This window comes from Pogona vitticeps, chromosome 6 (genome assembly GCF_051106095.1).
Source record: "Pogona vitticeps strain Pit_001003342236 chromosome 6, PviZW2.1, whole genome shotgun sequence".
In the NCBI taxonomy this organism is placed as follows: domain Eukaryota; kingdom Metazoa; phylum Chordata; class Lepidosauria; order Squamata; family Agamidae; genus Pogona; species Pogona vitticeps.
The window spans coordinates 97,987,305-98,131,483 of NC_135788.1; the positions used below are offsets into that span (position 1 = coordinate 97,987,305).

General features: G+C 41.8%; 2 long non-coding RNA genes across 6 annotated transcripts; one reads left to right on the top strand and one right to left on the bottom strand.

Annotated features, from left to right (window-relative positions):
* Window positions 1-23,037: 23,037 nt before the first annotated feature.
* LOC140708077 (uncharacterized) lies at window positions 23,038-73,392 on the bottom strand. Its single transcript, XR_013537579.1, has 4 exons — window positions 45,032-73,392; window positions 43,312-43,360; window positions 33,189-33,258; window positions 23,038-29,787 (listed from the first exon to the last, which is right to left on the bottom strand). It is a non-coding gene; the product is annotated as an uncharacterized LOC140708077 (long non-coding RNA).
* Window positions 73,392-121,316, top strand: LOC140708451 (uncharacterized). 5 transcript variants are annotated; one of them, XR_013537576.1, is made up of 7 exons: window positions 73,392-73,474; window positions 92,668-93,041; window positions 95,995-96,059; window positions 104,443-104,548; window positions 106,122-108,223; window positions 108,556-108,722; window positions 114,271-121,316. It is a non-coding gene; the product is annotated as an uncharacterized LOC140708451 (long non-coding RNA). The 5 variants fall into 5 exon arrangements; XR_013537578.1 differs by having other exon boundaries at window positions 73,400-73,474; window positions 104,443-108,223; window positions 114,271-114,383; window positions 115,462-121,316; XR_013537577.1 differs by having other exon boundaries at window positions 73,400-73,474; window positions 104,443-105,128.
* The last annotated feature ends 22,863 nt before the right edge of the window (window positions 121,317-144,179 follow it).

The following is a 144,179-nucleotide window of genomic DNA, read 5'->3' on the forward strand; positions in this document are numbered from 1 at the left end:
GCACCTGGAGGAAGTGAGGCAGGGAAGCTGGAGTGCTGCCTCTGAGTGGGCGCTTGCCAGGAGAGCCTGGCCTGGGAAGCACTAAGTGCCTGTTTGGGCAATAAACGAACCGGCACAAACCACTGAACCAGCGGTTGGTGCCCATCTGTAATCATTGCCTTAAGTGGATGATAGCCAGACATCCTATAAGTTTAGATAAAGTGCCTTTTGTGACAAAAACTTCAGTTAGACCAAGGAAATTAAAGTAGATTTTTTTCTAATTATCTATCTATCTATCTATCTATCTATCTATCTATCTATCTATCTATCTATCTATCTATCTATCTATCTATCTATCTATCTATCTATCTATCTATGTTATTATATATTATTAATATATTATTAATATAATATAATATAATATAATATAATATAATATAATATAATATAATATAATATAATATATTATTAGAAAATATTCTACTTTAATTTCCTTGGTCTAATTGCAGTTGTTGTCACAAAAAATATATATAAGGAACAAAAGTGATTCAAAGAGAATACAGTAGGATCCCCTATCTGTGGGATTGGTATTCATGATTCAATGTATTCGCAAAGGCTTTCACGGCCGGGATCTAATGGTTGTTGTGGGTTTTTCAGGCTCTTTGGCTGTGTTCTGAAGGTTGTTCCTAACGTTTCGCCAGTCCCTGTGGCCAGCATCTTCAGAGGACAGCTTCTGAGGACAGCACAGAGTGTTGTCCTCTGAAGATGCCGGCCACAGAGACTGGTGAAACGTTAAGAAGAACAACCTTCAGAACATGGCCAAAGAGCCTGAAAAACTCAGAACAACCATTCATGATTCACTTATCCACTGCCTGAAAATATTTTCTTTTTTTAAAAAAAGTGTGTTAATCAGAATTGGACACTAGAGGGAACCATATATCAACAACCTCCGATATGCAGATAATACCACACTGATGGCAGAAAGTGAGGAGGAATTAAAGAACCTTGTAATGAGGGTGAAAAAGGAGAGTGCAAAAAACAGCCTGAAACTCAACATCAAAAAAACCTAAGATCATGGCCACTGGTCCCATCACCTCCTGGGAAATTGAAGGGGAAGATATGGAGGCAGTGACCGATTTTACTTTCTTGGGCTCCATGACCACTGCAGATGGAGACAGCAGCCACGAAATTAAAAGACGCCTGCTTCTTGGGAGGAAAGCGATGACAAACCTCGACAGCATCTTAAAAAGCAGAGACATCACCTTGCCAACAAAAGTCCAAATAGTCAAAGCTATGGTTTTTCCTGTCGTGATGTATGGAAGTGAGAGCTGGACCATAAAGAAAGCAGACCGCCAAAGAATTGATGCCTTTGAATTGTGGTGCTGGAGGAGGCTCTTGAGAGTCCCCTGGACTGCAAGGAGAACTAACCTATCAATTCTAAAGGAAATCAACCCTGAGTGCTCACTGGAAGGACAGATCCTGAAGGTGAGGCTCCAGTACTTTGGCCATCTCATGAGAAGAGAAGACTCCTTGGAAAAGACCTTGATGTTGGGAAAGTGTGAAGGCAAGAGGAGAAGGGGACGACAGAGGATGAGATGGCTGGACAGTGTCTGCGAAGCAACGAAAATGAATTTGACACAACTACGGGAAGCAGTGGAAGATAGGAGGGCCTGGCGTGCTCTGGTCCATGGGGTCACGAAGAGTCGGACACAACTAAACAACGACGACGTATAGCATTTGCTATTTCTGCAGGGTTTTTTACATCTGGGTGGGCGGTTGGAACTGATCCTCCTCCGCAGATACTGTGGTTCTCCTGTATTATCAAAAAACCTCCATACTCAACAAAACATCTATATTTATGGAACGGTTGGATAGCTCAGTGGTTTATGTATCCAGCTGCAGAGGCTGAGAGTTTGATTCTCCACTGTGCCTCCTTGACAGGTGCTCCCTATTCAAAATCAGCACTCTAATTTGCACAAATCCTGGCTCGCTGCAGCAGTTTTATTTCTTATTCCTTCCATAACTATTCTTAAGGCCAAAATCCTGAAATGTAATGTAATGTTGTAAACAAAGAACCCCTGCTCTGATTCTTGAAGTTTTGTGCACCCTCATCAAATCAGTTGACATAAACGTCCCTGGAAATTGTGTGTGTGTGTGTGGGCACTTTGTATGCTGGCCAAGAAGGGACTTAAGGACTTAAGAAGGACTTAGACTTACAACTTTGTTTATGTAATGCAACAGGATTGTATCCTGTGATTTTTATTTTGATTGCTTATTACTTATGTTTTTCTATTTTTAAAAAAATTGAACTGGGTATGTGATAGCCCTTTAAATAAACAGATGTAAAAGTACATCTACAACTAACCAAAATTTATAATGACATATCAAACACTCTTGAGCCCCTTCCACCACCACCTGGAAAACATTGATTTGAAATGTACTGACTCTCTTTGCCATTCATCCAATTTACATAGATCTTTTCATTGCTCCCTGTCGTCTCCTTGCTGTTCCATCATCTTGAAATTCCAAGTGCTGTAACAGACCTTGAAGAAAGGTTGCTACATGGGCAGTCTCCCATGTAGGTTTTAAGTCTGCAAACACAGTCATTAAGTTGAAGCAGGATGCACTTTTTTGTAAAAAACCCAAACCCATATACCCTCCATTTTCTTCATCATTGATCCAATTGATCCAAGACACGTGAGGAGGCCTAGAAGGCAGCCCATCTAAGAGAAGGAAAACTCTGATTTCAAACCCCCACTGAGGCACCACCATCGTCCTTCATGCCGTGAGGGAGCAGGCCGGGTAAGTGGGACTCGTTCAGCCCTGGAAGACAGCCCATCTAAGAACAGGAAAATTCTGATTTCAAACTTCCACTGCCTTGTGGCTATATCCACTGATGAAAAAGGCTTTGGGAGTTAACCTTGAGGCAAAATACGGAGTCGGAGTCCTGGAGGTAGTTCATGTCATTCTGTCAACTCCTGCGACGTTGCTGAAAACAGTTGTATTGGCTCTTGCCGTTCCATTGGACTATTTCAGTGACGTGGAGAGGGGGGATTTGCTTGTTCGGTAACAGCCTATCCTCCATATTATTTTACCCAGCTTTGTGCCCTGGAGAGGACACTAAAACTTCACGTAGAGCGTCAAAACACTAGACACTGTTCCAAGTCCTCCATACAGAGCACGCTACCATAGTCTCTCGAGACTGAAGGATGCCTATCATCCAACTTACTAGTATTTCTGGCCTTCCTCACCTCTGAAAGTGTCTCTCAACCACAGTGCAGAAATGTTAGGCTTTTGGAGTACAACATTTCTGACATTGCTAAGCCTGCGGTCAATGATCACCAACAGAGAGAGGGTGTGTGTGGGTGGCAACTATATTTCCTGTACTTGGCAGTAGCCAAGTATTATCTTCACCCCAGAGCTTGGAAAATTACTTTTAAAAAGTACAGTAATTACTTTCTGATACTTATTATAGTGTTTGTTGTCATTATTCATTGAAGTCTGACCCCAATTCATGCCCATGCTGGATCTTTTTAATAAGCTTAAAACTGGAGAGCTGGAAGAGACTCTATGGATCACCAAATCCAGCCCCAGTCAAGGAAACACTCTCTGGGAATCATGCTCCCAATTTCTGGCACTTTAGCCAGATGCCTAAACCACTGAGCTATCCAGAAATAGAGCTACTACTTTTGGGGACCGCGGTGAAATAATTCTCTGATGGCTAGAAAGGTTGCTTTAAGGGAAATTGCTCCTGGCAGACCAGTCCTTTCTGATGCGATTTATCACACACCTTTCGTGCTGTTTGATCACACCCGAAATCTTCCCTCGTGAACGGTCCAAAGGCAAGGGTAAGTGATAGAGAATTTAAAATGTAATGTTAATGTTCCAACAATAGGTGGTGGTGTATTCTGACTAAGTACAATTTGTATACGTTTTCTTGGTCTAAGCTTGGCAATGAAACAATGTTCAGGATTCATCTATTCTTGCTATTCCCTTCCAAGCAAATCTTAATAACCAATACTTTATTTTAAAAGTATTATGACACCTTTCCATGATATTTGCAAGGTGGTTTACAACAAACTGGGAAAAGAATTACATAATGAAGAACTACACTAGTAAAAAGATCCCTTTAAATCGAAGCTCCACAAGGTCAAGAGATGAGGAGGGTGACAGTAATGTTGCAAGTGACAAAGACTTTTGTTAGGTCAAAACCAAGTCTCTTTTTTAACCAAAAGGGATTAGGAATATTATTATTTGTGAACATTTGAAATTGTAAATTATAAATCATAATTAATATTGTTTCTTACTCTTTCTTGCAGATCAAGATGCATTGACCAGAATCTAACTGAATATTTACATCTTAGTAGGAACAATGTAATTTGGGGTTGTGAGCAGCCACTAATTAATAGGTCCCCAACTGAATTCCCAGTATTATGCCAGTTCCGTGACTTGGCACACAACTAGGAATTCAATTGAGGATTCATAAATTAGAAGCTATTTGCCACTTTGAGTTATGCCAGTGCACTTACATAGGCATAAATATTCTGTTGGATTCTGTCCAAAGTTTTAAACATTAGAACAGACATAAAGATATCTTACTGTTAATATATGAACTTTGAGTACCTCAGCCACTTATGCTGTGTTGGAAGTATTCGTTAAATTTTCAGATAAGTTTAAACCAACTTCTTCACCTTCTTATTCCTATCCTGCTGAAGGTGATACATTATAATGGCTTTCTCAGCTTTGAGTGCACCAGCTGTTAACAGATTTTTGTTGCAGCCACATCAGTCTCTAAAGTTTTTCAACCAATAAGTTCTCATTTCTGCAATTCTTTTCCAATTTATGAATGATCAGCTTTAACAATATGGACTTTTTGTTTCTCAGTCATGACAAAAGAGAAACGTTCTGCATTTTTATGAATTTTTGGTCTTTAGTCATTCCCATTAGTACTTCTTTGATGGTCACCCTCTCAGTCCAATAATTTCTTAGCATCCTGTGATAAAGCGATCTTTGAAATGCTTCTTTTTAAATATATAAATAGGCTGTGCTGAAGTTCATGATTCCACACCATACAGCAGAACTGAGAATACATAGCACCATATAATACACATTCTTAAAGTTTTTGTTGCATATTATATTCATTAAGAAAACTGCCCCTCTGTTATGACTCTTATATGGGTATGATTCCCCTGTTCATTCAACCAGATTCCAAGATATATGTAATTTCAACATTCCAGACTTTTGCAAAGGACAAAGTTTTATATCAGTGAGGTTATATTTGAGTGGAATAAAGAGACTATTCTATACACATTAATCAGTACAAAAGTGTTTCTAGCCCAATATCTAAAGTCTCTATTTAAAAATTACCTTTGATTTAGCAAAAATTGTTGTTCAAAGCATGCTCGACAATACAACATCTTTTAATAAGAAAACTGGCCACTTCTGCTAAATTTGGGTATAATGTGAAAATAACACTTTCTTGTGGCATATGATGTAGATGTTTGCAGTGGTGGCTTCTTTGTGACTGCATCTAATACTGCATATTAATTTTAGAAAGATATTTACTATTGATAGACATATACTTTTGAAGGTATATTCCTTTGACTGGAATCAGTGTCCGATTGCACAAGGGATTGTGCTATTTGGCAAAGTGTCTGTTGCATGATTGGTTGCACAAATGGTTGTGCAAGCAATTGTGCTATGAGTTGCACAGCACACCCCTGGCCATATAGCACAACTGCTTGTATCATGTTAGTGGCATGTCTGAAAATCCAGAACATTATATTGGCCTTAGAATTTAATGGTCAATATGGCTGGTTCCTACATATTTCCATTGTAGCTAAATGACTCATATCCCACGGCTGGAAAGACAACTGTTCACCATTTATAATCCAGTGATTAAAGGATCTTAATGAATGTGTATTCTACAGACTCCTGCTCCAAACAGTTTTTTGCAGAGATCTATGGACCTAGTCCAATTCTTAGCTCCAGCTGGTGTAGATCTATTGAATCAAACTCTGAATTGTGTAAATCTTATTGCTTCCAGTACATGAAGAGCCTTGTGATGCAGTGGTTAAACAGCTGTACTACAGCCAAAACTGTGCTCACGACCCGGGGTTCAATCCCAGGTAGCGGCTCGAGGTTGACTTAGCCTTCTATCCTTCCGAGGTCAGTAAAATGAGTACCCACCTTGCTGGGGGGGCAATGTGTAGCCTGCATAATTAACTTGTAAACCGCCCAGAGAGTGCTTGAAGCACTATGGGGCGGTATATAAGCAGCACGTTTTGCTTTGCTTTACTTTACTGTGTGGTCAGCTTATATTGATGGTGATGACCGTATCCTCTTTCTTTCTTTCTTTCTTTCTTTCTTTCTTTCTTTCTTTCTTTCTTTCTTTCTTTCTTTCTTTCTTTCTTTCTTTCTTTCTTTCTTTCTTTCTTTCTTTCTTTTATATTTTAAATGACTTTTTTTTAAAAATAGGCTTCTCTCTCATGATTCAAGAGGTAGTGTTTCAAGACATTAGAAGTTCCAAAAAGGAAAAAGAAAAAAGGCAGAGTGTCACAGGCCTATTCTCTGTCCCAGATCCAGCCGCATGTGTGACAAAGCCCTATGAAACAAGGTACCGAGCCTTGAACCACATTTCTCTACCCTTTTTGTTCACCTTGGCTTCATTCCATTTTGGCTCTTTGCCCAGGCGATGGTGGCATCATTCCCCATTAAGCACTAACTAAGCAGTATCAGTCATTACTATTTTATATATCTTCCATTAAAATGGTAAAGAAAAGGCACAAAATTGCCTTTCTTTCTTCCAGGATGCTGCTGAGCAAGCAACATTTCTAGGAATCGAGGTATATCGACCAGAGACAGATAGAGCAAGGAATCTGCTGAGAAGGCAGTTCTGGAAGGCATAATACACTCACCTGTCTAGCCATTGAATAAGGGTGATTGATTCAGGGGCAAAATCTACAGTGATAGATTTTTTTTCATTGCAAGGCTTGGTTTCTAAGGTGCCAGGGCTCCACTTTGCTTTAAGTGGTGAACAAAAGAAGATAAGGACAGCCATGCTTGAGCAAACCTCTCCGGTCCAGCATCCCATTCCAACAGGTGCCAGCTCACAAGCAAGATAGCTCCCTTCCCTGCAACTAGAATAAAGGTTTTTTTCCCCTCCCTCAATATTCTTCTGATATCCTGAAAAAAGTACTGAGGGTGTGATCACACAGGCATATAGCTCACAGTCTGGGCTGCTTGTGGTGCAGTCTGGTGCAAGGTGTTTCTGGGCAGTCACATCACATATGGGGAATAGTACTCCAATCCATGTCCACGCTGGTACTTTTTGGTCCACTAGTACACGATTATATTTGGGGGCTGGGCTGAAGTGATTCCTTTAAGGGGAAATGGATCCCAGTAAAGTGACCCTTTCTGGTGCGATGAATCACACACCTGTGCTGACTGGGAGCCACATTGCTTGTTTAGACATTGGAGCTAAGATATAGCCATCCTGCCCAGAAGTCATTGACAGACTTATCCTCACTTGGCTGCTTTCTCCATAAATCAGTGGTGGAAGATGTGTTGTCCTCCAGATGTTGGTTGGCTGCAGCTCCCATGAGCTATAACCACCATAGCCAATGGTGACGGAGTCCCAGCAGAAATATTTGGAGGGTCTGACATTACCTGTTACTGCTCGAAATCTTGGATTATTGACACTTTGAAGGTAGGAAGATTAGTATACCATTTCCGATCACTGCTCCATTTCCAATTAGGATGATGCACTCTTATTGGCAACTGTCAAAAAAGCAGCAGTACTAGGGGAGGAGGCATAATACTCTACCAGCCCTCAACTAAGTTGACTCTGGGTTCCATTAGTAAAATGTACGGCTCAACTATAATGGCATAAGAAATAGAGAAAATATAGAACGCAGACATTTCCCTGAACAGTGGGAAGTTATTTTTGTTTATTACGCCACTTTATCTCTTTGTCCCTTTCTTAATAAGACACAGATACCGAGGTGTGGATAAAGTACAAAGTCATGTAAATGTGTTTTGTTAAATAATATTTAAGAGATTTTTGAGGCTACCTCTCTTCCTCCTTGCATTCCCTTCTATGAGAGTCGGGCTGTCATCGTGGCCATTGACTTCAGGCACAGTTGCTCTAAAGCAATGATGTGATCTTGTGCCCCAACGAGTCTGCAAGGTTTTTCAGCCAATAAATCTGCCTCCGTCCTGCATTTCTTTTTCCATTTATTTGCAGAGGCTCCATGTAAGCAATGTGGATATTCAAGGCAACCCTAATTGCTTGCCGTACTACTTCTAGAGGAGCCCTCAGTGAAAAACAGGGCGCTGTTGTCATGACCCCAAGAAGGAGATGTTCGCCCTCCATCCTGTCCTGGCGCTACTTCATAATGACCACTAGGCGACGCCATTGCCTTCTGCTGTCTCTGGTGATGAAAGCTAATCAAGGTTGCCTCAGATTTGAGGCAAACCTTGGCTTTTCGCCTCAAGATTGTGTCCAGGAAAGAAGGACAGATACATCTAGCCAGCTTAGTGCATATCAACTAACCCTTAGCTAAGCTACTTCCACACTCCACTTCCTTTTCAGCCAAGTCTTTTCTCTGGCACCTCCTTTTACTTCTCTTTTCTTGCTCTTGCCTGCAGCGTAATACCCCGGAGCATGGGGTCTTCATTAAGACACAAGAGTTGGTGATGTGGGAGAAGGCAGCTTGGCTCTTGACATCCATCACACATCAGATAAACATAAAAGGAACAGAGGGAGGAGGGGAGGGTCAGAGAGAATCAGGCGCTAATGGAGGGCTCTCCTCGCTCAATGGCGCAGGGCTGATTTATGTGCTTCTAAATAAATCATTTTTATTGCCATCTCTTTGTCTTGCTATCTTGCATTTAACCCGAAACATCAGTCAACAACTGTGGAGGGTCTCTGGCTGCGTCAAGCACCCAAGGTCGTGTCCCTCCAGCGCAAGCTATTGTTAAAATGAATTCAAATCTCTCATATGAGCCTTCTTGATTCACACAGATAGGGATTCATAACAGCAAAAATGATTTCAGCAACCATAGGTAATCTCCTTCAAAGGGCAACCAGGATCAGCTTGGGAGAGACAGCACTTCAGTGGTGTAGTGGTAAGTTTTGAAGTCCAAGTGCACTTCATGACAATCCCCACAGACAATGCAAAAATGCAGGCAGCTGTGGCCATCCTATTCAAGAAACCCCAGTTCCAGCCAATTGCTTTCCCAGGAACAGATCTTTTGTAAAGCTAATAGGTCTGAAATGCCCGCACAAGACCTAGCCATCTTAAAACAGGTTGTGACAACAGGAATAACTCTAGAAAATATTACTGTTACTAGAAAGATGCTCAGGGTACTGACCATATCATTAGACAGTGAGGCAGCTGCCTCTGGCAGCATATTTTGAGTATTGTACAACTGTGAAAAAAGACGGATTTTGTTAACTTTTTAATTTAACTGCAGGTTTATTAACAGATATGAAGAGAAGATTGTTCGATGTCTGCCTTACCACCTGGATTTTGTACCTTACATGCTAAAATGAGGTAGCACTCGGAAATGAGGGGAGTGCCATTTGTGGCTCTACTCCAGGCAACGAAACAACTCTGCCCTGCACAGCTCCTGTTAGAATTGTAGGTAACCTGAGAGAGAACAGGGAAGCCTGTGGTGACTGGCAGATGAAGCAATTGATATTTTCAGATTCATTTTTCAGTCGTATGAACTTTGGCTCTACCATTGACTTATGATCAATGACCATTCCAGAAGATTCAAGGGCCTTCGACTTTGGAGATGGAAGCTGAGAGCATCCTCTGAGGATACAGAGTAGGTTGGTGGCCTTGTGATGAAGTGCCTACTGTACTTGGAAAATGGGCTCCTCACAAATAATGGACTACTTGTGAATAAGACTCTCCTGGTGGGTAGGAATTCTTCTTCAGTGCCTGCAGGGACACGTAGCTCAGCCTTGCAAATGGCTCCAGAAGCTAAGATTTAAAAAGCACAATCTTGTCAAAGCTGGCCCAATATATTTGCTGCAGCCAAAGAACAAGATGGCAGCTCTACTAATTTTGCATCCAAAAACTGAGCAGGATGGCAAGTGGATCTTTCTTCAGCACCGTTGGTGGGTCATCCTCCTCGACCACCCTGCTAGAAGTCTCAGAGCAGGCAAAACAGCACACACAGCCCTTTCTTCCAACACATTGTTGTCATTTCCTAGCATCTCCAGACAACTGCCTAGCTCTGCCTAATATGTCAGGGCTGGCCAAAGCTGCTAGAGTAATATTTGTCCATGAGCTGTAGATTCTGCTAAGATTCTTCCTGGCTATCTGCCTCTTGGCTCTCTCTTGGGTTTGACATGGGAGGTACCCTCTAGCTCTTCTTCTGGATTTGTCCTTACTTCCTTACCTATTCCCTGTTCTTAGTTGTAGACCCTTGGGCTTTCCTGACCTTGCTACCAGAGCTGATCCAGTCTAGAACCAGGGGATAGGCTACTCGTGTGGAGCCTAGAGCATCTATTTTTTAAAAATATATATATATCAGAAACCTCCAGTTGAACGATTTGGTCAGTTGTAATCCAGACAATATCTTTCTCTAATTCTTCATCCCCATATTTTAATGCAAATTAGTATCTTTTTTCTGCAGAAAACCTTTACCTCAGAAACAAGTGTGGCATTCATTGGTATGTTATAGGTTGTGAATATATACATAGATAGACTGATGCCAAACCTGGCCAATCTGAGGCACAAAATCTGATCAACATCTCTCTGTCAGTAAGATTACAATAAATCTCTGTTACAGTATCTGTAACATTTCTGTTACAGTAAGATTACAATAAATTTAATAGCACTTTCCTGCCTTTTCCGGGTGTCATTGAGAGTTGCATCTTGGGAGGGGCCAATATACAGAAAAACTAATCCCTTCTGTTGTTTTGCTCCTGGATGCCCTGCCCTAGAGCTGTTTTGATTATCAGCTCAGATTGTGGATCCATGTTTAATCATCATCATCGTGTGTTGGCAAGATAGTTCTGAGGTATGGTGACCATTTTCAGGTTTTTCTTTTGGAACAACCTATAGATTCTTATGATCCACACAGTCAAAGACTTTTCTGCAGTCTATACAGAGAGACTGATCTTCTGAAATTCTTTGATGTGCTCCAGTAGCCAGCAGATATTTGCAATATGATCTTGAGTGCCTCTTCCTTTGAGGAACCCAGTTCGAACATCAGACATTTCTTGCCTCTTATAAAGTAAAAACCTTTGTTTGCAACACCTAGAGCATCGCTTTGCTTGCATGGGAAATTAAACCAATGGTCCTATAGTTACTGTACTCCTTGACATCTCCTTTCTTGGAGATTGGAATGTATATTGAACATGGCCAGTCTGTGAGATATTGTTTTGTTTTCCATATCTGTTGACATATTCTTTTTAGGATTTTGACATATTCCATCTCTGTGGTTCGAAATAGTTCTATCATCATCATATCTACCCTTGGTGATTTATTTATTTCCAGTGCTTTCTCAGCAGCTTTCAGAGCAGTTTCTCCAGTACCTGACTGAGTGCTTTCTGACCTGGGAGTCTCATCTTCCATCACTATATCTTGTTTCATTTTGGATTGTTTTCATGGTAAGGAAAGTTCAACAGGAATTTATTATTGCCACCTTCTGTGCAGTACTAACAAAAGTTAGCTTGAGTGTCACCACTGTTATTTCTTCTGCAAGTTTTACCTTCATCTATCACAGCTGCCCAGTTGTTGTTGTTGTTTAGTCATGCCTGACTCTTCGTGACCCCATGGACCAGAGCATGCCAGGCTCTCCTGTCTTCCACTGCCTCCCGGAGTTGGGTCAAATTCATGTTGGTTGCTTCGGAGTTGGGTCAAATTCATGTTGGTTGCTTCGATGACACTGTCCAAACATTTCATCCTCTGTCGCCCCCGTCTCCTCTTGCCTTCACACTTAGTAGCTGCCTTGAAAAGAGTGGATGCATCTTAGCTGATGTCTCAGCTGTGACCATTTCACTTTGGATGACCTTGCTAGGAGTCCAGGCTCATAATAAAACCTCCTTATGACATTGCTGTTCTCTTCCTTGACCATGTTACGATGTGCATCCAGGAAGAGGACTTAAAGAGTAGACCCACTGAACTCACTGTTACAAGTTAGTCATAACAAGCTTAAATCTCAGGGATTTCAATCCTCTAAGTATGCAGCCCAAGCCCTTTTTTTTAACCTACTGTACTTTGTGGGTAGTACATGTTGTCCTCAGTGGTGATTAGTTGCTTCTGAATAAGGACATTTTGGAGGCAACTGCCCACAGATGGACAGAAGTTAGCTTGTCTTTTCCTGTTATTCTCTTAGCAGGCCAAGATGTTTTTATTTAAGCAGACTTTTGGCAACTGATTGGCTACTGAAGATAGAGTTTGTTACCCTTTAGGTACCGTACTTCTCTTTGTGGTATGTTTTTAAATTGTGTTTTTAAGTTTATCATTTGACTCTCTTTCTCAATCTTGTTTTGTTTTTTAGTTGCGTTCTTTTATTTAATAGCACACACTTGAATCCAGTTGTTAGTCCCAGTGAATCAATAGGAACTTGGTAAATAAATACTTAGGCAAGTTCCATTGGATCTATGGACTAGCTATTGGATTTAGGCCATAGTGATCTGTATTTGAATCTCATTTTGGGGAGAAAGCCAGGCTCTAAAGTAGGGGTTGGGTGATCTTAAGTGATCCAGAGGCCACACCTAAACATTTCTGCATCTTGGAAGGCTCTCCTGTCCTCCTACCATTTCCCCTCCCCACACACAATTTATCTAGCTCAAAAAGCTATCTTGCACGCACACACACAGAGGTTTTTTTAACCCCCCCCCTTTTTTTGAGGAATGCTGTCCCCTCAGAAGATGGCAAAATGGCCTCATCGCCCTCCCAAGGGGCCTTTTTGAGCCAACATGTTTTATAGCATGTATGGGGGTGCTGAGGGCTGTAGTTTGTCCCCTGGAAGCCAGCTGGCCTGGGGGCAGGCTGTTGCTTGCATAATTATGTTGTTAACCACCCAGAAAATGCTCTAGCACTATAAAAGTGGTATATAAGTGGAAACACCAGCAACAATAACAACAACTTGCTGGTGCACCAGAGTTTACTTTACCAGACACTGCCTAATCTGTTCTCTCTCGAAGGAGGAGAATAAACTACAGCATGCTTGTTTGTTCCTTCATATTGTTTGGGATACGGACCTCAAGGGATGCCCAGCTGAACATTTGTGGGTGTTTTTTTTCCCAAACTACAATTCTTAGAATTCCCTAGTCAGCACGGCCAGTTGTAGTTGCTCCTCGCCTGTGCCAAAAAAGTAAAAAGTAATGCTGTTGTTGCTGAATAAGAGACAGCAGAAGTAGAAGGACAAATGGTAAGCTTTGAGAGGGGCGGGGGCATAAAAAGCTGTGATGAGTAACTGTGCAAAGCAATTAATCCTAAAAGGGAAAGGTGGCTGTCCATTGAGGTAACACCCCACCTCCAACCTGTGATCCTCCTTGTGCATAATTTTTGCTGCTGCTCATGAACCCATATGCATATCTGTTCTTGCACATGGCAGGTTCGAGGGAGAGTTTGCTTAATTAACTTTTGTGTTCTGGGTTACATGACACAAAAACTGAAAACAAAGAAGGTGAGATGAGCAGGCTGCAGACTTGGAAGAGAATCCACCGAGAAGCTGCTATAAACACGGTGAGTCATCTTTTCACATGACTACTTGGGCTGGTCCTGTTCAGTCTCCAATGCCTAGATAAAAATGAATTTGAGCTCTAATAATTAGTCATGCATATAACTAGCATGGCATTTCACCAGAAAATGAAGGGAAGACAACACCACACTCTCTATGTATGTCCATTTGTTTTCCCAACTTTCCCAACTTTTCCCAGTGTCTGTGGTAGGTGCAAATTACTTAACAAAACAAAGACTTCATTGGCATCAGGGCTGAGCTTTTTTCAGTGGTATGGGTCAGCCCTGGAGATATGAAATATTAAGGTGGACCTAAGGCATTTTGCAGCCTATCTTTTCCTGTGCTTTTAACAATGAGTGACAACGTTCAGAAAGCACCCTATATGTAGTCAGGGAAATGGTCCTTCTCACCCTGTATGATTCTGACCAGCAGTGATAGTTCTCCAGAGTTGGACTGGGAGAGGAACCTGCCATCTTCTGATTGCAGAATAGGTGCTCTTCCATGGAGCTATGTCTCTCTCCTGTTGAAAATTATCTCATAATTTTACTCAAGTAAATTTTACTTTACTTGAGTTAAGGATTCAGTTTTAGGGGTTGCAAAGTCTGCAACATCCCAGTATCTGACATTTCAGGGCCAAACCCTGAGACCATGGAATGGATCCTTGTGATGTCCAGAGGCAGAGCAGGCAAAGGTTGGGATGGTAGTGAGCACAACATAAATGCAGACATATTTTTTATGCTGAACCTTCCTGCGAGTTAGGAATAGGTGGCTTTAAAGTCACCTTGTCCATAAAAGTTAAATGTTCTTCTCCTCCAGCATTGGTCACTCTCAAAATTATGCAGCTAATGCAAAAATGAGTGGAAAGGTCTGCACTTTCCTTGGGCCAGAACATCACAGAGCCAATGTAGTTGGCTGCAGCGGTTGGCGTCATTCCTTCTAGGGCTTGCATCCCACAAACTAAAAGATTTTCCAGACTTTACAGTGATTCTTGGACTTCTGGAAAGATCACTGCCAGCTCACAGGTGGGTGAGGTCTAGGCTCTTGTGCCATTCCTGCCAGTGTTTGTGCACTAAGAGTTTGTGCTGTTTCTCAATTCCGTGCCTTGCTCCAGCATGACACAATGGACCAAATGCATGTACCCACTGGCATTCTCCCCTCTTCTGAGCTTTTAGTGCCTCAACATTTTCCGACAAACACAAGACACGGACAAACAGTTCAATACCTAACCAATGAACCCTGTTTGAAGATGGAAGGTTCAAAGCCATCCGACCCACAAAATGCAGCCTATCTCCTCCTCTCACATTGGCCAGCATAAGGTTTGTCCCCCTGCCTAGAGACCCGAGGAAGCACAGCATTTACCCAAGACTTCAGCTGGCACACAGAGATTTAGTGCAGTCCTAAAATAGTCATGCCTCGAACAAGGATTAGAGCATAATGTAGCCCACTTCAGCAAACTGGCCTTGTCCTGTCGTTAGGCACAGTGAAGCAGCTCTCAGGTGAGGCAGCTCTCAGACAGCTGGGGATAAGAGTAGTAGCATCCTAACTGTTCATCTGAATCTCTGGCTGTTCTGCTTTGTCTGAGAACAGGGTTCTGTACGCCACCCAATGACTGAAATCCAGCACTAATTCGCAACTACAGTAGGCCCATTGAATCAATGGAAATTATAAAGGAATTGACTTACCAAATGCTTACTGATGCAATGGGTCTATTCTAGTTGTGACCAATTACTAAATTGTGCCCTCCTAGCATGCTTTCTCCTCTCTGATGGAGGGCTTTATCTCATTCAGATGCTGACATATGATTCCAATGTCAGTGTATCTGAATTTGCATGGATTAAGAAGCTGGCTGGATAGTTTAGTAAATTAGCTGCAAACACAGAGGTCAGGAATTCGATTCACAGTTGTGCCTCTCAGAAGAAGAGCCAACCTGTGCTACTCTGGGAAAGTGACACAATCCCAGAGTGCCATCAGAAGAAGGTAACGGTGAGATACTACAGAGTAATTGATACCTAGGAAACCCTGGCAAGGATTATCATAAGTTGGAATCAACTTGATAGAACATAGTGAAATTAATTATAGACTGGAAAATTCATACTCCCAGTTCTTTGCCTTACACAACAAATTATCTTGGACCAGCCCTGCCATCTGCAAACCTTGTAAGACTCAGTATGTCATATAAGCTATTCTCTCTCTCTAAAGTTCTAGGGAAGTGTTTGATGGAAAGAAGCAAGCAGCTGCTGTTATTTACAAACAGCCAGAAAGACTATGGGTGGGCTTCAAAAAGCAGCTGGAAAAGCCAAGCATGTCTTTGACCAGCAGCTTATCCAGAGAAACCAAACCGAGATGTAGAGGATTTAGAACCATTGGGGTTCTTTGTCCCTCGAAGATTCAAAAAATGACCTTGTTCCACTCTGCATGAAACTCCCTGAGCACTGAGGACAGGTTCATGGCTGATCTTACTTCTGGCTAGAGTTGTGTTCCTGTGTTGTGAAAAGAAATAAATATTAAAATGCATACAGACCCACGTCTCTCCTTGTGCTGGAGACCAGCTGCATGGAACAGATGTGTGGTAGCATGGTTGGAAAAAGTTTGTGTTTCTGGCAAATCTTTTTTCCCTGTATGCACAAAAGATCTTTTATGTCTTGACAGCTCTGGGAAGCAGAAACTTAAGAGGGAAAAGGAAGAAGGGGGGAAGGTGTTTACAGGTGTGTGGGATTGTTGTAGTGTCTTGTCTCCTGGGAGGGAGGAAGGGAAGGAGACCTTGACGTCATGAACAGAGGTTCTGCAACAGTTTCTAATAATCCATTCACCGGAAGAAGGGGGGAAGCAATGAAGGAAGAGATCTGAGAATCCTCAAGGGGACCAGCCTGGAGTGAAAGAAAGGGAGAGAAAGCAGGGATGTCTGAGCGTATCTGTATAAAAGAGAAACTACAAACCACAGGAGGCTGTTGATTGGATTGTTCTGGCAGTGGAGATTGTAACGGACTAGCCCTCGGGGATGAGCTCCTGGCTGTGAAAACCATGTGGAATTGGGGTCATCTGAATAAATGACACATGGGAGACAAAAGATAAGTCTGGAAATAAGGGATGGTGGTTGGTAGTTGCAAACATCCCAAGAGTCCTGAGCACATGATCAGATGCCAGCCCTAGCCCCATCAGGGTTAATACAGAATCATTTTGATGAGAGAGAAACCTTGGCACCCAAAATGACACTGCCAAGATCATCTCTTATTATTGTATATTTTTGGATGTTACACTGCTGTTTTTTAAAATTCCCTTTGGATCTCTCATTCAAAGAGAGTCTCTCTCTCTCTCTCTCTCTCTCTCTCTCTCTCACACACACACACACACACACACACACACACACACACACACACACACAGAGAGAGAGAGAGAGAGAGAGAGAGAGTAAATGAAGACCTGCTCTAATCTCTCTCTCCAGATTTCGGAGCTTTCAGAGTAGGGCCCTTCACATGCATTGTGTTTGTATCCTCTGGGCTGCCTTTGCCATAGGCTGCTTTCATGGCTAGAAAGAAAGACAGTGAGCAAATAGACAGCAGACATGGCCACTTCCCAGAGTTACTCCTGCTTCTCTTTACTTTCTCTGTCTTAACTTACTCCTTTGGTGCAAGAGATTGGGTAAGGAAACCAGCAGCAACCACCAGGAGGGAGAGCAGTATGGCAAGGGGATCATAGACATGAGTCTGCTGTGAGGCAGTGGTCCTCAGTTAGGGCCCAACTAGGCTAACACTTGATGCCAGGAGCAATCCTTGTTCCTGATGTTCACTGACCCAAGTGGTTCTCTCACTCTGTCACATCTTATGTGCCTCCACTTGCCCTGTCAAAGAACTGGAGTCCCTCTGTGATAGAAACAAAAAGGCCTGGTTCTTCAGAGAAGGATATGTATATTTAACAGGCATTCTGTTATGGATTTCCTTTTTTCACACACACTATTATATTTATCATTTATGGTGATTTGGTGGGTAGTGTCAACTGGGGGTTAGGAGAGATAGTGAGCATCCCAAGTTACTTCAAACATCAAAAATGAATAATTATCAATGGCAGGTGAGACACATGCCAGAGGCGACGGGGACTGGGTGATAATAAATTCTTTGTAATCATTATGAAAATCCTGTGTCTTCCCTTGATTCTGTCTGTATTCCCTCAGTGGGGCCTGTATTACTGGTTGAAAACCATCAGCCTATACCACATGTTGTTGCTGTGTGACTTAGTTGATATAGGAACAAACATAACAGACATAATTAGCATCCGTCTGTTAGCCTGGTCAGACCAAAAGAGACAGGGGAGTATGCCAGCAGTGAAAAAGGAAGTAGGTGTTTTGAAACAAAAAACAAATGGATGAGGCTCAAAGTCATGCTGCTTCTCAGCCAGCTTGTTAAGAGCCCATCAGGCTGCTGACATCTTCAGGCCAATTCCTTGACTGAAATTCCCTTCTGCACACTGATTCTTTGGCTGTGGTGGGAATCATCATGTGCTCTCCCAGTCATTGACCATTCACCATCTGGTGACACATTTTACAGAGCGAGACGGTTATGATTTCAGGGCTGGCTGGAGAAAGAGGTCTGAGGAACCAAAAAATGGCTCCATTGTCTAAGGAATATCTCAAGGGTGAGTTCAGCCAAGACTGACGCCTGGCTGACACATTTTCCCCTTCTTCATCTCCAAGATTGTGAGGCCTGGACATTGTATGTTTCTGTGTCAAACTGGGGACCATGCATATCTCCCATGAGATAAACACATTGTTAGAAATTAGGTAGCATAGAGGACACTGTTAGAGGCAGAATGGTTCAGCTGAATCCTGGGTCAGCATTTCCTTCGTTCTTTTGAGTAACAGTGCCATATGCCCATGAACAATCCAAGAAATGTTGAATGTCTGAGGGAGAAAATCTTTTCTTCTTCTCTCTTTGAGGGACAACTTCTGGGAGTTGATCTCTCCAGGGAAATGAATCTTAATATTGCTGTTGTATTCACTTAAGTGTTAGCAAAATCACTGCTCTCTTTTTTTTTAGCCTTAAGGAAGGTGTGTGAAGGCCATGCACATTGTTTTCAAGGAGAAGCATGATCTCAAAATTCTACAGGAAGTGTGATTCTCTTTAAAAACATTTCTGTATGCGTTGCTTACATTAAAAATGGAATTTCTCACAAGTACTGCTGAATTTTCTGCTGTAGCAGCAAAATCCCATTTTTTGTGACTTATAAACATCATGTTTTTAAGTAGAATCCCACTTCTTGGAGAATTCTGGATGCATACAGTATGTATTCCTCCTTACACCGTAGCTGCCTCACTCTGCCTAATGACAGACCTGGTCTTAATTCCCATGGACCACTAGTTTGTACCAGAGTGCAATTAGTGGAATTCAGGGTTCTAGTAAAAAACACAAGATTGTAAGAGCCTGAAGTCAACCTGTTTGCCTTCTGCTTTATATAGTGTCTTTGGTTGTGCGAAAACCTGCTAAACAAGTAGAAGTGTATCCCCTGACCTCATCTCTGTCTGAATGCTTTTGTTATCTTAGTTCCATGTGGGCTGTCGTTAATAAGAACAACAATAAGAATCACAGTCAGGTTAGATCATGATACAGTATTTTGTTTTATCCCAATCAAAGTGGCATAGCCAAGCACCTTATTTTGGCATAAGAAGCAGAAAATCTAGAAAGCTTCCCTTCACATCCCTGGCAGTAAAATAAAAATACAAGATGATACAAATGACAAGAAATTAAGGAATCATTCTCTATCTTCTCTTGACTCCTCAAATCTGCTGCCTGGGCAAGCTGTCTCATTTTGCCTTAAAAAAGGGACAGTCCACCCCACATCACATTTGAGCAGAGTTATCACAGTTGCTTTTTGGACTACATCTCCCAGAATCCCCATTTAGCCATGCTGGTGGGATGCTTTTGGGAGCTGCCATCCAAAAATACAACTTTTCTAAACTCTGCTTGTGAAATGCACAGTAGTGTTGATGTCCTTGTGAACCTACTTTTTAAAAAATAGTAACATACCATTGAATGTTGGACCTTCTTAGAGCACAAGGAAGAGACCCGACCGAGAGGACAGCTCCCCCCTTCCCTGCTTTTAATGATCTTCTGTGGGCTAGGCAAGTGGCAGTGCTGATGACAGCTCTAATTTACAGTATTTCCCAGCCTGCCTCCCCATTCTCCAGGGGACCATGCAAGCCACTTGGATCTGGGCTGAGAGTCTCAGTTACAGACAGCCCTACCCCTGGTGAGCTCAAATCTGCTCTAGCTAAGCGGCTTGATGTTAGGAATGAGCAGATTCCCTGAGGCAATTGCTAATTAGCTGCTCTTGAACAATTGATGAGCTGTTAATTGCTGCTCATCTCAGGGAGAAATCTGGAGGTTTATTGCAAGGCTTTCTGTAAAGACCCAGCAAGTGTGCCATGCCTCCAGTGAACATCAGGCTTCCAGTCACTGCAGGACACCTGCATCCTCTGCATGCAAACTTCAGCTTTCCCAACAACTTTTGAAGAAAGGAGGTGCACTGGAACCAGGGCTTGCAGGGTTGAAGCACTACTACACTAAAGCAAGTTGCAACTAGAGTAGATCCATTTGAATCAATGGAACGTATGGAGGGGTTGATTCACCTGATTCCCACTGATACAGTGGGCTTACTCTAGTGCAACATACTAAAGTTAAACAATAGGATTTCAGCTAGATAGATTTCCCATCTCTAATAAGAACCACTCTTTCCAATTTGATGCATACGAATATACCATGTTAATTAATGTGAAGGCTTTCATGGCCGGGATCTAATGGTTGTTGTGGGGTTTTTGGGCTCTTTGGCCATGTTATGAAGGTTGTTCTTCCTAGCGTTTCGCCAGTCTCTGTGGCCGGCATCTTCAGAGGACAGCTTCAGAGGAGAGCATAGAGAATGTCATGACCCAGGCTCCATGTTGATTAAATCTAAAAAATCAATGCCTTCAGGAATAAACACATTACCCACAAGCAAAATGCGGAACCTGTTTCATGGTAATGACAGCTGGTCCAAGCACTGAAGAAAATGCTCTCTGGGTCTCCCAGACATAGGAGGGCAGTAGGACTGTGTGGCAGGAACATTAATGGCTTGGAAGCTACCAGGTTAAATTCCCCACCTCCGTAGGACTGGCTATCACACTGTGAAACAGAGATTATTGTTTCAGACAACTGATGCTGGACAATATGGTGGGTGTAGCAGCTCCCTCTCAGCCTAACCATAAACCTCCAAGCTAAACAAGGTTTAGTAGAGTATGTTATTCCATAATCATTGTCAAAGTAAAATTAATGTCCACTTTGATTGATTTCTATTGGTGCGGATCTTGCCCTTTCCTTCATACCAGAGCACTTGACAGAAAGTCCACAAAGGTGGCTTTCCAGACCCATCTGTCCAGGCCAGAACTGGTATCACAGTTGGGAACCTGAGAGCATGAGATCTGGCAGCTGCCTAAGGGTGATAGACATGGATGTTGACCCTAATGGTAGTCATATAGACTATGAGATTTAAGCTACATGTTATTGAGCCTCTAAAGCCTCTCTCTATTCACTGTTGTCTTGTTCTAAATGCCCCCCCGGCAGGTCCCTGACCCAGATATCAGTTACATATTTGCAGTGATGCTGTGATCAATAAGCAGTTCCCTTCACTTCAGGGAAGCGCCCTGCAAAGGTTTTGAACTACAGCCCTCACAATCGTTTACTGTTGGCCATGTTAGCTAGGGTTTTGGAGAAATGAGAATAAAAACATCTGGAGGCAATGGTGGCTGTGTGGTCAGGTCAGAGGGTGGGTCTGTGACATTTTCAATTGAGGTGCCCCCTGGCCTGGTTCACAAGCTCACCACATCTGGAGAGCCAAAGATTCACCAGCTCTGTTGTACATATGTAAGAACAGAGGTACAGGCAGCAAAATATACCTCAGTTGTCCTGTCAGAGTTCGTGTTTTGACACCTATGATGCATCTTTAGGAGGCCACCACTGTATTGCATGATGTGGGTGATAAGTGGGTTTATCTTAAATTTCATCTTACATCTATTTGAATGTCTAGCAACCAATGTTCTTTAGATTAAGGAAAGGGGAAAGGCTACTGCGGATACGTAAGGAAAGATTTGAAATGATGGTAGGCAAACAAATGATAGGCATTTGTGAGATGAGTGAAAACGAGCACAGTTAGTATTATCCATGCAAATTAGCACTCTTTGGGTGGGATATTTCTGCCACAGGAGCCAGCTGGAGGTTGCACCCTAGCATTTCATTTGCTTGTCAGTTCCACTGCTGTGTGAGGTTCAAAAGGCTCGACAGCCTTTGAGGAGGCTTTGTCCTTAGTACGACCTTGTGTGGCAAGGTTTTACTTTACAAAGGGCAAAACGCTGAGGCTAAATAGAGGCTGCACAGTTAGATCTTAGGCTGACCTCGATGTGAGCCCAGGCTTTGTGGCTGCAAATTTCACAATGCCTTCCAGAAATGCCAATTTTTTTGTACTGAGTTGTTCTGTAAAGTGCCATTCTAGGCAGCCTAGGAAACAAAGCAATTGGACCTGTGCTGACTTAGGACTTCAGAAGGCAGTGATGGCGCTGACTCAGGACAAAGGGAACTCACTCACTATCAGCTTCTACAGATGCACACACTTGACCAAAGCAGCCTCCGAGGCTGAATTGGCTGCTTCCTGCTCCATGCCGATTGTCACTGGGAGCTTTGATTCTGTTTAATGAGGCTGAAGGACTGCTTAGGAAGGGCTCTCAATGAATTCACGTCAACTGGATTTCATTTTCAAACCAAAGCTGATGGAAACGGTTGCTTATTCAGCAGAGTTTGCCCTCCCCAAAACATCATTTTTGCAACCAAGCATCAAATGGATAGCATTTTTCTTACTAAAATTTGCTTTGCGTGGCAGAGATAATCAGCTCCACAACCCTTCCCCCTTTCCTAAAACAGTCTTAAATGGATGCAGAAGGGGTAGGCTGTTACTTGACGGAATGCATGAAGAAAGCAGCTGGACAGGGCCTAAGTATGTGAATGGATGGCAGGAAATGGTCCTGTTTAAAATAAAATAGGATTATCTGGAGCAGTGGCTATTATCAATGGTGCAGTGGTGAATTTGGAAGTACAGACTCTCATTATGGCAATTACCATAGTCCCCCCCTCCCCCATACTGAGAGTCCAAACATGCAGGCAGCTAGATAGGTCTTTATCAACAAATGAGAAACAGATCCTTTTTCAAAGTTAGTACTTCTTAGTTGCCCATCCTAAACCAACACATTCTGTTCTAGCTACTGGATGGAATCCTCTTGTCAGGGCTGCATGGCCATAAATGATGATGATGTCATCAGCTGTGGACATTAATTTTTAACTTAGTTTTCTACCTGTCCTTTCCCAGTTCTGTGTCTCCCTGGGGTTCTCTTTTAACATAGGGAAGCCTTGAGGCAATTCAGGACAGGAGAGAGGACATTTTAAATTAATGTCTGCGGCTAATATCATCAGCCTTTATAACTGTGGAGTTGTCCATGAAAATTTCAGCTAATGTATGGATTGCAGCTAAGCTTAGATGGAAGAGGGAGGCTTGGGAACGGGGTGGTGGATGATGTCTTAGTCCCTTTTACTCAAAAGGTACTACAGCTTGGCTCCCATGAGCCCTCGCTCCGTTAGACCACCGGCTATCGAATTGTATCAGATGAAACCATTTATTAATGGACTGGTCATCCATGTAGGTACAACATATTCTTCCTACCCCCTAGATAACTGCCCAGGTCTACGAGAGTCCCTTGAGCACACATTATTTTACTGCTATCATTTGTGGTGGGGGCAGGGCAGGCAAGATAAGGCAATAAAAGAGAGACTCCCTTGCTGAGTAATTATTTTTGGAAGGCAGTGGCAGTCATGGAAGGTGGACTTCACTGAAGTCCTTCTAACTCACACCCACCCCACATTTGTGCAATTGCCCTCTCTAGACCTGTGTATTGTGAAAATAATAGCAGGCAACGTCTCTTTTGGTGAAGCTGTTGAATGCGTAAGAGTAAAACAATACTTACAGCTGTTTAAGGCCCAAACTAAATGTATCATGCCAAAGGACACTAATGTGGGCCTTCCTGATCCACTTTTGTGAGTCACTATTAGACTGGGAGCAAAGAAGTGCATGTTCTGTTCTCCACAGAGCTGTTGTTTTCAGGTCAGAGTGAGGAGCTGAACCATGTATGTCTCCTTGAGTTCACTGGAGGAATGATAAGATACAGTACTACAGTGGGGTCTCTACTTAAGAACGTCTCTACTTAAGAACAATCCAACTTAAGAACAGCTCCATTTGCTAAATTTTGCTTCTACTTGAGAACAGAAATCCAAGATAAGAACAGGAAAAAAAAACCTTTCCTGCTCTTTTTTTAACCTTAGGTCATCTTAGGTTAAAAAAAATCTCCCCCTAGTGGTAGAGTACGTATTAACCAGCTTTGCATTAGTTCCTATGGGAACTAATGCTTCAATGTACGAACGCACCTCTACATAACAAAAAAACAGCCAGAACGGATTAATTGGTTTTCAGTCCATTCCTATGGGAAATCTTGCTTCAACTTAAGAACGTTTCAACTTAAGAATACCATTCCAAAACGGATTAAGTTCTTAAGTAGAGGTTCCACTGTATTGCGATTAATGAAGCTACTCTGAGAAAGACAGGCCATAGGAAGCTGTGAATTTGAATAAATGAATGGGAAGGGAATGCTTAATCCATCCTTCTTCCATCATCGTCCCCTCTTCTTCATCAAAATTCGTTCCTTCAGATAGTATTTATTTATTTATTTATTTATTTATTTATTTATTTATTTATTTATTTATTTATTTATTTATTTATTTAATTTATACCCCGCCTATCTGGTCTACTCGACCACTGTAGGCGGCTTCCAGTATAGGATAAAACAATAAAACACAAGAACATTACATAATCATTTGATACAGTTACAATAAAATAGAGTGAGAATAAAATAAGAAGGAATAGAAAAGAAATCAGGTATTGACTGGAGGGAAGGCCTGGATGTAAATAGTAGGTCTTATTTAGGTACCAAGATATAAAGGAAGCATACAGCTGGTTGCATATAACATCCGTTTTGAACCGTGATTGGTGGTAGGGATATGACTATATGCTTCATAAGCAGCACGTGAAACGTAGAGAGAAGCAAGGGTAGCAAAAGAATCAGGACCAGAGACAGAGGCATTCCAACCCAATTAGCAAGGAAAATACTGCAAGATGGAAAACCAGGATGGAGAAATTAAAGTACCCTATGCAAGAAGGTAAACAAAAATCAGTTAGCATTATTGATCCATTAGGAACAAACAAACACAAACAATGTATGTACTGTAAAGTAACTGTGATATAACGACTTTATGTGGACCAGCTAAAGCTTGCAAATGTTACAATTTGCATTTCAAATGAAAAAGATAAGATTCGTTTGAATTGTGGGGTTGGAGAAGAGTATAATAAATACCACGGGCCACCAGAAAAAAACAATGAAGTGTTTTTAAACATTACATTAAATCAAGCCTGCATTTGCTCTAGATCACAACACTGAGGCTGTTGTACTTTTGGGTATATTGGGAGAAGAGAAGATTAGCTGGAAGAGACAACAATGCTGTGGAAGTTGAAGGCAGCAGGAAAAGAAGAAGACCAAATATGACATGGATTGACTCATTAAAGCAAGCCACAATCTTTAGTTGATAAAAGTTAAGCAGGGCTGTTAATAAAAGGCCATTCTGGAGCTCACAAATTCATAGGAGTGCCATGCAACCTGATGGCATCTAACAACAACTAAGGTTACCTGAGAGGCAGTGTTGGGCTGTGGATAGAGTATTAGACTAGGATTCAGGTTCAAATGTGCCTTTGGCCTCGAAAAGTCATCGGGGAATGATAATGATAACCCACTCCATGAACACCTCACATACCTTGAAAAATGTACTAGTCACCATAAGTCAGAAGCGACATGATGTCACATCAGAAAAGCTTCCTTGCTGCTTTGTGACATTTTAGTTGACTCAAGGTAACTAAAGTGGCTACTTTATTAGTAGTATCTAAGCCATTCCATTATGTGTTTTAATATTATTTTATTAAGAATTACTTTTAGTTATCAAGCATTTTTGTAGAAGGCACGGAGAAGAGAGAACATGACACTGGAACGAATAAACGAATATGCAGTGACCGTTACGGACAACGTTGTTGCCTTCTCATTATTGATGGCAGGCGTTGGTTTTTTTAAAAAATAACCCCCCAAAAAATCAACAAATAGCTTTGTTATTTGTCGCTTCATGGGGGCAACTTTGTGCTTCGTGAGTCGTCAAATTTTGACGACTCACGCGGGACTCGCCAAAATGGTGAGTCATCCCCATCTTTAGTTACGTGCTGTCAAGTTGGAACCGACTTATTAAAAGAGCTTTTAATAAAAGAGCTTATCTTAAAAGAGCTTTTAATGTAAGTGAGGCCATGGTCACTCTAGGGAAATATTCCTCAGTTTTAATGATACTTTCCATACCTTTGTACTGAATCGTGGTCACGTGGTATATATACATGGATGAACATCCCAATGTGTTTTAATGTTATTGATTCATTTTCTCCTACTTGAGTCATTATGGCTAGCTACATTGTGGTACCAATTTATTTTCTCTCTTGTTTTCTTGGGTATTGCAGCCCCTTACTTTAATTTAAAAAAAACGTTTATCGATATTTGAGGTAGGGGTTCCTATTCAGTAACATTTCTTGTTGACCCAGCACCTTTGGAAGAACTTTATTGCACTCAGTGGACCCAGCACCCTCATGCAGGGCTGTGTCGTTTGCCAGACAGTAGGTGGAGTGATGGAACACCTACCAATCTACTGGCATACCTGGCTGTTGACATCCGTTTGCCTACATATCAACATACTGGCCACATTTTTTTTAAATTATAGCATAGGAGCTGCACAGCAGTAATTGTGGCCACCTTCCCCAGTGACGGCTTTGGAAAAGAATTGATAGGGTCATGTTATACCACTCAGGAATATATCAAAACACTATTGGAACAAAATAACACAAGTTTTCAGTGAGAGGTAAATAAACTGCAGTTATGTCACTGGCTGGGTAATAGATTTGATAACAGCCATGCGTCATGTAACTGGGAATTTCTACAATGATCTAACAGGGGTATAACTAGGAAATATTTGCCTTGTGTGATTACACCCTGATAAATTTAAGGAGTAGTTTTACCATTTGCATTCCTCCCCTGAGTTTCCATGGCCAAGTGGGAGTTTGAGCTCTGGTTTACAGAATCCACCCTTTCACTCCATCTATTACATTATACTGAGTATTCCAAGGTCTAAAGTCAGGGTCCCTAATTATTAGGGCCTAAATTAAAACAAAAACTCCCATAAAAACTGGATTTATTTTAGTCAGTTCAATTTCCCTGTGTTTTAGGATATTTTTAATTGAACAGGGAGCTGCTTAAAATGTATATAGCTTGAGCCTCAGTATATTTTAATCTATCCTGGTAGCACTCTATATTTCCCTGCATTGCCCAAAATGGTGCCACCTGTGCCATTGCCATTCTCTTTGCCCCTCCTTAAACTTTTATCATCCTGGCTCCTAAGGCCACAATATCAGGCTTTTTAGGAATGCAAAAGGATAAATCTATTTGCCCTGCCCCAACTGGGCTTACAATGGAATTTCCAACAGATGACGACTTGCAGAAACAAAGATAACGTTTGAATTCGGACTCTGTTTGGGAATTTGGTATATTTTAGAAGATCCATTCCAGGATGGGGGAAGAGCCTCCACCAGGCAAAGCCATGGCCTCTGAGCCAAGAAGCGTTCCATTGTATTTCTCTGCTGGGAGTCTAGGGCAGCTCAGACGTCTTGTTCTGAGTGGAGCAAGCAGGCCAAGGCTAACAAGAGAGACCCTTCTTCCTCAACCCTTTCGAGTCCATTGCCCAAAGACAATGGCATCCAAAGTCTACCCCAGGGAAAATTTATGGCATGAAATTTGCAAACTCTGGAGAATTTGAAGTGCTTGTCACTGAATGACCTCAGAGATCTTGTCAGCTATAAAGACAGCCATTGATTATCTCCTCCTATCCTGCTAAGTGAATCTTTCCAGTCACTGTAAGCTTCATGCTTAGTTTGGCTGGGTGGGACGGAGGCAGCTTGATGATGAAAATGTTTCAAAACAGCCATAATTTTTATTTTTCATAAGGAGAGCAGTCAGATCTCTAAAGGAGCATTGAGTTGGACCCCTTGATACCAACTGACAATGAGGACGTCCTCAAATAACAGGGTGAAGAACACTGACTCAAGATTGGAAGGCATTACATATTACATGGCAGGATGCTGAAACATTCAAATAAGATTGAATGAACTGGAGAATCCTTGCTACTCGATATGCGACATAACATGGAAGTGGATCATCATCATCATACTTTTAAGACCATGCTAAGAGTCACAGGTGCCTATGTGAGAAAGATGCTTTACTTTGCCCCTTCATTTTGGTAATGGAGAGATAAAAGTGACTATACTAAAGTGAAGAGCAATTAGAGTAAGCCCATTTGAACAAATATAACTTATGGAGGAGCTGGTTCACCAAATCCCCATTGATTAATGAGTTTACTCAAGTGCAATTTACAGTACTACACAACTGAATTTTGTCCATTACATTATTCATTACTCCAGAGAACAGCTAGCAATATCATTTATAACTAATTACTTCTAATCTCTGTAGTAGATATAACCACTATCATATCTTCCATCAGGGCATACATTTGTGCAGCAGGGCAATTGCAGCTTGGTGAGATAAATGGACAGTTTGCTGTGAGAGAGATGACAGAGAAATGTTTGTGTAGCTGGACCTTTGTTTCCCCAACACATGCCTATAAGCCTCGTTTCAAGAGGTGTGGACTGGCTACTTCCATTGTGAATCCCAATTCACCCATTGCAAGACTCCAGTTAATGCGGCTGATGATAAGATGTACTCCTTACTGTACCTAAAAGTTCATCTGTAGGGCAGAATGAAATTCTGGATAAGAAAAGGAAGGCCAACACAAGTGGGTGATGTTAAGGACCTTCAGGCCTCTCAGGAGAACAGCAGAAATGAAAGAATATTTTGGCAGATGAATAAGACATGGCTTGAAGAATATATGGATGAAACCAAAATATAGCAAAGTGTGGCTCATTCTCAGGGCGAGACCAAGGCATTTTGTTGTATGAGTCAAAAGAAGAGTGTCTCCTCCCTTCCCGTAAATTCAGGTACATAAACTAATCAGATTGAAAGTTGGATTTTGCTTTGGTGATAGAACAGTGTATTCTAGCATTTGAGTGCCACAGATTGAGTAGGCTCAGTGGACCTCGCATGGCACACACACAGCTCTGCCCTCTTTCTTTAACACCACATCCAGCATGGTCACCTGATCCATTTGTCTCATTCTGCCTAATGGGAAGGCCAGCTCTGCAATATCTAAAGATTATTTTCTTTATCAAAAGTTCTATTATTTTCTAGACTTAAGGCATAATCAAGGCTGATCATGTTTCCCCAGGACTTTACAGTGCACACACATGCTTTCCAACCTTATCATTTTGGTGACCAACTTTGAAGTGTACACACCTTTATCATATGAAATATTTTGCTTCTGCAACTAGTATCCATCTTTACATGAGCAGAAAAGGAACCACAGATGTATTCTTCTCACTGTGTAAGATATTTGTTTTGAGTACTTTCAACAAGAAAAGAGAGTTAGTATGACCCTACTGCAAATTAAGCAAAACTGAGCAGGTAAGTCTTTAGCATAAATAAAGCAAATTGAGCAAAATGAGGATGGCTGTTGCTTTATTACACGGTCTTTTGAAGACTAGATATATCAGTTTTTCTTTAAAAAAACAATACTCAGTTTTGTGATTACTTTGTGCATGCTTTACTTCTCGTAGAGAAGGAACATCAGTTTGTTTGTTTTTGTTGTTGTTGTTGTTGTTTTGCAGAGATAGTCTACAGAGATTCTGGCAAGAGGAAAAGCACTCCTGGTATACTCTTGCACCTTCACTCTTGGCTGAAGGTAAACAATCTCGCAGAGCTTGACAATTGCTTGTTGTCTTGTAAAGCTAAGATAGCTTAAATAAATGAGAATGAAGAATTTAGTGATTATCGTTTAGCTCCCTACTCTAAATACAAGTATATATAATCAAAACAAAACCTGTTAGAATATTTCAAGTTTTTGGTAATGCTACCAACCCTGATGTAGCTAAGGTCCATTATTCTGCTCAATTATAGGACCGGCCCTGCTTGAGATGCATGTTTCATGTCACTGATAGGCTACGTCTGCATGGAAGACAATGCAGGGCTTGAAGTACTGTTTTCTTCTCAGCCAATATAGCTGTTCTGATGTTCCCAGGAGGAGGAGATCCCTGGTGACGCACTGAGGAGCTAAACCCTTCCCAAGTGCAAACAGAGAGAGCATTCACCCTTAGCCTCCTCCACCCCCACCTCTCTCCATTCTCAAGAGTGGCTTCAGCAGTCGGCAGCATCTTTTGTTCAGCATCAGTTAAAAATAGCTTCCTGGCAGTGGTGGTGTGTGGGGTTTGAATCATTCCTATTCATGAGGCCTGCTGCGATTCAAACTGTCACTTGCAATGCAATTACATGACACTGTTAATTTAAGAATGCAAGCAGCATAGCAGGAAAGCTGATAGTAGTCATGGTGAGAGACAGCTAGGCACAACAGAACAACAGTTAGCATCTGTCCTGATGCTGGTGTTGGTGGGTTTTTGTTTTGTTTTGTAATGATGGTTGGAACTTATCCTGAGCCATGAGGGATAGGGGTGGAGGTGCTATCAAGGCTGGAAATCCAGATGGTGTAGGCCACTAACCATTACTTGTGATCTACCAAGCTAAATGCATGCTTTGAATATTACTGAGTGCTTGACAGCAGTGCTTGGGAATATCACGTTTTTTGGGTGACAACTCCCAAAAGGCTGAGGATTTTGAGCATTGTGGTCTGCTTGATTGTAGTTTTGTGAAATAATGATCAGGGATTAAAACAACTAGAAGAATAAACAATTATTACTATTTTTCTAGTTGATCAAGCTACTGATGGAGAATCTGGCAGTGGCCTGAGCAGGAGGTGAGGAGGTCACAAGAGTTGTATTATATATCCTTTAAAGAACCCAGATTAGCATTTGGACTTCTCTTCCTGATCACTCCATGACCTAAGTTAGGTTGAGTGAAGATATGTTCATTCCTCACGTTCACAATCTCAGTGACTATTGAGAACACCACTGCAAACACATGTCTTCATTGACAGTCACTTATTGAAGTACAGTGGTGTCTCGCTTAGCGAGCGCACCGTATAACGACGAATCCGTATAGCGATCCCCTTTTTCGGGATCGCTATACGGAGCACCCAATCGCCGCACCTTGCATTGCGACGATTGGGGAGTCCGGCCGTCATTTTGGAGCCGCGTTCGGCGGCTCCAAAATGGGCGCCGGATGACCCGAAATGGCCCCGTGCTGTGTTTTCGCGCCCTCGGCAAGCGAGGGGAGGGCGCGAAAACGCAGCGCGGGGCCATTTCGGGTCCGTTTTGAAGCCGCAAAACAGCTGTTTTGCTGCTTCAAAACGGCCGCGGGCAACCCGAAATGGCCCCGTGCTGCGTTTTCGCGCCCTCCCCTCGCTTGCCAAGGGCGCGAAAACGCCGCGCGGGGCCATTTCGGGTTGCCCGCGGCCGTTTTGAAGCCTGTTTTGCGGCTTCAAAACGACCCGAAATGGCCCCGCGCGGCGTTTTCGCGCCCTCGGCAAGCGAGGGGAGGGCGCGAAAATGGCTGCCCGGGGCCAGGAAACATCTCTAAGTGGGAAGTTTAGGGCCGATTTGGAACGCATTAAATGAAGTTTAATGCGTTCCAATGGCTTTTTACTTCCCGCTTAGCGAAGATTTCATATAGCGAAGGTTAATCCGGAACGGATTAACCTCGCTATATGGGGCACCACTGTATCTTGGGACAGAGAGCAGCCTTTTCTAGCTTAAGAAAAGTGAAAGGTCCAGGATTGTCCTGGCCTTTGAGGAGGTGACACAACCTCCGCCGATCCCCTTCATGTAGAAGTGGGCAACCGATAGGCCACAGGCCATATGTAGCCCTCCCATGGACTCTTCTGCAACCACCAGCTCCCTTCCACATTTTAAAATGGTCATTTTTGAACAAAATTGTTGTGTTCAGAAAATCTTCTTGTGTCTTCTAGGGAATGTGGGGGAAAACTGCTGCCTTGTTTTGAGGTCCCTTGCTGCCTGGTATACACTCAAAAGATTTTTTAAGTGTTTAAAGAATGCAAAGGGTCATTTCATTCCCATATGTTTTCAGTTTAACTCATCTGTCAGTTAACTGGAACCCACTTTAACAATGTTTACAATTCATAATTATTGCAGTGATTTCTTTTTAATGCAAATTCGCTTCTTTGGCCACATCTCTCTTCCTTTTAACTCTTCTTTCAGAGATAGTTCAGGCTTGATTAGATCTAGGACTCACTTGTTCATCTTTCTGGAGGTCCAGGGTGTCCGCAAAGCTTTCCTCCAGCACCACATTCCAAACAAATCAGTTGTTTCCTGTCAGCTTTCTTGTGTAGTTCTTCAGTAATCAGGATTTTTTTCTTAATGTTAAACTGCAATTATGCTTTGGCACTTCATTCACATTTACTAAAAGTCATTTCAAGTCATTGCTGCTTTCTGCCCGTAAGATGGTGTTACCTGTATATCTTAATTTATTGATTAGTAATGAGTAATTCCTAAGTCCTGCTACTATGGTGAAGCTCCATTTTACAACTTCAGTAACACACTGTGCATATTAGAAAAGTACCGATGCTATTGGTCTGATAGAGATAATTTTTCTCTCTCCCTCTGCAGAGCAGAAATGCATTTAGAGCTGCAGTTCTAAAGAGTAAACCCCATTGCTCACTATGGAATTAACTCCAGAGTAAAGGCGACTAAGATCACACCATGAATATCCATCCTAACATACACTGAAATGATTGCCTCTAAGGCATAAGTGAGACAGTCTTTGGCACTCCACATGGTTTAGACTTCGATTCCCTAGCACAGCCAGTGGACTCCCACAAGAAATTGTGGGAGCCAAAAGATAAAACATTTGGAAGGCCACTGTTTCCCCACCCATGATTTGATCAAAGCTCTTTACTAATGATCCTGGGGAGTTGTAATTCTAAAAAGTAATTGCTCCAGGTTCTTATTAAGCCATTTATGAAGCCCTTCTCTTTCTGTCTGTAGTAATATCTGAAACACATCCACTGGGAATTTGAGAAGCAGCCTATTCCCAGGCTCTGGACTTTGTGTGTTTTTTGCCAAGGCTTGGGCCCATCTAGCCCCTTCCCTGATGGTCTTGTGCCAGGAGGCAAAGCCATTTTTATTTAAACAGGTTTTGGGGGCCATATGTGGGCAAGTGAGAGGTTAGCCATTTATTCTGTGAGTTGTTTTTCCCCCAAAATTTTTTTTTGAAATTATGTTTAACCTACCTATTTAAATGTTGATTTCCAGAGGGGTAGCCATGCTAGTCTATTACAGCAAAACGAAAGAAGCAGCATTCTGTAGAAACATGAAGGCTAACATTTTTAATATGGCATACGCTTTTGTGGACGATAGTCTAGTTCAACAGATACATTTTCACAGCTGTTTTGTGTCTTACTGTTACCATGCCATTTGATGGAAAGGTAGGAGAAAGAAGCCTACAAATGTGTGTGTATGTGTGTGTACAGATACAAGCACACATACACACACATACATATAATCCAAACTTCCAGTTTTAATCAGAAAGCTCAGAACAGGATTAAATCTGCAGAATTCATCTGGACATTCATTTTTCATACGATCTGCTATTCGTAATTGCAGAAGGAGGCAATGCAATCCATTTTGGATTCTGTCATTGGTCCCTTATTGCTCCTGTTTAGTGTTCCACTTCTGCAAGATTTATATCACCCCCACTTCTTTTAAAAGCAGACAGGGGGTAGCGACAAGTGACAGGGACAACAATTTATGTATGAACTATATAAATTACATGGCTGTTCTTACTCTCCCTGTTGTAGTTAAGGGAGAACACAGAGGGAAATGTTCTGCTGAGGCATTGTCTGCCTGAATGCCATGTGACAAGACCCTTCTTGCTCTGGCACTTGAATGAGGTGATGAGACAGAGAATAAAGAAACAAATCAAACATAGAACAGACACTTTCCTTTTCTTTGATGTAGGGCCTACTTCACACTAGCTGTTAAACACTAACACACTTCTTCATAAGATTGCTAGCATTCCTGGTCAACAGTTAAAAGTTGCAGTTCACCTGGTGGAAGATTCTTTTTCTTAACCATGTTTTCCAAGTTGAACCTCTGAAATTAGAAATAAGCACTGCCAAGTTTCACGGTACTTACTCCCATATAGCTATGCATTGAAATACAGACATGTCTGCAAACTTAATTGTGAAAGTAAATCGTTTGGTTCCTTTTTTTGTTTAGATGTCCATTTTGAATGACTCCATTTTAAGGTAGCTTTTTTTAACCAGAATGTTTGTTCCATTTAGTATAAATAACAGAAAAGCAGATTTTATGTGTATCTCTAGGCATACGATGGTACAGCATAAATAGACAATACACAGGTTTGGCCATGGACTCTGAGGAATGGCTGTGGTAATTGTCTTGGGATAAGAAAAATGCATGCTGAAATTTTCATTCTTGTTGATTTAGGATGTCTTGAGACGACAAGACATTTCAGAAGGAATTTTCAGGTTCTACAAGATCCTTTGGATCCAACATGAGAAAAAGAAGAATGAAATATTGTTACTTAGCAACCTGTAACTAGAGTAGGCCCAATGAATCAATGGAACCTACAGAAGACTCACCCAATCCCCATGGATTCAATCTAGTTGCAACTTAATTTGCTAAGCAACAGGATTTCAGCCATTGTGTGCTTTTTCGTTAGAGGTTGCAGCAATTTGGCAAAATGTCTCTGTTTAAAACACAGACATTTTGCAAAGGTAAAATGAGCTTGCAAACATAAAACATGCACACAAGAACACAGAGCAAGCATAGTATGACTGTTTGATCAATCAACCCATTTGATGCTTCAAATTATTAATAATCCATGCAACCAGGCAGCAGCTGTTGTAATATTGCACAATTTACACAGAAATTATTCTTGCAAATATGAAAACTCTAGTCCAACAGAATGACCAACAGAAATTATCTCACCCTTTAATAGAAGAGGAGAGAAATGCAGTTTCTCAATTTCATACGTGAGAACAAGAGAAGCGAAAACTTACTTCCCTAGGGCTGTTCTATTGTGTTTCTACATTTTAAAATTTACCACTTCCTACTGTTTATTTGACCTGCCTCTCTTTGAGCTCTTACTTACCTTAATTGCTTGTGTATACTGTAAATAAAATAAAATAAAAAAAGAGGATGCACCCGGAATGTTATGCTAGTTTGAAGTCATATATTGTCCACTGAACTATAAACTCTGAAATGACTGAGGTCTTCCTCTTTTTCTTTTTTTAAAAGACTTTTTCAGTCCTCTCTCTATATATCCCTTGTGCAATGAGAGATTTTTTTTTTGGCAGAGAAGACCAGCAATCACAACATTCATTGTCTGCTCAGCTCTCTTTTCATTCAGTAATCAAAAAACGGATAAATATTAATGGAAAGTACTTATAACTCTTTTAAACAAAGCAATCCAGGCTCAAAAATATGGGTGAAGACCCATGGCGCTTTTGTACACAGAGCAAATAATACTTTTTTTTCTTCAGCTCAGGCAGTAAAATATCGTGATTCCACCCTCTCAACCTAGTACTGTTTCATAGCGACATGTTGAAGCTAAGCTATATTACCTTCTTTCCCTTTTTGCTTACCCAGCTCATCTGTAGACCTTCTTTTGAGATATAATTCTCCATAAGCAGCACAGAATTTAGGCAGGGCTTCTTGTAACAAAATTCCAGAACAAATACTGTATACTGTATCATATTTTATTGCAGAAAACCTGGGTCTCATGCTGTGTCCTGTTCAATTCTTGGTTGTTTCACTTAAAGACTAGGAACGTGTCTCAGTTTAGCAGACTGTATTTCTTGCCCATTTTGCTCCAATTAGCTTGTTGTAACGTGGACATACACAATAGATCCACTCTGGCCATGTTCCATGTGCCAGTCTTCCATGAATTCCAAATAGGGTAGCCACATGTTCTCTTTTGGGGACAGCAGTCCTCCATCTAAAGGGCAGCCAGGAGATTATCCTATTTTTAGGGTGTACTCCATTTGGAAAGCTATTGAGTCCAAGTCTTATTTAAGGAAAAAGGACAAAAAAGAAGGATGCTAAAATTGTCCATTTACTGTGAGGTCCTGAACAGCAGACTCGACAGCCATGTAGGTCACTTGGTTGCTAATTTCCCCATTCTAATGTGATGCATTATAATTCTGTTTACCTTATAAAAAGCATTTCTAACTTCGAGTCAGTACATATAAATTAGCATATACAATTCTATGCAAATCAACATCGCCTTCTATCCTCTGTTTCAGAATGTATCCTTAAGTGGCTGCTTGAACTCCCATTAACACTCTTCTTTTACAGAGACATCCAACATGCCTTGTGATCCCCAGGTAGCTTCTGAGGGAGGGAGGGAGGGAGGGAGGGAGGCCTAAGCCATGTGGTGGAAAACAAGACAATGCAAAGAAGGGCCTCCACATCTGGATAATGTCCTGCTTTCCTCTCTCCTTTCTTTTAATGCCACTTCCAGATCCCTATCGTCATTTAACAAAGTTGCCTCCTCCACAGACCTGGCCTGCGGTCTAAATTTTGCTGTGTTCAAGCCCGGTTCTGCTCTGAGGAAGCCCATAATGGCCGGTAATTGCTTGCCGACAATAGTACGGAGGCCAAAAATTGGAAAGCCAAATTGCAGGTGTCTGCCCTCCTCGTCACATCACACCCTCTTTAGGCTCCCTCCACCCACCCACACTCTTCTCCATTTCAGGGTTCTCCCACTCCATTATCTCCTCTCTCCATTCAGCTGCTAATCGCTCTCCCATTCAAAGAGCTGTTTCTCATTTAGGAGCAATTATTGTGTGCATCTGAGCCCCTATTATAGCTCTCCCTGGGCCTTGGTGAACCGAACTGGGAATGGCGCATTGCTGCACAGGCTTCTTGGACAGAGCCCTGTTTGTGCACTTGATAAAAAGACTGAACACAGTGGAAGGTTTGAGGAATTATTTCCTAATACATTTTTTAAAAAATGTCGATCAGAATTATCAGGAGCTCCACTCAGCTGCCTTATTGACAAACCTGTCTTTGTCAGCTGCAAGGCAACAACAGGTATGCATGATTTTGCTGAAGCAATGGATAGGAAGTGCTGGTGGATCATCTAGATCCATGGTTGTCAGGTCAGCAATGTTGCATTATTTGAGATATCAGGGCCAAAGCTTGCATTGCCTGGGAACTTTGGGTGAGCCCCTTGTGATGCTCTAGGAGGAGAATGATTGCAAAATGGTGCATGTTTACTGCAGAGAGACAATGCAGAGATTCAGCGATGAATCTGAAGCCAAGGGTGAATTCCAACAGCAGCTGGGCAATATGCAAGGTCATGAAAAAGTCAAGGGTGCTTTTAAACAATTCCAAATTGTTTGTATTGAGGGCATGTGAATTGGCCACATCCTATTCCTTGAGTTTTTCTTGTCCAAAGCCTGAGACCTATGGAATGGGACACCAAACCTGAGTCTCAGCGTAAAAGTCAAGGACCTGGCAATTCTAGTTTAGTTCAGGCTCATGAACAAAGCAAAATGCAGCTTCAATACTTGGCAAAGTTTCTTTATACAACAGTTCCTAGAATTCCCCCAATCATGATGTATTGTCCTTCCATTATCTGGGGCCATGTTACCTTGGGGTTTTGGGGAATTGTAGGGGGGGGGGAGGAAATGGCTCTTTCAAATTCTAGTATGGCATCTCCAACAGGCTACTGTGGGGAGTCCTACTACTGGTAGACAAATGAAGGGCCTGAATGTCCAGTCAAAGACTCAATATGAGAAGCAAGGTCAGAAGACAGAATACTAGAGGACTGGTCCAGATAATCAGAGAATTAAAACTACAGGACTGAGAATGGATACATGTACAGTTTGTGCCTAAAACAGAAGGGTTTCAAACCTGAACCTTTAGAGCTCCACCCTGAACAAAACTGAAGGATATCTGTATCACATGGGGAACTGTCTAGTTATGAGGAGTTTGTTGTTAATTAATGTCATGGGACGTGGTGGCTCTGCGGGTTAAACCGCAGAAGCCTCTGTGCTGCAAGGTCAGAAGACCAGCAGTCATAAGATCAAATCCACGCAACTGAGTGAGCTCCTGTCACTTGTCCAAGCTCCTGCCAACCTAGCCGTTCGAAAGCATGTAAAAATGCAAGTAGATAATTAGGGACCACCACAGTGGGAAGGTCTAGACACGCTGGCCACGTGACCACAGAAACTGTCTACGGACAAACACTGGCTCTATGGCTTGGAGATGAGGATGAGCACCGCACCCTCGAGTCGGACACCAATGGACTAAATGTTAATGTACCTTTACTAATGGGGAATCCTTATCTGGTGGCTAACCGAGCCTGCATGGTTAGAAGCTTTTGCTTCCTAACAGTCAGCGGCTCAGCTTTTCCACAGACTTAGAGAGAGATAACCCAGGTGATGGGTTGAATGATATCTCCTTCAAGAACACAGGATACCTCAAATCTGCCCCATGCCCCTTTAACATGGGGAGCTCTTTGGGAAGCTTTTGGGCACTTCTGAAAAAGTTCCTTCAACAAGGCATGACACCAAGTCCTGAAGCAAGAGAACAGGTGTCAAATATTGCAATTCCTTCCTCCACTTCAGAGAAACTAAGAAGCCAGACATTCTGCTGCTTAAAGTGAAGCCTAGATGCAGTGTTGCTGACTCCCACATTCAAAGAAGTGCTTGAAAAACAAAAAACAAAAACCTCCTTGTTTTGTCCTGAATTTTTGAGGGGGGGCTATGACTGGCCCTGAAAACCAAACCAAACCAAAACATAGCTGTTTTATTATGTCTACTGTATCTGCTACATTGTAGCTGTGTCAGAGATCAACTGCAAACCTGTGAAGGATCTGTGCATTACAAAAGTTTCTGAAAAAGATGAAAGGGTTAAAGAGGACATTGCCAAAGTTAACAAATTTTCAAAAACACAATATTCTGACACATGAATTTGCCTAGGTTGGGTACATGGTAGTTCCCATATGCAGCATTAATTTTGCAAGAGGTAAAATGCAGAATTTAAAATCAGAGCAGTGCGGAAAGAAAGGAGATTAAGTCTATATTTTAATAAGACATAAGACATAAGAAATGTATTTGTCATTGCACTCACAAGTGGGTGCAACGAAATGAGGTGCTCTTCCCCAAGGTAAAACTGGACAACACCACTACAAAAAAAGTTACAATATACACAACACTCACCATACAAATATAGATACCCCGTTTCTCCCAGCAATTAAAATTCCACCAAAAACTTATGACCCCGCATTTAAACTCAATACTGCACTTGGGTAAAAGCTGTTCTTGAATCTGATATTTTAATATCAGAACATATCCATAAAGCAGCATCAAGGGTCTGGCAGGAATTTCAGTAGTAGCAGTTTCAATGACAACCAGGTCGTCGTGGTGGACTTGAAAACTCACGAATGTTACTATGACTGCTGTCTTGGAATTCCTGCTCAATAGAAATAACTTATACTGGAAGAGAGTGTTAAAAAGTAATTTATGAAGTTGCTCCCTTTCCACTTAATTTATAAAGGCTTATTTTTTTTTAAATTCTGAGAACTAGGAAACTGGGAAATTTCTTACATGGCACGTGTGTCTGAAAAGCTCAAAAGGATTTTTGGTAAACACACATACCCGTGCACTTCAAACTCACAAACACACACACTAAGGCAGGGACCCATCCACCCAAAAGACAGGACACCAAAACACAAGAGGAGCAATGTAGTATATATGGGGTCCAATGCAAAGAGGAGTGTTCAGAGCTCTACATTGGAGAAACCAAATAGCCACTGAACAGGAGAATGGCCCAGCACAGGAGGAGCAATGGTTCAAGACTAGAGATGAGGATGGTTCATGGTCCATCAAAATTCACGAACCACAAATTTCATCCCCATTAACCATCACTATAGCCTTCCTTAATTAAATCCAGGCTGCCCTTTGCAAAGATGGTGGCTGCAGTTTCCCTGCCCTCAAAGAAAAAGCAGCGGCCATGTTTGCAAAGAGCAGCCATGGCAGGCCATGGTAGCAGAGTAGCAATGGATGGCGGCAGCAGTGGGTGGCGATGGATGGCTGCATTGTTAGGTGGTGGCAGATCACAGCATTGGCTAAGGTAAGGAGGGGAAGGGGACAAATTGTGGGGATGGGTGGCTGTTGGGCTGCCGGGCTGCCTATGGGCCCACTTATCAGCTTATTAGTGGGCCCATGGGCAGAGTAGGAAGGCCATAGGCAGAGAGGGAAGGCTAGCTTTCCCTCTCTTCATATGGAGTACTAATAAAAATGGACAAATATTCATCCCTTTGTATTCATCAGGGCCTCTAGAACTGATAAATACAAAAGGATAAATGTTTAACAAATCAGCGAGTTTTAACAAATATCATGGTTTGTTTGTTAATTTTTCTCCATGTCTACTCAGGACCACAATCAGCAGTATTCCTTCATATGAAGGACAAAGAACACTCATTTGATGACCAAAATGTACTCATTTTGGACCCAGAAGATAGGGAGGCCATATATGTGCATATAGAAAATCCCTCACTCAACAGGGGTGGAGGCCTTAGATACAATCTGTCTCCTATTTATCATGCTGCCCTTTCATCCATCCAGAGAAAGATCAGGACCACACACATCAGAAAGACCACTGTTAACAACTGTTAAGTACAATGGGTGGAGAAGGACTGCAGAGGTGGGATTTTCTCTCAACCTTCCCCCCCCCCCCCCCCGTCCTTTGTCCATCTAAGGAGCCTATTCAGACCAGGGGGAGGTGAAACTAATGAGGAGGATATATCAGGGGTCTCCTACCAACTTTCCTCATACCAAAGAAGCTACCTGGATGAGTAGCGAAATATTTCAACCCAATAAAAAAGAAATCCAGTTGCCATGACTCAGCTTCCAGATAACCTCACCTGGATGACTGAGAATCTAGGAAATTACTTTTTGTATAAAAAATATGAAAGGTTGAAGTGACTAAGGGAAAGGTCACATTATTGGAAACGTTAGACGTGTGTTTGCATATTGGCTGTTGTTGTGAGGGAACCGCTACATGAGACATAAAGAACTGAGATCCTAATTGTTCAGAAGTTAAGAGAATCATGGAGTGGGGGATAATAGCAAAGGGAAATTCTGTAAAGGAATTAACCTTTTCCCCCACTATCATTTCCCTGATATAAATTATTCCGTCAGCTACTAGATATGCATATGGTGCTAAGAGCTTGGAAAAAATTATTTTTTTAGATTACAGGTCCCAGGATCCCCAGCTGAAAGTAACTTTTTTGAGCTCAAATGGTGTCTAAGACTAATCACAGCTTTGCAAGGCTTAGACAGAAGAGTATCTGCAAAAGAAAGGGAGGGGTTTTAAAAACTTTTTTAAAAACAGATTTTCACAGGTTTGCTTCACAGATTTGTAGGTTTTAAAAACTGAGAGGGGTTTTAAAAACTCTCAATATTCCACCCACAAACTGATGGAGCAGGAATGCCTTCAACTTAAACAAACAAACAAACAAACAAACAAAAACAGTATGGGATTTTTATCATGGACCTCCTGCTTCTCATTTAATTTGAGTGTGCATAGCAGAGACAAGATTTGAAACCACAAGAAAACAGACAGTAATTGAAACAGAATATGAGACTGAAATGAATGAGGAAAAGAAAATACATGTTTGATTTTAATTTTCTTTTCCAGCAAGAAACAATGACCCACTGCAAAAACAATCTGTTTCTTTCTTTGGAACATATGTTTTAAAGGAAACTGGTTATCACATTGAGACCTTTTCTGAGATCTATTACAGTATTGTTAACATCACAATTGCCTGGAGGCAAGCAACACAGCCAGCCTTTCGTCATTACCCAGATAGGCAGTTTTAAGCGCACGCGCGCGCACACACACACACACACACACACACACAGAAACTGTTGCTAGATGCAGGTGTGACCCATACTCAAAGATCTTGTAGGAGGCATCCCTATTTTCTCTCCAGGAAACAAAAGGCAACTAACAAAGGTAAAGGAGGTACTTAGCAATGAGCTATAACTTAACCTTGGATAATTCACCATTTTGAAAGGTATTTGGTCAGTATTGGGGTGATCAGAGGAATATGTAGCACATTACTTGTTTCGCTTTTGGTGCAGTTTGGTTCACCTGATTTTCTGTGACTACACATGTGTTGAGTAAGAGCAAACCATCCTGCCATTTTTGTGAGCTCTTTGTCTTCCTTCTAGCGCAGTGCTAGGGCTGCAGTTTATTTCATGTGATTGGGAGTACTCCTGGTTATCCTATTCTGCAGTCTATGTGGTTGCTTAATGCACTCCCAGAAAGAATTGTAGGCAGCATTCTCTTCAATGACAACCCTGTGACATATGCAGTGGGTTGTAACAATGACAGAAAATGCTCTCCTTAATTGAAAGTTATAACTACAGCATTAAATCAAAACTATATAAAAACTTTTACATAAACTCTTTTGGGGAATTTATGGTAGCTTTTTGCTGAACTTAATACACTTGTTGAGCATCAGATTATTAGTTGCTGATCTAATGCAGAAAAGAAAGCAAACAACGCCAGAGTATGTTGTGATGGCCACAGTGTAAGGATTTTTTTTTTTAGGGGAAAATTAAGAATCAAAGTATTTGATTTATCCAGGATTACTTGGTGAAAAGGAACGGAGCACACAAGGAATAAATACAGTGGTAGCTCGACTTACGAACGTCCCGATTTACGACCATTTTGAGTTACAACCATTTTACGGAACGGATTAAGTTCGTAAGTCAAGGCACCAATGTACCTCTGATTGCCAATTTATGGGTACAAAAATTAAGAGAGTTTGTCTTCTTCGTTCTTCACAGAACCATTGAGTATATGACCCCACTCAAATTCCTGAATATGTCAACATCTTACTATAACCAGAGTGATTGTATACAGCTGCCACTGTGCACAGGATTAACTTCTATGTAAAACTTGTTTGAGCATTTGTTGACACATGAAAGAACCTTGATTTTGCACAGAGCTGCAGCTGTGCACAATTAGCTGGCTATGGGCAAGGAGCCATCATGTGCAAGAATTATAATTGGTTCTTTCCCAGTCACCTAGTGACTGTATGAACGTGTTTTGCTGCATGGGCACTGGTGACTTTTCAAGGGAAGAGAATATATTGCTGTGTTAGAAAATAATCTAAGCATGAACAAATTACTTTTCCAGAGATTGCAATTCTTGAACTTCCCTAGACAGTGTAGCCATGAGGATGCTACACCAAAGACTAAGCAATCTCTAAAACAGGGTGAGCAAATTCCTGAAGTGGCACATTGCCTTCCCTCCCAAACAAACTGGGACACACAACTTACCACTGCTAATGGTAAACCTCCTGCTTACCTTGCCATATATGGAAATCCTTTGTGCAGGGCATCCTTCTGCATTTTATCTGCATATTCAAAAGGACATAAAAGTAAAATATATTTTATCCATCAGCTCCATATTGGATTTTATATCTCCAGCAGATTCAGGCAGTTTGCAGATATGAACAGACCTTTATTAGAGATCAAAAACTGATGACAAAATTTTATCTTTGCTTCACCTCTCATAAGTAGTGCCTTTCATTAGAGTCAGTTCACGCATTAAGATTTGTTCCATGGAGGAGAACTCTTGAGACCTAGCAATGCTCATCAGGGATGGGATATTTTGATTTCTTGGACTACAAATTCGATACCCTGTTTCCCCAAGAATAACACCAGGTCTTATATTAATTTTTGCTCCAAAAATTCATTGGGGTTTATTTTCAGGGGATGTTTCATTTTTTTTAATGTACAACAATCTACAGTTATTGAAATACAGTCATGTCATCTTCTGAAACATCGTCATAATTCTCCAAACCCTGAATTCCAGCATGAATTTCTTGTGACTCCTTTCAGAGAGGGGAAAGTGTTGGTGGCGGCGGTGATGTTGGTGTTAAGGGCCCCAATATGAACTGGCCTCAAACCCCTTCCGCCACAGGACCAAATGGTTTCTGTCTCGTTCTGGGAACACATTTGCTTGTTGAGGTGATGGGTGGAGAATGAAGTATGGATTCCACTGGCCCACATGGACGAGACAGAGCCAATTCCAGTTTGCTGCACAATGAGCCCCTGGTGGAGGGCACGGTTTCACTTAACTGGGGCTTATTTTGGGGGTAAGGTTTATATTACGAGCATCTTGAAAAATCATACTAGGGCTTATTTTCAGGTTAGGTCTTATTTTTGGGGAAACAGGGTAATTCTCCATTCCAGGAGTTGTACCTTAGAGACAGACACCTAATTTTGGCTCACTGGAGAAAGACCTCTGCTGGAAGGTTTTGAGGCTGAGTTTCCTATTCGGAAAGAAAGCTGCCAGCTAGCACTGGGACAGGAACAGGAAGCTAGGCTGAGCTAGGCCTAGCTCAGCCTCAAGGCCTTTTCTCTCAGGTGAGCCACATTTAGGTGCCTGTAAATTAGAAGGAACTGCCAGAGTGGAGATTTATGGGGTTGATAGTGATGTTAATCACCATTGCATACTCATTGTTTTCAACTTTAAATATTGTCTTTGACTGTTGTAAGCTGCTCTGAGTCCTTTTCAATGAGAAAGGAAGGGCAAAAATATTTTAAATAAATAAATTTTGTTCAAGAAATCCAAAAATCCCATCCCTAATGCTCTGGCTCTGTCAGAGGTGATAGGTCTTTCAATATTGCCACTGAACATGAGAGGGAGGCTACCAGTTGCACTCATGTCCTGCCTGTGGCCTTTTCAGTGGCTATTACTAGACTAGATAGGCCTGTGGTCTCATTCAGCACAGCTTTACATACAATCTCAATGTGCTTTCTAAAAACCCCAACATAGGAAAAGGGGGTGATATAATTTTATTTTTGGCAAGGAAAGGCTTTTTGCTTCCTGTCTCCAAATGAGAGGTACAGTTATCGGCCAACTCTTAACTTACTGTAATGCTCGTGGCACAAATGGAATTGCCATTAGATAAGAGCTGCTCCCCAAGCAGAGGGCCAGCCAGCGGACTGAGTGAAGTAAGTAATAAATATAACATGAACAGCAGCGCAAACGCCATTGATCTGAAATCCTCCTTGCTCACCAAGTTCATTTGTGCTTTTTAATGGACCGCCTTTTCTTCTGCAGCTGTCTGAGGGCTTCGAAAGGAGGGGGCGCTTTTAATAATTAGTTTTCAGAGCACTGCTGCCATTTGAGGGGAATTGCAGGTGGAACAAACACAAGCTATTGTTTACTTGGCAAATGAAGGAGATAGCCAAATAGCTTCTTACTCTAGACTGTCACCTGGGATTGAAAGAGAGAGAGAGAGAGAGAGAGAGACCAAATAGGACTAGGAAGTATGATGTCAAGGGACGATGCGGAGTGGCATTTAGACTCCCAGAGAGTGGCTTTTGAAAGAGTGTATGCCAGGAAAAGCCTTTCAAAGAACCACTAACTCCAGGTCTGTATGACAGTCATCTCTGGGCCCACTGATAGAAGACCCGTGCTGAGACTTTTCAGTTGCTAAGAATCCCCTTGGAGGCTTTGTTTATTTAATACTGCTCAGTCCTGGAACTCTGTCATAGTTCAGCACTGAGGTTTGTGAAATTGCAGTCTCAGGTAACCCTCTAAAATACAGACACTATTCAACCTTCTAGTTCATTTGCTGAGTTAACAGTTCTGTCATTTCAATGCGAGATACAAATGCATGCAGAGCACTTTCCCCTCATGAGTTAATATAAGAGTGGACCATGGCTCCTAGACAGACTTGTACCCTGACATATCATCACTCATCTTGGAAATTACACTCCATTTGCAGCTTGTTAAGCTCCCTGACCACAGACCTCCTTAAGTTTATTACTAGGCCTCATCCCATAAATGTAACAAATGCTTGATCTATAGAGCAGACCAAGGATTGGAAAATCCGATAGTTTCATTTTTCTCTCAGATAGATTTTAAATAATAACACACTCAAGTTCTTTCCATCCTAAATATGTCAATTTTTGTAATTTGTTCAAATATAAGCTTAGGTTCTCCCTCATACACCTCAAATACATTAGGTATAGCTATTCCCAGCAAGTACGGGATCATGTTACATCTGCTTGCTATATGTGTGTTAAATATAAGGAGCCTCTAAAAAAGTGAAAATAAAATAAAAATGAAAAGAGGTGGCAACCCTAATGCAGCACTGATATTGCTGAAATCACAGGACTGAAAGTCAGCTAAGGACTCAAAGGCTTCCGGTTGGTTGGATGAACTTCTCAGATGTGGTTTGTCTCACATCAATATTTTTTTCTTCCCAAATCTCAGTGTCTTTGCATTGTGAATGAAAATAAAACTGTGAATTTTAATTTTTTAAAATGCAAAAAGGATTGAAACAAATTTCTTAATTTAGGTTAATTTTTTCATGGCATGAAGACAAATTTATCAGAACCGCACCTATTTTAGGCTGTTGTTAAAGGACAAAAAGGGGCATGTCTTTTTTTATTGCTTTTTGTTGGCATGCAAAAATATGTATTAAAATAAACAGGTTCGCTGTGGAGCAGCACTGAGAGGCTGGGTGGTATCTATGATCTGTAGCAAATTACTGGCATCTCACATAGCCTTTACTGTCTTCACACTTATTTTTAGCATTCATTTTTTATATTTTCATCCTTCAGCAGTTAGAATAGTAAAGAAAATTCTCTGACATCACAGCACTGAAACCAATGGGTAGGAGCTCTTGCAGATGGAGAAAATAACAAATTTTAAGATACAAGTGTCTGTGTCAAGCCTGTGTCAATTTCAAAATCAGAATGGAGCACAAACATTTCAAATTATTATTAAATGATGAGATGAATAATTATTTCTTGAGATTATACTACTATTTACTGTTATATCAGCCACCCAATGAATATCAAGTATTACAAGTCTGGTCCTCACAGACCCACATTACTGGATTTAAATGGAAATCTATCAAAACAAAGAAAAGGATATAAGCTAATAATAATAGTATACCTCCACCCATTACAGTGATAGGAGAGGGATAAAGAAATTATTTATACAGCACTATAAATATTCATGGCTCTTTAGTGGGAAAAGTAAGCCCTATTCTACCCTCAGGAGAGGTACTTGCCCCTGAGAGCTTACCATTCACATTACGATGTACTTTTATTATTATTACCATGATGATTAACATTTTTATCCCAACTGTATGAGTTGCAGAGTCTCCTCTTTTGTGTTCACAATGCTTCTGTGAAGTAGATTAGGGTTGAGTGTGTGTGACTGGCCTAAGACACATCAACAAAATCATCCAGTGAGCTTCAGGCTGAGAAGGAATCGGGCCCATTTCTCTCTGGCCTAATATTCCACTTCTGCACTGTATTGGTTCCCTTCAGAATATTTTGTTCCTCTTTCCAAATGGGACATAGAAATTATTTATCTTTGAAAATTATACAGCTTCCTCTATAGAAATGTGAGGTTTATTCTCCAGAGTCCTTCTCTGTTCAAAGTGAAGCTGACAGATTCCCTTCTCTCAATAAATCAGAAACTCTTCTTCATATTTATTGCTTGATTGGCAGGACTGAAGATATCCGGGATGGGTAGCCAGTTGCCATGGAAATAAGCAAAGAGGGTCAGAGAGAGGTCTGGGATGCTTCAGTCTTCCTGTAATATCCTTAATTGCTCATTTATTTAGTGCAATTAGTCCCAGGTGCTTGTTCTCAAGCGGATGACCCCAGGCAAAGCACCATTTGCAACCTTGCTGCAGCTATTCCAAGATGTTCCATTGATTTTCCTCTCCCACCTTAAGATGCCTGCTGAGTGAGTGGTAATATAGGCATCAAATTGTATAGCAGTGTGTGTGTTCTGCTAAGTATAGAATTCTGCCTGTTGAGTCTATTACAAACCATCAGATGCAATGTTAATGATTTCTTTTTAAAAAATCTGATAGCATGGGAAAGTTACTTTTTAAGACCACATGTCTCATAATCCCCCAGTCAGCATGGCCAGTGGTTCAGAGTACACTGTTCTTTCTGAACTTAGCTGCAATCTTCGGAGTAGTGGGAGAGAAACAGATATTATTTCTATTACAGTATGTCTTCTTGTTATGTGCTGTCAAGTCAAAAATAAGGCTTTTAAGGTAAGTGAGATATTTAAGGAGTGATTTTACCAGTTCCACTCCTCCAGTGAGCTTCCATGGCTAAGCAGGGATTCAAACCTAGGCCTCCTGAGTCCTAGTCCATCACTCTATCAATTGCACAACACTGGGTGTCCTATTATATCTAGTGACAGCATATTTTTGTGAACCAACCCTGTTATTGTTGTTATATGCTGTCAGGCTGCTTCCAGCTTATGGCAACCCTAACAGGGGTTTTGAAACATCTGAGCTTTTCAATAAGTAGTTTACTATTGCCACAACATCACACCCAAGTAAGTTTCTGTGGATTTGAACTTAGTTCTCTTGAATCTTATCTAACACTCTATTTGCCTTTAACACACTGACTGCCATATTGCCCCTAATATTCTTTGTATTAGGACCTACAGTGCCTAACCTGTAAATAAACAGTTTTGTAACGGCTCCAGAAATCTCCATCACTCTGTTGTCCAAAGGAAACCATTCCTCCTAAATTCTGTTCTGTTCATACAAGCTGGAGAAGAATGTAGCATTTGTTATGATTTGTTGTTCTCTGGGGGCCAACAGGCAGACAGGCCACGAAAAAGATCAGTGAATACTTTTTGTGGGAGGAGAGAACACAAAGGTAAACAAAAAAAGCTGCTTTCACTTGAGTAGTATTATAACTACCATAATCTGGGTCATTTCTTTCATGTTCCTATTTTACATCGAGGGCATAGAGGAATCCATGTTTCTCCCTTCCCACATTGGCTCATTTTGGCAGAAGTCTCTTCCCACCCACGCAGTGGCCTTCAGTGAAAGAATGGAGAAAAAAGGACTCAAAGATTAGACCCCATTTTGACCTTTCCTCCCCTAATGATTCAAGAAGCCACAAGATAAAGGGCAAAAGGCACTGACATGGAGAATGCAGAGTGACTCACACATTCTCACCCCAACAAGGTGGTTGCCTTAGAATGGTCTTGGGCAGTCCTTGGAAAGAAGCCCAAAGGAGGCACAATCTCAGAAGTGGTTCATGAGTACTCAGAAGTGGGGTTGACCTTTCAGACTTCTCCCTTGACTATGGTAATAGTGACCATACGTAAATACCAGCTACTGTACTGGGAACAGCAACCAGAATGGACTGTTGCTGCCATTTCTTATTTGTGGCCTTCTCAAAGGTATCTGATTGGCCATTGTGTAAAGCAGGAAGCTGGGATACAATGGCCTCTGGTCAGTTGTTTTGTTCTCTAAAACAGGGGTCCCCAACCTTTTTCACCCATGATGTGGGCATGATGGTTTGGATAGCATAAATACCCACCCACCCCGAACTTTATCTTTTATCACAGCATCAAAATATGCTTGATTACTTCTACACAGACAAAAAAAGCTCCAAAAATCTACAGCAGATTACTGTGTTTTGCTGGTACGTGTGTATGTTGTTGTCCATTATGAAGAACTTTGGAAAATTGTCCCTTTCCCCCAATGAAATGCAACACTTTAAACAGCCCATATGAGACATAAAAGGAGAGCTGAGGATTAGTAGAGGGCTAGATCAAAGGAAGGGATGCTGTGTCCTGTGGCGTGGATCGACCAAATTGGACTGAGGGGCCGGTGTGGACACTGATCCCCATGTGATCACCTCATCTGAATAGAAATGTAAAATAAGCTGCAAATCAAGCCATAGCAAAACTGAATGGCTCCAATTCAGCTTGCTAGTGTAGTTACAGCTTAAAATAACCAACAGTTTGATACCTTTCATAACATCCCAAACCGGATATGGGAGGCAGCCACTTTCTCTGCATAATGGTAGTAATGTGCAAGTAATGTGTTTGTGTGTTGCAGAAAATGATGCTTGTTACATAAACTTCAGTTCTCAAATGTTATTGGACTTTCCACCTAACTCTCTTGTTTCTGGTATCTCTGGTACCTTTTATTTCCAAACTACGTCTACCATAGCTCCTTGAGCAATGATTCCAGAGGTTGTCAAGTGTGTGGCAGGGGTTCCGAAATGCGTGTTTGTCTAACTTTATACTAGCATTCCAAGTGCAGCCTGGAATAGTAAAATATCCAGAGGTAAAATATCCAAGGCTGTCCAATCCAAGGTGGTGTGTGAAATAAATATTTGTGTAGATTCTTCAATAAAAAGCCATCCAGGCATGAGGCAGAGTAAAGTAATCAGTTGATGTAACATTGGGATTTCAGTACTGCCTGCTGCTGAAGCCTAGCTTTGCCTCCATACTGCAATAGCTCCAAGAGAAAGACAAAGAGGTGAATTCTATATCAAATCAAGTCTTAACTCTCTCTAGTAGCAAAAATCACCACACTGAGGCAGCTGTGTTTTGGCTATATCATGGGAAGACAATCCTTACTGAAAAAAGACAGTAATGCTGGGAAAAGTGAATTCAGCAGGAAAAGAGGAAGACTAAATGTGAGATGTATCGACTCAAAAAGGGAAGCCTCAATGTTCCTTTATTGAGTTAATAGCAGGACATTTGGGAGGCCGGTACTTCATAGGCTTGTTATAAGGTCGGACACAACTTGATGACTCATAACTACAACAACAGTAACAATCGGCTCCAATGGATCAAGGCATTTTGTAAGTGTGTGGTGGGGAATAATTTTTTTGGTGTCTTATCCTATACAAGTGGTGCCTCGCATTACAACGTTAATTCATTCCAGCAAAATTGCTGTGGAACGAAAACGTCGTAAAGCTAAATTAAAAAGCCCATAGAAACGCATTAAAACCCATTTAATGCATTCCGATGGGCTGGAAACTCACCATCCAGTGAAGATCCTCCATAGGACGGCCATTTTCGCTGCCTGTGCAACGAGGAATCCGTCCCAGAAAACAGCGGGGGGCCATTTTGTTTACCCGGCACCATTTTGAAACTGCCGATCAACTGTCCGAAAATAATCGTTTTGCGAAGAATCGGTTCCCAAAGCAGGGAACCGATCATCGCAAAGCGAAATTCCCCCATAGGAAACGTCATAAAGCGATTGCAAAAGCGATTGCAAAAAGTTTGTCGTAATGTGGTTTCGTCGTTAAATGGAGCGATTGTAAAGCGAGGCACCACTGTAATGTCTTGGCCCCAAGGACTTCCATGGAGCAAACATTATCCAGATATCCAACTGAGAAGGGGCTGTGCCATGGAAGCAAAGCAGCAAAGGTGCCATATGCTTCCCCACCCACCCCCTTTCTGTGCAAAGTTTGACCAGTTGGGTCAGAGATGGCAGAAAATTACAAAAGAGATCAGAGGCCATGATTGCCTATAATAGTAATGAACCATTTTGACTTTGTCCCTTATCTGTATCCCACCTGGTCATGAGGCCATGTATAAATATTATACTGTAGTCATGTAGTTTCACTCTCATGTCTGAGGAAATGGACTTGATCTGTGGTAGGTCATATTAAAATATAGAAGCTAGTGTTTAAGATGCCATAAAGTTTTTGTCTTTTGGTTTTGTTTGTTTGTTTTTTGTTTTGTTTTGTTTTGGTCAAAGACCATGGAGTTACTCATCTACAATGAGCCCATGTACAGTACAACAAATTTAGCAAGCTCGTAAGTCACATGGTCACTGTGTTCTTTCCTCAAGTGAGATGCACTGTAATTTTATTTAAAATATAAGAATCACTTCTAATTTCACTTCTATGCACTTAGATATTACATTTTATGCAAGTTTAGTGTCTCCTTTTGTTCTCCTTTTTGATAAAGGGCAGCTTCCTTTTTGATGTTTAAGTGTCCAGCCTAAATGTGGATGAAACATCCTACTCATCCTATTGGCATTTGAAATACTTTCCCTAGGATTCCACATGTGCCTGCTCTTGGCTCTTGCCCTCTTTCACTCTGGTTTGGCAAGATAAAAGGTGCTTTTTAGGGCATGTAGTCTGTTACCTTTCTCAGAAATGATGCATCCTCCAGGGGCTGTTATGATCTAAAAAGAGGCTAGGGACACCTGGCATTGATCAACCAAGCCCAGAGGCTATACATTGGATTAAGCCTTCCTTTTTTTAAGCTGCTAAAACGATCCCAGACCTTTTGTTTTCGGTAACTGGAGAGATTCTCTTAGCAGCTCCTTCACAGGTCTCTAAGGCCTACTTTGGGCCATACTAACAGCTTGTGTGTTGTTTGCTCTAAGTAAGATGGTGCAAATCTAATGTTAGACAAATATATACTGGGGCTCCTGATTCCATCCCTCCAGTCCAACCCGCCCTGCTATATACTTCAGACTCTTGGAAGGGGGAAAAATCATTTTAAAAAATCCAAAACATTCCAGGTAGGAAGAAACCAGAAAGATGGATGGATAGTATGCCAGAAAGTTATGTAAATAAATGGAAGTAAGTTTCTGAAAAGATCGCATGACAAGTTGAGTGCTGAGAATTTTGCAAGATGAAGGATGGAGGCCTTTAAGCATCTCATTTTAGGACCAAGAAGTTTCAAATGCTCGTCGTCGTTTAGTCGTTTAGTCGTGTCCGACTCTTCGTGACCCCATGGACCAGAGCACGCCAGGCCCTCCTATCTTCCACTGCCTCCCGGAGTTGTGTCAAATTCATGTTGGTTGCTTCGCAGACACTGTCCAGCCATCTCATCCTCGGTCATCCCCTTCTCCTCTTGCCGTCACACTTTCCTAACATCAAGGTTTTTTCCAAGGAGTCTTCTCTTCTCATGAGATGACCAAAATATTGGAGCCTCAGCTTCAGGATCTGTCCTTCCAGTGAGCACTCAGGCTTGATTTCCTTTAGAATTGATAGGTTTGTTCTCCTTGCCGTCCAGGGTATTCTCAAGAGCCTCCTCCAGGCATCAATTCTTCGACGGTCTGCTTTCTTTATGGTCCAGCTCTCACTTCCATACATCACGACAGGAAAAACCATAGCTTTGACTATTCAGACTTTTGTTGGTAAGGTGATGTCTCTGCTTTTTAAGATGCTGTCAAGATTTGTCATTGCTTTCCTCCCAAGAAGCAGGCATCTTTTAATTTCGGGGCTGCTGTCCCCATCTGCAGAGATCTTGGAGCCCAGGAAAATAAAATCTGTCACTGCCTCCATATCTTCCCCTTCTGTTTCCCAGGAGGTGAAGGGACCAGTGGCCATGATCTTAGTTTTTTTGATGTTGAGTTTCAGACCATTTTTTTCACTCTCCTCTTTCACTCTCATTACAAGGTTCTTTAATTCCTCCTCACTTTCTGCCATCAAAGTGGTATCATCTGCATATCGGAGGTTGTTGATATTTCTTCCAGCAATCTTAATTCCGGCTTGGGATTCCTCCAGTCCAGCCTTCCGCATGATGTATTCTGCATATAGGTTAAATAAACTGGGGGACAATATACAGCCTTGTCGTACTCCTTTCCCAATTTTGAACCAGTCCATATCCAGTTCTAACTGTTGCTTCCTGTCTCACTATCAATATGAAGAGACAGTTTTCACAGGGCTAGTGCAAAGCAATTCTTACGATCTATGCTTACAGGTTTCTTGACTGTGCAGTGCATGGCCTTAGTGCATCTTATTGCCTTATTATAAAATGTACTATTTAGTAAAATGCAAATGGCATATATACAATTATTTTTAATATAGCAAATTGAAATTTTGAACAGGGAAATTGTTCTCTTTACTCCTTATAAAGGTGGATTCAGTTAGTGAGTGACTGCCAGCAGGACTGGAGCTAGAAATGGGCCATAGGGAAACAAAAAAGGAAGGGTCAACATGGTTAAGATTTTTGTAGCAGTACAAAAGGTCTTTAAAAGAAAAAAAAAACCACTGGAGGTAACTGGAAGTTAAGTCATGGCAACTGAACTTCTTTCTTGTTAGATTGAAACTAGAGATGGGGGTATTCATATTTGTATATGAATATCCCCCCACAAGTGCAGATAATGAGGATCTAGCCCCCTGGGGCCAGATGGACCACTCACGATTCCGCTGCTACCACCACCTCCACAGAGCCTTCCTACCTCTCCATGGCTTGCGCTAGATTAGCCACTTCTGGCAGAAGATGGGATGACGAGCCTCTCTTCCAGGTTGCAGAGTGGCTAATCCATCATGAGCAACGGAGAGATAGGAAAGCACTGTGGAGCTCGCAGCAGTGGTGGAATCTGGAGTGGACGGATGACTGAAAATCTTAACAAATAACAGGAGGTACCTCTTCCTCCAAAACAATCCAATAAAGACTGAGGATGCTTAGTGCCATTGCATGTTGACGAAGGGTAAAACAAATACAGTATTCACAATGTTTCTCATTCTCTGAGACACTGGGAAACTGCATCTAAAAATTGTCACCATGATGAATTATTTCACTCCTGCATAAGAGGGGGTAAAATAAGGCTGTTTTGGTCAACAGCAAGATTAGAGTATAAAAAACCTTGTATTTCATATAAAATACAAGGATATATTTTGGCACAGAATACAATGATTTTCATCAAATGAAAATTTGGCACACACAGACATACAACATTCCGTTGTTGTTGTTGTTTGCAAAAGAGTCCCAAAATGTTTTTTAAAAGTCTAATCTCAGTTAGCAGGGTGAAAAGTCATATATATTTTTGTTTTGACCTGCGAGAATGAAATAAGCAAAGATTTAAATCTCTAATGCTGACTTTTAGCTGGAAAAGAGAAATTTGAAACAGATCACATGATTTACCATGAAAGTCTTTCAAAGACTTCCTACTTCCCCAGGTGCTGTTTAATCATTCAGTAAGTTCGGTAACTGACTGTAGTTCCAGACTTTGGGAGTTTGATTTCTCACTCCACCTCTGAGGAGAAGAGCCAGTCTGTGTAGCCTTGGGCAAACTGCAGAAACCCAGAGCACCCACCCCCAAAAGAAGGAGATGGTCAACCTCTTTCGAGTATTGTGTATCTTAAAAGCACTGAAAGAGTTGCCATAAATTGGAATTGACTTGACAGCAAGTGATTATTAATAAACTGACATACTGGAGGAGGCAGTGGTTGCTTGGTGAGACTCTGAAGAAGACCACTTATGTGAGGAAATAAGATACACTACCATTGTGCATTGTGTGGTAGGTTGCACTTCTTTTCCCTAATGTTTTAAAAACCCATTCAGCACAGGCATGGTGATTGACAACAACCACAATCCTTTGAAAATATTGGATTGAATTTAAATCCAATGAAACATGAATGAAAACGGTGTTCTTCCTTGCACATTAAACTTGGACAGGGGTTCCTTCTTGCAGCACAACTTTAAGTAGGTTCTTTAGCACTTTTAATGTTTCATCTATAAGAGTTTGTACAAGTGGAAGGATATCTTTGGATTTAGCTTTCACTTTTCTTGTGCAGTGTTCTAGTGCAGAGATGGGAAATATCTAGGTTTTCAGAGGTTGTTTGATTACATCTTTGGATAAACTGCAGTACTGCAATCAAGCTTCTGCTCATGACCTGAGTTTAATCCTAATGGGTTCGGGAAATTGGCTCAAGACAGACTCAGCACTCCAGCCTTCTGAGGTTGGTACACTGAGTACCTAGCTTGTTGGGGGGTAGCAAGTTGTTGTTTGCATAATTATGCTGCGAACTGCCCAGAAAGTGCTCTAGTACTATGGGGTAGTATTTATTTTATTATTTATTTATTTATTGGACTTATATACCGCCCCATAGCGCTACAAGCACTCTCTGGGCGGTTTACAATTTTTAATTATACAGGCTACACATTGCCCCCCCCAGCAAGCTGGGTACTCATTTTACCGACCTCGGAAGGATGGAAGGCTGAGTCAACCTTGAGCCGGCTACCTGGGATTTGAACCCCAGGTCGTGAGCACAGTTTTATATAAGTATATAAGTTGAAACAACAAATATTGATTATGTTGGTTAGGGCTGATAAAAGTGGAAATGGAGGTTTGCACATAATTCTTGCTGCTTCTATAGCAGGAACTATAAAACTGCCCTGTGTAAGCAGAAGATGTCCACTCCGTGACATTCCATTCAGTGTTATGATTACAGAAATTTATTGCTCAAGTTTGGGGGGGGGGGAACCAGAGAACAAAGGGTCTATAGAATGAAGGTTCTAGAAGACAAATCCTAAGGAGAAGTTAAGAAAAACGGTGTACTTGCTTTTTTTTTCTTGACTAGAGATCAGAAGATATGCTGGGAGGCCTGTTTTAAAGCAGGGATAGCCAAAATGCACAGTTTCAGGAGTTGCTGAACTGCAACTCCTGGAATTCCTCACCATTTGCTATGCTGGGTGGGGCTCATGAAAACTGTAGTGCAACAACATGTAGAGAGCTACACTTTGCTCACTCTTCTTTTAAAGTGCTGTGATACTGGAAAAGATCTCCTGAGAAGGGACAATTAGGTCACTGAGATTGGGAAAAGAGGCAGTGGCCAGAATCCTGTTGAGAAAAACATGAGTGTGACTATACAGTAGTTGTACTAGCTGTTTGCATTCTATGATGGAGTGTTTGCCTCACGACAGATTATGGATTCGTTATGAAACTGGTTGCACAATAGATGCCATGCTGAAGAGTGAGCTTTCATAACTGCTGTTGCACAAGTGTTTTTTCTCAACAGGATTCTGGTCAGTGATTTTTTTTAAGGCTCCTGAGGGTGAAAGTGACACAGAAACTGATGTGGAAAATGTTTATTGTAGGTTTTTTGGGCTGTTTGTCCCTGTTCTGGAGATTTTTCTTCCTAACATTTCGCCAGTTTCTGTAGCCAGTATCTTCAGAGGTTAGGAGTCGGAACTCTTGTCTGTGTTCTGGTATAGTGTGTGGGATTATTGAAAACCTCCAGAACATGGCCAGACAGCCCAAAAAACCTACAACCATCAGATCCTGGCTGTGAAAGCCTTTTAGAATACATTGACATGGAAAAGCTTCCCCTATTGCACAGGGAATTGCACAGAAGAACCTAACCAGAGCAAGCTACTAATTGTGGGATCAGACCTGCCTGTCAGTGGCCTCCCACTCAGCAGAATCACCTCACAGAGCCATCCACCCAATTTGGGCTCATGGTAGGTCTACTTCTGCAAGTTTGCACTGTGACAGGTGAATTGAAACTATTACTATATATGTTTGCTGGACCCAGTTTCAGGTTATGGATGGATGTGAAGTTCATTTTCAGTTTGCTTTTTTAAGGGTTAGCCATAGTTCTTTGATATTCAAGTGAAAATTTGAGATAATTTTTTTTTTTTAAGAAATGTGGCAAAACCAAAGCTAACAGAATCTGGAACATTGACCTCTTAGCTCTTCAAAGGCTGGATTTGAATTCTATATATTCAGCAATGTTAGGGTGAAATTAGTGTTGTCACTCCCTCCTAATTTTCCTTGATAGGCTTTAATAGTTATGTGGCAGACAGTTATAGAATATGGTCATCCATGGCAGGAATACCTGTGTCTTTGGAATTTGGCGTTACAGATGGTTGAGAATTATGTTTCTGTCTGTGTTTTGAACAACACTCCCAAATGTGCACATGTCTACAGATCCATTATGAAAAGAATTTAAGATTCAAGGTTCATGAGAAACCAAAGCTTACCAGTTATCCATCCTTACCTCTGACCCACATAGAGCTTCTTCACTCTCTCCACCTTTCCACCATGGCCATTTTGAACTCTCACAGGTACTTTTTTTGTGATTTGCTCCTTCTTTTACTGAATCCCAGGGAAAGCTCTGTGAAATTGACCCAAAGGGCAACTGGTTTGGACCTTAGAGGCAGAGCACTTACTGGCAAATGCACTGGGCTTGAGTAGATTTTATAGCCCTTACTGTTCACCCTAAAAGCTTCTAACAGCAAACAGGGATTGCCTGCCAAATGAATTGGCACCACTCCCCAAGTATCCCCCTTCCCATTCCTCAAATCTCTTCCTCCTTTTCTTCTCATCAATCTATATTTCCCTCCCTGACACAACTAGAAAGCCATAAATTTTGGCAGGTTAAGCCTTTTTGCATGCATCTCTTCCCCCATAAAACAGCATGTCAGCAAGCTTTAATTGGTTACCCAGGAAAGCATATGAAAGCACCCTGGGGCTCTACTTAATGATTAAGTTCAAGATCATGGGAATCAGGGTCACTCGGGGAATATAACTAGGGATGAGAAGAAATAGGCTTCCTGTTCCACAGTGTTGGGGAACATGTGGCTCTCCCAATGATTTGGGAGTTAGAGTTGATAGGAGTCATACTCCAACAGCCCGGGCTGACTACACTGAAGCTGAGGGGCCCCACAGGGACTCGGGGCCCATCCTTTTATTTATTTATTTGGCTGAGGTGCCCTACAGTTCCAGTGGTTAAAGGCACTTTGCGCCATAGCAATACATGTACATTGTGTAAGAGTTCTAATATTAAAAAACTTGTGAATAGGATTCTTCAGGAGAGCCTCAAAATGGATATAGGGCTATGTACTGCAGTCTAGTACCTACTGCACTAGGGTCAGGTTGTCAGCCATAGTGGGGTGAAAGACTGAAATGCCGGAGGGGTCCTCCCAATGCCTGAAAGTCTAGGGGTTAATATGGCCCTGCCAACAGCATATTTTCCCCACGCTGTGACCAAGGAAGGCCAGGAAAGTTACTCTGTCTCATACTGCACAGATGAGAAACCTGCCGCACTCTAGTTCCTGTTGGACTGCAACTCCCATCATCCCTAACTATTGGGCAGCAGTTGCATCTAATTACCATCCTGAAAAGTAACGGTCTGTTCAATATATATAAAATAATAAGAAATAATCATGTACTGTCAAGTCAATTCTGACCTATGGCAATCCTTTTCAGGGTAGGCCAGACAGAGTGTATTCAGAAGTGCTTTTCCATTCCCTTCTTCTGGGTGCATTCTGGGACTGTGTCGCTTGCCCAGGGCCACTCAGGTTGGCTCTAGTCACAGGAGGCACAGCGAGTAATTGAAGTCTCAACTTCTGGGTCGGCAGCCAGAGACCTAACTCACTGCTAATAACCTGGACTGAATTTCAGAAGTTTTAAAAGTTGTTGCTGTTGTTTTAATGTGTTCAGGAAAACCTGACCGAGAGCCAGTTCATTAAGGACTAGCTATGCTAACTAGCTGTTGGGGGAAAAAAACTAGAAAACCAGGAAGGAAAGAGATGGAATGGATTGTCTGGACTAGGCATACTCCACAGTGTAACATTTTGTTGCAGGTCTCACCCATAAATCAGTCTGAATCCATTTCCAGATCTGTTCCTGCCACAGAGCTGATAAATATTTGACTCCTACCAGTTTGCTGACCACTGTTGCTTCTGACTGGCCTCATGAGCCTCATTGTGCCATGGCTGGCATCTCTCCAGGAAACAGCAATTGGGAAAAGAAAAAAGAGAGACTGAGTAAGCATGTAAAAAGCACATTTAAAATAGCCTCTGCAGAGAAGCAAACATGCCCCGTCTGTTTAACAGTGACACATTAAAGCCTAACAGTTTTCCTTTTGTTCTTTTTTATTTTCCCTTGTGAGAATTCACCCTCCAAAACTTAACATCTTGGGAGTTTGAGTAGGAAACTTATGTTTTACGTATTTTTAAGTATCACCAACGATGTTTTTCCAAGTAATCTTTGAGAGTAATACTGTTATTGTTACAGTAGTCCTTCAGAGTGCTCTCTTTTTAAAGGTGAAAATACAAAATAAAATATATAAGACAATTATTATAAATGAATGTTTACCGGGGTGCAAAAATGTTTGCCCCTGCTCCCTAATCTAGACCTTTGGGTTTTCCCCATGTTATAATTGTTTGATGGTTTCCCAGCTTCTGCAGCTGAATTATTGCCCTTTTGTTTTGAGTATCTCCTACACCTGGAAAGTAGCTCTGGAGAATTTCCCTGAAACTGAGGGTGTGATCAGACAGGGACATAGCTTGCATTTTGGACCGCTTATGACATGGTCCGGTGCAAGCAGTTTTTCAGCAATTGCACAACATACATGCAATTGCAAACCAGCCTAACCTCAATCCATGCCCAAGATGGACCTTTTAGACCCAGTAGCAGGGCTACTCTTTTTTTGGGGGGGGGAGGGTGTGGTTGGGCTGACCTGGAGCCATTCCTCTACAGCAGTGGTCCCCAACCTTGGGCCTCCAGATGTTCTTGGACTTCAGCTCCCAGAAATCATGGCCAGCAGAGGTGGTGGTGAAGGCTTCTGGGAATTGTGGTCCAAGAACATCTGGAGGCCCAAGGTTGGGGACCACTGCTCTACAGGGTCACTTTAAGGGAGATTGCTCCCTGCAAAGGGACCCTTCCCCATAGGAGCAGACGCAATCCTTTCTCATTGTCTGACTCCACCCTCAGCTTGATTGAAAGAGATTCCCCAATCTCTACCCTAGATATATTTCCTCCCATGGTAAAACACTGAAATGTATGCCATCTGTGTTAGCGCCAGCAGGTGTGAATAGCAAGATTCATTTGTTAGTTGTCTGGTTAAAAATTGGTTCTCCTTCTCCCTTTGCCAAATGACAGCTTGGTGGTATTCAGAGTGTCTAATCAAAGGTATAGCTGTATAATCTGTTTGATTATCTGTCCAGATTCTATTATAGGCTTCTGCACACCCTAGTTATATGTGGGTGGTCAGCTAAAAATCCAACTTCACAATTATTTCTTAATACTATTTTTCTGCCTCCTTCCCCAAACACATCAGAATGTTCCTTTTTTGAAGCTTTTCCTTTAGAAACATGAGTGTTTTATTGTTTTCCCCCCTTAACATTGTGGTCAATGTGTTATTTATAGCTGCAAATAAATAAAGCATTCCTTTCTCTTTCCCACAGGCGTTGCTTCTATTTCCAGTCGCTTCTATGTTATTTTGTTTTATTTTATTTTTTTTATATTGACCAACTGGCAGAAAACAATGATTTGGTCAGAATACAATAGCTTGCAGCTCTCCCTCATCAGTCTAGCTGTTCCTTTGGTGCTGCAATTAGTTATTTCAGCACCTCAGGCCAGTTCCCGATTCTACAACCTGTCCAACAAAATGTAACAAAGCAAACTGAAAAATCTAAAATCTCAGTCCTCATGTAGACTACCTCTTTTCCACATAAGTGCTCTATTAGATATAGTAAGATCTGAATAATTAGGCATAGGAAATCAATAGACAGATATCCTTGGTGTGTTTTCTTGCCATTTCTAGATTTGCATGTACTGTAGACTAGTACTTCTAAGGTTTTCCCTTTCTCCTTCTGTCTCCTAGTTTCTTCTTAGGTCTCCTGTTAGATAAGGAGAGGCAGACAATGGATGCCAGCAAAACCAACAAACCCTGCACTATTAGAGGTTTCTGTAAGTTTATAACATTTCTTCCTGAATTACCCATGATTGGATTTCCTAGATGATAAGCAGTCCTTTGCCCTTTTTGCCTCACTACAAGAGTGATTGGTCTTTTTCTCAGTAGAAAAAACTCAGAACCAAATGTTTGAAACACCATGATAAATAATTCAAACCATACCAAAGTGTGCAGAACATGTGTTAGCTGTTGCTGCCATCCCAGAACTTGGAAAAATCACTTTTTTGTTTGAATGATACATCACTGCTCTACTTACAGTACCACAATGACCGCTTCAGGCACCGACTGCCCTCTGTGGTTCGGTTGTACTTTCTGTTTCTCATGGCTGCAAATGGTGCAAAGGTACTGAGAAACCTGCACAGATGAAGTTCACGGTATGCACACGGCCAGTAAGTTATCCACCGTGCAGTATATAACTAAGTGCTATTTACATCATTTTCAATTTTTTAATGATCTTTGATGACCATTTCAAAACATCTTGTCTAGATTGACCGAAAGGAAGCTGCACTTACTATCCTACTCAATATGCACAGCTGAGGTACATTATTTAATTTAAAGCAGCTGATAGGAGAAGAGGCATCTTCCCATCAGTCTCGTGCAGAATGGAATGACTCTTCTAAGATGGTGGTTACTGCACTGGTGATGTATTTGTGCACCTTCGATAAACAAGCAAATGAACAAGCAACGTGTTTGTTGTTTAGTCATTAAGTCATGTCCAACTCTTTGTGACCCCATGGACCAGAGCATGCCAGGCCCTCCTGTCTTCCACTGCCTTCCAGAATTGGGTCAAATTAATGGCTCATCTTCCAGCGTCATATCTTTTAGCCTTTTGTTTCTGTTCATGGAGTTTTCTTGGCAAAGATACTGGAGTGGCTTGCCATTTCCTGCTCCAGGTGGATTACATTTAGTCAGAACTCTCCACGATGACCTGTCTGTCTTGGGTGTCCCTGCACGGTGTAGCCCATAGCTTCTCTGAATTACTCAAGCCCCTTCGCCACAACAAGGCAGCAATCCATGAAGGGGAGGCAATATGTACCCAACATAATTAAATTGCAAACCACCCAGAGAGTGCTTTAAGTGCTATGGGGTGGTATATAAGCAGCACATTTTATTATCACAACACATTCCCTTCAGACCTATGAGCATAAGCAAGAGACATGCAAATTAAGCCTGTATTTACCTCCTCATGTTTAATCACAAAACAACATGCATCGAATGCAAGACCTCAAGTTCAGAGAAAGCATGTTCCATGACAAAGAGATGACCTCCACAATTTAAGACAACATTGCTTCTAAATTCAAGCTAAGCATCTCATCTAATTTGATGTTTGCTCTGCACTAAATGTGTTTATGACAGCAGTCTGTTTTTACTCTGCAATAAAAAAAAGACTGGTATTACTCTGCAGCTATGTATTTCCAGAAATATTAGTGTCTAGTCTAGGAAGGCTGTGTGGGTGGAGTTAAAAATATTGTTGGTTATTAGATTTTCTCAATTGCTAAATCAAACTGGTATCAAAAGATGGCCCTCAGGGCCTATTAATCTGCTGAATGTTGGCATTTGTAATCTCTGTCCTATTTGCTGCAAAGATTCAGTTGAGTCAAAAGTGCTGTTCTTTAGCTCCCTTGTTCTCTTTTGCCAACTTGTTTAAGCCGATTGCGTATGTACTGGGCCCAGGGGTATGTTTCCAATTCTTCTCCAGGAGCTGCAGAGTTCATGCCCTCAGCCATTTTGTGAAGACAAGACCAGCAACAAAAGGCAGGGGCATCTCCTCATCACTCTTAAAAGACCCCCTTCTTCTTCAGCAGCTGATTAGGGGAAATGTCAACATGGAGAGTCAGGAATAATGAGCAGCCGATGAAACAAAGATGAAAAAACAGTGCAACTAATGACTGGGCACCGAGGCAGACTTTGAAGTTTTATTGCAGCCAGACTTGAAGAGCTCCATTTTAGCAGATACATTAACCTTAGGATACATTCAACATAATCCCTCCAACATGATTTTTTGGGAGTGAGTGAAAACCAGATTTTATCCAGTAGGTCCTATTCAACTTTTGCTGTTGTTTAGTTGTTAAGTCGTGTCCGACTCTTCATGACCCCATGGACCAGAGCACGCCAGGCCCTCCTGTCTTCCACTGCCTCCTGGAGTTTGGTCAAATTCAACCATCTTGTCATCTGTTGTCCCCTTCTCTACCTGCCTTCACACTTTCCCAACATCAGGGAGTCTTCTCTTCTCATGAGATGGCCAAAGTATTGGAGCCTCAGCTTCAGGATCTGTCCTTCCAGTGAGCACTAAGGGTTGATTTCCTTTAGAATGGATAGGTTTGTTCTCTTTAGTCATCTAACCCCCACCTAAAAGTCAGAGTCTTTAAAAACAGGTAAATAAATAAGTAATGGTAGAATACAGGATAGGAATAAATTCATTTAGGTCAAAATTGTGCAGCACAGTTATGCTGGCAGAAGGGAAGTGGGATAACTTTGCACTGACAAGGTGCCACTAATTAATTAGTCCCTGCTCCAATTCCTGTTCACGAGTCAAGCCACCAAAGTAGCGTGCAATGAAGAATCTGAGGAGGGACATATTAGTCAGTGGCAATTTGCTGATCTGTCTTAATGCCGTTTCCATTCCACTGACACAACTATAGAACAGGATTTTGGCTATAGGAAAAAAGCCTACACACTTCTCAGAGAGAAGAATAACAGAGAATCCTAATTATCTGTTGCTCCCTCCTAAGTGTACCTCTGAGTTGACCTTTGCAGGCAAAGGGACAGGGTCCCCCAAAGGGCCTGAGCATCAGGCCAGATTGATAGGCACAGGCCAGGCCAGGGCAGGCACCCAACTCTGTTGTCCAAGAGAAAGGAAATGCCAGGGAGCTCAGGCGGGAGAGTTAGATGTCTGCTCCTGGTGCCCCAGGCCTCTTCCATTTGCAGCCGTTGCCACAGTTTGTTTAATGGTAAGTCTGGCCTTAGCCCAGGTTTAAAAAAAGAGGAAGCTCCCAGGTAGGGCTGGGCCCTCAAATCCTATAGAGCTCCGGCTCCGAGCATTGCAAATGTTCTCCTGACAGCCGCTGTCTGGTTTGGGCAGGGCAGGCCTAGCTAGGTCAGGCCAAGCTTTTCCACCCCGCCTCCCACTCCTGCCAAGACGAGGGTGACTTGCAGGTTGCCTGGGAATAAAAGCTTTCCTGCTACAGTTAATTGCCCATTAATCAAGCTTGCACTGCTTCCATCAGCCAGCAGTTCCACACTGGGATCCTGAAGGAAAGGAATGTCTCCCTCCGTGGCACAGCCGAAGAAAAGTATGGTCCCAACAATGAGCCTGTGGTGCTTGGAGCAAGGGTCAATACCTCTCCCTCTGGTTATTGATTGATTTTCTCACCCTTTCAGTTTCTCAGGGCAGATACAATTTAAAAGCTGGAAATCAGATTCTGAGGCTGCAGCACGAAGAAGTCTTCTGAAATGGCTGCTATATTTTCCTCTGACAGCGTCCTCTAACTATGCGAGCTTTGCACATGTTCATTTATAAGTCTAATCTGTCATGAATCTGCAAGGTTTTAAAAAAACAGATTTATGTAGACATGTGGTTTTGAATGTATTTTCTCACAGCATATACATTCAAAGTGCAATGCCATCGTCTCTGGAACTGTATATTAGAAACTGGAAAACACCTCTCAGGTTGGAAAGAGAGATCTGGTGAGAGGGATGTGGTCATGGATCCCTCTTCCCATGAGAAGACCTGCCCCACTCATCTCTCCAGTGATTCACTGTGCAAAGTAATAGGATTTCGGGTATTTCTGCAGAAAAAAGCCACTTGGCATCTTCCAGTAGTGGCAGAGAGCAATTTCCCCTTGGGTAGGGGTGCTGCTGCTGCTTGTGTCCTCAATGACTTCCAGTTTTGGAGGGGGGAAACCTTGGAACAGATGGGAAGAGCAAAAGGTGGGGAAACAGACTTTTAGGGTATTTTTTAAAAAAGAAAATTAAAAATTGAGAGGCTATGAGGTTCTCCTTGGTGGGAGCCTCAGGTATGCTGCTTGTCAACACAAGCACTCTGCAAGTCACATTTTGCTCACTTCTGAAGTAGGGCGCAGTGAAGATGGAAAAGGGACTCTCTGGACTCACAAGATTTGACTGTGCCCTTAAACAGACTGGAAATTTAGACCAGTCCTGGATCTAGTCTAAATTTAATCATATTCATCATCATCTTAGATATGCAGAGCTGGAATGGACCCTATGGGTCATCAAGTCCAGCCCCTTTCAGGGAGGCACAGTGGGGAACTGAACTAACCTCTACCACTGTGCTATCCAGCAGTTCTTAGTCCTTCCTGTTCCCCCATTTGGAAGAAAAAATGCTGAGGGTGGACAACAACGAGGAAGAAAATAAGTGAATGCTGATCATCCTTAATTTTGTTCTTCTGGCAGAAATTCAGCAGGGCATGGGATATATGACATGTGTTGACTTTGGAGTGGCTATAATAGTGGTGTCACCTTTGCAGATGTGCTGAATCCATCATCAGAAAACGTGGTCAGTGTGGCCAGTGGTCTGGGATTCTAGGAGGGAAGTCCAGAAGGAGAGGGCCAAAGGTTGAGAAGTGATGTTTCTTTCCAAGTCCTTTCCCTGAGTCTCCAATCTGTTTTCCCTTGACGATATACAAATTCCACAGATCTATATACTGTAGTTTACCTTAGCAATCTGAATTCTGACAATAGATGAAACATTGAACTCTAAAGTTATACACAGAACCACCTATCTCTAGAGAGGATATTTTATCAGGGCCAGGGGTAGGGGTAGGTGAGCTGTCAAAACAGTGAATATTTTATAGAGCTGAGCAATTTACTGTTTTGCACTATGACTCCCAGAATTCCCCAGCAGCTGATCAGGCTGTTTGGGAGGCTCTTGCGAGTTGTAGTACAGAAAAGTAAAGTTTTTGAAGACCTGGTCTTTTAATGTGTGTTTCTCTCTCCCTCCCTCTCTGTATACTAATTAGAAAAATTAACTGCTATGGGTTAGATTCAAAGGATGCTGCTTTTTATACAGTATTTCCAATTTAATGTTCTTTGTTGAATGAACATCAGACAAATGCCGCTTTACTGTGCTAGATTTTGCCATTCTGTACAAGCCACACAACCTGGTGATTGTGTCAAACTGATCAAGAGTTATTTTCCTCAAGACTGCTAATCTGAGGAGATGGAGGGGCAGGAAGAAAAAGTATTCTACCGCGCTTGGGGGGAAAAGCCTATCAACTTCAAACGTACAGCTTGCCCCTTTTTCTGCACTTGGTGCTCACTGGCCTCATATTCACACAAAGAGAGAGAGAGAGAGAGAGAGAGAGACTCTGAAGGCATCACTGTGTCTGAGGGCTAGATGAGACCAGCTGCCTGCATGGGATTTATTATGGCCTGGTTAGAAGAATACAGCATGACTAGGTCCTTCCTCAGGGGGCTGTGCATTAGGGAGACTCAGTTTTCAAGTGGCTGCTAATTGAGCAATCTGCCATACTAATGGGAAAACTAATGAGGGGGTCTGTTCTGGGGGCGGGCCTGTTTCCTGTGTAGGCCAAGGGGAGCTACCACAGCAGTTCTATAAGCCTTTCAGAAGTCAGAAGAAGCGCCATCAATTTTTGCCCTGTAACCTTTGGATGTTACACCCTTAGGGATGCAGGGCTGTGTTTAGGTAGCATGTGGGGTCAATTTGGGAGGGGGAGGGACAGGGAGAGGTTTCCCAGACCAAAAACTAATTGTAATCTGATGGTGATGGTCAGCCCAAGCATCGGTGGGCCTGAGTGAATCAAACCAACAGTAGAAACTAGGAACTGGCCTGCATCGAAATCATGACTTGCAACAGCCTGTATTGTTTCTAGAAATGCAAAATAAGGCACTTCTTTCGGACTGTAGTTCCCAGAATATCCAAGCCAGCATGGCCAGGTATTGGAAAGCTTAAACAGAAGGATGCCATTTTGCAACAGTTTGTTATAGATCCCAGCTGCAATATTCTGGCCGTTATAGTCCAGTACTTTTCCCATCTCCAGTCATTTCCCACAATATGGAGCCAAATAGGGTGTAGCAAATACAGATCGTGCAAGTGAGCTGCATGGCTTGGAAGTAACTCCTCATAGGAGTCAATTGGGATTAACTTTCCCTTGCCCTTTTTCTTTCTTTTTCTTTTTGCAATAACAAAGGCTTAACTGAATTGCAGTTGTAAAGTAATGTTGGCTGATGTCACTTTTTTGCAGTATAATGGTTGTGTGTACATGTGCTTGTAATGTAGTGAGCTTGTGTGGTTACTTATGGTGTGGGATTGACACAGTATGTACTCTGGGACACTTTCTCCTCAACTATGCCTTTATTTGAGACGTTCCAGGCATATGGCCGGGCTCTTGAGAAAGACATCTCCTATAGACAAAAGAAAGGAAGACAAAACATATCTGGTTTTGAATATGAGCACTTTCATGGGTAGAGAGATGAGCTTGGCTACTGTTGTGGGACAGCTAAATCAGGGGGCAGGGAGAAATGGGGAATAGAAGAAACACTGAGACCAGAAGCAGACATTAGACATAGCCCGTAATTACAGCAGAAAGCACATAAAATACAGAGAGGTGCCTGGGAAAGTCTTATTTGTGTTTGTGAAATCAGACACCAAAAGAACCTCATGCTTAAATTCTAAATCATAAAATAAGAGAATCACAGAGTTGGAAAAGACCACAGGAGCCATCAAGTCCAACCCCCTACCATGCAGAAACTCCATCAAAGTACTCCGGACAGATGGCCATCCAGCCTCTGCTCAAAAACCTCCAAAGAAGGAGACTCCACCTTGCTTTGTTTAGAGATTGGAGACTAGCCTCCAATCTCTAAACAAAGCAAGGCAATTTGTACAATCCTGGAGGTAAAAGAACCTAGTGCCATGACACTCAAATGTCCACATTTGGTAAGAATTTCCCTCTTCCATTCACTGACATATCTCTAATACCTAGCCTTGGTCTGAATGTCCAGAGTTACTGCTAGTATACCAAAAGGTTATACAGTAGATGTAAAATCTGTGACAGATATGGTCAGTAAGAGATAGCATGTCACACTTGCATGAGGACACAAGAATTCAGAATGAGAGAGCAGTCTTAGAAGAGCTGAAGCTGAAGACTAACTTACTTTCTGGATAATGACCCTTTATGGTGCCTCAATTTACGACCATAATCCTAGCTCGAAATGGTCATAAGTTGAAGCACTATGTCCCACAGCAATGTATTGAAACCTCATTAATCCGTTCCAGCCAATAATAATAATAATAATAATAATTTAAAACACACACAACGAGAACAACAAACAGAGCAAGACCCATCGGAATGCAATGGGGCTGAAAAATAATCACAAAAAACACCCCCCCACACACACACACAGCCAGCCCCATTGGAATGCAATGGAGCTGAATAAAATAAAATAAAAACACACGCACTACACACAGCCAGCCCCTTTGGAATGGGGCTGAAAAAAATAATAATAATAATAAAAACAACACACAGCCAGCATGTCACACTTCAGAACACGGCCAAAGAGCCCAAAAATCCACAACAATCAGCTACAAAGAAGCTCTTCGCCGACTAACAGTTAGTACCTACATTTGAATTCCCCTCCTTTTTTCCCTGCCTCTTTTCTGTTTGCAACTTGAAGCTCCGGCCTCAGGTCGAAGCAAAATTTTGCGGCCGGAGCAGTTCACAACTTGAAATAGTCGTTATATTGGGACAGTCGTAAGTCGAGGCACCACTTAAAAGTGTTTGTAATCTTGTTCTGTTTTTAAATGTAACAAGTAACATCTAAATCACTTAGGTGTAAGAAACAATCCAATTACTTCCCAAAGCTACTTCTAAAAAGTAACACTATTTTGGAAAGAATTTTTCAGGTTTTATGCTATTCTTTTACCAATCCTAAGTGGTAAGGAAAGTATTATTTTGTCTTTTGACTTTTAATAAATATTTCTAAGGAGCAGTACCAGAATTTAGCCCCTGAACAGTATTTCCTTGTATTTTTCTGGTCTGCTGACAATAACAATACAAGGCATTAATAGCATATAAATACAGTAATACAACTGACTACTTGCGGAATCAGAACATCAATAATGATAATGAGTAACAGAATAAGTTCCTTTTACAATGTAACATTTCAAGTTCTTATCCTTAGTAACGGTTATAAAAACCTAACATCTCACCTAAACTACTTCTGTGTCCCACCAGTTTTATTAGTTCAGACTCTTGATTTAGATTTTCCACACGGGTTTCCTATGCTTTAAGCCACAACTACACTTGGCTCCAGGATAAGTGGCTTCGTCCCCTATGGCAATCCTGTTTGAATTTATTTGTGCAGGCTTGCAATCCACTTCATTTACCCATCTGTAAAATGGACGCCAACAGCGGCTCTCAGAAACAATAGGCAAAATCAAGGTTGCAAAGCAAAATATTCATTAAAATTTGGTTTGTTTTTTGCATCAGCAGGACATTCTCCAACAGAGATATCCACTTTAGAAAGTGGAGGGGAAGGAGCAATTCTTGCTCCAGACAGATGCCTCTGACCTAATTGGCATCAAAACAGTTGGAATCTGGCCTAGGCTTGGCTTTTCTCCCCATGGGAGAGTGAATGGGATGTTCCAGTCACCCAGCACAGATCACACTCATAAGCTGCTTCTTTCTACTGGGGCTCTGCTCTCTCTCTCCTTTCCTCCCTTGGGCTAAGGAACAAGCCCTTACATAATTTAATTCAATTGGGCACTGTGGTCCCTGCCAAGGAAGCTGACAGATGGCAAGACCTTTGATCCCTCTCTCTTCTAAGAGTGATCTTTGATATATCTTTTTTAAAGAAGTGTTTTTCCAGGATTGTTCAAAAGGCCACAGAGAACATACAAGCCTCTGTGTTTCTCGAACGTCTAATAGCCAAGTCACATTATTGTTTTGGAATTATAACTGGAGGTCCAAACTTTCCTCCCTAAAATGAGTTTATATTAGAGATTTTAAGAGCAGAAATATCCTACCTCTTGAGCAGAGTTTGGCCTTGCCGGCTGGGGAATTCTGGAAATTAAGAGTATAAAAAGCATCCTTCCCCCCTCTTCTACTCTGCTCTAGAGTAGCTCACTGATTCTCTTGTATGAGTCAATATTCTGTTCTAGGTATTTATTATATTTATAAGATGCCTTATAAGCATGTTTTCTTTGTGCAATGCCAATTAGTTAAAAACATAATAGTAATACAGTTTTTTGTTTTTTTTTAAATCCCCAAACATACAAGATTGATAACACAAGAAGTAGATAGAAAATTACTTTTTGGGTACAAGTAATTGTTTCCAGTTACTTTCCAAACTTACTTTTAAAGAACATTTTATGATGTTTTATGAGCTTTTTAAAAAGAAAATGTCCAGTTCTTATGCCACTCTGTTGTCAGTCTCAAATGGGAAAGGAAGTATTTTTTGCTCTCTCTTTTTTGTTCACATTGTTGTAGATATTTGCAATATGGTGTCGTGAATATAGCGGCAAACTAGGATTCAGCAGATTTGGGCTTGACTCTCACTCATCCGTGGAAACTCACTGGAGGGGCGTTGTTAAAACCGCTCCTTAAACATCTCATCTTGAAAAGTCTATTCGGTCATCATAATTCAGAACCGACTTGATGGCAGGTGAGACCTATAAAGATATTTGCAAGGTGCAATGTCAGAGTCAGCCACTAGAAGGAACTAGAAAATATTTAGAGTTTTCACTTGCTGAGAAAAACAACACAACACTTTAATTAAGATGTAATACAGCAAATTACTGATCTGATTGCAGCAGTGATAATGATAATAGGTATATAACTGCAGAGAGGCAATGAATTCTTTTAAACAAATGATTAATTATTCTTACAAGCTTATGAAAATTACACCGCCCCTCATAATGTAAGACCTGAAATGGTAGCTTACTTAGCTTATGCATAAATCAGGCACCGAGGGGAAGGGTTTGGGGCAGGGTAACTCGTTTAAGGGCAAAGAGATTGGGCTCTGTGAATGTTTCCTATTCCGTATTGCCCATGCTTCCCTTGTCTTTGATGGCTGGTGAGCTAAACTGCAAAAATATCCCTATTCTGCTGGAATATCAAACAAGGGTTTGAACTGCAAACTGAGCGCTTGCCCTTTTTTCACCCGAGGCAATTCGTGGAGGGCCTTATGGAAGTATTTACTGCCTGCGCAGCGTGGAGGAAGTTTCGCATGGGGTAGAATGTCTCCTTTTCCACCCTATAAATGTTGCCTCTTTCCCGCAGGGTGTTTCCCCCCACATTTTTCCTATTTTCATGCTCATTTCTCTTTACACACCTCCAGTGACCCAGCACAAGCTGTAAACTTAAATCTCTGCTGGCACGAGCCTGGGGATCGGCTGCAGAGCAGGGGCAGATGTTCGTTAAAGCACTTCTGCCTGTTATGTATCGTATTTTGTTTGCATTAGGAAGGCACACTATTCATGTGCCTATGTGTGCCTTTTGTGTTATTGCAAATATTATATGTTAGGAAACAACAGAGATAGAGTTTGAAATACATAAGGATGTAGACTTTGGAAAATATTCTTTTCGGACGATGACTCCCAGAATCCCCATACTTATTATCAGTGTTGATTGGGGAATTCTGGAAATTGTAGTAACTTTTACATGAATTGCAAACAGCTCAAAATTCTTCCTGCTTTTCCATGAGGGGGAATTGGAGATGGTAAGGACTCTACACACTTCTCCAGCAGCAGCCTTATGAAGACCCATGTGGGGTTGAAAGAGGTAGCATGTGTTTGCAATTTTTTATTGGTGGTCTAATAAAGAGAATGCATGCCCTTTGCAGTGGTACAGGAGTTACTGTAGTCCTAGGCCCACTGAACAGTGAGTGAGCACTTATGTAAATCCTATTGATTAACCAGCCAAATTTTTGTTGAGAAAATCTACATGTGCAAGGGCAATCATGCAGCAGCTTTCACTGTCCTTCTTTTCCCTGTTCCCATGCTCAGCTGCATTAATGATTGCACACCCAGTTTTTCCAGTTGTTTGTGACCACTTGCCTGCGAGAGGAGCAACAACTAATCTTCAATGATTGTGCAAGCCAATAGAACTCTAGCTGGATTTAAGCAAGGGATCTTGTAGAATTCATTCTTTGCAAATTCTGTGCTATAGGAACTGAATATACTCTACACACATCTTCACCCAGCACAGAGTTGTGCCATTGAATTCATTATCACAAGATGTAGTGATATTGGGACAGCTTTATATGGGGCGTATACCTTTTCAAAGTGAGGCGCATGGGAGGATAAGGCTATCAATAGAGGTCACTTGTTAGGTTTGATATATACTCTTCACAGTACTAAAGGTAGTTTGTTCCTTTGTATCAGCTATGAGATGTGAGCAGGAGTTCATGTCTTGTGTCCTGGCTTCCCATGGGCAAATGGTTGGCACTGCATGAGAATAGTCTGATCCAGCAGGTACCTTCTTATGTTTTCATGATTTATGTGAAGATGGAGACATAGCTGCACATTAAAGTTTGCAGTTTTGTGACATAGTACAATTCAGTTCTCAGCCCCAAAGCACAACATGCATTTAAATATGAATAATTTGAAACATAATACTTTTGGGTATGTGTACTTTGAGAGACAATATGTCTGGAAATGTGCTTTTTTTGTGTGGGGAGATTATTTTGTCTATTTTGATGTTGAGACAAAACGTATTTAAAATATGTATTTAATTATATATTTAAATTAGGGTGCTGGATAATTTCATTCAATCTGCATCTGAAGCTTGAGGTATGTTTCATATGCATATATATGTAAACATTTTAAAAAGGCGAGCAGCTAAAATGCAAACAGTTTAAAAGATGTGAACAAACCCATTTTCATCAATGCAGAAAAGTGTACAAAATGTGTATTTTAAGAGACGTGCTTAATTGAATGAGCATACTATTTTAAAAATGGCTATAGAAAATCTGTGTGAATTTCCTTGCGGGAGGGAGAACTTGGAAATATTATTCTTTGGATTACAATTCCCAGAATTCCTCAGCTGGCATGGAATATTTCCAAGTACCATTTCCAAGTCCTGATGGGAAGAAATAAAAAAGTCTCACAATATGGTGCAAGAAAAGCATAGCACAGAAATGCAAGTGAGGTAAGATGTATAACAAAATTTTGAGAGGTTTGTTTTTACATTCTTATCATAGGTTAATCATCCATCAATTACTACTAGAAATTCTGGTGTGGATGCTTCGTTTTATAGTTCCAGTATACACCTGGCCACAACTGCAAGGTATCCGGTATACTCCTGTAGTGGTGAGGGGGTCCCTTCTGTCCTTTGCTGACTGTAACATTTGTTGTATTTTTGTGGTGGGCTTAAATACTGTTTGTAGATTGTGTTTTTTCAAAAGTTTCCCCATGTGGTCCGTGACCCCTTTGATGTATGGCAGAAATACTTTATTTGTGGGTGGCTGTTTTTCTTCTTCAATTCGGTGTTGTTTTCTTGGTTTGATGGTTCTTGTGATTTCATTTTTGGAGTAGGGCCCAATTCAGATGGTTGCGTTCAGTGCTGAGAAAGTGAGCTTCACACACCAGAATCAAAGAACATGAGAGACACTGCAGACTAAAACAACCAGAAAAATCTGCAGTAGCTGAACATGCCCTAAAACAAACTGGACATGAAATTTTATTTCAAAAGTACTGAAATACTGGACAACACCAGCAATCATTACGTCAGACTGGCCACAGAGACTGGCGAAACGTTAGGAAGAACAACCTTCAGAACATGGCCAAAGAGCCTGAAAAACCCACAACAACCATTAGTTCCCGGCCATGAAAGCCTTTGCGAATACAAAGCTAAGAATAATTGTGTGTAGTTGGGTCTTATGATTGGTGTTTGGAAAAATTGCTGTTTTCAGAACTCTAAGATCTCCAGGATTCTGGGAGCTGCAGTTCAGAAAAGTAACTTTTCACACTTTGCTCTTGATCACCAGTTCTGCCTCACATTCCATAGGTTAAAAAGGGAGAGAAAAAAGAATGATGCACGCTTCTCTGCACTTCTACCCCTCTGTGGAAACGTAGAAAGGTAGAACCAGAAACATTCCAATTATGAATGACAGGCAGCATGTTATTGATGCCATCTGGAACAAAGATCTGGGGACAGGAGGGTATAAATAATAGAGCTCAGGAAGTTTCTGATTCAGATTCCTCATCCATGAGATGCAGCATTGTCTGCACTGACTGGCAGCAACTCCCCATTGTTTTAAGCCAGAGCTTTTCCCATCCCTACCTGGAAGTCCTGGGAACTGAACCTAGGCCTTTGGTGAGCAAAACATGTGCTCTAGCATGCAAGAAATGTGTGCCTCTCCTAATGCATGGATAAGGGGAATTCCTTCACAAACGAAGCTTCTTAGGAGAATCATCTGGACTGGTCAGCCCTTTTTTTTTTTTGGGTAGGGTGCATCCCTTGTTAGACTGAAGCGAGATAGAGTCCAGGTCCTAAGCAAGATCTTGGACTTTGTCTGGATGCACTCTTGGTAACTTCACCAATGCACAGCCCATTGACACTCGTAATGTGGAGCCTGTGGTTTGAATTGCAGGGGCAAAGGGTGGATCATAGGATGCTGGAAAATCAAGGCGGTGAGGGATGGAAAAAGTAAATTTGGCTGGAGTGAGGGTGAGGAATCTTGGCCACCAAGCCAAGGAGCAGGAGGTGATCCATTCTGCAAAGGAGCTATGGAGTTGGGGGTTGGGGTTGGGTTGAGAAACAGGGCAGCTAAAGAGGCAGAAAGAAAGCAGATGGCAAAGAGGGGGGGGGGGGAGAAAGAGAAACATCCCCAAGGCTCTAGGGGCGTGAGCAGCTCTGTGTGTGCTCTTGGTAAAGAAGCAACCTGAAGAGGTGATGGGGACTGGATTTCACATTGATTCAGAATAACCGGCCAGGCCTTTGACTGCATGTCTCTTGCGCCGTATATTATGCATGAAACGCTTTATTCTCCCCTCAAATTGCTTTTCAGTATTGTTGCTCTATGTTCCCGAGTCTTTGCACTTTGGCCAGGCCTTAAAAGAACAGGAACGCTATGAACAAATCTATAGATGTCTGTACTCCGATGAAGCTGCAACAGGCAAAGTTTGGTTTTGGCTGCTGTGTAAACCGCATGGGTTTGGCATAATGTTGTCTCCAGCCCCATTTCCACCTCCAGCCTGGTGACTCCGACCTAGACAGAACCCCGTGGCGCTGACCTTTTCACATCAAGAAGGGATGCTGGTGGGAGGAGGAAGGGGAAGGAGGGGGAGGCGTGGAAGCCCCCACCCCACCCCCCACTGGTCCTTCTTAGGAGGGAGACATTTCCTGCTTTTAAAGCAGGGAAAGCAGGGCTAAAATTATCTTGATGCCTCTGATGGCAGCTGGTCTCTGTGGTCTTAAAGAGAGAGTGAGAGAGAGGAACCGTATATTCCACGGGTCTTTTGTAACAATCGGTTAGTTGTCCTGCGGCATGAAAGACCAGGAAAGAAAGGGGCCGTAAGAAAATGGCAAGAGATGCTCAAATCTGTCCCAGGGTCGTCAGTGAAGATGGTAAAAGGGGTTTACACCAAAGCAGTTTAGTTGTCTTTATTTATATCTATATCTGTCTAACAAATCCAAGGACTGGAAAGAGGGAGAGATGGTGCTTTGGTTGGATCCTGAACCAGCCAGTATTGCAAAACAGTCATAATCCATTCTTTCTTTTCACTCCCCTATTCCAACCCCCCCCCCCCCCCCAGTCAACTCATGCGGTTGCCATATGAGTACGGAAGTTCTGTTTTCGTTATATTTGTTCCCTTGGGTTTAGGAATGGAGATTTTATTGCTACTAATAAATATTATGATTACATTGTGGAGCAAAACATCCCCTCTTCTCTCCCCCTCCCCCACATAGAGAGAGCCAGCAGCCAGCAAGCAAGCAATGTACATTATTCCTATTTATGCAACTGGAGTAGGTTTTCAGCAAGGAGGCAAGATACATTGGATATGTGTTGTCCCCTTCTTTCCAGAGAGGGGGACCCATGAATCCCTGCACATTTGTAGCAATTTTTAAAGAACTGAGCACAAGATATCCAGTGGATAGAGTGGCAGACTAGGATTCAGGAGGCCTGGGTTTGAATCCCCGCTCAGCTGTGGAGGATCACTGGGGTTGTGGAACTAGTAAAGCCACTTCTTAAACATCTCACTTATCTTGAATGCCCTGTTAGGGTCCTTATATGTTAGTTCCGACTTGATGGCACATAACATAACATAAATCTCTGAGAACACACAATATAAAAATTCCATCTCCCTGGACACTTGGTCAGTGATCCCAAAGCTATTGTAGAAGAAAGCAAGTACAAATAGAGATTTGAGAGGGAGGCAGCTGAAGTGGGTTGCATTCCTACATTCCAGAGTACATCAAGAACTTAGTAAAAACCTGGGCTTTTTCGCTCACAATATATATTTCTAAGCAACTTTTCTTTACAGTCTTCTGTATAGTAAGTTGTTTTCTTTGGCAAAATTCTGGCCTCAACTTTGCAGTTAAAACATAGTCATTATGCACTGGGTTGTAGACTATTTACTTTAGGTAACCCATTAACAACAGGTTTACATAATCCTGTTTACATAAACCTGTTACCAGCAGGTATAATCTGTACTTTAAAAGTTCATCACCTTTAAAATTTCTTAATACTGCTATAATCAAAGTTCATTGGCGGTGTCCATAGCCCATTTCAGTTTGTCCCTACCTGCCCAACCAGGCTGGGTATTTGTATTAATGCCTTAATATTGTACTTCAAGTATTTAAGGAAGTGGGTTGTTGTAACCCATGAAAATTCACACTGCAATAAATGTGTTAATCTTAAAGGTGCCACAATGCTTTTGTTTTTGTTATGCCTGCAAATTTATGAATTCATATACATTTAAGTCAGTTTTAAGTCACTGGTTGCAAAAGCTCTCTCTGTCTTCTTAAACAAACAATTAAATAAGCAAACAATCTGCATAGATTCATGCCTCCCTCTTTCATACTGGAATAGTTTCTAGCCTAGTTCAAGGTTCTTAGGTCAGTGATATCCCAATCTCTTACATTCAAAGATTTAATCCTGTATTTTCAAGAGTGAGCTTTAATAGTGAATTACTCACTCTTTTTAGATTTCAGTATTGTCTTTGTTTTTAATAATGTATGTTGCCTTGAGTCCTTTTGAAGCAGAAAGGTGAGTTAAGAATATTTTAAATAAATACAAGAAATAAATTCAGAGCAAAAACCTGACACCAAGAGAGGTGTCCTTGTGAAGACACAGAGGTGGAACCTTGTGATGTCACAGAAGCAGGTCAGGCAAACATGGAGGGCAGAATTACTTCTGGCCAGTTGGTTATGGAAACAGGCACAAGGGGAAGCTAGGTAGATGGGCCCAGAACCTGCGGAAAACCCAGCTAAACAGTGGTCAGTGAGTTGTGTAGCTGTGGGCAGAACCAGAGGTTGACGGTGTGATTCTCCACTGTGAGTAGAACCAGCCTGTGTAGTCTTGGGCAAGCTACACAGTCCCAGGGCACAGTCCGAGAAGAAAGGAACAGTAAACCACTTCTGAGTACTCTATACACAGAAGACCCTGGAGAGAGCCATCAATTGACTTGATGGCTCATAATTATTATGAAAGAAAAAAAGGAGGAAAACTTTTTGGAGAAGTGGGCAAGCAGCAATATGTGCCAGCAGCTCCAGAGGTGGTTGCTGCCATTGCTGCTAGTCCTTGCTTACAGTACATGGTTATTTCCCCCCAGAAACTACGGTTCAGCTGCTGCCAAGATTTGTGCCACCAGAATGTTCACAAGTCATAGTGCTCATACTCTGCTCCCTATCTTGCTCCTGATGGCACAATGGGCTCAAGTGCCTGCACCCACCATCTCCCTTCCCAGTCCCTTTGCCCTTATCACATTGTGGAAGCGTACACACACACACACACACACACACACACACACACACACACACACACACACACACACACACACACACACACACATTTTCACATTAAGTCAGTGAGTCTTGGTAATCGCTGTTAATAGGCAAAGATGGGCTTTAAAGCTACCTTGCATACAAACATCAAACCTTTCCCAACTCTTGCGCTACTTCACCTGAGGTTTGCCTTGACGCTTGGCTTGGACACCCAGGGAAGTATAGCTATTGCCTAGACTTTCAGCTGGAATCCTGGAAATCCAAAACTCTTTTCTCCCCATGTGTTTCACTTAGCTTTGGAATACTGGTAACTCAACAGAGCTATTTTAACAAGAGGTAGTGATGATTACTGTATCTGTAAACTGACCTGCTGGAGAGTTCTGCTTGATATATGACAGACTTGGTATTTTGTTTACACAGGAACAGACCCTTCAATTTAGCATTTCAAGAGCACTAATTTGTAAGTGCTAAATCTGATGATTAGTTTCACTTAAAGCAAGCTCACTGAGTGAATGCGACTTGTTAAGGAGACACATGAAAGTTCCATTCATTCAAGGGATCTACTCTAGTTGGAGACTTTTCCTCAGTTTTCCATTTTGAGAAGCAAGCAGGAAGTAAGAGAATGTAAGAGAGAAATACAAATTTGAAATTCTTTTACATAATGCCAAACTTATAAAAACTGTTTTTTAAAGCTTTGCCTTGTCTTACAGGACCACCTGAGAAACTGCCCACAGCCAAATTGGCTGCTGTGGATTTGGCTGCAGAAAGTTTCTTGACTGGCTCTTTAAGAAAAGGCAAAGAAAATATTTTGCTTTAAAAAATTATAAGCAATGCAGCACATTTTCACTGTGCTATATCACTTATAATTAATAGAGTCTAATTTTTTTTCACTTCCTCCGTCCCTCTCCCAAGAAGCAGAGGAAGTGTTTAATTTGCCAATACCCTAAAGTGGGTCTCAATAAGTCACTTCATGATATTGGAAATTCCCACTGGAAAGAGCCTTGACAGCCAGAAGGCTCACTTTTGGATCATTTCCAGTTATCACATATGTCCAAAACAAAAGTGTACATGCACTGAAAAAGTAGAAGCCCCCAATGAGCTCAGAAGGATGCAGGTAGGAATGCTCTGGGGATGATTTGATTCACTCAAGCAATTATGTTGCGCGATCACTGGAAAAAGGAATCATCCAGCCTGTTCCCACAGTGTACCAAACAGTGGGCTAAACAGCGATCGCACCCTAGTTCTCACAATCGAGGATAGATATTTTTGAACTATATGCACATGCATGAACCCAATGCATATATATATAAACACTAGAGCTTCAACCACAATGAAATCTGACATGGCAAAGCAATTATACTTTTTCCCCTGTATAACCTCTTATTTCCTTTAAAATTATGTTTTTCCTATAAAGCAAAAACAATTTCATGGAATTATTTAAACTGAAGAAAGGGCTTTTAAAAAACCCTCCTCTAGCACAAAGTCCCAGTTCAATCCCATTACTTGGTCTGTTCTTTTTTTTTTTTTAACTACTGTACTAAAAATCCTAATCCTAGAGATCTCCTGTATCACATCTCATTTATTCCTGAATATGTTTGGGTTGCAGCTGTTTCACAGCAAGAACAATCTTATGCATTGTTGGACGAAATGCTTATTCAGATGCTTAGGGAATTTGTGTGTGTGTGTGCGTGTGTGTGTGTGTGCGCGCGCGCATAGAACAGATATCAGGCATAGAAGATGCACAGAATCAGGCATACATCAAACATACAATACACAGAACAGACTCCACCTAGGTGTACTGAATGAGGAGGTATGATATGAGAACAGTGGTCCCACAGGTATACAGGAGTGCCTCTGTTCTCACCCATGGCTGGGTATCAGGGGACTTGGTTGTGGGGCCAGTGAATTGCTCTGCTTCCTGACTGTCCAAGCAGGGAACTGAATCTTAAGTGATGTTGGAAAGGGAGAGCCTTTGATTTCTGTGTATAAGATGGTACTGAAGGCTTCCTTTACCCATTCAAAGCTGGCACCAGGACTCACAGGTTCTGCGCAAAAGTGTTTTGTATGTTGTCCTTACTCCTCTCCAACCCTTTGCCTGCCCCACTGCTGTAACATCATAAGGATCAATCCTGTGACCCACAAAAGCCCGCCCCTAGGTCTTAGGTTTTGGCCCTGAAATCTCAGGGAAGCAGAGGCTGATGACCTAGCCATCCTGCCCATGACACTTCAGTGAACACACAACACGCAGGCTAGACTCAGACAGGACCTTTCGCAGGAGATGACTGCCTCAGGCAGCAGTGCACAGCAGGCAACCGCAACTGAAGTCTCTCTGCTGTTCCTTCTGATGTTCTGGCTCGTCCTCTCTGTTGGAGAGTAGAGCTCTGTCAGCCACCAATCTGTCCTGGGTTTCCTGAGCTAGCCTGCTGCCTCAGCTGTGGTGGAGGACATGATTTCATCAATAGTATTGATGTAAGACTCTGCCCCTCCTTCTGTTGACTTCTATATGTGGACCAGAGAAGATGCACTATCTTGTCCTTGGTCACCATGCCTGCCGCTGGCTTAAATGGTGGTGCATTATAACCCTGTTCTTATGTGGTCTCCGGGTCACTTACAAGTGAATCTAGCAGGGTTTTCAAAATATGTGAAATATTTAAAGAGTGTTTTTACCATTAACCTGAGTTGAGAATTGAATCTGGATCACCTGAGTCCTAGTTCAGGACTCTCTACTGTACTAGTGGTTCCTAACCTTGGATAACCCAGGAGTTCTTGGACTACCACTCCCAGAAACCCCAGGCAACACATCTGGTGGTAAAGGCTTCTGGGAACTGCAGTCCAAAAACACCTGGGTTACCTAAGGTTGGGAACTACTGCACTATACCATACTGGCTCTCTGCACTGGCTTACTTATAAACCTGTGCTTTTAAAAAAACCAAAACACAATTATTTTGAAAAAAGGGAATATACCTTTCTGGTTATTGTCATTTTAGACACCCCAGCCCACTAAACACTTCCAGTCAACACTTCCAATCCAAACCAAATGTTAAACACTTTGGTTTTGATGTTCTATGGTCATAATAGGCAGTCACACCTAAATGAATACAAACGTAGTGCTAAATATATGATTGATTTTTACATTTTTATGAATTACTTAGGATGTGAATGTGTGTGTCTGTGTTTTTCCAAATTGGCATCCATGTGAATAGAACTTACCTTGTTCCCACTAGTAAGAGTGTGAAAAATCTATTGCAACCCTTATAACGGAAGAGCACTGATTTATTAGCATGAAAAACCACCTGTCTGGAAGCTGCTAAGGATATCCTAAAGAGCAAAAGAAAGCTTACTGGAAGGTGTGATCCTCGGTATGTTTTTGCAATTGCTTCCCATTTGAGCATTTCAAAGTGCTTCCATTTCCAACTCTATAAATCCTGCTGGGAACACATAGCTGCAGTTTATAGATGCGGGCGCTGCTTGGGTGTTTAAAAACACTGTTAAAATGAGCACTATTGCCTTTCCCTTTTCAGTTTTCCAAGCCTACTTGGCTTAAGTAAACACAAAGTATTGAATCTCCTAATAGCCTTAATGATTTCTCTCCAAGCAGTCATTCTCAAGGCCAATGCTCTTCAAAAGGAGAAGGTGGAGGAGGGGGTTCATTATAGATATAATATGTTTTGTGTGGCAGGCAGAACTGTATTTGAGTACCAGAAAAAAAAAGCAAAGACAGAAGAGCCAAAGGAAGAAAAACAGCTGCATGAGCATCACTCCAGCGCTTGTTCTGGAAGAGCCCCACTATTTGGTGCCAAAGAGAATCAACCTCTGCCATGGGAGAGCTAAAGCAGACTTGTTGGCTTGTTCTGTCCATACAGATCTTTAATCTCTTCCATGCACCAGCCATTAGTGGGGACTGTGAATCTTTTGTCCTTTGCATCCTCAGAAGTTTACTGCTGTTTCATTGTATGTGAGAGAAGATGGTAATCCTCAAATCCTATGTGCCTAGATAACATATTTGGCATCTCTGCAGACAAGTTAGAAAAGTTGGCATATTCTGAATTTGGGAAAAACAATTCATTTAAAATTCCTTCCCCCCCCCCCCCCCAAGGTATAACTAAGGGCTTGATCGCACAGAAATTTGTCCAAGGCTGATGTGAGCTTCTCTATACTGCACCCTGGGATTTAAATCGCTGTTGCTGTTCACATAGAAATGTTTAAATATCCCAGGAAGATGTGCTTCAACTGTCCACACATCACACCTCTCCCTGCACCCTTTCACCGCCCACTTACTTGCTCCTTAAGAGAGACTCCAGATCTTTTATCATGCCTTTGGTGCTTATATGTGCTGTCAAGTTGCATCAAAATTACAGACAGTCTAGTAAGGTGTTGACAGTATCTGAGATATTCATCACACTAATACTGGGGATGAGGCCTTGTAATTTTTGGACTCCACTCACATAATTCTTCAGGACTTCCCCAGTCAGAATTCTGTGAGGTGCAGTCCAGAAACAAAAGTCTGCAGACCAGCTTTCCTTATACCCATAGGTACAGTACTTTGTACTGCCTTTTTCTATCTTCAAAAACAGGGAAACTGCCCTGTTGCTTTCTGAGAGCTACAGTCTTGCCATCCTTTAGGCTGTATAGAAGGTACCTCCCAATTCCAATGCTCCAAGGAAAATCAGAATGTCATCTAGTTTCTACTCAAGAAATTGAACCCCACTTTCCAGGTCAGTTAATACTGTATCTTCTGTCTCATTTAGAGTCCTTTTATTGATGGACTAACTGTCTTGTCAAACAGTTTGTGCATCATTGACACTCACATTGCACAGTTTTACAAGAATGTGTCTTGAGGCGCCCCCAAAAGTCTCAAAAATGAAAAAGGAACATTTCATCAGCTAATGTGCAGCCTAAGGTGGTGGTGGTTTCTGACTGTCGCTTCTGCTTTCAAGTTTCCTTATGAGAACTGACTTCTCTGTTGAAAACATGTTTTCATCTGTGTCACATAAACCACGAGGCACTGAGCTCAAGGGCTGTGCTGACACTGCCTTCAAAACTCCATCCATCCATCCATCCATCCATCCATCCATCCATCCATCCATCCATCCATCCATCCATCCATCCATCCATCCATCCATCCATCCATCCATCCATCCATCCATCCATCCAGTAATTCAGATACTGTCTTGGATTTTTTGGCTGTAACTACCTGTCATGATTCCACCACACTACCTTTCTGCCATCTTTTCTTCTGAATATTGCTCCTTCGGAGGCAGAGATACATCTTTGCTTCTTTATCGTTGCCTGGCTATACTTGGTTCTCATTGTGAACTTTATTTCCTTTGGAAACAGGTTCCACAGGAAAGAAATCTGTAATGGCTGATGTAGCTTTCCCAGAACTAACACTGAATAACAGTGAGGGATTGACATTTCCAGCAAATGGATCTTGACTTTACCTTGCTGTTCCATTATGGGATCCTTTTGTCTGGCAGGTGTTGTATTGGTGAATGCAAAAATTCCTGTTTAGTGTCTTGCAACATTAGTATTGATGGTTCCAATGTCACATCAACAGCCAATCTTGAGAAATGTTCAACACAAGGAGGAAAGTAAATATGCACTCCAAATTCTTCATTAGTGTTGATGTAATCTGTCTCAGCTTGATGAGGAACATTTGAACCTTACAAACTCCAGTTCCTCCATGCAAAAGCAAGGTGAAGAGTGTTATTATTTTTCTCATCAAGGTCCATGCAATTTGCACAAACTCCGTGTAAAATGAGTATTATTTTGTTTTGAGAAGCAAAGCCCTCTCCCTGACACATAGCAAGCATAGAACAACTGGCTGATTTGTTTTTTTTTTTAAGATCAAGCAACCCCTCTAATACCTATCTCAATGCCTTAAGAGTCCACACAACAGAGCAGCTGCCATTGGCATTCTGCAAGTAATTTTGTTTTACTCATGTTATTGTATTAATTGGAAAGGCAAGAGCCAATATAACTGGTACCAGCGACGTTGCAGGAGTTGACAGAATGACACGAGCTGCCTCCGGGACTCCGGCTCCGGATTTTGCCTCGAGGTTAACTCCTGAAGCCTTTTCCATCAGTGGATATAGCCACAAGGCAGTGGAGGTTGGAAATCAGAGTTTTCCTTCTCTTAGATGGGCTGCCTTCCAGGGCTGACGAGTCCCACCTACACGGCCTGTTCCCTCACGGCATGGAGGACGATGGCGGCGCCTCAGTGGGGGTTTGAAATCTTGCCCTTTCATTGTATTATTTCAGTGATGTGGAGAGGGGGGATTTGCTGCTTGCTTGGGTAACAGCCTATCCTCCACATTATTTTACCCAGGCTTCGTGCTCCAGAGAGGACACTCCAGCTTCACGTACAGAGTCAAACACTAGATGATGTTCCAATTCCTCCATACAGAGCACGTTACCATAGTCTCTCGAGACTGAAGGATTCCTATGATGATGAAATAAAACAACCCTAGTGGGCAGAGTCTCTTGTGTGAATTTGGTTGTAATATTTGTTATTGTTTGAAATCTTTTTGCTCTACCTTTCTCCTTAAAAAGGACCCAAGGCAGTTAACATCATTAAAAGACAATATTTAAAGTTAAAAATAGCAGGTATACAAATACTAAAAAGGGTCAAGCAAATACCACACTAAAAATGGTAAACAAAAGCAAAACCAGAAACACATTCAAAGCAGTAAGGCACAACAATCCATTTAAAAAAAAGCCCCATTCAGGCAGCCAGTCACTGCGGCAAAGCCTGCCTGAAAAGATAGGTCTTTGCTTGCTCACGGAAAGACAGCAAAGATAAGGGTAACCTGACCTCCTGTGGTAGGGATTTCCAAGGTCTAGGAGCAACCACAGTGAAGGACCTTTCTTGTGTCCCCACCAAATGCACCTGTGAAGGTGGTGGGAATGAGAGAAAGCACCCCTGGTGATCTTAATGCCTGAACAGCTCATAAATGGAGATGTGATCCTTGATATAGCTTGGACCAAAGCAGTTTAGAGCTTCATGTGTTAGAGCCAGCACTTTGAATTGTGCCTGGAAATGGATTAGCAGTGGGATGGGAGGTGGGGTGGTTGTGATCCCTGTGACCAGCCCCAGTTAGCAACCTGGCTAAGTTTCCAGACACTTTCCAGAGGCAGTCCCAAGTAGAGCATCTTACAGTAACCCAGCTGTGATGTAACTAAGGTGTGTGTTACCATGGCCGGATCAGACCTCTTCAGGAACAGGTACAGCTGGAGCACTAGTTTTCACTGTGCAAATGCACTCCTGGCCACTGCCGAAACCTAGGTATCCAGGCTCAGATGAATCCAGGAACACCCCCAAGCTGCACACCTGTGTATTTTAGGGGGGGGTGTAACCTAGTCTTGGGGCCAGTCTCCCCACAGAGGTGTGAAAATTGCAGTTTTACTTCACTATATTTCTCAGAAACCCACCAGCTTTCTTGTCCCATCCAAATTTTATATGGAGCTATGAGACTCTGAGGTTTATTCTGGCACACACTTTCCCTAATATATGCCTTTTAATGCATTTTCCTAATGTACACATTTTTTCAGTATTTTCCCCATCATTTGAAGTGAGTTTTCCAAATGCACTCCATTTTGGTTGTTTGTCTATAAGTCAGAGGAGGAGAGAATCTGGTGCTTGTACTTTCCTGCCAATGACAAGCGATCCAAAGATAAAAGCTCATTTATATGAATATGACCACAGATTACCAATTCAACAGATTGCTTTAAAAAGAAAATATCACAGTGAGTTTATTTTGCATCCATGCCCTTTTATTTTTGCATGCCAGCTAGAAGTGGACAGATCAGTTTTGATAGTCTGATGGAAGACAAAAAGAAAGTCTGGGCATGTGATCAAGGAAATATACAGACTTATGATTTACCAGTGTGTATGTTGTATGAATTTGACCAAACTCTGGGAGGCAGTGGAAGATAGGAGGGCCTGGCGTGCTCTGGTCTATGGGGTCACGAAGAGTCGGACACGACTTAATGACTAAACAACAAATGTTGTATGAAAACCTGTAGGACTGGAGAGTGCATTTCATGTAATACCAGACCTTTCTGAACACCCCCAATCCTGTCTGATTCAACTGCTAAGCAAGTTTGGGCCTGGATAATAGAGGGACCCCAGGAGAATGCCATAGGTCTCCAAGTAGGGTTGGAAAAGAATTAGAATCCTGCCAGAAGTGCTGGAATGCCTTCAGCCATATTAAATGTCCTGAGATGGGACTGAATCTACATTAAGCAGTCTGACCAGGTATTTGAAAAGGCAGAAAGATGCTTTCTAACTATATATATATATATATGTGTGTGTGTGTGTGTGTGTGTGTGTGTGTGTGTGTGTGTGTGTGTGTGTGTGTGTGTGTGTGTGTGTGTGTGTGTGTGTGTGTGTGTGTGTGTGTGTGTGTGTGTGTGTGTGTGTGTGTGTGTGTGTGTGTGTGTGTGTGTGTGTGTGTCAGACTTAAATCACATTGGTAACTCGACTCAGACTCAACTTGTTTTTCCAATGACTAGAACTCAGCTCATGACTTGGAATCCACCCGCCCCTCCCTTTTTTTTCTGGGAAAAAAGATCTTATTTTTAATAGGGATTTGGACTTGGGTCTTGGTGCCAAAGACTTGTCAGCATCCCTGATAAGATTCCTCATTACCCTTTTTTTGACCATGTGGAATGACATATGCTGTTCTCTAACACAGAGTTCATCAACCCCCAGTCTGCGGCCCGGTGCGAGTCCGTGGCCTCAGCCGGACCGGGCCATGGAGACAGACCTCCTGCTCCCCCCGCACACCCTCCCCTCCCCACAGCTGCTTTGAGCACACGCGTGCCAGCACCAGCGTGACCGCTCCCCCACCCCTTCACGCATGCACCCAAGAGCATGCTCACACCTGTGCACACCCACACAAGCATGGGGGGCGGGTGGCCCACCTTCCTCAGAGGCTCAGCCAGTCCGTGGTCCCAAGATGGTTGGGGACCGCTGCTCTAACAGACACTGTGTTGCCTACATATTTTGGATATTGCTGTTTATTTATTTGATTCATGTCCCATCCTTCCAGCAAAAACCAAAAAACCAAAAACAAAAAACCCCAAAAAACAAAGAAAAAACCCTAAACAGGGGCTGAGGGGTGGCCACTCTCTGAAGACCCTAATGGCTGCTGATAGAAGTGAGAATTTTGGAGATGTCACAGTGTGGGTCAGATAGTGCACAAATTTTTTTTGAACCTTCCAATTTCAGCATTTTTATATGGGGTCTTGGACATTATGTAAGAGATGCCAAGGTTAGAACAGACCATGAGACTCGAGCAACATTTAATACTTTCTGTTTAGCTTCAGAGAAGTTTCACAAGTAACATATGAGTGCTTCTTAGCTTTCAAACCACCAGCCATCAAGATCCACACCCTGTACATGTTGGCTTTGTATTAATCAGAAATATTGCTTTTTTGGACTACACCTCCCAGAATCCTTCAGCCAGAATGGCTCAAAAAAAGTAATGTTTCAGAGCTCTGATCAAAAAGGGTGGGTGAAGGGAGAGGATTTCAGAAGGCACAGAAATTCAACTGTGGAACTAGTTGGACTCAGAGCCCCCTATATCATTAGGCAGCATTGCTAAGTGCAATCCATCATCATCACTGGCATCATTGTCATTATCATATTATTTAAAAAGGAGTACACAGCTCTCTCTGTTGTTGTTTTTTGGAACTTTTGAGGATACCTGGAAAAGCCACCTCAGCGTCACTTGAGGATAATATGTGGACTCCCGGACTTTATACATTAATCAAGCTAGACTGCAACCAAGAATAATATCTGCTTGCAAAACTCACCAGGTATCATAATAATTTGGAATTGGTTTGGCTTTGATTGGCTTTTTACTCCCTGGTAAGATAGGTAAAATTTGTCCCAGCATTCGATGGGGACAGCTAAGTTTCTGTGTGGCCATTTCCTCCCCCCATTCCCTCCAGTGAAAAAGGAAACTTGATTTCCAAAACAAGCAATATGGGGATGGGGGGGAGGGGAAGGGGCACATTCAGGGACTACCTCTTCTCCTGGAGGCTGTGTGGAAAATTTTAACCACATGGCACCAGGGGTAAAGCATTTAAACACACATTGGTGTTGAAATGTAAACTGGTTGAAACCAGCTCAGAAAGCACCTTAAGAAGTATACCTGGCAGACTTTTACCATAAACATTTTGGGACATTCATTTATAATTCTTCTGCGCTCTCCACAAGATGCATGCCTGAAGAAGAGAATTTTATTCACAAATGTTTGATTTTTTTTGTGGTCTGGTCTAAATAAAGGGGAATCGAGGAAAGACAATCAGAGACAGTAGGGGAGATAGTGCCTGAAAATGCCATGGTGGCTGCTCTGTGAGGTCGCTGCCCTGGTCTTCAATCACAAATGAATCTGCTAGATTGCCGCTGTTGATGGCCAGGGGAAGGACAGGAGGAGGAAGAGGTGTGGGGCTCTCTCACCAGGGCTACTCAAATACAGTATTAACACAGCTTGCTTTTTCTGCCAAGAGGCTTCAGCTGTTTTTGGTCCTTCTTGTACCCCTAGAGAAGCTACAGAAGCAGTAGCATAGGGGGAAAAACCATTTTAATGCAACTGCCATTTTTCCTTTAAAAAAAGAAGGCAGAGAGAGAGAGATCCCTATTCTAGCAAGTACATACAGTAGATACAGTAGAAGACTTCCTAGAAAAGACCCTGATGTTGGGAAAGTGTGAAGGCAAGAGGAGAAGGGGATGAACAGAGGACGAAATGGTTGGACAGTGTCATCAAAGCTACCAACATGAATTTGACCCAACTCCGGGAGGCAGTGGAAGACAGGAGGGCCTGGCGTGCTCTGGTCCATGGGGTCACGAAGAGTTGGACACGACTTAACGACTAAACAAGAACAACATACAGTAGCCTACTTAGTTTTCTACAACCTAATGCCTTCTCTGATGTTTTAGAGCACAACTCCCATCAGTCCTGGCCAACAGACCCAGAAGTCAGGGATGGTAGAAGTTGTCTAAAATTTATGACAAACACAGAATGGTTTCTAAAGGACCATCTTCTGCTTGATAGCCTATCTAAGGATAGTTGTATTTTTCAAAACTGTCCTGCATTTGCAGTTAAGAACCTTAAAGTGGGAGATCAGAGCACCCTTAAAGATCCCGGTCCATCTTGAACACCCATACAGGAGACTCAGCAGGAGCACAGGGTCTTCATCAGGATCTCCCCTGCTTCGGTGAGCTGCATTGCTGCTGTTATGTGTCATTCAGTCACTTTCAGCTTATGACGAACCTATGAATGAATAATCTCTAAAATGTCCTTTTCTTGTTGTAATTTTGCTTGAATTATAAACATCACTTCTAATTTTGCATATAAATCAGCATCTGCAGACTTATGGAGAGTGGGGTTCTCCTTTTTCCTCTTCTTTTGGTGACACCTATTGGTTTGCTTGCTGATAGGGCAGTGGCCAAACATAGTAGATGCCAGATTTAGGAAAGTTGCTGTTCTTTGGCTTTAAAGGATGTCACCTTACTAAAAAGCACACCTACTTTACAGGCTTTGATCTAACAAACAGCAGGGGCAGAAGAAGCAGAGCAGACAAACAGAACTTGGTGTACAAGGTATGCAAAATAGGTTGTGGACAGTGTCCCTCATTACTAGTTGCAACATTTCGTCCCCTTTTTAGCCTCCTACTTCTGCAGGTCTCTTTGAGCAAAGGGGAAGCCTAGGATTTTTGCACATGGATTGCAGTCACTAGGTTACAGCTGGTTCTGAACACATTGTGATTGCTTTGCTCTATGAGCATCTGGGATGTTTCTGAACAACCTAAAGTAGATCACCACAAGAGCTCAAGCAACTAGTATAAGAGGTATTCACTCCTCACAAGCAAAGCAAAGCAAAGCATGCTGCTTATATACCGCCCCATAGTGCTTCAAGCACTCTCTGGGCGGTTTACAAGTTAAGTATGCAGGCTACACATTGCCCCCCTCCAGCAAGCTGGGTACTCATTTTACCAACCTCGGAAGGATAGAAGGCTAAGTCAACCTTGAGCCGGCTACCTGGGATTGAACCCCAGGTCATGAACACAGTTTTGGCTCCAGTACAGCCATTTAACCACTGCGCCACGAGGCTCTTGGTGGCTGCCAAGCTAGAACTCCAGAATCCTGTCACAGATGTGCAGAGCATGGGTCACCATCATTCTTCTCTGTTCTCTCACAGTTTCATTAAAATCCTTTTCCAGAGATGACTGGACTTAAATCATTCTTTCACTTTCCTTGGCCTTCAAAAGTAACATAACGTCAGCGAACACAAGAAAAGCTCATGAGGATTATTAAAATAAGGCTGAGCAACAATTCCTTAGTAATGCTAACATTTACTTCCAGTACAGTACAGAATAATTATTCTGTGCGCTTGTGATTCATCATCATCATCTTAGAACTGCAGAGCTGGAAAGGACCCTATGGATCATTTAGCTCAGCCTCTGTCAAGGAGACACAGCGGGGAATCGAACTGCTAACCTCTGGCTCTCTAAACCACTGAGCAGGGGTTATGTTTATGGCTCAGGGAATGGTAGGTCTATGCATGTGACCGTGTGATTGATGTGCCACCTTCATCATGTTGAAATCTGTTGATCCAGACTTAATGCCCAGCCGCCTAGATTGGTCCGGCGGGACAGATAGGTGGGGTATAAATCTATTTAATTAATTAATTAATTAATTAATTAACATCAACCAATACTGAGACCAGTTCTGTCCGTGTTAGCTGAGGGTGTCCAGCATGTTGAACTTGAAGCCTGAACATGTCCCCAAACCATGGCAAGAGACGATCTAGGTCCTTTTCATTGTAAATCCTAACAATTCCACACATGGAATTGTTTGCCTTCCCAACTTGGTGCACTCTAGGAACGTTGGACTACAGTTCCCATCACTGAGTGCTGGGGATGGTGGGTCATGTAGCCTAATATCACTAGAGGGCATTAGAGATTAGGGAAGGCTATTTGATACCACAATCCAGAATTGTTCAGATTTCCATCACAGGACGAGTGAAATGAAGGCAAATGTATGCTTGAAAAACTCCTAGAGGAAAGCAGGAGGCAGAAGGGGAATATGGAACAGAGGGAGGTCATGCAGAGAAAGCATTTTAAAAGCTTTTCTCTCCTGTCACTCACAACACTATTTTATTCCTGGTTGGCATACAAAATGCATACAAAATGAATATGATAACGCCTGTAGTAGTCCTCAGAAGTATTTAGCACCCCCCATCTCTAAGGGCAACCAGATGAATGGCCCTTCCCCCTTCCTGTACACATAGCCTGAGGTGATCACCTCACCCTCCCTAATGACAGATCTGGCTCTGAGAACCTGTAGCTTTGAGCAACCTGCCTAAATGCATGGCTGTGCCATGGAACAACAATTCATTGCAATTTTCCTCTGCTTTGCCCCTACTCTGACAATGGAAACAAAGGTAATCCTAGAAATGAGTAAGGGAAGAGAACACAATGTTGTCTTTTAAAAATGATGAAATGCCCAACTCTTTGTGGACTAGTCCAAGAAATTTTGCCTCCTGTGGCTGTATGGCCAATGGCACTTCTCATATACAGTGTAAAATAATAATTATGTGCCGTTAGGTTCATTCCAACTTCTTTTTTCCTAATCCAGGTCAAAAGCAGTGGGCTGTTTTACTAAATTATGTGGTCTGAGTAGTTTTAAATTGTTTTAGAGCCACAACTACAGTTTGCAGCGTATCCTAAGATCTCCAGATATAGAGCATCATAGAAATATTTCAATACAGGAAAGCAAGCAGGCAGACAGAGTGTCACTGAGTCTTCCCTCAACAATACAACACCATGCTAAGCAACTCCATACAAAGTACATAGGACCAAAGAGACAGACTATTATTTGAAGAGGGAGTTCCTTAAGTGCTGAAACCATCTGTTTGTCACAGCCAGAGCTTTCCACACTCACCACCATTTGCAAATTAGTTTGCTTTGTGATTGAACTTTGGGAGGAATACAAAAGCTGCGTTTGCAAGTATGCTTTGCTCAATCAGGGAAATCTGGCCAAGATCCTGGGACCTTAACAAATTTCAGCTTCTAATAAAGCAACATATGATGTAACATATTTTGCAACATGAAGTTTGGCCCAGAGAATAGTGTGCAAAACATTTAGTAAACCAGTGAACTGATGAGCAATCAAGGATAAGGTACCTGTTCCAGCACACCCAGAACCCTGAAGGATAATCTGTCTGCAGCCACCATTTCTCTGCTGAAAAGAGCTGAGATTTGAAAAAGAGAAGCAAATGTATAGAGAATGGAAAGAGCCAGCCAAGCCTCGCTTCAAAGCCATAAATTAACCTCATGAGCTTCCCTAATGGGACCGTGATTTATATCTGGCCTTCTGTCTCAACTAATTGAGTTCATACTATCCGGTGATTCATGCCACAGAAAAGGGTTCCAGAGAAAATGGGCCCTCCAAAAGCAGCTTTTACCCTCCTTTTCTTCAATGAAAGGCCCCAAGTATTTCTTTCTTCTTTATTATCCAGGGAGCCGTAATGCTTTTAAAGGCAAAAAGTCTTTGAAAAGGAACATTCAACCCGGAATCAGATCAATCACTGACAGGGACTGAATTTCAGAGGACAGGACAGCAGCCTTGGTTCTGTCATGAGAAATGGTCCCTCGCCCAGTGTCTTCCCTCATGATAAACACCCTGCTTGTCAACTAGGGTGGCCCTGAAGGTTGTAAAACTGAGAGGCTGAAGGCTTCTGTGAAATACAGAAACTTGCACAAGCTGGTGCAATGCATCTTTTCACCACCACAAGGCATCTTGTAACCCAAGGACCCCATAGGTTGGCAAATCTCTGCTATGGCACCCTGGAACACACATCATCTGAACTGATTTTGGAAGAAGCAGAATCAGGTATGGTTATTACTTTGATGGGAGTTCCCTCAGGGCATGCCAGGCATTTCCAGGTAGGATGAGGAAACTATCCTGCCTAAAAACATGGATAGCAGCTACCAGTCAGAACTGACAATACTGGGCTAGACAGACACACAGGCATATAGCTCACTTTTTTGATTGCTTGGGGTACAGTCCACTGCGAGCTATTTCCTGGTGATGACATGAGGTATGAGCAGTATGGCTCCCACCTGACCCAAATCAATGACAAGATGGACCTTTTGGTTGCAGAGTTTTTGTTGTTGCAGAGTTTCTTCTGGTAAAAATGCCCCGTTTGAAGCAGAAGTACAGAGACTCACAGAGGAGAATAGCTTCAAGTGCCCCAAATATCCCACCCGTTTCTCATTATTGTAATTGATATTTAAGATCTCAATAACTAACAATGGGACATTTGTAGGAGAAAGAATAATTTTAAAAAAAATTGTACTGTAGTTGTGAACAGATAACAGCAAACGGACAAACTGTCTTCAACAGATTAAAAAAGGGGGAAAAGAACACGCAACAGAGAGATGGGGCTGTCTTTGAATTCAGAGTCCGGAGAGAATGACTGTTTAGTGCTGGGTAAACTGGCAGTCAGGAAAATCTCTCCCAGTCACTCAAACAACAGAAAGCACGAGAGCTTGTAAAAGACCCACCACTTTTGGCCCACATGCTGAGTGTAATGCAGTTTCCTATTTTCCCCCCAACAGATTCCACCCCTATGTGAAACATCCCTATGTTGCATCAGTAAGACCTGTGCCCATATACTTGGGATCAAGTCTTTTTGTACTCAGTAGGACTTGCTTTTTAAAGAAAACATGCACACCCTTGTACTGGGGGGTGGCTGGGTGGGAGAAAGACATCAGGTCACTTCTTGACCAAATACACCTACAAGAGTTTAGAGAGACCCACTTATAACTCTTGCCTGAGTCTAAATGATCATTAAGGAAGATTTGGCAACAGCTTTGCCCATAATGACTTGGCTTTCAGGAATGACTTTCCCTAGGAATGAAGCTGCCAGCCTAAGATGGATTTGTGCCCTGTGCTAAAAAGCCAGTAGCATGCACTATCCCACTGGTTCTTAACCTTGGGTTACTCAGGAGTTTTGGACTGCAACTCCCAGAAGCCTTAATCACCAACTGTGCTGGCTGGGGTTTCTGGGAGTTGCAGTTCAAAAACATCCGAGTAACAAAAGTTAAGAACCACTGCACTATCCCACCATGGGGCACAGTTCTCCACAAAATTCTCCTCTCGATGAAGCATATATAGGAGAATTTTGTGGTAGATTAAGAGTAAGAGAAGGTCTCAAAATGTTACTTTTTATGGGCTCTAACTTGCAGTATTCTTAGGCAGCATGGTGTCTGTGCATGTAGTCCAAAAAAGCAATTAAGATACCAGCAGCATAAATCTCAAGAATTGTACCTTTTGAGGCATGGAACATAGCCTTCATTGGCAAATATTTATATGTTGCGACTGGGATGGTGGTGGTGGTGATGGAAATCATCATCTTAGAACTGCAGAACTGAAAGGACCCTATTGATCATCAAGTCCAGCTCATGTCAAGGAGGCACAGTGGATAACTGAACTTCCAGCCTCTGGCTCCACAGCCAGATGCATAAACCACTGAGCTATCTAGCAGTTTAATGCAAAAGTTAATGGCTTACTAATGATCAGTAGTCATTTATGGCCGCCATGAAGTGACAGGGTAGTCTAAAGTAGAGAGGTGGGTTAACACATGTATGAGAACATTGCCAGGAGTCCAGCTTTGGGCCTGAAATGTAAATTGGGGGGGGGGGGGCTGTCAGTCTCTAACCTGTCTTGGGACAAGATCACCATGAATCCAAGACAGACATGAGTTTCAGCCCCACCCAGAGCTGCTTTTGGTAATGCTGCCATACATACGCTTTGTCTTCAGAGGGAAAAACTCAAAAATATTTCCCAGTCTGTAGAATGACCCAGTAGGAGGACCAAATATTAGCACTGTCCCTCTCATTCCCCTTTCAGACCAGACATGCAAACTTCAAGAAGTTTATCTAAAAGAAAGAGGGAAAATAAGGGGAATCAAGGGAACACAGAGATATTACAAAAAGAGTCGAGTTGTTCCAAAATTGATGGTTGTTGTAGGTTTCTGGGCTGTTTGGCGGTGTTCCAGAGGCTTTTCTTCCTAACGTTTCACCAGTCTCTGTGGCCGGCATCTTCAGAGGACAGGAGTCAGGACTCTGTGTTCTGATCAGAGTTCTAATTCCTGTCCTCTGAAGATGCTGGCCACAGAGACTGGCGAAATGTTAGGAAGAAAAGCCTCTAGAACCCAGCCACACAGCCTGAAAAACCTACAACAACCATCAGATCCTGGCCATGAAAGCCTTTGAGAATACAGTTCCAAAATCATTAAAAAATATGGTTACACATTACGGAATGTGAAACAGGATTCCCAAGACCTAAGCAACTTACTCTAAACTAGAGATAGGTCCAGGTATGCAAAAGGTCAATGCATGAGTCACAGGGAAACCTTCTCATGAATGCACTAGGTCCCTTCCTGGAGTAGAGCTGGAGAATCTTCCTGGAGAATCACCCTGTTCTCCTCCTCAGTGAGATATTGAAATTCCTTTATTCACTATATAGTATAAGGCTACCTTTTAATATCCCTTTGAACTCAGTGGGGAGTAAAGAAGCAAAGGTAACAATAGCCAGGGTCCAGAGCTATAAGTATCTCATTTAGCATAACCTAAGGAAAGGATAGACACAATAGCAGGTTAGATTAATACAGAAGAGTATTTAGATGCTCTTATTGACTTCAAAGGCACTTTGAAGTAACAGGCTGCAGATGAAGAGGTGTGAAACATCTGCTCCAGGGGTTAGAGTCCATCTTTTCGCACTGCATAAAAAATCTTTAGAAATTACAACTAATATCGTCACACATTCCATCTCTTTCAAGGGGGTAAAGTGTGATCAGCAAGACTTTGGAGCTGAAATCTCCAGGAATGGGATGCTGCTACTCAGGTAATCTTCGGTTTTGGGATCCATTCTAATTTTCTCAGGACCTGCCATTAAAATACTGCACTCAGAATCAAACTTATCTTTTTCTTTATATTGCATGCTACACAGTTAGGACTGTTACTGGAATTCACATTCCTTCTTTAGCACTGAGTGTCTATATATCACATAGACTATTCTACATTAGGCACATCATGAGAAGTCCTGATTAAATGAAAAAGGGCAATACAGTAATGCTTGGAAAACCTGAAGGCAACAGGAAAAGAGGAAGACCTAGAAATGGATTGACTCCGGCGTAAAGGAAACCACAGCCTTCAGTTTGAAAGAACTGAGCAGGGCTCTTAATGACAGCAAATCTTGAGAGCCACTAATTTATAGGGTTGCCAAAGTTCTGAAGTGATTTGATAGCACACAGTCACAACACTGTATAATTTCACTGTTGCTGAAGCACCATTTTCAAATACTGCTGTGGGGGCTACCACATGACATCACAAGGGCTTGCCCCCAAATCTCCAGCTTTGTTCTCCAGATCTGAGGGAATGGGCTGCTATTGGCTACCCTAAAGCTGTATGCTGCTAGTAGGTATCTGCGGAATCCAAGTATAAGAGGTACCGCTCCCCATGAATTTATGGTAGATTTTCCCCCCCCCCATGAGATAGATATTATGGGATTTGTAGTCATGAAGCTCAGTGGCCTAACTTACCACTTGTGGTTGTTGTGAGGATATGACCTACTGTTTATGGTTGTTGTGAGGTGCATACCAACTTGTACTTATCAGAAGAAAGGTGGGATATAAATATTGCATAAATATATTAATAAAATAGTCCGCCAAAGCAACGTTTCCCATTTCTGGCCAGATTTGACCACTTTCCGCTCTCTTCCCATCATGTGACAGTGCCAGAATCTGCCACCTGAAACCATTGGCTTACTTTGCCTCCCCAATGGCAAAGCGTGCGAAGATAACCCTTTGGGAAGAGAGAGAACTGCTGAAGCACCAGTTGTTATGGCAAAATCCGCACTTCATAAAGGCTTCTCAAGCCTTCAACACCTGCTCAAAGGGAGGAGAGAACCTCCATAAACTGATCTCCCCACCTTCTGAGAACCGCAAGTAGTCTCTAGAGCTAAACAGATGGCTAATGAAGAATTTTTATTGGGATCTCTCACTCTCGAAACACACTCCTAATCGCTAAAACAAATAAACCACCTCTCTTGCTCTAATCTGGCCTCGGCGGGATATTCCTTGCCAAAGCCTGAAGGAGGAGGAGGAGGAATCGCATTTTTCTTCCTGCTCTGTCTTGATTCTTCTAAATATATATTTCTTTTAGATTGGTGCTGCTTAATTTTAAAATTGCAGGGATTATGAGGAAGGAGGAGATTGGAGAGGTTGCTTTTGAGCCATGGGGAAACCAATGATGACTGTTTTTAGTCAGATCACAGGAAAAAAAATTTTTGTTTACAGTTACTCCCACAATCTGCCTGAATCCATGCTGACTGAAGCAGCTGGAAGAAGTATTCTGAGAAAAGTAACTTTTCCTAACTCTGTGTTATGGAGACTCACCTACATTTTAATGGTCTTCATTTATGTTCCCAGTAAAATCTGGTGGGTGTTATTGTTTTGCTTTGTTTTGTGACATATTCTGAATGTTTTCACCTCTTGCTGTTTTTTGAGAAGGATGCTAAGAGGCTAAGATGTTCTGAGTGCAAGTTGTTGTTTTCATTTGACCGTTAAGCATTTATCTTAAAAAGTAAAATGATCAGGGAGACCAGAAGTGTGCAGACGTGCTGGACGGCAATTCCCATCATGAGCATAGACGATGGAAGCTGTAGTTCAAAACATCTGAAAGACTTCAAACTGGGAAAAAAATTAGTGTCTACACAGTGAAGACTCTGCTCACGACTTGAATTCCAGCATGAGTTCAGGTAACCGGCTACAGGCTGACTCAGCCTTCCATTCTTGGAAGGTCGGTAAACTGAGTACCCAGCTCGCTGGGGGGCGGCCTGGTCATGTGTAGCCTGCGTAATTATAAATGGTAAATTCCCCAGAGAGTTCTTTAAGCGCTATGGGGCTATATATAAGCAGAACACTTAACACTTGTGCTTAAAGTGGGTTACTTTTGAAACAACGTTCTTACCTGGTGGTAAGCGTTGCAGGGGACTCGTTGGTTTTAAAATACAGTACTTGACGCCTTAACACTGAATACGGAAATTAGTGCCAGGGTTTTAAGTACCAACGGTCCGCTCTTGTCGATGCTGAGGGCTTTCGAGAGTGTCAGCAAGCCTTTTGCTGTTTTCAGCGCCTTTCGCTCGAAAGCAACTGATGCGCTTGGGAAATTGGACGCCCTTGTCCGGGGACCTGAAGGAATCCACGAGGACAGCGGAACCTCTTTTTCTCCTCCACACGCGCGCACACACCCCTCACCTCCTCCCCGCCGCCGCCGCGACCCATTATCGCCTTGGTTCTTTTGACCTTGAAGAACACTTCGTTCTTCTGAGCGTTAATCAGAATGTCTTCCCAGGCAATGGCGAGGAGATGGATTGAAATTGCATTTACCAGAACCGCAGGGCTGAACGATAATGCATCCGACGGAGCTCCGAGCCGGCTCGCCCTTTCTCTGAGGCGTTGACTGCCATCTCGGTGAAAGGAGAAAGCTGAGGAGCGTTGGGGTTTTCTGGAAACTCAGCACAGGGAGGGAAAGAAGAAGAAGAAGTAGAGAGAAGGAAAGGAAGGAATGAAGAATAAAGCAAAGGGTGTGCAAGAAAAAGACTGCAGTCTTCTTGTTTATAATTAATTGCATTTACACGCTGCTTGTCCCTTAATGAGGGACAAGATGAATCGCTTTCTCCTTGCTTTAACTTCACAATAACCCCAACGAGTAGGCCACAGGGAGAGAGGTGCTGGACCGTCATCATCTAGTGCTTTTCACAGAGTACTGAGGATTTCAACCTGGATTTTCTAAGACCCAGAGGGACACCCTCACTGCTAACATCACATTGGCTTTCTGACCATGTATCCTTACCTGGGAGTAAACCAGGGTCCTTTGACTATCCCACCTAACTCACCAGGGTAAGGGAAAGTGGTTTGGGTGGTGCTTCCAAATGGACAACTCTTAGTAGGACTGTTGAAAGTATATTCTGGGACACAAGATGCTCCTTTCTATTGAGCCAGATTTTTATTCCAGTTGTGTGTTGTTAAATGTGACAAACAGCAGTGGATCTCCAGGGGTTTCAAGCAGAGTTTCCTCCAACTGCAGTGAAGGGATCCCTGGTCCTCCTCCCTTGGCGTCACCTCTTATCGAAGTCCTAACCAGGCCTGAATTTGCTTTGCTTTCCCAGTCAAGTGAGATCACGTCCGTTCAGGGTGTTGTGGGGGTGCAACTCTTTTGTCTTTTCTTTCTTTATGATTCATTGTGGTTGAAAACAGGGGTGGAAGAAGCCATAGGGAAACATGGGAGGGTTACAGATGGAAGGTGATGAGAGTCCAAACAATTGCGGTAGAGAAGCCTTGACAAGGAGCATCTTCTGACTAGCTTTCAACATGTTCATTTTTGGGCTCACCTGGGACAAGACATACAGGACCACACAGATATCCAATTCATAAGCATCTTTAACTGAGTGTCATCTCAAAGCTGCATGGGATCTGTGTGGATCCCTTGTTAGGACTTAATAATAGCAGGCTGGTGTTGAACAAGCTCAACACTGGTGGTGTTATCCAACACAGACTCTTGTTAGTTTGCCCCCCACCCCACCCCCATCCCCACACCCCCACACCATCTTAGCTAGCTGTCCTACTTCTGGTTTAACATTACAGCTTGCTGCCACCTGGACAAGTCCTTAGTTCATCAACCGGGTCTTCACATCATGATATTTTTGTCTCCTAGAGGGGAGGAGGAAAAAAGCCAGAGGTCAACATTTTCACCAAGAGTGAAACAATCAATATGATGTTATTAAGCCTAACCTAACTGGCCTTCCTCCCAGCTATTATCCTTCCAGGTGTGTTGACCAGGGCCCCCTTCGTCCTGAATCAGCAGGCTAAGGATATTAGAAGTTGTCATTCGAGACACCTGGGTGGCTTCCATCTGGGAAGGCTGCTTAAGCCAGCCTTCAGTTATACAGTGGACCCTCGACTTACAGATGGCTCAATTTACAGACTTTTCGAGTTACAGACTTCTCTGGCTGCAAAATGTAGGTTCGACTTGCAGCCGGAGAATTGACCTACAGACCGGGAAAAAAATAGAACAAAAACGGCCAGTTACGGATTAATTGGTTTTCAATGCATTGTAGGTCAGTGGAGCCTCGACCTACAAACATTTCGACCTGCAGCCGCTGTTCCAATACGGATTAATTCCGTAAGTCGAGGGTCCACTGTATTCACTGCTGCCTGCCTAGAGCTCAGAAAGTTATTTTTATAGAGCAGTTAGTTACAGTGATAGTTATAGTTCCAGGCTCTTAAGGCAAATTAATTATTTGCTTTCCATTTCAAAAACAATTACTCTCAGCTCTTTTTAAATAAATGCTTTAATTTTAATATAAAAGCCTGCTGTCCTGTTTCACTTTCTGCCCATCTGCTGTTCTCTCAGCTCCCACAACAGAGGAGGAGGCAGGAGCAGGAAGCATTGAATCAACCACCACACCATGTGATATTCTTTCTCTACTGTCTAGTAGGCCACATCCCTCTAATTATAATAGTAATTAAAATATCATGTCACCTTTCAAAAAGATTGAGGTTATCCTTCATTAAAGAATGATTGTGAAATGGAGTTATACTTTAGTCATTGGAGGAAGGAATTGATTACAAGTAACTTTTATTGATAATCAGTTATTTGTAACTAGTTGCGTCTAAACTTTGTCATTGTCTGAACAATATGTTTGCTTCTAGCCAAGAATGCAGACTGTAACTACTGCTCCCCATTAATCTTCTCCTGTGAGCAAGGGACAGGAGTGGTCTTCTCCCCAACATCTGCGTAGAAGGAAAATGAATGTTCTCCATTAATAACCCAGCAGGATGTAAACCAAGCAATGAAACAAATGTAGGGGCAGCAATCACTGAAAACAAGCACAGGCAGCCACTTGAAGAGTTTTTTAAAAAAGAGAAAGCCAGAGTCAACAACAATTTTGATTCACTTTCTGCTATTAATTCAATGCTTTTCTTTCTTCCTTTTAATTTTAAAAAAGAAAGCTCTTTAAAAGCTGGATTAATATATGAATGCATTTTTGGTACATTCATTTTTCTTCAGCACGTTGGAGCTCAATTCCTTGTCTTATTCCATGTAAGAATTTGTCCACTATAAAGAGAAGAAAACAGAAGAATCATTGGATTATGGACCAGTATTGATCCGTGGGGTCACGAAGAGTTGGACATGACTAAACGACTAAACAACAACAACAATAACTGAAATAATCAGAAAATGTTATTCCCCACCAGTGAATCAATAGATATCAAAGAACTGGGAAAAGTCTATAAATAAAGCAGCTGGCTGCCAAAAATATTGTAGGAATCCAAAACATCTGGAAGGTCAAAGGTTGATAACTACCAAAATGGAGGATGTCTTCAAATAAGGACAGATTTTTGATGGCCCTTGAAATACGGGACTATGTGAAGTACCGTATACCATTTCTATCTTTAGTGTGTTATCCTTTCCTTCTGCTTTGAGCAGCAAATAAAACTACAACTGTTGTCCAGATCCTGGATGGGGACTTACAGAATAGAATTTATCTGTTTTTATATACTGCTGGATAGCTCAGTGGTTTAAGGCATCTGGCTGCAGAGCCAAAAGTTGGGAATTCAGTTTCCCACTGTGCCTCCTTGACAGGGGGTGGACTTGATGATCCCTAGGGTCCCTTCCAGCTCTGCTGTTCTAAGGTTATTATTATACTTGCACTAGAAGTTTCTTGGAGAAACCCATCCCCCTGCAGATAGGCCTACTCTGGACTGACCAGTACAAAAACTTTGAAGGCAGAAAAAATGCCGAGCAAGAAGATGGAGGGGGCGGGATGCTATCAGGACCAATATTCTTGAGTTCTTTTGCTGTATTGCTGTCTTGCTTCATTTCCTTCTTCTCGTTGGTCTCTTTAGGGGACCAAATTCTTCATCAGAGCTAAGAAACATAGCTCGGGGAGCTCTTGTAACCCAATCTGCCACATGCGGCATGTCGGAGAGAGTGCACTTTCAAAGGCCAAGGCTGGAGCTGATGGGAAAGAACAAGGTGTTTAGCTCCGGGGCGTTTGTGTTCCAATGGGGGAATCAATCCATTATATTGATTAGAGCTTTAATGCTGCCAAGCTGATGAAGGGGGTTGCATGAAGAAGAGGATGGGAAATGCATCTGGACAGATGGACAGAAATGAGGGCAGCAAAAACATTGGCTGACGCTGGGGAAGGAAGGGGGAGACGCATGAGGGTTGCATCAAAAGCTTGCGAAAATGGCAACAGCGTCTAGTGTGAGCAAAATAAAATCAACTCTGGAAATAATTTGGTTTCCAAAGTGATTCTTTCAGAAAGCAGTGGAGGTCCTTTGGGTGAGCGTGGGTGAAAGAACTACTTCCCAGGTGGTTCAATATTATTCATAATAACCACTTTTGAGTCTGGAACTTTTAGAGGAAGGGCTCCATTTTGTAGAGAAGTTTTTTGTACATTTCTATTTGAGCAGTAGAACCACCCAAGAGTTTTATGGCATCTGAAAACCAAATGAGTTTTATTTGGCACAAACTTTTGTCGACTGTAGCCTAATTTAGATTATTTTCACACAAGTGCTGATGCATTCCAAGTTAAAAGTAACTTTGTCTTATTGCACCAAAAACAGAGCTGCTGGTAGTGTGGGATACTATGCAAAAACAATTCTGGAAATAAATTGCTTGTATGGCTCTCTAGTACTCTCAGAAACTAGTAAGCACCTACATCTTCCATTCACGTGAGATAGAATTTTCCCCAGATCATTTGTCTACTAGGAGCAAATTGGAAATTTCTTCCAAGTTCTTCTCTCTGTCTTTGTGCATTATTGAAATATGTCAACTGTCTTATCTTTTCTCTTCCCTTTTTGTGCAGGAGGCATGCCTCATGCGTTAATTCAGGATTCTTCTCAAGATTACCTAGTTCCATTTGTATGTGTATGGTATATAGTTGGAACTGATTTGCAACAATCCTAACAGAGCTTTTCAGGTGACTCAGATATTTAAGAGTGGTGGGTGTGTTAGGTATCTAGCTGTAGAGTCAGAATCTGGGAGTTCAGTTCTCCAATGTGTGTCCTAGAAGAGCCAGCCTGTACGGCCTTGGGCCAGCTACACAGTCTGAGGGTGACCCTTCCCTCCTAAGAAGAGAATGATAAACCACTTCTAAGTACTCTCTATCTGGAAAACCCAAAAAGGGTCTCCATAAATCAGAATTGACCTGATGGCAACTAAATTTACCAGTTCCTCTCCCTTATGAGCTTCCATGGCTGAGTAGGAACTGAAGTCAAGGTCTCCTTAGTCATGGTTCATCACTCTGAACACAACACCACAATATTTACCGAGGCCAAAACAGACCAATGGGCAAAATCAACAGACAGAGGCCACAGTTTCTTCCTGATGACCAGTCCTGAAACAGGAGCAAGCAAATTTGCAGCTTCTGAAAGTGTCAAAGCTATGAGAGGATGAACACATCTACTTTGTGTGGGCTCCATTTCTAGTTGTGAAGCTGCATGTTTTTTAAAGATCTGTTTCAGCTTTTAGAGCAAAGAGTTTTGTTTTGGTTTCTATGCTACAAATCCACCACCCGTATGAAATGAAATTTCTGAATTTTGAAACTGTGGTTTTATTAGGAAGGCAGACTTGTAGGTCCTTGCTGGGGAATTGTAAGAGTTGTTGGTATATGCCATCAAGTCACTTTTGGTTTTTGGTGACTCTGAGAGCGACTTCCATAAGGTCCTATCATTAATAGCCCTGCCCAGCTCTTGCAAACTGAATGTTATGGCTTCCTTTATTGAGTCAACTCATCTCATATATGGCTTTCCTCTTTTTCTGTTGCCTTCAACTTCTGCTGGCATCATGGCCTTTTCTAGCTAATCTTGCCTTCTCATGATATGCTGGTAGTATGACAATCTTGATTTCATCACTTTTGCTTCTAGAGAGGAGAGGTCAGGGAATTTTGGGAATAGCAATCCAAAAAAGTGCCACTTTTAACTCCTGTGATTTCTGCATAATAAAGCAGATAAGGGTACATCAGTAAAGTATCTGAAAATGCCATGCTGGACTGGGCATCATAACATAGAAAATGTAAAAGAACACCCACAGGCAAAATAAAGGCCTCCCTTTCCAGACAGTGATAAGGTAAAAGTGAAACAACAAAGACAGCCATTAGGTAAAAGCATTATAATTGTTTCCTTAAACAAATATCTGTACTCTTGTGTTCCCAGTCTGCAGGGCTTTGGAGTCTTTAGCAGTAGCTGGGAAAAGGCTAAGAAGCTGCAGAAAAGATTTGGATTAAATTACAAAATCATACAAGAAGCTGCTGCGGAGCCTGTAAGAACTCAGCTGAGTCACCAGGAAGGCGAGGGTTGTGACGGTTTTTTAGTCTCAGAGAAAAACTGCTGCTTCTTTTTTTTTATGAAGATGGAAAAACAACTGCTTGGACAATAACTCTCACCAGCATGGTTGTTGGTCAGACTGGTTTGTACTCTTGTAGCACAAAAGCAAACCGAAGCAAAAGTTTTTGCATTTCTGGTTTTTGGACTACAAGTCACATAATCCTCCCTTGTAGCCATCCTGGCTGGTGAATGCTTAGAGCTGTAATCCCCAAATGCCATCTTTTAATGTCTGCATGGAAAACAACGGTTACCTTTTCAGAGAATCCGGGGTCTCTTTTAAAGCCACCCCACCACCCTCTTTAGCATGCATATTATAAAATGTATGCTTTGCTTTCCCACTCTCTATAACTCCCTGCTGAGATGGTTAATGTTCTTGAAGGAATTCAGGAGTTGCTTCTCCCACTAAGCAGAACAACAAGATTCCTTGTGAGATTTCACTTTCTGGCATTTGGCTTCAGCAGAGTTGCACCAAGGAGTTGTCTCAGCAGTGGGAAGGGTCCCCTTACCTTTTGGGGGTAAGGCATTCCCCTATTAGACAGAGAAAGTTCATCAGGGCTGGGCAAGTGGGGAACGACTGCATCACGTTATCTTGGGCTCATACAAAGTAAGGGCAAACTTACTGTTGGACCTCTGTCACGTCGTCCACCAGTAACCCCCCAGCATGCCTGGGTCCTTTTAGGGGAAAGTAGCAGAATCACCAGCATCACATCTGCCCGAACCTCATAAACCTTGTGGCAGCCATAGGCAGCTGCTGGAAAGGCACACAGCAGCAGCCTACAGAGCATCTATTCCCCCTAACCTTCAGCTCCTCAGGCATGGAGGAGAATGTTGTCCCATCTCTGTGTAAATAATAAGATTCATTTGCTGGACCCCTCCACTTCGACATGGCACTAGGGAAAGTTGGCTACCCCTACAATTTAGAAAAAGGAGATGGATTGTGTTCTGTTTACAAATAGAAACAACCAGCAAGTGGGTTGAGGAGAGGTGGCATCTCAGCCCCAAATCTGGGGCGTCCATTCATGAGTTGCCTATGTTGTGAGATAATTTTCTGGCAATGATCACCTATACCTGTGGCAAGAAGATGGTTGGGAGGGATGTGAATGGGCTGCTTTTGCTGACACCTATTTCTGAGGCTGGGGAATGGGCCGCTTGCAAGGTGTTGACCCCCTCTGCCAGACATGCTGCCCTCTGTTGAAAAAAAAAATAGGGCTATGTACATTTCCCCTGCCCCACATCTATTCTTAGATGGCAAAGTAAGGGATTCCAGTCCCCCCGAAAACATATCTCATGACGTGGCAGTGTTTTGACAACATTCTTCACTTCAGAAGGAAAGGGGGTGGAGAGAGGTCCCTCCATATTTCCCCAGTGTATAACCTGAATAATTAGCAATGTATTGTTCGAGATGGATTTAGGTACATGTGAAATTATCTCAAATTATCTACTTTGTCATCTCTCTCTCTCTCTCTCTCTCTCTCTCTCTTGGCACAGTGCTTTCCTCTCTTAACAAGACATAAGTGGCCCAGCAGCCATCTACTGTCAGCAGACAAGTTGTCTCTCGGGGCTGGAAGTGATGTCTGAAAACTCAGTGGCACCTATTTTAGATGAGTTGTTTTTTCTTTTGTCTTTTGGTTGGAAGTCAGCAAGATAATTAAATATTTAGAGTTTCAGTTGATTTGAAAATGGCTGGAAAAGCACTCAGCCAACAGAGGAGGGATATTAAGGCCCTGGTGTTCCATCATCAGAAATGTCATAGGATTGTAATAAGGATGTAACATGATCAACTTTATTACAAACACGTAATTGCTTGGGAGAAAATGGCAGGGGGCTCCCATGCCACAGAAAAGGATGTTTTCCAAACTCCTGATGCAAGATGTCGAAAGGGGGAAAGATGTTGAAAGGGGGAAAGGAGAAAACACAAATCAACTCTTGTATCCTGTGCTCTGTTTTTTGTTTCGAGCACTGAAATATCTTTGCTACCAAGCGGGACCTGGCAATAGTCATTCAAACTTTTGGAACTTCTAGACTAGATGAGGATTTCCCCAGGGGTGACCCAGATGCATTTCATCCTTCCACAATATGCCCCGCATATATAAGATGGTCATTTACATGTTTTCAAGAAAAAGAAGAAATTCAGAATTTAAAAGATGGAAAAGGAGGACAAAGATTGGCAGTAAGTTTGCATGTGCCCATTTGTTCCTATGGAGGAAATCTGTAACTAGAGGGCCAGTGTGCCTCCCCAGTCTGCCATTCAGATGGTCATCACTGAGTAGGAACTGTAAGGCCTTTGACTTAACGTGCTTGTGCCTCTTTGTTTTTAAACTTGATTTATAGTGTGATCACACAGGGAAACAGATCACAGTTTGGATCACTTGTGGAGCGGTCTGGTGTAGAGATAGGCATGAACTGGTTTAGTGGTTTGTGCCAGTTCGTTTTTCCTCTGAACAGGTATTTGGCACTTCCCAGCCCTGCCCGCCTTTGGTGAGTGCCCACTCAGAGGCAGCACCCAGAGGTGGCAGGGCAGGGAAGCCAGGTCACTGCTTCTGAGCGGGTGCCCACTAGACTAGGCGGAGCTGGGATGTGCTGAATACCCGTTTGGATGACAAACAAACTGGCCTGAACCACCAACCTGGTAGTTCATGCCCATCTCTAGTCTGGTTCGATCTATTTCCCAGTGATCATAGGACACATGGGGAGATGTGCTCCAGCCTGACCTTTTTGGTCCAGCTGTAGGGCTTTTACTTTTCAGGACCAGATTGGAACGATTCTCTGGCAGACAGAAAGGTCAGGTTAAGGACGATTGGCCCCATTTAAGGGGCCTTTCTACTGTCATCACGCAACCATCTGATTGCACCCTTTGCCTGTTCTTGCCGTAAAGGACTGTCCTCTGTAAGGTTGCAGACACATCTGAGAGAGCCTCACTCCAGTGTTCTTTCCAAGGAGGCAAAGGGAAAATATCAGGGGTGGGCTACATGGGAGCAGCTGGTGAAATTTGGCACAGGACAAAAAAAAAATATCCTCCCCCACTTCCAGCTCAAACTATTTCAAGAGCAAGAAAAAGCTCTTGCAAATCTTTTTACCAACATATCTTATTTTTGTATGTATTTAAAGTATTTGTTGATCTCTTTTCTTTTTCTTTTTCTGGTCATAAGGAGTTTTAAGGTTCATTTTGTATGGAAAGGATTGTCAATGCTATGGAAGAGAACTCCAATAGAGAGAACTGTTCTGTAAATGTGTGTGTGTTAATCAACTGTTTATGCTTTGTACTTATGTTTTTTGGAGGGGAGCATAAGAGTTATACACGAATTTTGAACTACACAGGGGTCTGGTACCCCTAACTCCAGCATTATTGAAGGGAAATATGTACTAAATTATATATAATAGTATGGAAATGTGGCACGTGAGTAAAAGGACTAGCAGCTGATCTCATTTGGTTCATAGGAAATCTTGTCTTTCAGACAGTAATAAAGAACCAACAGATCTCTAGATGTAGCTGCACTACAGCTCCCCATCATCACATCAACTGTTGCCCGAGCGGAACAGTGCTGCTGGAAATTGAAATGTGACAACATCTGGAAGGCTGCAACATCTGGAAATCCACCTTTGCTCTAAGGTATGGAAGAGCTAAGGGTGATTTTCAAGGGTGGTGGCCATAATTTACAAAAAAAGAAGAAGGCTGCAACAGGGGGAGAAAGACACAACTCCTCCAAGCTCCTTCAGTGTTCACTGAAGCATGATCTCTTGTCAGCAGTGAATGATGTGCCTGTTTTATGAGTTGGATCTGCATGGCCGGCCGGCTGCTTTGGCTGCAGCTGGGCCCTGGATGGTCCCTAAAGCTGTCAGGCTCTGCCACACATATGTTACTCTGACCTGTTCACATCTACAGCCTCTCCTTTCTTCCTCAGATTCCCCTCCCATGCCAGAAAAACCTTACTTTTTTTACAGGAAAAGAACCAGGAGCAAGAGAAGTAAAAGCTGATTTAAATGGAAGAGCCCGGAAAAGGCCATTGACCCCATAGGTAGGATGACAAACGGGCAGCATCAGTGACTGCCTCCATGAATCTTGCTGTCTGGAGGCCAGCAGATTGTTGGAGGGACCCCAGCAGCTGGAGGTGAGCACGCCAATTGACACAGCTGTCCAAAGAAGGGACGGTGGTCTGTGATTTAATGATGGTTGGAGTTAACGATTCTAGGGATGGGATTCCCATTCTCAAACAGGAATCTGAGCCATTTCCTGGCAGCCTGAGGAGAACTCAGTGCAGACCTTGGAGTTGGATTGGAGAACTATTTTGCAACACCCTTTCCGTAACAGATGGGAAATCAGTTCAGAGTTCAGCAAAACGTTTTGCACACAGATGGCTATGGAAATGTTTAAGGGGTAGAGCTGGATTCTTAGCAATGATTCTGAGATAATTTTGTGGGTGTATTTATCTTATTCTTGGGTTCGTCACTGCTTTGGGATGAAATTTTCCTAAATAGGTCTGATTAGCCAGTGACTGTGTTGGGATTTTCTTTCTATTAGAATGATAGTTCAAGTGCCACCTTCTGTTTTAGGGAATGGAAGCTTCTATCCCAAAGGTGGCCAATGATTCATGGTCCAGGGGCTGCACACATCTGCCTCAGGACCTTCACATGCTTTATAAGTTCTGGTGCCTCCTCAACTCCAAATATATTTTTATATTTTAAAAAAGAGCAGGCCCCATAGTGACTGTAATATATATATATATATTTAAAAAACAGTTCTAGCCTCTAGGCTGTAGAGCAATTTCACTAATTTTGGCTACTTCTGAGCAGTTTTAAATATCTTCTGGTTTTGAAAGAACTCCCCAGGTTAAAACAATGAAATTGCTCCCTTTGCCCCTATAGGGGCATTTAGATCAAAATATTTTTTTTTCTTAACAAATAAGAAATATTGAAGGGATGGGGCCAGGGCTCTGTAGGGCTGTATTTGGGCTCCTGGGGGAACCCACAGTTTATGTTTTACACCCCCCCCCCTGCTTTAGCTCTTGGGCTAGAAGTGATCTGTGGTGCTATCCTTTATTGCCACAAGTTTCTTCCACTAGTAGCTCCACTCAGTGATCATACCTAAGAACTTACAAAAGTTATCAAAACCGTGTCAAGAACTTTTTTAAAAATTTATTTTTTATTTTTCAAAACTAGGGATAAGATAAGGAGTACAAAAGATAGAGGGGGATATGGAGAGAAAAGAGGGGGAAGGAGAACACAAAATGTACTGTCATCCATTCTGTTTGTTCATGTTGTGATATCAAGTAGACTTTTCGCCTTCCTGCAATTTGATTGCCCTCCAGGTTTCAACTTACAGTTACATCTTAGTTTAATTCTATGTTATTCAAGCACTATCTAGTGACTCAAGCCATTTCCCATTGTTCGGTTGCCTTTTGTATTGGACAGTGTTTCAACACTTCTGATGGAATATCCATTTCTGCCACTTCCCATATCTTCTCAATGAGTTCCTCTTGTTTTGGTATCTCCAATTCATTCCAGTTCTTAGTATAAAGAATTCTTGTTGCAATGACTTTAATTATGTAGTTCTTTGTCTTATCTATATTATCTGGTATAATGCTCAGTAAAAACAATTATGGGGTTAGTGGAACATTACAAAGCAGTATTGTTTTGTAACAGAGTATGTATTGCTATCCAATACTGTTTTGCTACTCTACAAGTTCACCACATATGGTAGAAGCTTCCCTCTTGTGCTTCACACTTCCAACAAACATTTGACACCTCTGTATAATCTTTGACAATTTTTCCAGAATCATATGCCACTTTTAAAACATCTTATATACGTTCTCCCTGAAATTTACCGATTTTGTGAGCTCTATGTTATTTTTCCATATTTGCAACCATTGATCAATAGCAATATTGTGTCCTATATTTTGTGCCCTCCTAATCATACATTCTTTTACCATCTCATCTTGCATTTTAGTTTCAAGCAAATAGTCATACATTTTCTTAATTACTTTATCATTTGAGCCCAGCAGAAGTTTATCGAATATCGTTTGTTCTGTGTAAAAGCCCTCTATTTATCTTTTCTATACCTAGATTCCACTTGTGCTCTGGACCAGTGGTTCTTAACCTTTGTTACTCGGATGTTTTTTAACTGCAACTCCCAGAAACCCCAGCCAGCACAGTTAGTGGGGAAGGCTTCTGGGAGTTGCAGTCCAAAACTCCTGAGTAACCCAAGGTTAAGAACCAGTGCTCTGGACCACCAGTCTAGATATATGTTTTGTATTTCTAACTCTTATGTGGACCTTAACTCACAATCATTTTTAATTTATAAATAGATCTTGATATCTTAAAAGTTTCGCTTCTGTCATGAGGTGAGGTTGCGTAAAGGCCTCTATGGGTGATACCCAGCCTGGTGTTTTTTGGCAAATCTGCTGGATGATCTTTTTCCAAGTCCCTAGTGGGGTTCTTCTTCTCATATGCGAGTTGAAACGCTTCTGCTCTTTATCTTTTTTGTACCATAGAAAACCATGCCAACCTAACTATAAATCATGTCCTTCCAACTTAAGTAGTGTATCATTATCTAAAGTTATCCATTCCTTTATTCAGACTAATACACAGGCTCTATAATACAATACCCGGTCTGGGAGACCAAAACCTGCTCTTTGTTTGGCATCTTGCATCGCTTTGATTTTAATTCTTGGTTTTTTACCTTGTCACACAAATCTCATGATTATCTTGTTAAGTCTTTGAAAAAAATGACTGTTTTAATATTATGGAATTTGTCTGAAATAAAAATTAAAGTTTAGGTAGAACATTAATTTTATGGTTGCCATTCTTCCCATCAAAGATAGCTGTAATTTGTCCTATCTCTCCAAGCTATTCTGTATCTCTTTAATCAACTTCATATAATTGTCTTTGAATAATGTACTAGTTTTGTGATTTGGATCCCTAAGTATCTGACGCTCTTCTCTTCTTGAAAGTTAGTCCTTTCTATTAATTTCTGTCATTTTGGATCTCTCATATTTGAACAGATATTTTTATTTTCTTTTGGTTTATTTTCATTCCTGCCATATCACCAAAATTCATCAGCATCTCCATCAGGTCTTCAATTGAGTCCATTGGATCCTCCAATAAAATAACTAGATCATCTGCAAAAGCTTGGAACTTAAAAGTATGACCTCTTACTTTCAATCCTTTTATTTCCTTTTAATCTCTAATTTGCTCAGTTAATATTTCTAGAGTAAGAATGAATAGTAATGAAGAGTAACCCTAACCCTAACCCTGTCTTGTACCTTTCTGTATTTGTATTTCTTTTGTCACCTCTCCATTTTTTCTTTTGCTGAGTATAGATTACTTTAATTAATTTCAAAAATCTTTCTCCAACTTATAGCACTTCCAATTGGTGTAGCATAACATTCCAATTCAGATTATCAAAAGCTTTCTCTGCATCCAAGAATATCATAGCCATTTGGGAGATCCCCTTCAGAGGCTACAGCTGTAAAGGGCTATATTATATACTGAGAGAAGCTAACTCATTCCAAGGGAAGAGAGATATTGTCACCGAGGTTGGACTGTGGAACTGGGAAAACCAGGACTTTGCTGGCAAAAACACAGATGGAAAATAATATAAGGATAATCTTAAATACTTTGGAATACTATGAAGCTTCCCCACCCCCCAGGGATATTATACAGTTCCAAAGTTTTGATGGCACGCTGTCTGTATTGTTGATAAATCTGACAGGGCAATGTTATGTTTTTCACTTTGTTTTCCTGACTGATAACAGCTTTAAGTCCAGTCCGTAGTTATATTATGTCACTCTGGGATTATTTCCAGAATCAGGTTTTTTTTTCTCTTAGCCTCCCAGTGTTTACCAGCCTGCAGGATAAAAGTTAGTTTCGCTTTCTGAGGCAGCAGGACCAGTAAGCAAGCTAGCCGCTTCTTCCCTTCTTTTAGCCAAATAGTTTCTCTTCCCACTTTATGGGGTTGTTCATAAATCAAAGGCTTCAACTTACTTTATTGTTGTCAGTTTTCAACGCAGTATCTGTTTGTTCTCCTCTCCTCCATAGGGGGTGGGTTACTCACAGTTTCACTGCCCAATATGGCTCCCGCATCCGATCTGTACTCGGGTGATCTCTTCAGAGGGAAGAAATAGCAGGTTGCTGCCCAGCTTCCCTCACCTCTGTTGATCACCAATTGCTTCAGGGAGACTTCTCCTAGTCTCCCCTTTGTTTCTTCATCTTCTGAAGGACCCCCAGCCTGGGCAGTTCCAGCTTTCCCCAGGAGTTTCTCTGGGAGCTGCTGGCAGCCCCACGACAAGCCCCACCGTATGCAGAACTGAGCTGTATTTTACAAGTAGAGCAGTTGTTGCATGAAAAAGATGTCATTTGAAAGCAGGGCCGTTAGAACGAACAGAGTCATGCCTTTGCAAATTGTTGCACCAGGGTTTAAATTTAAGGAGATACAGTAGGATTTGCTGATTTATTTATCTGCTGGCTGAAAATACTAAATTAAAAAACTCAGAAATTCATATTTATATGTATTTCCAGGGTGTATTTACCAGAACTGGCCACTGGAGGAAGCCAATGTTTAGCATTTGATACTTCTCATTTTTCAGCGTGGGGGGGGGGCTTGGAACAGATCCATTGCAGGTACCATGATCCGACTGTATTCATTTAACAGACCTCTGCTGTGTATGTTTAGTGGGAAAATGCTCAAATTGGTAAGAATTACATCTGTCCTTACCCATTCTCCTTTGGCCATTTCCTGAGCCCCATCCATTCCTGGAATAAAGCCACCAAGGCTTTTCCCAGTGTGAAAAAAAATGTATATTCAACCATGTGTGGGATGCTGAATTGGGGTCGGCACTACTTTTGCCCCCTTGATGGGTTCACAATCTTTAGCAGCTTCATGGCTGAGAAACATTTGCACCTTGAACAGTTCTTGGAATCCCATAGCCAGCATGAGATTCTGGGAGGTGTAATCCAGAAAACTGCCAGATATTTCCCCATCTCTGCACACAATGGCTGAAATCCAGTTTCTCAGCATAGTAACTTGCAAGTAAACTAAGTCCATTTGAATCAGTGGAATGTATAGTGTTCCCCACTGATTCAATGAGCCTGCTCAGGATTTCAGATCCCGTCCATATGGGAAGTAGCTGAACCTATTGAATCTGGTCAGTGGAAAAGATTATGAAGATTATATTGGAGTTTTTACAACTTCACATGCTACAGTACCTGTGGTTTGAGTGACCAGGGGGGGACTTTTCTGGGCTGAGGTGACTGTCAATCTATCCAGCACTAACCAACCATTCCCTGCAGCCTCTGAATTTTAAGGAAAGTGCCACCTCTCTGCTGAGTGCTTTTCCCCCTGCCTTTAGTCTGTTGGAGGTCAGTTTTGTGTTTGCTGTTAATCTGTTCACAACTGTAAGTAATGAAACATTTTATTCTTTATCCTACAAATGTTTGCAACTCCCTTAACCCTCCAGCCAACATTCCTGCCCAAGGAATTCTAGAAGGTGAAGTTCAGGAAAGTAACTTTTCCAGGTTCAGTGACAAGCATTTCTTTTGAAAGAAACAAACCTGTCCCAGAGAGAGAAGCATTCACCTTCGTTGTTATTCCCCCCTTTTCTATTCTTGCCTTGTAAATGATAACATGCAACTGCTTGCATTCAGCTCTCTTTTTTATTTCAGTTGCCTCAATAACCACGGCAACCCAGTGTTTGAAGTTCAATTCCTTTGAACAACAGAAATCCTGTTCTATCAACAACGTAACTGGATCAATCGGCTCCTAAAAACCCCCGCCGGTGAGAAGAAAGCCTGCCAGGACCTTTGCATGTGGAACTAATCAATATTTTAAGCAGAAAAATATTGATAATGCAACCCACAAGCAGTTGCAGACATATTTATGTGCCTTATTATATTCACCACAAGGAATATGATCTTTTGCTAAAGTAGCCCCCCTGAACTTACTGTATTTACCTGCAAAGAAGGAATTACTTGTAATTAAGCCTCCTTTTTAAAATGTAACTACATTACACAGCCATTGTGAGTTAATGATGGAAAATGTCACAACTTTTGCAGTGTAATTGTAACAGTTTCTGTCACTTCTATATTTAGCTATACCTCCAATGAACATAAGACAGCTTGCATGGCTTCTATCCTCCCCATTTTAACCTCACAAAAGTACTGTGAGGTAGGCCATATACAGTACTCGTAACGAGTGTGCTATTGGTCCAAGGCCACCCAGTGAATGTTGTGGCTAAATGGGAATTTGAAATAGGTCTTCCAGCTCTGACTTCATCTGTCTAACCCAGTGGCTCCCAACCTTGGGTCCCCAGATGTTCTTGGACTACAACTCCCACAAATCCTGGCCAGCTCAACTAGTGGTGAAGGCTTCTGGGATTTTCAGTTCAAAAATCTCTGGGGACTCCAGGTTGGGAACCACTGCTCTAACTGTACACCACAATGGCTCTTCTTACAGAGATCCCGCTTCTTTGACATGTTTTGTAAAACCAGCCAGTGTCTTGTTTTTTGTTGTTTTTTATTTTTAAAACAGAAAACAAATACAAAAATCCAAATAATAATGCTTACTATACACTAAAATCTACTGTGCACCCCATACCCACAGAACCGCATTGAACAATATTTTTATTACAAACTTCCTTTCCAAAATTGTATATATTGTTGTTTAGAGGCTTTCCCCTTTCCTTTAACTAATACAAATTCAACAAATCTACCCCAAATAGCATAAAAAATATTGGAACTTATTTCCTCTCTTTTCATCCTGAGTTCAATAGTCAATTTATCATTTAATGCAATGTCTTATACTTCACCATACTAATGTTCTAATTCAATATCTTGTTTTGTCTTTCCAAAACCTAGCTATTAATATTCTAGCACTTGTCAGGCAGTGTCTTGTACCAAAAAGTAAAGAGTTGCTTTTCAAAAAATTGTAAGTCACTATTTTTGGATCATGGAACTATAGGTGCAACCTCCTCCTCCTCTTCCTCTACTATTATTCAAAAATATGAGACACAGAATGAACCCAGCCATCTGAATTGGGCCCTACAGGCAAATGGCTACTCCAAAAATGAAATCACAAGAGCCATCAAACCAAGAAAACAACACCGAACTGAAGAAGAAAAACAGCCATCCACAAATAAAGTATTTCTGCCATACATCAAAGGGGTCACAGACCACATGGGGAAACTTTTGAAAAAACACAACCTACAAACAGTATTCAAGCCCACCACAAAAATACAACAAATGTTACGGTCAGTAAAGGACAGAAGGGACCCCCTCACTACTGCAGGAGTATACCAGATACCTTGCAGTTGTGGCCAGGTATATATTGGAACCACAAAACACACCAGAATCAAAGAACATGAGAGAAACTGCAGACTAAAACAACCAGAAAAATCCGCAGTAGCTGAACATGCCCTGAAACAAACTGGACATGAAATTCTATTTCAAAATACTGAAATACTGGACAACACCAGCAATCATTACCTCAGACTGCACAGGGAAGCCATTGAAATAACATTTCAACAAAAAAGAGGAAAATGTGAAGCTCAACAAAACTTGGCTCCCAGCTCTCAAAAATACAGTGTGCAAAAGGTCAACGAACTCTACCCAGCCACAAGGACAGGGGATCACTACACACGAAAGACCAGCTAATGACACCCATCAACCACAGGAACAGATAATCTCTTGTCCTTAGCACAACAATACACCTACAACAATACACATTAATCAACCATCTACAGAAAAAGACAAAGGCCTATCTTACAGCCATAAATACTGCATTCCCAAAGCCAACTACACCAGATCACAGAGTGCTGTCCTCTGAAGATGTCAGCCACAGAGACTGGTGAAACGTTAGGAAGAACAACCTTCAGAACACGGCCAAAGAGCCCGAAAAACCCACAACAACCCATTAGATCCCGGCCGTGAAAGCCTTTGCGAATATAATGAGACACAGACTTTCCTGAAATTATATAATAGATACAAGTTTTAACCAATAACCTATCAGTTAAATATCAGGGTAATTTAAAATAAGATAAAACCAAAGTTTACAATGTTACCTACGAAAAATATAATCATCATCATAATTTTGAAAATGATATTCCATACTCTGGTTTTATCTATCATTTTATGTAGTCTGATTTCTGCAGACAGTACTTCCCTGCACACAAACACACAGGGACACATATGTTCGGTACATCTATCTCTAATTCAGCACTTTTGGAGTCTTTTACCCTTTTAACGGATCACATTTCATGGACCTTTTTGCATTTGGTTGTGCCCAGCTCCTTGTTTAAAAAAAAAACCATAAAGTCAAAGCCACGATTAAGGTATTGCCCCTTTGGCCTGTCATTCTTCAGACCAAGACATCTTGTTGAAAGCACACTTTGTATAAAAAGAAAGGGGGATGAGAAACCTTTAACCAAACAGATTAACAAGTGAAATGGGAGGTAGTGATGGAGAGAAATGGGGGGGCGGGGAGGGTATGACCCATTGAGAAAAAATTATAGGGTTGTGAATTAAAGGATGTAATGGAAACCAGAGAGAGATTCTTTGACATTAATAAGATTCAGACATGTGGGATTTTTGGGCCACTAGAGAAATTTTACCCTATTTATTGTGTACAAAACTAAGGAAAACAGGACGCTGGGAACTAGTACCATGGGGGGGGGGGAGCAACCTGTTCCAGTTTGAAAAATAATTACTGTACATTTTAATAAGGTGCATGTATTAACATCATTTATACCCATCAATATTGCATTAAAATAATATGGCTTTAAAGAGTCAACCATTACACATGGTGTGTACTGTGATGACAAGGAATAACTTGAGAGAGCAATAGCAATGTGGCATCAGGAGCAACTCCCCAACTCATCTCACTGTTTCTGACATTGTATAGCAGATATTTAAGGGTGTGGGGGGTACTTTTGTGCTTGTGTCAGCTACTCTGATGAGGTCTTGATCCCTTCCTCACAGTGTTCTGGAATCAATTTTTAATAATAACAATTGCATGCTGTCAAGTCAATTCTGACTTATGGGAACACTTTTTAGGGTTTTCCAGGGTGAGAATACTCAGAAGGGGTTTCCATTCCCTTCTTCTGGTGTGTGTGTGTGTGTGTGTGCGCGCGCATGCGCCCCCCGAGATAGTGCATCTTGCCCAAGGCTATACAGGCTGGCTCTAATTGCAGGAGACACTGTGGGGAATTGAACACCCAACCTCTGGCTCCACAACCCAATACCTAACTTGCTGAGGTAGCCAGCCAGTTGGAATCAACTTTTGAGGGAAGTTTAAAAACTCTTTTACAAGATCAGCTTGTGAAACCACCCCAAGGGCAGAGACATGTGGAAACCACCCTTGAGTCAAATCTACTGTTCTTTTCCACTATAGATCCGCAAAGGAGCATTTTGGGCCCAAAAAGCCTAACCTGTTGGGGGCAGTCATGGATCCATGGGCCTGCCCTGTTCACATTTAAAATGGAGACTGAAAGTTATGACAGCAGGACCTATGCTTCCAGTGCAGGACACAAGCAGATTGAATGGGAGGGCTTGTGCAGAGCTGGTAAAAGTTATTTCCATGTACTACAACATACAGAATTAGTCAGTAGTCTGAGCCATTAACCAAGTTGGCTAAGGGATCTTGGGTGCTTTAGTCTAAATAAATATCTCCTCCAGGTACTTTGTTTGCATCAGCAATAGAGGATCTTTTCTGCGGCTGTGCCCAGACTCTGAAACTCCCTCCCACAGAAAGCCAGGGTGGCCCCATCTTTGCCGTCCTTCTGAAAGCAGCTGAAGACCTTTTTTTAAAGGCAAACTTTCCATTAATGACTAGCTGCCTGAGTAGCATTCTTCAATGGATTGTTGTGCCTTCCTGTTTCAAATGTGTTTTGATGTTGTTTCTCTTTTACCTTTAGGTTTCCTGATCTTTTAAACTAGAATTAGTCTGGACGTTCCTGCAGATAAGGAATACCTTTAAATAGAGGACTGTCTTCTCCAAAACATGACATGTAGCCAACATTTTGAGGACAATCCTATTGCCACCCCAAGGTCCACTGAAATGAATGGGAATGCCCACAAAGCAACAATTGTAAATTTGCCTGTTTCAATAAATTCTGTACAGGAAAACCATCTTTGGCTATTGTGGTTCATAATAATTAGTTACAGGGCTAGGAATGCAGAGAAGCAAAAAGTTCAATTTGATTTGAGCCATCTGCTAGGATGATCTTCCCTACTAGACCTGTTGAGAAAAAGGGGAAACATGCCATTTATCCGAGAGTTAAGTGCTCTCAAACTCCATGAATGTACTTTTGAGTATTTAAACAGACACGATGGGTCTCTGTAGCTACTTAAAAGGAGTTATGAGTATGAGCATGAAGGTAATTTAATAGGAATATCCGGAAATGAACAGAAACTTAATCTAAATGCATGGAAGTTCAAGTGTGTATTGCAAAGGGTGTAAATCATCTTAAAACTGGGATTGCTGAACAATTACATTTTCACAGATTAAGTGGTGTGCTGCTTTTAACTCATTAACCAGGAAATTAATCAACCAAGTATGAAATTGGTGCATATAGTTAATGCATCGTTCTCATTTTCTGTCTCTCCCACAAATTTATGAAATAAAACACACACTATTTCCTTTCCTGCTTGTGACTAACCTCCACTTCTGAAAGATTGCCATATTTTATTTTTCTGTTTTAACCCTTATTTAATAGTGAGTAACGTCTAGAATTCCACTCCTGTGCAGAGTTACAATGGAGCACACTCCACAAAGCTTGTGTGTATTGCATGTTATCTAGTCACAGGCAACTTCTAGTGACCCTAATAGGGTAAGTGAGATATTTAAGGAGTGTTTTTTTCTGAATGCCGCCCCCACCCCTTGAGTTTCCAAGGCCAACTGGCGATTTGAATTTCGGTCTCTGGAGCAGTGCTTTCCGGCCCTGGAGTCCTCAGATGTCCTTGGACTACAGCTCCTGGAAATCCTGGTTAACACAGCTAGCAATGAAGGCTTCCAGGAGTTTTAGTCCAAGAATATATGGGGACTCCAGGTTGGGAACAGTGCTTTAGAGTCTTAGTCTGTCACCCTATTCATTGCACCACAATGGGTAGACTAAGCTTCGTTCATTCGTTTAGTTGTTTAGTCGTGTCCGAGTCTTCGTGACCCCATGGACCAGAGCACACCAGGCCCTCCTATCTTCCACTGCTATCCGTAGTTGTGTCAAATTCATGTTGGTTGCTTCGCAGACACTGTCCAGCCATCTCATCCTTGGTCGTCCCCTTCTCCTCTTGCCGTCACACTTTCCTAACATCAAGGTCTTTTCCAGGGAGTCTTCTTTTCTCATGAGATGGCCAAAGTATTGGAGCCTCAGCTTCAGGATCTGTCCTTCCAGTGAGCACTCAGGGTTGATTTCCTTTAGAATTGATAGGTTTGTTCTCCTTGCAGTCCAGGGGACTCTCAAGAGCCTCCTCCAGCACCACAATTCAAAGGCATCAATTCTTCGGCGGTCTGCTTTCTTTATGGTCCAGCTCTCACTTCCATACATCACTACAGGGAAAACCATAGCTTTGACTATGCAGACTTTTGTTGGCAAGGTGATGTCTCTGCTTTTTCAGATGCTGTTGAAGTATGTCATCGCTTTCCTCCCAAGAAGTAGGCGTCTTAATTTCGTGGCTGCTGTCTCCATCTGCAGTAATCATGGAGCCCAAGAAAGTAAAATCTGTCACTGCCTCCATATCTTCCCCTTCAATTTCCCAGGAGGTGATGGGACCAGTGGCCACGATCTTAATTTTTTTTGATGTTGAGTTTCAGGCCGTTTTTTGCACTCTCCTCTTTCACCCTCATTAAGAGGTTCTTTAATTCCTCCTCACTTTCTGCCATCAGAGTGGTATCATCTGCATATCTGAGGTTGTTGATATTTCTTCCTGCAATCTTAATTCTGGTTTGGGATTCATCCAGTCCAGCCTTCTGCATGATGTATTCTGCATATAAGTTAAATAAACAAGGATACAATATGCACCATTGCTGTACTTCTTTCCCAATTTTGAACCAATCAGTTGTTCCATACCCAGTTCTAACTGTTGCTACCTGTCCCACATATGGGTTTCTCAGGAGAAAGATAAGGTGATCAGGCACTCCCGTTTCTTTAAGGACTTGCCATAGTTTGCTGTGGTCCACACAGTCAAAGGCTTTTGCATAGTCAATGAAGCAGAAGTAGATGTTTTTCTGAAACGCTGGCTTTCTCCATAATCCAGTGCATTATTATTGCAATTTGGTCTCTAGTTCCTCCGCCCCTTCAAAAACCAGCTTGTACGTCTGGGAGTTCTCGGGCCACATACTGCTGAAGCCTACCTTGGAGGATTTTGAGTATAACCTTGCTAGCGTGTGAAATGAATGCAATTGTATGGTAGTTGAAGCATTCTTTGGCATTGCCCTTCTTTGGGATTGGGATGTAGACTGATCTTTTCCAATCCTCTCAGCACAGCTGAGTTTTCCAAACTTGCTGGCATATTGAGTGTACCAGCTTAATAGCATCATCTTTTAACATTTTATGTTTAACTGGAATGCCATCACTTCCACTGGCCTTGTTAGCCATGCTTTCTAAGGCCCACTTGACTTCACTCTCCAGGATGTCTGGCTCAAGGTCAGCAACCACACCATCTGGGTTGTCTGGGATATCCAGATCTTTCTGGTATAATTCCTCTGTGTATTCTTGCCACCTTTTCTTGATGCCGTCTGCTTCTTTTAGGTCCCTCCCACTTTTGTCCTTTATCGTGTCCATCCTTGCACAAAATGTTCCTTTCATATCTCCAGTTTTCTTGAACAGATCTCTGATTTTTTCCCTTTCTATTCTTTTTACTCTATTTCTTTTCACTGTTCATTTAAGAAGGCCCTCTTGTCTCTCCTTGCTATTCTTTGGAAGTCTGCATTCAATTTTCTGTAACTGTCAAGGGAGATTACTCTTACCAACTGGAAAAAAACAGATATTACCACTTCCCTTTTACCAGTATCAAATGAATGACTCTTTCAGCTATGTAAGCAATCGTACTTGCAGCCTCAATATTGGAAATAGGAGGAAGAAGGTAGCCCTGCAACAATTTCAGAAGATAGTGGGCCAATAGTCCAGCCATGGAGCCAACACTAGTTGCACTTCTCCAGTCCATCAAAACTGGAAGTAACCACTGGTTCACTCCTAGTTTTTTTTTTTTTAAACACTCACACACATCTTCTTTTACATATTATTTCACTGAAACAAGCTGAGTGGTGGCTGTGTATTTTGATTTAAAGGAAACAGTGCTTTCCGATGAGTGATCCTACATGTTTTAAAAGCAACAGCAAACATTTTGGGTGTGGGAGGTGTTCTGGGTCTGCAAATTGGGATGGGGCCAAGCGTTGTTCACCTTCAATTTAAAATGTACAAACCATTTTCCGTCCATATATACACAAACTCCAGGAAGAAAGAATTTAAAAAATCAAGCAGTAAGGAAGAGACAGGGCACCCCAGTGACTACACACTCTTAGCAGTTTCCAGGTACTGCTTCCGTCAAAATTCAGAATACCATTGTAGAAACTGTACATTTGGAGGAAGCCACAGGTATGGGTATCATAACCATTGATAAGAACACACATCTCTGATTACGACTCGCTGCTCATCCATGCTGATTGTCATTCAGTTGTAGGAAGAAGTACGTGCGCTGCCTCAGGCAACAGATTTTGGGGGGTCATGAAACAGTAACAAATTGCCAATTCTTTAATTTATTATATGATTTGCTGCTAGGGATTGGACATGTCTTTCTGGGTGTTCAACCTCATGTGCAAAAATGATTTTCCTGATTTTGGATATGATGCACCTTGAGTAGGTAAGACATGGGTGCGATTTACTTCTCTGGCTCAGCTTTGGCACATGGTCATTGTGACGAGCCAAGGCTTGGGTTGATCTAATATGCTTGACGCTTGCAAAATATTCCATCTGGAAGCATCCTGAGCCCAAGGAAATACCAACATTGAGTTTTCTCTAGAAAAAAACACCATGTTTTGCCTTCTTTTCATTAACTCCAATCAGTATGGGGCAGACAATCAACAGTGATGTTAGGACCATCTGAGAATACATAAGGTGAAAGGACCTCTTAAAATGATAGGCTTATAATGCAATCTGTGTGCATTTGTTTTTCACTTGGTTCACAAGACCTTTGAGGAAGGATTATTATTTTTCATCCTCTCATTTCTTTCCCCAGTTTGTTCTTTAAGCATGTCTATTCCTGTTGTATCTCCTGTGAGCAACACTTGGCTGCTCAAGGATTACTCGCACTTTCTAGATAGCAGCTGACAACACGGGCAATGCATGACTAGTTTTCTCACCCTAAGCTTTTTCACTTTAAAAAAAAAATATATATACATGTTCTCCGTGGTTGTTCTCCTGGGATTCTATGACATTTTTTGGAGTGAGAAAAAGAGACAGATTTATAGTTAGGATGATTTGGTATTTTTACTCCCAGAGCACAAGGTGCAGTCAAGAATGGACTTGCAGTGTGCAGTGGCCTAGTGCTGAGCTTGTGATTACTGGAAAAGAGCAATGACCCTCGCAGGACAGCAGAAGAAAAACTTGCTGTTGGTTACTTAGAAAAGTCCATTTATGCACAATAATAGAGGAAACAATTTCTAAACTTCCTCAAGGCAAACCCCACAGTTGGATTTCATGTCTGTAGGTCTGCCTCTCTAACTAAGGAAGATTAAGAAAAATAAGTGACCTTGGAGAGAGAAGGATGAAGACCTCTAGGAGCACCAACATATTATTATTGTTATGTGTTGTCAAGTCACTTCCCTGTGGTTGAGTGACCTCCAAAATGTCCTGTCATTAATAGCCTTGCTAGCTTAACAGATTACTGATTTACTTACTCCCTCGTGTAGAGAGGAAATTACACAAAATATAGGGACTTTTCTTTCTTCCCAGATTACTGGTTCAGATTATCTATCTATCTATCTATCTATCTATCTATCTATCTATCTATCTATCTATCTATCTATCTATCTATCTATCTATCTATCTATCTATCTATCTATCTATCTATCTATCTATCTATCTATCTATCTATCTATCTATCTATCTATCTATCTATCTATCTATCTATCTATCTATCTATCTATCTATTTATTTATTTATATGCTGCCCACACTACTCAAAGGTCTCTGGGCGGCTTACAACATTTAAAATACAATAAAAATTCAGAACAATTAAAATACAATTAAAAATATATAAAAATTGCCATCGGACCCACAGCTAATATTATTTCAATTAAAAGCCTTCTGGAACAGGAAGGTTTTGACCTGGCACCGAAATGTCATCACCATCGGCGCCAGGCGAATTTCAGTTGGGAGGGCATTCCATAGTCTTGGATTACTTCCATTGTCCACTTGTAAACACTTCCAATATACTCGAAATGTTCCCTTGCGCCCTAGGGAACATTTTGGTGGAATTTTGTCATGTCCATCACCCTGAATCCTATCTAGATTCTAGATAAATGACCTTTAAGGGAAAGGCTTACAGTTCATCTATGTTTCCTATTCAAATGTCACGTGTCAAAAATGGATTTTATGAAACATGTTTCTCATTCAGTTATGCTAATGTAATCACTTGTAATCATTCTCCCCTTGTATCTCACTCTGATCTTTAAAAAGATTTATTAAATTAATTACATTGTCAGATAGTATCAAGTGACTGTGTGAGAATGAAGAACTCAGTGACATTCAGTGAATTGTTTGCTGATAAGGCTCTTTCTTCTTTGTATGTTTTTCTTTACTGGAAATCCAAACAAAATTACTTTTAAAAAAATGAAGATTGTTACATACAGCACTAATGGTACCTGTCTGTCATGGGTTTGGAGGGAAAGTTCCATCCTATGGGGAGTGGAAGGCGGGACATCAGGGGGAGGAGCTGTACTGTATATATATTTGGAGCTTGTGTGGAGAGTGAGGAGTGGGAGTCTGTGTGTCAGACTGAGTACAACTGTGTGTCAGTTAGTACATACCTGATAGGTTCAGGTTTCTTTATAGGTAGCCAGAACTGATAGGTTCAGGGTCTGTGCTTTAGTGTTCTGTGTGAACCAAACTGTTGTATGTATGATTGAGACTACGCCACGTTACAGTATCTTATTTACCTGATCATTTTATTTACCCTGTTTGTTATTTAAATAAACCTTGTTCTTTTGTTTGTTAAAATCCATTCCTGGTCTGTGTGACTCCTTATAGGGAATGGTTGGTGGCAGCATAATTAAGGTGTGGTATACTCCAGTAGGTCTGGGGTTGTCACAAAGATCAATGCTGCATTTTTAAACAGCTACAGGGAGGACAAGGAAGAACTCACGGGTAGCTGGAGATAGTGAGTCTGGCTTGTTGTTTTTATTTAAATGATTGTCATTCTCCCTTTCTCAACCTGGAGCCTTCTGTATGTGTTGAATTACAACATTCCTCATCCTCAGCAATATGCTACTTGGGAGTGATGGGACATGTCATCCAATACACACAGAGGGCACCAGCTTGGGAAAGTTGGTTGTTGTTGATCATCCAGCCAGTCACTCAAATCAACCGATTTTATAGAGAAAATCAGGAAGCCCGTTCAGGACCTGACATCAGCATATGGTATCTTTTTGGCAAGAGTAATCAGGGACCATGTACTCCAGCAAGACCCATGACTCACACCTGGACTGCACATCCCTTTAAGAAAACACTGGGCATCTAAGATCTGCCTTTTTAATTTCCCATAATGCCTGAAGTTGGGATGCAATGTCATGTTGAGAACACCGAAGAAAACAATTAAAAATGGTCCCTGGTCAGCCTGTCTTACCAGCTCTCATCCATGTTGTCGGAGGGAAACTACACCCACCCACCCCGCTTTATTGGTGGGCCTCCTTAAACTGGGAACTGGCTCTTATTTTAAATAATATAATCCCTTGAAATCCCTTGACGTAATTATCGAATACTCTATGACTGTGTTGATTGCACGTTTCTTACCAGAAAGTTAATTTCTATAAAACCATCCCTTTTTAGCCTGTGCGGTGTAGGGCATAAGAGTTTCAGACTAAGGCTTAGGAGACTCGTGTTCATATCTCCACTGGGTCATGGAAACTCACTGGAGGGCAGTAATGGTGAAACACTCCTTGAGCATGTCAGACACTTCATTCGCCCTCCTACTGAAACACAAAATTCTTAGCTGGATGAGAATAGTGGCATCCAGAAATATGGTAAACCCCAGAAGTTCAGCTAAAATTTAGTCCAAATTGCTTACAGTGACTCCACAGGTTAACCACCCACCCACCTGTCCATTTTTGTTGGACTATGGAATATACCTTGCATATCCAATCCGAGCACCATCTACAAACAAACAAGGGCACTTAACAGCGTCCAAGAAGGACTGTGAATTGGGGACAACATCCTTCTCCAGCTATGTAATACTATTAAATTGGCTACAATTCCCTCACCTAGTGTGTAGGCGAAATAGAGGGCCATGAGGTGGGGCAGGAGCATTGTGAAGATGCTGCTGAAAGACTCCACTTTGTCTAGTAAGACAGGGAGAGAAGTTCCACTCTACAACACCATAGATAGAACTTCTGACTTCAGCCTGCAGCCCTCATTTTGAAACTTAACTTTTTACAAAGGAGCCTGGCACGCACACCTGATCATGATTTCTGGAATGTTTCTAGGTTGGTTTTTTTTCTGGACCACCTCAAGTGCTGTGGTGCCCAGCCTGCTGAAGACCTGTAAAGGTTGAAAGCTAATGTTTTTGATTTCTTTTTCTAGTGGTCTGTTAAAGGTATTGCCTACCCTTGCCTTTGGATTGTATACAGAGACCACACAGCTTTTTTTCCTGTTATTTTTCAAATACATCAAAACCCCTACTCAGGTTGCCATAAATCAGGAATAGCTTGATGGTACATAATAATAAATTAGCCAAGGCTCCAGTCTTTTTTTTCTTCCTGCCCTAGGTTCCCATAGGTTTCTTAGAGAAATGATTTTAATCTGAAGCTAATTCCTTGGCTTCCTTGTGCGTTCCGGAGTCTGACAAGTTACTTTTTAATTTATAATTTGAATTATTAGTTGCTGTTATAGTTCTAAGCCCCTTCCCAAATTAGTTACTACCAGTGAATAGTTATTTGAGTCTAGTTTTTTTAAACATATCAATGCCAGAGGTTACTGGCCTGAGGTACAAAATCTACTCTCTTCCTATCTATCTAGTTGGATCCTCAACACCCACAACAGAGCATAATACACTTACACAAGAGATACCATCAGCCAGGACTTAATAGCCCCTCAGTCTTTTAGTGAGACCACATTGCTGTAACCAGAAGCCACTGGCAATGGTGCGGCTAAAAAATATTGTAAATAAAACAATCACATAATAAAAAGAAGCTCTTATTTATAAGTTTTAATGTGATATTTCTTTAATTCTTTTTAAATACTGTAGTAGTTTGTTATTTTGGGTATTTCTATAGTAGTATTTTCCACTTCTTTTTCTTCATTTGTTGCAGTTGTTTCCTTGCTGTTGATCTGTTCAGTTAGTTGACAGTATATGTGCAGTAAAGAAAGCAGCATGCATAAGTTTGTAATTTCAAGTACAGTGGTGCCTCGCATAGCGAGGTTAATCCGTTCCGGATTAACCTTCGCTATAGCGAAACATCGCTGAATGGGACAGGGAAAGCCATTGGAACGCATTAAACATCATTTAATGCGTTCCAATAGGCTCCTTTACTCACCGTTCAGCGAAGTTTCCTATGGCCGGCAGCCATTTTCGCGCCCTCGGTAAGCGAGGGGAGGGCGCGAAAACGCTGCGCGCGGCCATTTTGGGGCTTCCGGCGGCCATTTTGTCCGCCGAACAGCTGATCGTCGGGGCTTCGTTTTGCGAAGATCGGTAAGCGAAACGCTTACCGATCTTCGCAAAGCGAGTTTCGCCCTATCTAAAAGTCGTTGAGCGATCGCATTAGCGATCCCAAAAAAGGGATCGCTATGCTATTTCGTCGTTGTACGGTGCGCTCGTTAAGCGAGGCACCACTGTAACTGTAACTAAGGAAATGTTTTTTGTTCTTTCTACTATAAATGTCTCAGAGTGAGTTGTTGAAACGGTTAGTGCGAATTAATGAGAAAGTGGTGGATTCTGGAGAACTTGTAGCTAGTCTCTGAGGATCTTTATACAGTACTTCTATTGCATGGCAAAAAGGAATTTTACCAGAAATTCAAAACTCTGCAACAGTTATATTTCTATTATCCATAACAGGAATTAATTCTAGTTAACTGATTTATTTGTAACTTCCATGCTTTGGTGCATCTCCATCACAGTTGTTTTTTATGTGTGCATCTTTATAGAGATTTGGTTGACAAATGATTCCAGGATGGAACTCAGCTTCAAAAACAAAAAATGACTCTTCTGTTTGGGTTTGTCATTATATTGGCTGGAAATAAACGTGTGGTTTTCAAATGTTCAGTGGGCTGGGAAGTTGTTCCAGATCATTAGTAAGGCTGCCAATATGGCATAAATCCACAAATATTTGCTCATATACTGCATTTCCCTCTTTTATGCTCCCAGTGATGATGGCAGATCTGTGGTTTCTGAAATAGCTTGAAATTGTTTTTCAAAATAAAATGAAATGAAATCAGTTTTTTCTTATCTAAAAGTTTGCACCTCCGAGATCTTGGTTCAAATCCTGCCTCTGACATAGATGAATTGTGAGGAAAACCAAGAAATCAGCGCCTTATTGCTAATGCCTTTGGTTATCCTCTGTAAAATGCAGTGATGTAGTGGTAAATGTCAACATACAGGAACTCATTGCAAGAGTCCACATTGCTACACCCAGAAATTGGAGGTAACTTGTTACAAATAACTAGTAACTTATTACTGATCCGTCATCCAATAATGGTAATATGAGCCAAAGGTTCTTAACCTTTTCTTTACCATGGGCCCTCTTTAAATATCTTCTGTTGCTGCAGACCAGGATTTAAAACTCTAGAATGCATCAAATATTTATTTAACATTTCTCATGAAAGGTCATGACATTTGGAGAGAAGGGAGGAATAAGTTAACTTAATGCACATATTCCTATTATTTTATTTTTATTGGAATGATTCCATTCTCCTCCTCCTCCTCCTCCTCCTCCTCCTCCTCCTCCTCCTTCTTCTTCAAAAACACCAGGATCAGTGAAAATTATAAAAACATTGACTTGTATACCCCTCTGTGGATCCGTGGACCGCAGGTTAAATACCTAGGGTATAAGCCCTTTATATTCTCACTATAATACAACAATGGACAATTCCATTCTTTTGTGGTAATATGGTAATTTTATATACACAGTACAAATGAAACTCCATGACACACCAGCTGCATCGGGTTTGCAAGCAGCAGCAGCCTCTTGTGCTGACACACCTAGCCTTGTGCTGGCTGACCTTCCACCTGTCAGCAGAGCCGGATTTGAGGGCACAATTGCTGTGCTGGCTGAGATCAGCCTCTAGAAGAACCAGAAAAGGGGAGGAACCAGGGAAGGGGGCTGACTCACACCAGACCTCAGCCCCTGGCTAGTCAGGCTTGTACCTTTACTTACAGGGAGGTGGGTTAACCCAATGGTGAAGAAGGAATAGTAACACAGTAAACACACTTTTTCTTCGGCTTGGCTGTTCTGGAGAGAATCTGTGCTGCCTTGGGCTAGCAGATCACTATCTTTCAGCTGCAGCAGCTCTCCTGTAAAATGGGAATACTGTAATCATAAGGAAAGCCAGGATGTTATCTTTAGGCTGCTACCCACAGCAGCCTGACAGCATGCTGCAGGCTCCTTTTTTATTACACTACGAGTCAAACAGGAAGCAAGTTTGCATGGAAAGGGAAGTTATAAAGCAGGGTTGGGCACGCTCAGGGGCCTTGGATGGCACTGTGATGCCTGGTTATATTTAAATGTATTGAGATGGTAAATGTACTGTTTGAACTGCATTGATTTGGGAAGTGTGTGATGGGAAGGGTTGAGTGTTGAGCATGGGATGTTCGTAAGAATGGTTCTGATTGGCGGAGACAAATCATGGGAGTGAAATGTTGGTAAGGTTTCTGAGCAGTCTGGTGGAGAAAGATCGGGAGAAAGGGTGGTTCTGAGTTTGAGGGAGCAGTCTGAGTCTGGAGTCTGAGAGGGAGAGATGACACAGAAGAATTGTGTTGAATAAGCTTGAAGCCTTGGAATAAACAAAGTTAACACTGTAATTTTGATAAAACTTTGTTCTATTCAAGCTGAGTGGTGGCTATGTGAATCCTGTTATAAGGGCCTGAGTAATGGAGCAAATACACACACATAGGTGCAGATAATGGTTGGTGGTGGTGAAAGGGGAAGAGAGGAAATAAGTGGGAATTATTAAAGAAAATGTTTATTCTTCTGGTGATTTAAAGAGGCCATTACCTAAATTTTCTCTTTCTTTTCCTTCCTTCCTTCCTTCCTTCCTTCCTTCCTTCCTTCCTTCCTTCCGTCAGTCCGTCCATCCGTCCGTCTGTCCGTCCATCCGTCCGTCCGTCCGTCCATCCATCCATCCTTCCTTCTGACTTAGTGGCAGCTCACCACTGTGAGTTGTGTACAAAGAAACATAAAGTCACAATAAACGATACTATAGATATTCCAAATTAATAACTCAATACAAACATGTGACAATCAAGCAACTAAGAAAAGAAAAGAAAAAAAGACCATAAGAAACACAGTGGCAGTCAAACATATGTCTGTGACTACAGTGGTGCCTTGACTTACAAACTTAATCCATAACGGAATGGTGTTCGTAAGTCAAAACGTTTGTAAGTCGAATCAGCATTTCCCATTGAAATGCATGGGAACGGGATTAATCTGTTCCAACATTTCAAAAAAATACCAAATACATAAACAAACAAACAAATGAACAAACGAACAAACAAATAAATAAAAATAAACAGAGCAAGTCCCACATTCAGGCATCTATTTACTGCAATCAGAAGTTGCAATTCTTTAGATATGGTCTTCCCATTTCATATCCCATATTCATGTACACTCTTGTGGCTGCTGCAGTAAATTGTGCCTTCTGCCACGGTCTTATTTATGCATTATTATTTATAATGTCCCACGAATGGACAACCTTTTTTTGTCAGTAAAACTACTGTATTACTGCTTGCTTTTTAACCAAATCAATGGAAAGTTCTGCAGGGTGCAAATGAGCCTACCATATTGAACTTGATCTACAGCCCAGAAGGAGAGGCATGGCACCCGCTCAAAGTGCCATGTCTTAGGACGAATAGGGTAGAAAATGAAATTCTATGGAATGTCTGGGGCAGAAATGTATATGAGAGGAATTTACAGTTGCATCTCTTTATGAGATGACTCTCCTGACAACCCTTACAGCTGCATCCTAGGGCAACCCTCTGTCTGTATATAAGCAGGAATATGTTATCCAAAGCGTCAATCTTCAGTTGAACTTGGAAACCGATACTGTACTAGGTTGCAGCAGCCCAGGGTAACATGAATAGCTCTAAGGTTGTTACCATCTTATCTCTTTCTTTCCCACTATGTGTGGGTGTTTGTTGTTATTGCTTAAGCCTCTTTGAAGAAAGAATGATTCCAAAGAATTGCGGGAGGGGAAGAGAAAGTGGGAGAAATTATTTGCAGTGTGTAGAAAAGAGACAGAGAAAGATGGTGCAGAACTTGGAAGATTCTTCCCACCTGCCCCATTTTTGATACAATTCAAAATGTGCCCAATCATGTTTTCACTGTTGTGTACATGTACACCTTTTTAAGGGGGATGGGGACTACGAATAACATTCCTTTGCTGTTCATTATATTGAAGAAGACTTGGAATTCGTAGCCAACAGAACTAACATTTATTATGAACTGTTCCACCATCTCCACCACACAGCCCTCATTATTAGGGGAATTAGCCTCAATCACCAAGTCTCTTATCAGTTTGTGGGGAAGGGTTGCCATCACTACACCCCTCACCTATACAGGCTATAGAACAGGTGCTCAGCATCCCTTCTCAGATGTCCCTTGCCAGTTGACATAGTCCTTTGAATTGTTGCTCACGGAACAAATGACGTTGTTGGGTCAGAGTTAAGTCTTCTGTCTCCACTGGGCCTCTTGTCTTAGCTTCAGGCACAACCCTAGTCTGATCTCATTCCTGCCAGGCTCTTTAGGGTTCTCTGTTGCGAACTCTCTTAGCAGTGAGCAGGGCTGGAATGAAGCCAAGGGAGGATCACCTTGTGATGCTGCAAAGCTAGCCTACATCGCAGGGTCTGAATCTTCCCTGATCCAGTCCAAGGCATCCACCCATTCCTTAGCCATGCTATCTTGCTCCTTTCCCCCACTGACTGTGTCCAGCTCTGCTTCCCTTTTATTCTCCTCTTGGTGAGAGACTTTCTTAGTTGGCTTTTTCCTTGCCTTCCCCATTCTCCCACCCATCTGACTCTCCCCAGTTTCTTGGCCCCAAAGGAGAGTTCACTCTGGGTTAAGACCCAGGAGAAGGATTTCACCTCATATCCACCAGATATCCTTGGCTGGGACCACTGGCATGTGGAGGTAGACTCTTCCTGAGTGCCCAAGCGCACCATCTCACAGTTGTATACACCTACCCGAGCTTGTTAAAGTTACATTTCTTGGACAACAATTCCCAGATTCTCCCAGGCTGCATGGACGCAGTAATTTTCCTGATCTTATAGCTGTATAGAATATGGATCCTATACAGATATGTATACTTTCCAGCTATGGGAAAAACTGCAGAAAATGTTTAATAATACGCCAAAGAAATAAAACATCAACCAAGCTATGAAAAAACAGAAGCACCTTGGAATAAACTAGCAGAACATCATTTCTTACTTATGTTGCAAACTGGGACTAAAAGGTGAAAAAGAATGAAGATGCTAGTCCATCAAATCCTATATAAAATCACCATTACTCATCCATCCTCAGCCCTTGTATTAAACTGCATGTACAGAAAGAGGTTGAAATTTAAATTATAAAAAGGTGCCGCTCTTCTTTCCAGTCCAGGGATGGAGAACTTTCAACCCTTTGGCCAGAAGCTGCCAATAATAATAATAATAATAATAATAATAATAATAATAATAATAATAATAATAATAATAATAATAATAATAATAATAATAATAATGATGATGATGATGATGATGATGATGATGATGATGATGATGATGATGATGATGATGATGATGATAATAATAATAATAATAATAATAATAATAATAATAATAATAATAATAATAATAATAATAATAATAATAATAATAATAATAATAATAATAATAAAAGCAGCTTACTGGAAATAAAGGACGCCTCTACTAGAGCAGGAACCTGGAAAGTTTAGAGGACCTGCCAAACGATTCCTGTGCCTCTCAAAGCTCCCCTGTTAAAAGAGAGTCCTAGAAAAGGTGTCAAATATTCACACCACATGAAAGGACTTCACTCTTTTCTCTCCCCTTTTCTCCTCCAACTAGACAGGACACTAGTTTTGTAGTTAGAAGGGAATGATGTGCTGTCGCTCCGAAGACAGAAGTGTTCAAAGTTGGCCTAACCAACTTGCTAAAAAAAAAGTCTGTGGTTGCTTACTGTCTCTTTATGACCAAAGAAAAGCAAATACATTTGCAGCTTGCAAAGTCCATAAATGTCATTCTGGAATAACCAAACATATGTAACCTCTTAAGGGAGGTCTGTTCCTTTAATGATAGATTTATTGCAACATCTCTCTCTTTCTCTTATACATATATATTAAGAGAAAGATATATTAATATATATTAAGATATATAGAAAAGGTTAGAGGAAAGGAGAAAGTGATGAGAAGTGTGATATATAAATAAATAAATAGCGAGGTCAAGATGGATGTCTTTCTACCGATTGTATATTATTGACAGTCATTCTGAAGCATTCTTGAAAAATGACACCTACTTTCTTTTGAAATGGAAGAACATAGCTGGTTAAAACTTTGAGGAGAGACATTGAAAGCCACACTGGAACCTTGGAGAGGCTTTTTTAATGGGGGTGGAATGATGACTGTGTGTGTTGTTGGTAGATAGGTTTTCGTTTAAGCCAAAGAAACATAAGAGGTTAGACAGGTGGAACACCTCTGATTTAAGGATTGTATGTGGTGGTTGGTCTGCATCTCAAAGCCAAAGTGAAACACAATCTGCTCCTTCTTAGTCTTAGGAGCATTATTCCATGTATCCCCCAGTAAGTGACATAATGGTCCAAATCCTATTGGGTGGGGTCTGCCTGCACAATGGGAAAGATGTCAGCAGCAGACTGCCACTTCCTGTTGGGATTTCAGAGTCCATGCAGTTTCATCCCATTGCATTAGTCATGCACCCTCCAAAATTGCAAAAGGAAGCCTTTTGTCACAGCAATCCTGTCACAGATAACATCATTCTGACTGTGCAGATAGAGCTTCAGCCATTAAAAATGCATTGTCTTTGAGCCATTTCTTATGAAACCAAGAAGTCCTCTCTCACCCTGTTATTTGTAAACTATTTGTTTGATTCCAAAGATCAGATTCAAAAGTTAATTTGTTCTATTACAACAGTGTATCTTTAACCATAAATTTATTATATTCGTGGGCTGGACTAGATGACCCCTACTAATGTCTCCAGTCTTACAGTTTTTTAATCCTACGTTATAGCTGTTCTTGTAAAGATTTTATTGACCATTTTTATATAAATACTTGCTTGATTCTTTTAGAATATTTTTAATATTTGTATATTCACTGTTTTTAGCTTTTAAACATTGTCTTTTAATTGTTGTAAGCTGCCTTGGGTCCTTTTTAGGAGAAAGGCAGAGTAAAAATATTTTAAATAAATAAATAAACAACCAGAGTGAGAGATGTAGGGATCAAAGTGGTTGCATAGTCATATCTGCTACCCAAGAAAATGTTCCTACTCATTCTTGCAGATACATCTGAGATAGAACTGTGGAAATTTGTTTCATTTTTTTGCACAATTATTTTTCTTTTAAACCTAGGGTCCCATATTGATTGCTTTCCTTTAAAATTTGGTCTGTTCCATCCAGAAAATTGAGAATTTTGAAAATTTTGGTAAACTTCCCAAAATTTGAAATAAAGTTCTCGCCCATCTACACCAACTAAATTCAATGGGTACAGTTATTCCCAGTTTGGAAAGTATCATGTATTACCTGCCTGCCATTTAGCTATTAAAGATGTGGAGGCTATTAGGGGAATAAATGAGTTAATAACCCAACACTAGCCTTGTGGCGCAGTGATTAAACTGCTATTCTGCAGCCAAAACTGTGCTCAATCCCAGGTAGCCGGCTCAAGGTTGACAGCCTTCTATCCTTCCAAGATTGGTAAAATGAGTACCCAGCTTGGAGGGCAATGTGTAGCCTGCATAATTAACTTGTAAAACACCCAGAGAGTTCTTTAAGTGCTATGGGGAGGTATATAAGCAGCATGCCTTGTTTTTTGCTTTTGCTTTTGCTTATTTATTTATTTATTTTATTTTATTTTATTTTATTTATACCCCCACCTATCTGGTTGTTTCAACCACTCTATTTGGCATCAGAAACATAACTAAATACTATACAGATTCATACTATAGATGCTCCAAGCCCTGAGCCCACATGGATGACTCTTTCCATTTCCATTTCTCCCATATTCCATATTTCAGATCTCATATTCTTTCTATTCTATTCTATATATGAATAGATTACCAGTTCTGGTCAGGATTGGTGTGAGCTTAGTTTGCAAAAAACGAGCAGGGACATTAATGATAAGACGTTCTGGAGGTCAATATAGATTTGACAGCATATGATAAAACAACAACAACAACAACAACAACAACAACAACAACAACAACAATCATCATCATCATCATCATCATCATCATCATCATCATCATCATCATCATCATCATAACCATAACCATAATCATAATCATAATCATAATCATAATCATAATAATCATAATAATAATAATCATCATCATAATCATCATCATCATCATCATCATCATCATCATCATCATCATCATCATCATCATCATAATAATAATAATAATAATAATAATAATAATAATAATAATAATAATAATAATAATAATAATAATAATAATGTTTCCTAGGGTATCCATAAATCAGAAGAAGTGAGTTGATGGCACATAACACCAAAACAGTGTAATGGTTTGAGGGAAAAGTGGTTATAAATGTAACAGAGAAAGAAATATATCACTATTCTGTTTGCTGCAGCTCTGCAGAAATATGTGCACTACAAAGAAATCTGAAAGCACTAGTGGGCCCTTTTTCTTCTCCCTCAGTCTGTCTTGGCCCATTTTTGCCAATGACAGATACACTTCCTCATCTTGACCTTAAACTTACCTGACCAGAGTATTAACCGCTTGTCAACTCCCATCTCTTTCCACCTTCGAATGTACAAAAGGCATTGTGATGCCTTTTGCCCATTGTCTATAAAGCAGCAAGAAAATGGATCTTTAATCACAAAAGTGTCCTGTGTGTCAAAGCCTAGGGGGGAAAACCTCTCTAACTGCAACTCCCAGAATCCTCTGACCATGCTAGCAGGGGGGTTCTGGAAGTTCCAATTGAAAAAAGTTACTTTGTCAATCCTTGGTGTGTGTGCAGACATATGCAAAATCAAACAGTAACACATGTCCTGATCAGAAAGACAAAAATCTTGGGTAGGACGTTTGTGTGATATGAAGAGCTAAATGCTTTTATCAAGGGGGCTGTGAAAGTTACCCAAGGAAGCAGTAGTTTCCACTTACTTTGACTGACTTGTACTCTGCCTTGCAGTTGCAAAGCTATGCAATCCGCTGTCTTTCTCCACCTTTTCCATGTTTCTGCTTTCTCTTTGTTTCGTTCGTAGTGCATATGCACACATGTGCATTCTTGTGCACATGCAGAAGCCTCACATTTGTGGGGTTAGTCATCATGCAAAACCATTGGCAAAAAGCTGCTGGATCCCTAAGGGAAGAGAGCAAAAACATGTGCAGCCTTGATAGCCATAAAGAGAGTGCACCACTACTCAAAGAAGCACGGCTCATCTAAAGCCAAACTGCTTTTGATTGAGCCCCCAAGAGGAATTCTAAAACAAAGTGGGAATCAATCATAGCATTCCTAAGGCAGCAGGAAATCCGAAGCTAAGGTGGAAGGTTTTAACAAGGAGATTATGTTTGTGTGTGTACACTAAAAAGCACACAATCCCAAAAAGGTTGGGTTTTTTTTTCCAACTTTGGCCACAACCTATTAGTATTCATGTAAAGTTTGTGTAGGTTGCCACTGCTAATTGCAACTTTAATTGCAGGTGTGCCAAAGGCATCTCAGTCACCTGTATGGTCACACATCTAACTGCACAATGGAGAGCCACTCCCAACACCTTGTTTCTCCTTTCTCTTAGTTCCATACATATGTATACATACATTTCTGTACAAACCACACCTTTAGGGGGCAGGTTGTCATGCACTAGCCATGATGGAAGGAGGAGTCTAGGACTGTAGTTTCGCCAAAGTGCTGTAAATGTTCTAAATTCCAGTACAGGTTTTGATACTATCTGTGTTGCTACAGGCATAGAGGTGGAATCATACACAGCATGGTTTCCCTTTTTATAAACCTATAAATGGGCAATGGTGTAACACAGCCAGGGTTCATAAGTTTGGGGTGTCAGGATTTTATTTTAATTTTTAGAGTGAGGATGTCATCTGCCAGCCCACTCTCAGGCTTCTCCGTTCCCTCTGAATTTAGTTGTAATCCTTACAGTCACTGAAGGGTACAGTTCCTCAGGAACAATACAGTGTTAGCCATTTCTGTTAGAGTGCAAAGCAATGGGCAGTTAGTATCCATTAGCTTTGTAAAAGACCTGCCTCGGGTGAATATGAAAAGCATGAGGTCTGGTTTGTTGATACGGATCAACACAGAACCCAATCCCTACTGAGCATCTGTTTAACCTTCCTTGCACCTGTGTCCATGCCAGTGTCCCACAATGCAGGCTGAAACTAGTGTCAACAGTCATAGCAGGATAAAAAATCTTTGCTTTTCAGGATTTTTATACCACCACTGGGCAATGATGTATTTTTGTTCTGCTTTGCTCCAGTGGAAAATATGCTCACGTGAACCCTGGTAGTATTATGTTGTTCCATCATGATCCTTGCACTTATGTGTCATTTGACAATGTTTTCTTACATGGGTTTTCTTGCCAAGCAATGTCCTCCCTCCACACACTGTGGATGAGTAAAGCAAGGAAGGAAGTGAAGAGAGCGTAAAGTAGGCAGAGAGAGGACTACGGTGATAGGCAACAGTGAAGGGCAGCCCGTATTGAGTTGAGATTTAAGGGAGCAATTCTGGATATGTCCGGATAGGCAGTACCTGGACGACCCAGAGAATCCCAGTGCAAAGAGTAACAAACACCCTCCCCATGTGTGGGCACAAACAGTAGGATGATTTATTCAAACCCACAGCAAGGAAATACCAGAACAACTCAGAACCACCCCAGAATGACCAGAGACACCTTTGTGTGGATGAGCCCGCAAATGCATTTTAGGTTTCCGTTTGTGGGAGAGGCTCAGCTCTGGGGGATTGTCATAAGGCAAATGCTCACACTTCGAAACTGACCACTAGACATTTCCTTCTCATTCTGCACACCTGGGACGTTATATTTAGTTTCGTTTTTGTCTTCAAACGGTCATCTGTACTGCTCTCCTTTCACTCCAAACCAGCACAGCTGGAGCAATGTCACATCCTAGTGCAATTAAGTACAAAAGCAATCAAAGGACAATCTCTCCCTCAATTTAAAAAAAACAAAACAATATACCAAGAAACCACAATATTTCCAAGGGCGGGCTGATTGTTCAAGAACAATTTAAACAGTTGAAAGCAACCAACATGAGTGGAAAGCCTGGCGGAACGGATGTCTCTCCTGTGGATGCCTGAAGGGAAGGGTCGGACACTAGACACTGAGCGCAGATGCATGTTCCATCATCCCAGCGGGACTGCTTTAAAGTGAGAAGGGGGAGCCTCCAGAAGAGAAGTGCTTAACCTTTTCTCTGCCTGCCATCTGCCCGCTTCAGAGTGATTGGAAGTGCAGACTGCCTGCATGGTTGAAAAATCAAGGAAATCCACAATTGCAATTCTCTTGTAAGCTGCTGGGGAGAATTTAGCAGCACTTGGAAAAGTTGTACACTAGGACAACAAGCCCTGGAATTCCTCAGTCAGGATGGCCAAAGCAATGTTCGTGGAGGTTTTCTGGAAGCTGCAGCCCCAAAACGTAACTTTTTCAAGATGTCAATTGGAGCAGACAAAAGGTACAGTTAAATATCCCACAACCATCTGCCCTTTCTTCACTTGCAAATTCTTCCCCTCTGGAAATGACATTTCTTCTTTAAAAAGATCTGTTTTCAAGCATATGTACACCATTTCTAGTTTGGCCCTAGAGAATGTAGCACGACAGGATTTCCTAGGAAAGGATGCATGGAGCATTAATGCTACCACCAAAAGGGTCCTGCTCTGACCGCATACAGGTGTCATTTCCCCAGGCATCAGAAGCTGGAGCAGTGCCTCCAAAGGTGATCTTAAGAAAGGGGGAGGTTCAGAAGGGAAGCCTTTCTATCTCAGATAGACCTTTTTAATACCAGTATGAAGACCTAAAATTTGTTGGGAATATCTCCCCATCTTCTTGTCTCTCTTTCTCACCCTTTCCAACCCCTACAGCTATAGGTAACATAATGACTTTTAAAATCATAATGACTATGATTCCCATAATCCCCAACCATTAGCAATGGCGGTTAGGACTGAGAGGAGCTGTAATTCAGAACCTCTGGAGGGCACTAAATTGATTAAAACATTTGGAATGAACTAGGCTTGCTTACTTCTGCCCAGACTTTGGATCCCCCCCTTCTTTTCTCTGAGAATTTAATAATATTTTATACCTAAATGATGGCAGGAAAAACATGGCCCCAGGAATAGCTGTACCTGTTAAATTTGACCAGAGCAGATGCTAGGAGAATTTAGTTTTAATCTGCTTTTGAAAAATATACCAACATTCATATTTTCCCCGAATTTGGGACAGAGGGATTTTTATGGTTTGGCGTTTTTTTTCTAAACTATAAATATGGAGCAAAATGAAACAGACAGATTTTCTCATCTCAGTTTAAGAGGTTCTCCCATCCCCCTCAATCAATTTTCCTCCCCTCCTCCTCACTCTACCACCTGCTTTCCAGAAAAGAAAAGCAGACTCCGGGGGTCTAATATTCGTTCACTTTGGTGCATATTGTGGCAGTTAGCCCCTAAATCTCCCCTTGATTGTCAAAATAGTCTCAGGGATCTGCAGCACATTCCTGGAAATGCAGACACAGTGGGAAGGAGGACATGAGAGGCATGAGATCAATTTCCCTTGGCATATTCTGCTCTGTTCTGTAATCCAGGCACTTCCCTGGCCCAGCTGGGTATCTATCCCACCTCTGTGCTCCCGGGCATCTCCATATCGGGAGGCTGCAGAGAAGGGTCCCACATGCTAAAGCATCTCTTTGCTAACTAGATGCCAGCCCGAGTGTTTTCCCCTAACCCCAGATTTTTCCTGCCTCCTTCCCAACTAAAGAGAGGCTTGATCAAAGCCAGCGACCTCCAAGCCTGTATTGCAATAGGCATATGAGCATGTGGAACACATATGTCAATGGAACTCAAGAGTGTTCCATAAGTTGAGTGTCAAAGCATTTTCTGGCTGGGACCATAGCTAGGTTATAACTTGCTCATTCAAATGGGAAGCTATGAAGTCTCTTTTTTAAAATTACAGGGCTACAAAAGGCCCTGAGATCATCTACTCTATTCATGTCCTCAGTTGGTGTGGTCTATTCATACAATAAAGATGAACTGAACTGGTAAAGGAAAGAAATGGAAAAGGCAAACACTTATCTTGGCTGGCTTTGCTGGATGCCTCATTCTCTGAAACAAAAGTCCTGCCTTCTGATCCCAGATATGTAGCGATACCACTGAGATTATTCCAATGTGATGAGTCAAAAGCACTTTGCACTTGGTCAGAGGCACTTCTATTATTTTCCATTTACAAGTTATGTTCCACATTACACTGGGTTCTTTTTATGAGGGGCTGGACAGATAGACCCCTCTGACCCACTGGAAAAGCCCTTAGCCTGTTCCTTTGCCTAGTTCTATTTTGTTTTTGCTTTTTTCACCAGTTTTCTACTAACAGAAGGATGCATTGTAAGCTAAATGTGGTACTGTATCTGACCAAACTCCATGAGGCAGTGGAAGACAGGAGGGCCTGGCGTGCTCTGGTCCATGGGGTCACAAAGAGTTGGACATGACTTAACGACTAAACAACAACAACAACAACAGTACACATACATTGCTCTGAAATGACTTAAAAGTAACAGTCTTTTTAAAATGGTCTAAAACAATGGTTCCCAACCTTGGGTAACCCAAGTGTTCTTGGACTGCAACTCCCAGGAACCCTGGCCAGCACAGCTGGTGATGAAGGCTTCTGGGAACTGTAGTCCGAGAACACCTGGATTACCTATGGTTGGGAACCCTGGTCTAAAGGAACTTTGGGAGGTAAACAGGATGGAGGGAGATGTTCAGCCCTTTTACAGCACCTTGTGTTTTAGATCGGTTCTTCTCTTTCTTACTGATTCCCTCCCTGCAAACTTTCAAAAGTGGGCTTGTAACAAGACTGGCTTCCTATTTGAGAGTGGGGGGATGAGTGAAACAATTTTTAGTAAAACCATCACCTCTGTTTGTGGACCCCGTCGATCCCACTCTTGATAGCAGCTCTCTTGAATGTAGCCACCATTTTAATTCTTCCAAATGCCTCCGAGCAAGAGTGGGCAAAATGGAGCTCTAGTACTGCATTCACCATGTCTTCTTGCCAGGCAGCTGGGTTACCAGCTGTTACCTCAAGATGACCAGTGTTAACTCAGGCTATGCCTCATGAACTAACATAAACATTTGAAATTTCAGGGGGTTAGACTTAGAATGAGGAAACAGTGAGTAAGAAGAGGATTAAGCCTAAAGCCTTTTGCAATAAAAGTGGAGGGCTGTCAGTATATGATACCTGTCTTTGCTGTCTTTTCACTGTTAGGGTCAAGCATTGCAGGCACCTTGCAAAATTACCTCAAAACAACATATGGGGCAACAAACAGGGACAGCAGTAGCAGCAGTGATTGTATTATACAGTATCTATGAGAGAGACAAAGCTGGTTCACAACACTGTGATGCCAGAAAAAAGAACAAGATGGCATCTCTTCTTCCCACTACATAAACAAAAGACAAATGGTATAGGAATTCTTTTGTCAACAAGTGGCAGTGGGATAGCCTGTGGTGCCACACATAAGGCAGGAAGGTAGCAAAAAAAGGCAATCCAATTCTCTCTTCCAGCATCTTGCTGCTGCTTTCCAGTATCTTAGGCCAGAGGTGACTGCCCCACTCTGCTAGTGGTAGGGCTGTTCTCTGGAAAACAGATGCTTAATACTTCCCTTCACAGCCAGCTGCTTTCTCTATGACGTAGCCTCCAGATGCCTGTCTCCCCCCCGGGTTCCAAACCCATGTTGTCAGGTAAGCACATATTTCAGTCAGTTGTGGTGGTCAGGACAGCCGTGTGCCTTATCTTAGAGAGGATAGTCCTCTAGCTGAAGGGCTGTCAGAGAACAGTACTTGTGACAAACCCAGACCTACTGGGATATGTCACACAGTTACACTAAGCTGCCACCAACCATTCCCTGTAAGAAGTCACACAGACCAGGGATGGATTTTTAAACAATAAAAAGAATAAGGTTTATTTTAAATACACACAGGGAAAAATAAACAATCAGGTGAATAAAATAAAGTAACGTGGCTTATTCTCACTCATACATGCATACAGTTTGGTTCACCCAGAACCCTTAACTTGAAGCACAGACCCTGAGCCTATCAGTTCTGGCTAACCAACAGACACCTGAACCTATCAGGTTGGTACTCTGACACACAGTAGTACCCTGTCTGACACACAGACTCCCACAACAGCTTCTTCTTCCCAGCTGCTGCTTCGTCACAACCCAGTGTCTCACAGTGTCTCTCAGCATCTCTTTCTCACCACACAGACATCACATATTTATACAGTACAGCCCCTCCTCCTGATGTCCCGCCTTCCACTCCCCATAGGATGGAACTTTCCCTCCAAACCCATGACAGACAGGCAACATCAGAGCTGTATGTAACACCTCCCCTCTTTAAAAGTTGTTTTGTAGGGGGAAAGCTAAGGTGCTTTTCACCAAAAAACAACCTGTATAAAATACACAACAACAGTTATACATACCATATAATACTTACTTATCCTTACACTCTAAGTTAACCCATAGCAAATAGGCATTTAAACATTTACCATATACAATACATCCATTTACCTTTATTCATACAAACCAAATTCAAAACCAGGTACATTTAACTTTTTGTCATCATCATATACACATAGTCCATGTTCTTTCGCCGTCTTCATTCTTCAGGTCTTCTTGATAAGGCGTCAGCAACACAGTTCACTGACCCTCTGACCACCTTCACTTCAAAGTCATAGTCCTGTAGGTTTAAAGCCCACCTCATAAGTTTGCTATTGTGGGTTTTCATTGTCTTTAACCATTGCAATGGTGAATGGTCAGTACACAGAACAAAATGTCTTCCCCAGATGTAAGGCTTGGCCTTCTGGATCGCATAGACTATGGCCAAACACTCCTTCTCCACGGTTGCCAAATGTCTCTCACCTTTTTGAAGTTTCCTACTCAGGTAGGACACTGGATGTTGGTCACCATTCTCATCCTCCTGGCACAGAACTGCTCCTACCCCGCTGTTAGACGCATCGGTGTAGATGATGAACTCCCGGTCGAAGTCTGGAGCACGCAGGACTGGATAGTTGATTAACGCCTCCTTCAACCTCTGGAACGCCGCCTCACAGTCGCTGGTCCACGGGATGCGGTCATCAGCCTTCTTCCTCGTCAGATCGGTCAGCGGAGCCGCAATCTCGCTAAACCTCGGGATGAACTTTCTGTAGTAGCCCACCAACCCAAGAAATGATTTGACCTTTTTCTTGGTGTTGGGTCTAGGCCAATCACGAACAGCTTCTATTTTAGCCTCCAGGGGTTTTATCATTCCTCCCCCTACCATGTGACCCAAGTATTTTATTTCTGGGCTACCCAGCTGACACTTGCTGGCCTTTACTGTTAGCCCTGCTGCACTTAACCTCTGCAGCACTAACTCCAGGTGTATCAGGTGATCTTCCCAGGTATTACTGAAGATCCCTATGTCGTCAATGTAGGCCACTGTAAAGTCACTGAGCCCTGCCAAGGTCTGGTCCATCAGCCTTTGGAATGTGGCTGGTGCATTTCTGAGACCAAAGCTCAGGACTCGAAACTCATAGAGACCAAAAGGGCTGCAAAAGGCAGTCTTTTCTTGATCCCTGGGATCAATTCTTAATTGCCAATATCCCTTTACCAGGTCCAATGATGAGATGAACCGACAACCCCCTATGGTTTCAATCAGGTTGTCTAGCCTGGGCATTGGGTAGGCATCAGGAGTGGTTACACGGTTTAATTTCCTGTAATCGACAC